We start from the raw sequence: 121,896 nt of genomic DNA on the forward strand, positions 1-121,896 counted from the left end.
AGTTTGCAAAGACACTGAACAGAACTGACCCCTGCAGAACCCCACTTGTTATGCCCTTCAGAGCAATGCTGCCAACTCACATTATTTTTCACCAGCAACGTGACTTAAGATGGGGCTTGAGCAACTCCCAGAAGGACATGAGATGCTTCAGCCCTCTAGCGAATCTGAACACACTCACTGGCTGCCCACTCCCACTGCCCTCCTCCTAGAGTGGAAATAACCAATCACAGCTGTTTCGGGGTCTGCTCTCCTCCTCCCTCTCAGAACTCTGAGCTATTGTCATAGCAGGGGAGGAGACTGAGGCAGCTAAGAGCTCAGCAGCTCAAGGTGACTCTTCTCCTCCCCTCCTGTGAGCAATGTGGACAGGATGGTACTAAGCCATCCTTTCATACAACAGCATCCAGCCTATGGATGGACCAAGGCATGTATGAAGAATCCACAGAGTTGCTCCCCTCCCAGACTGGAATAGGTCAGAGGACCCCACCAAGATAGGAGAGGGGATGAAGTAGCTTAAGAGGAGCAGAGATGAGGGGTTGCTGAACTGATGTTGGCAAACACTGGGAGGGGACACAATTAATTTCTGGGCAGAGGGCCACACTGGTGTGGCAGTGAGATCTGCTTCAGCAGGGAGCAGAGTTGCCTCACCCAGTACATTCAAGAGAATGAGAAACACTGATTGTCACGCACACCTCCAGGATGATGGGGGAGCTCACAAATCAAGAGACACCAAAATTAATACAGAGGTTGTGTTAAAACCAAGAAAAAATGTTATGAGTGTTATAAATCCAGTCATCATTTTGGGGGTCAGATCCACGATTTTTAATCTCCTGTGGTTGGCAGTAGGGCGGAGGGTGCAGCTCATTTTCCACTTGAGAGAACCCTCTGCCTCTTCTGTAACTCCACTCCATAAGGAGAAGTCAGGAAGTGCTGCACATCCTTTGGGAAGCTGCTTTTGCTGTAAAACAGGATCTCCTCCATGCTTCCCTCGAGCAGATTTTTCTTCTGAAGGAGTCAGTCTCTCACAAGTGTGCCCCTGGCCTATATCTTGTCACCCCAACCCTGCTTGAAAGGGTCTGCCCCACGGAGCTTTGGGCTTGTAAGAGTCCACCCTCATGGAGTCAGTTGTAGTTGAGCCTTGCTTTGTTTTCTCCTCGTTCTCTGAATTAGTCACCAGCCCAAGCAGGCTGTCACAAAGGACAGACCCACTTCAGTAGTCCCTAGAGAAACTTGAGACCTCTCTGAACTAAGACTTAAATTCAGCCAGAGCTGAGCAGAGCAGAGCTCCAGAAAAACCGGTGGGGCAGAAGCCTTGAGCGTGGCACCACCCAATGGGTCTACAGGACATACTCTAGGAATTTAAGCCCTGATCTGACCTGTATGCCATTCACGCAGTCCGTACTGCCAACCGCCTGCTTTTAAAAACCAGGAGTCAGCCACCCCAACCCCTCAAAAATGATGGAAGTTGCAATAACTATTAGGCTCTTGTTCTTCTGGTTTTCTGAGCTTCCAGGATCCACCCTTCCAAGCTTTTCTCCTCCTCACTCCAGCTAAAAATAACTTGGATGACTCCAAGAGCAAGGCCTTCAAAGAAAACACACCAAATAGGATGGCATCCATGATAAAATCATGAAACCACTGTTACACTGAATGAAATCTTGCGGACAATTTGTTTCCAGGCAGCGGGCCACCTTCCCATGCCACCTTTCACATTCCATTCAACAAAACTGCTATTTTCCCATTCAATATAAACAAAAGCAGGACCTTAATTTGGTTGCAGTGCCAAAAGCCATAGTCTCTTGAAAACATGAAACTAATAATCATCCACTTATACTGTAATTTGGCAGAATTCCATGTGAAAAATGGACAATTTTGTTGCAAAAGGCAAAAAAAAAAAAAAAGAGGTTAATTGACTTGCAAAGATACAGAGACCCCTACTAAGCCTGACGTTCCATTATGTGAAGCAGTCTTCAAAACACATAAGCTACGTCTACACGTGAAGCCTACATCGAAATAGCTTATTTGGATGTAGCGACATCGAAATAGGCTATTTCAACGAATAACGTCTACACGTCCTCCAGGGCTGGCAACGTTGACGTTCAACTTCGACGTTGCGCAGCACCACATCAAAATAGGCGCTGCGAGGGAACGTCTACACGCCAAAGTAGCACACATCGAAATAAGGGTGCCAGGCACAGCTGCAGACAGGGTCACAGGGCGGACTCAACAGCAAGCCGCTCCCTTAAAGGGCCCCTCCCAGACACAGTTGCACTAAACAACACAAGATCCACAGAGCCAACAATTGGTTGCAGACCCTGTGCACGCAGCATGGTTCCGCAGCTGCAGCAGCAGCACCCAGAAGCCCTGGGCTAAGGGCTGCTGCACACGGTGACCATAGAGCCCCGCAGAGGCTGGAAAGAGAGCGTCTCTCAACCCCTCAGCTGATGGCCGCCATGGTGGACCCCGCAATTTCGAAGTTGCAGGACGCCCAACAACTACACGTTCCCTACTTCGACGTTGAACGTCGACGTAGGGCGCTATTCCCATCCCCTCATGGGGTTAGCGGCTTCGACGTCTCGCCGCCTAATGTCAATGTTAACATCGAAATAGCGCCCAACACGTGTAGCCGTGAAGGGCGCTATTTCGAAGTTAGTGCCGCTACTTCGAAGTAGCGTGCACATGTAGACACGGCTATAGTGAGATAAAGTCCTTCCCCCAGAGAGCTTACAACCTGAAAAGAACACAGAAACAGAGGCCCAGAACGTGGAGTGGCTTCCCCACGTCACAGAGCAAGTCAGAGACAGAGCCAGGTATAGAATTCAGATTTGACTGCCAATCCAGGGTCCTGTTCACCAGAAATTCCTCCTGCCTTCCAGTTCTGCCTATTCTGGCACACTGTTTTGACTGTTTCACAAAACTTTCTAGCCTGCCCATTGAAAACTCAAATTGAGCCTCATAAGAGCAATGATGATCAGATTAAGTTGTGTGTAAACCAGCAGTCCTGTGGCACCTTAGGGACTAACAAATTTTCTAGGGCATGACTTTCATGGGTGAAACCTCAGATGCCAAAAAATGGAGAGGAAAAACTGAATCCATGGTTTATATAGCAGACCGGGGTGGGTGGGAAAGAATGGGAAAAAAGTGTTACCTGTCACTAGTAGGACCAGTTAATGAAGCAAATTAAGTGGAATGTGTCTCATACCTGAATATATCAAAAGGTGAGGAAATTGGACTTATAATGCATAAGATAGTTAAGATCTCTGTTCAGGCCAAGTTTAAACAAGTTAGATTTGCAAATGAATTCTAGTTTAGATGTTTTCCTCTGCAGGGAAAGCTCATGAACTAATAAATGTGTTAGTCTCTGGGGTGTCACAGTAAGTTTGTTATATTTGAAGCTACAGACTAACACGGCTACCTCCTGTATAAACCAGCTGTAATTTACATCCAGGAAATTTACTCAATGGCAAACTTGTGCGCTACCTGCTTGCATCTGTCGTATTTTTCTTCAAACTACTCTGCAGTGCAAAATGCCCAATAACCAGTGATAGCTAAACAAGTTCATCTGCCGTGGAAAACGTGATTGCTTAAAAAAAACAGACATGTGCGAACATAAATGTAACAAAAATTTTGGTTGTTGATTATCCACTTATATGCAATACAGGGTGTGTGTACCAGCATCTCTGCAGTTTTGGGCATGTTCCTTCTTGTCATATTTGTAAACATAGAAATCAAAGCCTCCACCCAGATATTTCAAAGCATGAAACCATGCAGAATAGGTCTGGATAAAATAACTGACCAGTAATACTAGAATTAAGCCATCTGGAAATTCTGAAATGTTTGAATTCAGTTTTTCTTAGTTTGCGCTTCCAGGTTCCACCTAGAAAGAACAGTTCTGAAAGATTAGGGAAGTTACACTGTTGATGCAATAGCTACCTCCTGTGCCTTTACAGCAGGTAAACAGGATTCTCAAATACAGTGAACCCTCAATTTTACAGACCCCAATTTAGCAGACTTGCTCCCATAGTCCTCTGGGGTCCGTAAAATCATCCCCCACCAAAAAAAATGTTAAAGGACTTACTGCTGGTGCAGCCTGAAGCAGCTGCCACCACCTATATCAGAGCCACCATGTGTATGCGATGGCTCTGCTGGCGGCTTTTCCAGGCCATGTGGTGGTCCCTCCAGCTGCATGCAGTGAAGCAGCTCCAGCCACGTGGATAGGCAGCTCCAGACATGCAGTGGGGCACCTCCAGCTGCACTACTGGGCGCCTCCAGCGACACGGCGGGGCCCAGCAGCTCCTCCAGTGAGTGGCCAGGGTTTTTTTGTGGGGGGAAATGGAAAGCTGGGGGAGCCTGGCAGGGGTGGGTGGGCAGGGAAACCCTCGCATACAATGGACTTTCGGTAATAGCAGACAACCTTCCCGCTCCTTTCAGCCATTATATCGAGGGTTTACTGTAACATCACATAGGGCTGTATGAATATTTTTCCAACTTACAGAAAGATACTCCTTGAGGGGCTAGAACAACAATATGGGAGGGGGGACAAAGCCTGGGAGATGGACAGGAGGAGGAATACTAAACCAAGGAGCAGAAAGACTTGCGCAAGAGAGATCGTTGGTTCCCCTCCCTGAAGGGGGATGCAGTCTTTATCTGAACAGAAATTGGCAGTGGAAGCCGGCAAACTACATTTTGAGGAGGAATTTAAAAAGAGGAGAATCTTGTAGTCATAATGTAGCCCATGGCTCAGTTGCTACCCTATTTGTGCAGCGGCTATTCTAGGGAGCAGCATGGTTAACAGCAGTTCCCATCTTGAGAATAGCTCTGGTTTCATTGGTGCCTTGAGAAGACTGTGAGTGGCAACAGAGATTTGAGAAATAAACAGGATGCATATACAAATTAATTATACAGTTTAAGACACAAGGGGTATGATATCCTCTCAACATGCATGTCACCTTCATTTGGGTGCATTACCTCTCACACCAAAGATGAGACAAATCCCTGAAAACACTCTGAGTTTCAGCCTTCTAGTACCCCTGCTCGACTTTCTCCCAAGCAGTAAGGACATGCTGAATGGGTGGGCAGGCAGATTAATTATTGTGTCAGTGTTTTCTTGCGGACATCTCCACATGAAATTATAATGACTCCCACAACTACAGCAGCTGGCTTGATCTTTGGCAGCATCTCCATAACACACTATTTACTTTACATAACATACTTTACACACACTTTGTGCCCAGCCCAGTTCCCACTGAAAGCAACAGAAAGATTCAACTTCAGTGGGAGATGGGTCAGGCCTAGCTATAGTATGCATGATTCTCTTTTACCTTGAGCCACATACCACATTCCCTTTTAGAGTTTTGAAAGGGGGTTTTGTTCTCCTTGAAGTCTCCACTTACCCATGAGAATAAACCCAGCATCCTTAACTGCTCCTTACAGTTAAGATTATTGAGACCAGCTGGAATCACCTTAGCTGCCTGATGCTTTCCCTTCCCCAAGCAGTGACGTCATTCCGGATAAGATTAATTTCCTTGAGTAGCTGCACCTTGTGGCTTCAGTGAACAGATCCAAGACACAGTCCTTCAGTAGCTAATTGGAACGAACTGCACTTGTGGGAAAGGAATGAGAGACAACTGCTTCTCCTACCACTCACCTTTAAATAGGCTATTTAAAAATCATCCTAACTAGGCAGTGCCAAATCATCAATCCTTTGGGATGAGTTTCCTGCTTCCCTGGAAGCTTCCTAACATTTTAGAACTCAGAAAATTCTACAGTAGGATTTGAGAGTGCGTATGCATGTTAGTGCTTGCCTGACTGCACTAGAGGGACACTAACACAGCCAAGTTAACCACTGTTCACCACTCCTACATTTTAAGTGCCAGTGACACACGAGACCTGTTTCTATTTATGGACAGTAACGGGAAGAACACAGCCTATATTCAAAAGTAATGTTTTCCTGTCAATTACTATGAAAATTCAAGGAGCTAACTGCCCATGACGCCTGTTGAATTTAGGGAAATGGATAGCTTAGGGGATTGGTAATGGACTAAAGGAATTTTAAAATATCTAAGTCACTGGTTTGCTGCAGCTCAGATGTTTTGTAACTGTCAGGGGTTACCACGGGATAGATGCTTGGTGGCCTCGCTCTGGCTCCTAGCTGACAGCTGTCTACTTCCCTACCTAGATCAATTCAGGTGCAGATGCTTAAACAGCAAGGGTGACTAGCCCTCGGAACACCTGATTTAGGGGTACAGCAGATTCTTTATCACTTGCTATCAATGAGATACACTACAGCCCCAACAGAAATTCTGGGCTTGATGCAGAAATTAACGAGTAAGGTTCTTTTATCTGTGTTAGACCATCTTGTCTGACCCCCAGTGTATTGGTCCCTTCTGAATTTAATCTATGAATCTGAAAACAACCACCACCACCACAACTGTTATTCGGTGGCACCTTTGTTATAGGCTTCAGCAGTCAGACCTGACAGCTGGCATAGTGATTGCTCTGCTCAGGTGATGCCAACCGCTCAGTGCTGAGTCACATTGCTCGGGTAGAGTTTATTGTCCCAGTGTCTATGCTCTACTGCTCATATGGGGTATACCTACACTGCAGTAGGACACACACAGCTGCCTGAGTCTGCTGACTCAGGTCCTTGGGATTCCAGCTGCCAGGCTATAAAATTGCAATGTAGACATTCGGGCTTGGGCTAGCACCCGACCTCATTTCCCATCCCCAAGGGAGGCAGGGTCCCAGACGCTGGGCTCCAGCCTGAGTATCTATGCTCAGCCTCATAGCCAGAGCCCCAGAAGCCCAAGTTGGATGAAATGTTCCAGCTACAACTTTTCTATTGCAACCTAGACAGGCCTTTGCAGGCTGGTTTCCCAGGCTGTGGAATCTGACATCTCTCATGAGTACTAGTTTTTCACAAAAGGAATGGGTGAATTTCCCTAAAACAACTTGTTTTTAAGAAAATAGGTGGGTGGGAAACAGTCTTATCCTTGATGGTGTTTCCAAATGTAATTGCCCTGAGGCAGATTCAAGCCTAGGAACTCCAGAGCTCAGTGGCGGTACTTTTAAAGCTTGAGCTAAAGAACAGCTGGCACTCAGCTTAGGTTGTAGAGGACATTTATTCTCTGTCTGTGAAGTGGTCTTGGTACCACTACATGGGACAGTTAACCACCTGTAGGAGTGTGGGTTACATAAGCAGCACTTTCCTGGAGTTTACATGTTAAAAGCTGCACTCTTAAAAGGACAGAAGAGTGAGCTCGTCTATATCTTATCAGAGCAACAGTTATCTGCTTTTGAAAAGCAAAAGACACGTGCTTGCCTCCTGAAGGTCTGAGTAAATGCAGCAAGTTGTGCAGACACAAAGTGATTCTGCCCACTGGGGGACCGGCCTCCCTTCCTATCCTGGATACCAGAGCCCTCGGGCACATCTCAAACAAACTTTCCAAAGTAGGGCAGAATGTGCTCTGCTAGTTATTGCAAAAGGAGAAACAGATGTAGGCATGCCAGGACAGGTGCCAGGCAGGGTGCTACCAGAACACAAACAGGTCGACAAGTACATAAGGTACCCTTCAGCCACAGGCTTGAATTGTGTGAGTTAGCCAGCTGGTGTCCTATGACCACTGCAGATCACGCTGACCAAAACTCAGCCCTCTGCCTTCCCCACATTTCTCATACTCTGTCACTAACTCTTGTCTCGATTCAAACAAAGAGCTCTATAGGGCAGGGACAGCCTCCATAGAATCACAGAACTGGAAGGGACCTTGAGAGGTCAAGTCCAGGCCCCTGCCCTCTCATCAGAGCGAAGTTTGATCTGTATCTCCTTGCACCATTCTGTGAGTGAGAATAGGGGCAGGTCAGAGGCACTCCAGCAGCTCTGCTCCATAATGGCGATCCCAAGTTGCACAACAGCTACTGCCTGCCAACTTCAGTCATGCCCTATGAGTCATTGACCTATGAGGAGAGGCTGAGGGATTTGGGCTTGTTTACTTTGCAGAAGAGAAGACTGACGGGTGATTTAATAGCAGCCTTCAACTTCCTGAAGGGGAGCTCTAAAGAGGATGGTGAGAAACTGTTCTCAGTGGTGTCAGATGGCAGAACAAGGAGCGATGGTCTGAAGTTACAGAAGAAGAGGAGTAGGTTGGATATTAGGAAAAACTACTTCACCAGGAGGCTGGTGAACCAGTGGAATGCATTACCAAGAGAGGTGGTGGAATTTCCATCCCTAGAGGTTTTTAAGTCCTGGCTTGACAAAGTCTTGGCTGGGATGACTTAGATGGGATTGATCCTACTTGAAGCAGGGGGCTGCACTAGATGACCTCCTGAGGTCCCTTCCAGCCCTATGATTCTATGAAAAACACATCAGAGCCCATGAAATCTGGTCTTTTGTGTGCTTTTGCCCTATACCAGAGGGGTTTCATGAGGGAGACCAGCGTTTCTCAAACTGGGGGTTCTGATCCAAAAAGTAGTTGCAGGGAGGGTCACAAGTTGTTTTGGGTGGGAGGTCGTGGTATTGCAAGCCTTGCTTCTTCAGTGCCTTCCGAGCTAGGCAGCCATTGGCTGGACACCCAGCTGTAAAGCTAGAGCCCTGCCAGGCGCAGTGCAGAAGTAAGGATGGCAACAGTATATCGGGCCACCTTTCAGAATTGGGCAGCTGGAGAGAGACATTTGCTGTCTGAGGGCCCAGCTCTGTGGGCAGCAGCACAGACGAAAGGGTGGTAATATTGTATCGTGCCATCCTTACTTCTGTACCACTGCTAGCTGAGCTGGCCTCTCAAGCAGCAGCAGCTGCTGCTTTTCAGCTGCCCAACTCAGTTGGCATCACCAGCTGCACAGAAGTAAGGGAGCAGTGCCCCCTTCAATAACCTTTTTGGGGTCTGGACCCCTACTATTACAACACGAATAAATTTTAGCTTTAAGTAACTGAAAGCACAAAAAGTAGGCTTTCTAAAGTTAAATGACCACGAAATTGAGCGAAATGGACTGTGCATTTGTCAGGGCTCTAATAACTCCTATGGGTTATCAGTAGCACTGCTGCCTTGAGAAGCTTCTGTAATTTATCCCCAAGACTGTCCTGAGGATTGGTAGCAGTCAGTCCCCCTTGAGTCTCAGATTACTCCCCGCTTCATGTTGGCGGCGAAGGGGAGATATTAAGGCTCTTCTCATTTGCCACCTGCCTCCAAGAGAAGGACAGTAGCAGCCCCACGGACACTACTCTGCCCCCAAACCCAGCTGCAACCCAGGAGGCAAGTAGCCCACACAGCACCTATCCCCTTAATGCCACTTAAGCCGTGTCTACACGTGCACGCTACTTCGAAGTAGCGGCACTAACTTCGAAATAGCGCCCTTCACGGCTACGCGTGTTGGGCGCTATTTCGATGTTAACATTGATGTTAGGCGGCGAGACGTCGAAGCCGCTAACCCCATGAGGGGATGGGAATAGCGCCCTACTTCGACGTTCAACGTCAAAGTAGGGAACGTGTAGTCATTGCGCATCCCGCAACTTCGAAATAGCGGGGTCCGCCATGGCGGCCATCAGCTGAGGGGTTGAGAGACGCTCTCTCTCCCACCCCTGCGGGGCTCTATGGTCACCGTGTGCAGCAGCCCTTAGCCCAGGGCTTCTGGGTGCTGCTGCGGCAGCTGGCGATCCATGCTGCATGCACAGGGTCTGCAACCAGTTGTCGGCTCTGTGGATCTTGTGTTGTTTAGTGCAACTGTGTCTGGGAGGGGCCCTTTAAGGGAGCGGCTTGCTGTTGAGTCTGCCCTGTGACCCTGTCTGCAGCTGTGCCTGGCACCCTTATTTCGATGTGTGCTACTTTGGCATGTAGACGTTCCCTCGCAGCACCTATTTTGATGTGGTGCTGCGCAATGTCGATGTTGAACATCGACGTTGCCAGCCCTGGAGGACGTGTAGACGTTATTCATCGAAATAGGCTACTTCGATGTCGCCACATCGAAATAGGCTACTTCGATGTAGGCTTCATGTGTAGACGTAGCCTTATGCTCCCAACTGAGTGGGGAGAAAAAGCCTGATTCTCATCTACAGGTTTTTCAAAGTCTGTTACTACATGTTGAAAATCTCTCATCTGGCAATAGCCCTCATCCAGCAGAACAAGGGATGTTGCCAGACCAGAGAGCTCCAGCTCTGGAGGGCACAGCAGAGCCATGCTAGTGGCAGGGAGCCCCACTGGCAACCCATTCTGGGGAACCCCAGGACAGGGAACCAGGTCCAGGAGCCCCACTACCAGATGATCAGCTTTGGCTGGTGAGCCCAGCCCCAGCCGGGAGCCCCACAGTGGTGATCGTGGCTTTAGCACGTAGCCCTGCCATGAGCCCCACAGCTGCGGGGACTCTGGCAGAGGCTGGGGGGAGCCAAGCAGCCCCACAGCAGGGAGCGAGCTGGGACATGGAGCCCTGCTGACAGCCCTGCACAAGCAGGGAACCTGGGCAGGGTAGAGGAGCCCTGCAGGAGTGGGTCACTGACCTCCTTTCATCCAGCAAATCCCCTCTTTCAGGACAGCTCAGGTCCCGAGAGTGACGGATAAGGGAGGTCCAATCTGTATTTTTGTTTATTGTGGTTATGCCTGAGGGCTATTAAGTTTATGTAGTTTTAAGATGTATTAAATAATGTTTTAACAGAAAACTCCAACAGAAAATTTGCCCTTAGTTTTTCTCACAAGGGGGAGGGGGTGAAGTTTTTTTTAAATGAAAAGAGGTTTCCTGTGACTGCTCTGGGGGCCTTTGGTAAAGCAATCCTCTTCCCCTGTTCCCTTTCCCCCCACACCAGCCTGGGTTCTGTAGGTGTCTACAGTCAAAAGGTAAATCAATTTTTTTAAAAAGTTAATTTCTCCTAATAGCCTCAAATATTTCATGCATGTTGTGCCATGTATTTCAGAAGCAAAGCCAAGCAAAACAGCTTCTTCCATACACACTAAAAATGTTTTCCAGAACTCAAAGCATTTTTCTTTGGCAGAAGGTTCTTTTTTTTTTTTCCAAATTACATACTATATTTCCATAGTTTCCTTCTAGTATGTAAACTCCTAGCATGATTAAAGTAACATGCTGGATAAAGATGGTCCCAAACCAAAACCCAAGATCAGGCAGTTGCTACCACAGCTATGAGTTTGGCAGAAATACCTAGACAGTGTAGTTGTGGTTGTTTAGATAATAGATGCAGAGATTGTAAGGGCAGTTGTGATTCTCTAGTTTCCCCTCCTGCATGACCATGACCACAGAAATTCATGCAATTGTTCCTGAACTATGCCAAGTAAATTAGTTTCATAGAACATGGACAAATGTGGAATTTCAGCATTTAGACCGATTTCCCAAGATGCAGAGGGCTAATGTTTGCAGATTCAATCTTCTGTTGAAATTAGAGTTTGTAGTTGAACCAATCTAAGTAGGAGTTTTGGATCCATTGTTTATATCTGACTCTCAACTCAGTGACATTAATTTGAGAAAGATTTTGGAGTTTAACCTGAAATGGAGAACTTGTGAATACGCTTCTGCTCCAGTCTCTAACACCCTGTTTTTCTTGTCTGCAGTATGTTAGGGTCATTCTGACATCGAAGAGCAAGGTTTCAGTATTAAACAGCAGGCTCTATGCTGTATGAATGATGAATGCATGCAAGAAACTGAACTCTCTGTGTGTACTCACTGGTGGGGAAAGTTGAGCGCAGAGCACTTTATGATTCAATGCATTTATCCAAGGGTCAGCCTATCAGCCAAGAAAAGGTAACTTTATACAGAGCACATCCTGAGAACAGGACTACATTTACACTCGAACATTTTGTCAACAAAACTCAGAGAGTGTCTATACACAAAATGCTTTTTGTCGACAGTCTGTTGAAAATAGTTGGCACTTCAGCCAACAGCATTCTGCCTCTCTGGGAGGAGGAATAAACACCTTTGTCAACAATTTGTTGGCAAAAAAGCCACACAGCCTTCTGGTTCACCAGACAGCCTGTTTGCTGAGCTTCTGGTTGGCCACTCTGTTAAGAGAGCGGCCGGGGAGCAGGGGCGGGGCGGGCTGGCCACAATCTGCCAACAGAGAGAATTGCTTTTTCAATCCACTTGTGTGCGTGGAAGTGATCTGGCAACAGTAGTTTTGTGAGAAGATTTCTTCTGACAGTAAACTTTGTCAACAGATCACTGTAGTGTAGACATAGCCCAGAAGATTTCAAGAGAATCATTGCATCTGCTCATTCACAAACATTCAGGAATTTGAAGTCCAAATCTGGGACATAGAAGACAGAGCTGCCTATCTTTAGTTCTTTACTCATTTCACATCTGAACTAAGGGTCTGCACATTTGGTGACATGTACAATATATAGACTCACACCTTTCTGCGATATGTATTTTAAAGAACCCTGTGATACATATTTTAAAGAAAGCCTTGAAATAGTTCTCTTCTACCAGTTTGTCTTATCACTTGGTAGGGTTTGGAATTCTTCCATTAACAATGATTATAACAAAGGGCAAGAAGTAAGGTAACCAAGGTTCCAAGGATACCTCTTCCCAGTCGCACAAGTACACCCTGGCACTGCTGCTTAAGCACAGATTACTCTCATGATTAAGTCAAAAAATAATTAGTTGTAACTATTACACAACAGCATACCGCTAACTGACATTTGTTAAATATTATGGATGTTTGTATTTGGTGGTGTAATAGAAATCAGTACCTTTGAAAATGTAAACAAAGCGCACAGTGCTCACTTCATTTTTTTTAATTACAAATGTTTTCCTGGTCAAAATGATTAAAAAATAGTATCTTTCAGTTCACCTCCTACAAGTGCTGTAGGACAAATTCTGAAATTGAAACTTACAAATAGAATTTTTTTGTTACATAACTGCACTCAAAAGTAAAACCGTAGAGCCCATAATTCACTCCACACCTATTGCTAAGACAAACCAGTCATTTACATTTATGGGAGATAGTGCTGTCAGGTGTTCTCAGGGCACTGGCACAGCAAGGTATTTGTTGAATGTTCATATGCCGTTTCATGCACCAGCCAGCTTTCCAGTGGACATGCTTCCATATGCTGATGATGCTCATTAACAAAAAAAAAAAAGAATGTGTCAAATAAATTTGTGGCCAAACTTCTTGTGGGGGAAGAATTTGTGTTTCCTGTTCTGTTTTACCTGCATTCTGCCACATATTTCATGCTATAGCAGTCTTGAGTAATGACTCAGCACATATTCATTTTAAGAACACTTCCACAGCAGATTTGGCAAAATACCAAGAAGGTACCAGTGTGAACTTTCCAAAAATAGCTATAGCACCTGACTCAGGGCTTAAAAGTCTGACGTGCCTTCCAAAATCTGAGAGGGACGAGGTGCGGTTCATGCTTCCAAAAGTTTTAAAAGAGCAACGATCCAATGCAGAAACTACAGATCTGGGGGTGGAAAAAAAAAAAAAAAATCAACCTTCTGCAGGTGACATCTGACTCGGATGATGAAAATGAACATGCATTATTCTGCTCTGTTTTGGATCATTATTGAACAGAGCCCGGTACCAGCACGGACATGTGTCATCTGGAATGGTGGCTGGAGTATGAAAGGACTTATGAATCTCTAGCTCATATGGGACACAACTATCTTGGGTTGCCAGCTGCAGCAGTGCTATGTGAACACCTGTGCTCATGCAGGTGACGATATAAACAAGAACGGCAGCATTATCTCCTGAAAATTAGAACCAGACCTGTTTGTCTGAACAAGAAGTAGGCCTGAGTGGATTTGTAGATGCCAAAGTTTTACCTAGTGTCTGAATGCAGGTTTGTTTGGTTTTTTTGTACATAAAGTCCACATTTATAAGTTCACCTTTCATGATGAAGAGATTGCACTACAGTACTTGTAGTAGGTGAATTGAAAAATTGTTTTTACACTGTATTTCTAATCAAAAATATAAAGTAAGCAAGCTGCACGTTGTATTCTATGTTCTAACTGAAATCAATATATTTGCAAATGTAGAAAACATCCACCATATTTAAACAAATGGTATTTTATTATTGTTTTACAGTGCAATGAATTACATGACAACCCTAATGCATACTGCCAGTGGCTACTACAGATGTTGAATTATTGACATCATGGTACTATGCATGTGTAGGATTGAGCCTTCTGCAAGCTTGGGTAAGTTACCTGACCAATGTATCTCCCATCTGTAAAATTAGGGATATAGCTTCCTTAGTAAAGTGCTTTGGAACCTTCAATGAAGTGCAACATATAAATGCAAATGACTAAATTACCATTAGAGCTGGTTCTGATTTTTTCAAACAAGAATTTTCATTTAAATATTCTTCTCTGAAATGAAGGTCTGTGAAAAGAGTTTACTGCCTTTTAGTTGAATGCCATTTAGTTTAACTAAAAAGTTTAATGCCATTTGTAACTTTTAACATCAGAAAATGTGATCAGAGTGGCTTTCAAAACAAATTGTTTACTAAAACCCACTTGAACAGCCACTGTACATCAAATATAATGCACATGTTAACCAACCACCCAGGCATGCAGTGAGAAATACATAGTAAATGGCTAAGGCACAAAAAAAATTACCTTAGCAAGGGACAAAAACCAAGAAGAGAAAGGGTTGGTAAATATATTAGGAGCAAGAAGAAAAACTAAGGAAAAGGCAGGTCTGGGACTCAGCAAGGAAGGAGAACTAGTAATAGAGGATACCAAGACTGTGGAGATATTTAATTCCAATTTTGCTTCAGTCTTAACTAAAGTTTAATTGTGACCAGATACCTAAAATAATCAATATTAACAGGGGATAAGGAACACAAGCCAGAGTAAGGCCAGGTAAGTCCCAGAGTGCTGGAGAAGGGCAAACAGTACCTATCTTTAAAAAGGCAACAAGGAAGACCCAGAAAATTATAGACCAGTCAGCCATACTTCACCACCTACAAAGATAAATAATGAATAAAGCAGTTTGTAAGCATGTAGAGTACAACAGACCCCAAAAGCAATAAACACAAAAGGTATCCAGAACAATTTATGCCAAATCAATGTAATTTCCTTCTTTGACAGGGCTGCTGGCCTAATAAACAGAAGGGAAGCAGTAGAAGGGATATATCTTGATTTTAGTAATGCTTTTAAAAATCCCATGTGACATTCTAATAAGCCAACTAGGGAAAGGAGACCTAGGGACCTTACTGTACAGTTGGTATGCAAATGGTGGAAAAAACTGTGTTCAAAGAGTAGTTATCAATCAGGTCCACTGACAGGGAAGACAATTTGCCCTGGGGCCTGGGGATTCAAAGGGACTTGGAGTTGCCAGCCACCGTTGATGCTGCTGCAGTGGTGGCCAGAGTTCCAGCCCCCTTTGAATTGCTGCTAGAACACCGCTCCACATGGCTCCGAGAGCAGGTGGAGGCAGGGAGGGAGTCTTCAGGTGCATTAAAGCCATTATAAATAGTACTAATCAATGTCCACTGAAGATGAGATGACAGGTCACAGATCTGTAGAAAACTAGGGTAGGAGGAAACCAGGGTTCTCTGTAAGCTGGGCACTTGGGCAGCTGCCCAGGAGAGATTCAGGTGCCACCCCACTGAGTAGCAGAGCGCGCATAGCCACCCCCATGTGTTTCTATTGGCAGTGCCCACCTGCTTATGCTTTAGTGCACATCAAACTTATGCCACCCAGGTATGGAAAAAAATTAGAGGGAACACTGGATGAGGCCTCAGGAGGTCACCCCCTGCTCAAAGTCATCTACTGAATCTGCAATGAGAGAGATTTGAGTTAGATACGAGGAAAAGGTTTCTCAACTACAAGGATAGTTAAGTACCGTAGTGGAACAGGCTTCCAAGGGAGATTGTGGAATCCCAGTTACTGCAGATTTTTAAAAGTAAATTAGACAAACACCCAACAGCAAGTCTAGATATGCTGAAGCAAGAGCAAGTATAAAGGAGCTGTTTTAGAAATGCTTCCAAGGTCCCTTTTAGCCCATATTTCTATCATTCTAGGACTACGACCGTCATTCTGCCCAATGAAGGATGCCGGTCTTTCAGCAACCTCTTTCCCAGACTATGCTCAGAGCAACACCAGCATAGTTGTAGTGGACTCCCACTTTGATGTCCCTTCTGTGTAGTTCCAGGAGCTGCACACTTTCACATTTGTGAAGAGATTGGAAACCGGTTTTACAGTGAAACTAATGTACAGGCCCTTTAATCAACAACTTCTCCCTAATAAAAACTGTAATACACTGGAGCAGAAATTACCTGCCACCTTGGAAAACAATTTAACTTGTCCTTCTCCCACTAACACATAGTAGATAACAGTGTAAGTATCACGTAATACTCAGTTATCTGACATATTAAATTAGTTAGAATGACAGATTCAAAACAAAGCCACTCCTTTCATTTGGTTTATATAATGTAACTTTTGGCACAAAAAGCAAAGCCTCTTATTTGCTTGGGCAGTACATTATGAGATTAAGCAAAAATACCACAAAGTTTTGAGGGAATGACTACGTGCTACCAAGAACAGACACAAACTTTCTTCCCCTAGTATGGATTTTTTTTTTTTGGGTGTGGGCGGGGGCACACTTTTGACTCTACAGTCTGAGGAAGGCTGGTCCAATGTTTCATGTGCCAGTCTGGGATGTGGGAAACCTGTATTTAAGTACCTGTACTAATAAAAAAAATCTCATGTGACCATAGGCAAGATACTGAGTCTGTACCTCAGTTCACCACCTGTAAAATGGGGATAATAATTCTTCTCTTCTGCACAGAGATGTTTGGAGAATAAATATGTTAATGACAAACACTCAGCTATGCAGGCCCCATTTCAGATTGTTAGACTGAGATAGCATTTCTGTAGCATATTCTGTACTTCAGACCTGCTCTAAAGCCCACAGAAATCAATGGGAGTCTTTCTATTGACTGCAGTGCATACTTTATCCCTCTTATAACAAGCAGTCCTGTAGCACCTTAAAGACTAACAAATTTATCTATTAGATAAGACCCACCCACAAAAGCTCATTACCTAATAAACATAAATCTGTTAGTCTCTAAGGTACTACAGGACTGCTTGTAATTTGCGATGCTACACACTAACATGGCTACACCTGACTTTATCCCTCATCAGGGAAAGGTCACAGGGTGAAAGTCACAACCCACAGTGCGTAGAGGGGATGTAGGGCCATGGTTTCTCCCCATTCCTTTTGGGAGATCTAGGTGCAATGATGAGTGAGGAAAATCTCCATATGCCTGTTCCTCACCACAACCCGATGTTCAATCGGGCCGTGGACGCTCCTAGAGATGTGGAATGTTAGCCATAACAGTGCACAGGTGGGGGGCTGGACCAGTGCCGTCCTTTTCCTGGTGGCATCACTGCTCTACATACAACAGATGATTCACTGGAGGTTTCACATGCCTCAGAAGTGTTTGATTCTGCTGGTGGCAAACAGAACGTTCTGTGTGAAAGCCCATGTGGAACGCAAGAGTCGTTACTGGCAGCGTCCACAGGACAATTTTACCCAGAGAGCATCTCCATGGACTCCAGAAAGATGCACGAATGTGGCTCAAAACCAAAGGGTGTATGACTTCCTCCTGCTGGTTACAGTAAGGTTTTGAAGCCCAGTGATGACATTTTGATGCCATTCCATAAAATCAGTAACAGAGGGAGCTGTGCTAGTCTACACACTATCAAAACAAAAAGCAGTCAAATAGCTCTTTACAGACTAGCAAAATAGTTTATTAGGTGAGCTTTCGTGGGACAGACCCACTTCTGCAGACCATAGTGTCTGTTCTGGTCTGGCTATGGTCTGAAAAAGTGGGTCTGTCCCACGAAAGCTCACCTAATAAACTATTTTGCTAGTCTTTAAAGTGCTACTTGACTGCTTTTTGTTTTCATAAAATCAGTTTGCCCTTAAACTTCCAACACAAACATCCAGCTAGTCTAGGCCTGCAGGCAGAGTCTGGGATTGTGGCAGGAGCTGGGATAGAAAGTAAAAATATTTAATAATCCCATCCTTGTAGCGCCCCAAAGTCCCAGCACCAGAATGCTGAAGTCTATTGTGGTAGGTGTCATACAAATATCTGGTCTAGCCCCCTCAAAAGCTCACAAGCAACCAATACTTTAGTGCTGACTCTGGCAACTCTGGGACCAGTAGCAAGAATCAGGAGCAGAATTTTAAGTGCAGAGCAATCTGCATTGCAGCTAAGAAGCCTGTAATGTGGTTCTCAGAGCAGAATAACTATCTTTTCTCTTTCCATTGGCCAACATGTTAGGCTGAGCAGTGGCTTTGACGTTAGCCTTTGGAATATTCCATTCCTGAATCAAAGTAATTGCCGTTTCCAGAACTTCAGTCAGTTGAAATAAAGAAATCCTCCACAAAGAGATACTGTAGTAAACATACCCCTCGCGCTGCCTAAGGGAAGGGTATTGATGCTTAAAAAAAACTGGCCTTAGGAAAATTAGAAAAGGAGAAAACAAGGAGTGATTGTTTTGGTGTTTGTTTTGGGGGAGTTTTTGTTTTAAATAAGAACGTTAATTCTATTAAACCACCCCCCCTGCAGTGTTCAATACACTCCCCGTTCGTCACAGGGCACTCAGGTGTGGCAAAAATACGGCTCAGCAGAGCCACACACGGAGCTCCCCTCCTCCCACTCTGTGCACATGCCTCACCACTTGGCGGCAGTGGCGGAGGTGACCCATACAGCACGTTCCCTGGCATGGCTCCTTCTGCCCCGGCACAGCCATGTCCCTGCTGCTTGGAGCTGCTCAGCTCCTTTGGCCCTGGCTCAGATCCAACAGGGGGCCATGCAGCTTCTGCAACTCAGTTTCTCCTGCTCCAGTGTGGCCATGGGCTGGTGGGGTTTCTCCTGCCCCAGTACTGGTGGGTGCAGCATGACTCCTATGACCCCCAGCAAGTCACCAGAATATACAGTTGGGGCAGGGTGGCAAATATGCAAGGATCATAACCACAAGTGTGGTGATCCTTGAATTATTGGACTCCACTGTATTATCCCATTTAGAGCCTCACCCAGCTCAGTCAACAGAGGTCTCCACCTAGGGATTATAGTAAGCCCTGCATGATGGCCAAGCCGATGGTTACAAATATGTAACCTCCATATTCCTCAAGTAAGAAGGGAGTAAACTTTTCACTCATGTTTGCCCTCAATCATACTACTGGGCCTACGTGCAGAGGTGGAATCCCATGACTGTGTTTGGCTGCCATACCTGGTGCAGCTTTATTTAAGCTATGAGAGTACTGGTAAAAACCACAAATATTGTGCTGCTCGTAACTATTGTACCTAAAGCTTGAGGTGAGAACTGTAATTCATATCAACATTTTAAACATCAACCTGCATAAACCCTCATGCTATAGCTAATTATAGTCTCCGTTATCCATGTTTTTCGAGACAAAAGGGTCTTGAACCTATGAGGCAACAGACATGCAGGTTCTACAATGATGGTCTCTAAGTAGCTATAGATTCATTATATCACAAATGGGCACACACAAGCAGCTACACTTGCATATTCACAAGATAGTCTTAAAATCCAGTTCTGTTCCCATGTGTCCTGGCTTTTATCCCCACCTTAAAACAATTTGAATGTAATATATGCAGCGAAAGAAGATAAATCAAGAGCCAGCTACACTTAAGGAAGAAGAAAGATACCAACCTACATAAGCACAAAGGCTTTGGACCTCAAAACCCTATTGAAATTGTTGGGAAAAAAAAAAGTTGACCATGCATCCTGCAAGTTACAGTAGAAGCACACACAAAAGGTTTTCCCTGCTAATTATTTATAGTAACATCTTGCAGCACAGAAGAGGTTAAAAAAAAAAAAAGACAGGAATGAAAGGCAGTTTGCTAAACTAATAAAACATCAAGATTTTCACCTCTTTTCTTATTCCTAAACAATCTTTTTGATGCAAACTGTTGGGTTGTACCCCGGGCTTAACAAAACCGGTGACAATTTCTCTGCAGATTTTTAAAGTACATCGGTGGGTTTATTTGAGTCCAGGTATGAAAATACTTCCCAGTTATTCAGAATGTTATTGGTTTAATTAGTGATTTAAGAGACTGACATGAAATGATGAATGATAGGAGGGATCTATAAAAGTCTCTCTGCCATTAGTCAGTCAGGTTAAGGCTATCTGTAGTGAGGCTGATGTTATGAAAACAACACAAGCTAGATTTACGCTACGCTGCAGTCTGAGCCAGTAATATTTGCAATAAATTTAGAGAAACACAGAAATTATTTAGAGATTATTTTTACTACATGGCAACTATTCCCCTGCAGCTTCAGAAGTTTTGGCTAATATCATGAATAATATTTGACAAAGCTCTTAGTGTCTGGTACATATAAAACTGGGGAAAATGCTCTTTGATATAACCTTAGACAACGAAGACCTTTGTAAAAATAGACCCAGAATGGACAGTCAAATGAGAGGGGAAAAGAGCTCTGAGAAAACTGCCAATAAGTTTTGAACTAGAACTTCATGAATGTCGGCCATCTCAGCTTTCAACATGATTTCCTGACGTTAAGTACTTATCTATTTGAGGCACCTTACTGAGGCTGTAAAACTCACAGGACCTGACTCTTTCCCACTGCTCCCATAGCATTGGCTTATTTGTGAGAAGTAACCTGCTCCACAATTTTAAGTGATAAGATTAATTGGCTCTTGCGCTTCAGAAGCATTTCTGCACCTAAACAAGCCTCAGAAAGACTGGCTTTTCAACAGTGGCGGAGACCTGCTTGTGGCAGCAATAGCTCTGAGGACTGGTATCAGAGGTGGTCTTATTATCTTTCCCAGGCCAGTGCATCTGCCAGAGCACTTTTCCCTTCCTCTGGCACAATTTCTCATCTCTAGACTAGCCTGTCGCCACAATTTAGTTTGACTGGTGCTTGTGGACTTGCACCTTCTGCTGTTCACTGTGGTGTTTGGCTTGCACACACAAACCACCCATTTCACCGTCCAATCAGGTCCAAGCACGTAGGCTCACAAGAGGGACTTAAACTTGGGACGACATCCAGCCTTGCTGACTCCTGAGCAGCACATACAGAAAGACAAATGAACAGGTCAATTCTGCGGCATCTAATGCAGCAGGAAATAGCAGCGGGAGGCCTACCGGCACCAAGTCTAGCTACAGTAAACTCTTTCATATCTGGCATTCTCTCATTTGGAACTGTCAGATAACCGGCATTTTCACTGTAAGTACGTTTTAGTTATGTTTTCCATAAATACAGTATAGTGACAGTAAATATAAATAAATACAGCAAATACAGGATAAGTTTACAGTGTACAATACTACTGTTGGTAACTAAAGTATTCTACATACAGTGTTTCTCAATATCTAATCTTGTTTTTCTTTAGTGTTATGCATTGCTAGGCATATCTCTCTATTAACCAGAGATATCTGATTATTCGGCAACCTCCCAGTCCCAGGGCTACTGGATATGAAAGAGTTTACTGTATAAATTGAACTTGTCCACACAAGAATTAATTGAATTTAACGCCAACCAAAAATAGAGCTGTCCATATTAAAAAGTATAATAAAATATATAGCTCTAAATACAGGCATCTACGAGACACAAATGTTACATGTCCTCCTGTGACGGGGTACATGCTGAACACAGGCCCAGAAGGGGTTAATCTGGGCCTAACGGGCCAATTAAGATATCTGGCAGCATCTAAGAGAGAGAGAGAGAGAGAGAGTCAGTCAGGCTTAATTGATGATGAAGCCCAGCTGAGGAAGGGATGGGTGGTGAGCATAAAGCTAGGAAGTTTGTGCCAGAAAAGGGCTGCAGTCATTCTGGAAGATAGACAGCACGATCTGGATAAGCAGAAGGAGTCTGCCAATGGCAGGGTCCCTGGGCTGGAACCCAGAGTAGAGTGAGGCCGTTTTCTCTTACCCCTCACTAAGGAAGATGATGTGAAACCCCCAGACATAAGAGGTAAAAGGACCAGCGGCCTAAAAACAAATGTAGTGAGGTCATTGGATGCTGGTACCCCAGCAGGGGTGGAGACCACGACACTGACAGAGTGGCTGTCAGCAGGAGATGCCACGTAAGGGGATAGCCGCTCTGCCCTGCCTGGCCAGGGAGGTGCTACTTCTGCAGCGTGTGAACCCTGTGACCATGCCTCTGCGCAGTCTGTGGAGAAGGAGAGCACGTTGCATCTCTCAGTCTGAGAAGTGCCTCTTCCGCTCAAGCCGCAAGCACTCCTGCGCTCGTTTCTGGAAGCAGGGCCACTTTGAGGGGCAAAGTGCTCCAGCAGACACTGAAGTCAAAAGCCCATTACTATCACGGCAGCAGGCACTGCCACACGGTGAAGTGTGATGAGGGCAACCACATCTTCCTGTCCCATATACGGGACGGGGAGATACGGAGGTGAGGGGCAGCTCCTCCTGGCTCTACCAAGCCCCACGGAGTCAGGAAGGAGGTGGCAGCTGCCAGCCCTCCCCGAGTCCCAGGGAAGCAGCAGCCCCCAGTGCTCCCTGGGAAAGCAGCAGGTATGAGGCAGCAGCCCACGCTCCTCTCATCTCCCTAAGGCTCAGGGAAGTGTCCCATGTGCTCTCCAGCCAGCAGCTCTGCTCAACTGCTGGCAGAAAAGGTCAGTGGGGAGAGGGCCCAAATACGGAACAATTAGCCCCTTTTAAAAAATAAGTAGGGATGTTTTTGGCATCCCAAATACAAGACCGTCCACCTAACACAGGGCAGATGGTTACCCTAAGCATGAGCCAGCCATGTTCTGCAGTCCCTGAACAACACAGGGTAATGAGAACACAAGCAACAGCTGCCTGCTGTACCCCTGCGGCAGTGCTATTAGGCACCACTCCCTTCACTGAGCCAGTCCCAGGGAGCGAGATCAGCTGCACCTGGAAGCCCAGTTCTTTTGAGCCCTCTAACTCCTAAGGTAACTTCCAGCATCAACCCTTGACTCCGCAACATAAGGCAGAGGCAAGGAGCATACTCAGCTGTGACTTAAAGCCTTGTTTGGTTTGGCCTTGCACTGCACTGATGCAATCTGAATTTTCAGTCCATGTTGTTTTAAATGAAGGTCTTCTAGTTGCTAGATGATTTTGAAGAATAGATTCAACACCGTGGTTTCAATTACAGCATTTTTAGGGTCTGTCGTAGATTCCATGTCCATTGTGATCATCTAATCTGATTTATTGAATAATACAGCACAGGTCACAGAACGTCCCCAAAATAAAGCCTAGAACACAGCTTTTAGAAAGCCATCCAATTATGTCGTTAAAGCGGCCAGTGATGAAGAATCTACCACGGCCGTTGGTAAATTGCTCCAATGGCTATGTATTCTCCCTGTTAAAAATTCACACTTTATTGCCTGTCTGAATTCATGTAGTCTCAGCTTCCAGCCATTATTCGATCTTATTATATCTGTCTCTGTTAGATTCAAGCCCACGGTATTCAATAATTCTTCCCCACAAATAGACAGACTACACTATAAATAATTCCCTATCCTTGGTTGGGCCAGAAGCCAGGAATGGCTGTACCCTTGCTGCAGAGCTACTAGGCAGACCTGTGGGATATGCACAGGGTCGGGAGGGGGAAGGTCACACGCACCCACCCTGTGTCAGGCCCCCTTCCCTGCCTCTAGCTCAGACTGATCCCAGATCGCACCACTCGGGGGGGCAGACTGCCCCCCACACTCACCAGAAGTGGTGCAGCACTTCTAGAGGAAGAGGTGTGAAGGGACAGAGTGGGGAGAGGGGTGAGAGATGGAGCAGTGGTAGGGAGAGGCTCTGTTACCTTATTGGGGATCACTGCCAGACTGTCAGGCCTGTAATTAGCCACCTCCTCCCATTTACTCTTTTGAGATATTAAAGAACAACATTAGTCATCCCCTAGTGTTTTGGAATGTCACCAAAATTGAGAGATTTATTGAAAAATCAGCACGAATAGTCCATTGAGGTCCTTTGCCAACTCAAAAGAATCGCTTGTATGCAAGACACATTGCATCTGACAAAGTGGATCTTTGCCCATGAAAGCTTATGGTCCAAAATTCTGTTAGTCTCTAGAAGATGCCACGGGACTTATTGTTCTTATAGGCAAGTTATCTGGACCTAATGATTTTTAGGTGCCTAACTTTAATAGCTGTTTAATCTGAGAACATACTTCCAGTTTCACTGCTATCACTATATGAGAATAGATCTGTGATTTCCTTACATACAGAGCAGAAAATGTTTACTGAAAACTTCTCCATTGTCACATGGTTGATAATGCTACTATTCCCATCTAATAATGTACCAGTATCTTCATTAGGATTCTTCTTATTCCTAATATACTTCAAAATTCTCATTTTCCTTAATGCTGCTGGCCATGTAGATTTCTTCTCACAGCCCTGTACTTTCCTTTTCCATTTTCTATTCCTCTCTTCTAATTTATATTCCATTTTTTCTCACTCTTCCTCTCTAAGCCAGCGGGTTTTTTTTAAAAATCAGTATGACCTTTGACTGTGGCTTTTGGGGCAGCTAGTAAACTGTCCTTAAATAATTCCCAATTATTTCCACTGTTCAGCTGGGAGGAAGAATTTAAGCAGATTTCCCTCAATTGTTTTCAGCATTGAGAAACTGGTTCTATGAAAGTACCAGGTATACATATATTAGTAGCCTGGATTTTATTCTCTTGGCATATTATAAACATCATCACCTTATGATCACTTATACCTAAGTTGTTATTAATGTTCAGTTGTTACATAATAGTTGCACGATCAACTCATTAAACTTCATTCAAGAGACATTAATGCATCTAACAGCAAATCCTTAAAACAGCAGGGATTCATAGGGTTTTCTAAAGGTACATAAGCATCCACAAAGTAAAATAAGGATTGCCACAATGTCACACTTGAACCACCCATAAACAGGACTGTAATGCTCACCAGCTGCAGCCCCCGCCAGGGGATAACAGCTGGATTTACAGCTGCACATTTTCAGGCTTGGGACTCAAGGTATAAGCATTAGCCATCTCTGACATCATTGCCCTGGATGGCTGAGCAGCCAGCAAGGTGTGCCACAGAAAATGCAAACTGCCAAATATGTCTCAGCCTCCCTCCCATAGTTAAAGTTTCGTCCCTTGTTCTCACACATAGCATGTAAAATACAACGTGCTCCTATCATCTTAGGCTTGTTTTTTTCCTGCAGCTTCCAACTTATTCTGCAAATAGTTCCACCTTCCTTTTAAAATCCCAAATGCATCCCCCGTATTGTCCTGCAGCAAGTTAAACAGCCCCTTGCTTCCGTCTAAGCCGCCTGTGAATAATGCCATTAACCAGGAAAACAGAGGATGACATGAGTCTCCAAGGATAACTTGAGCAAAAACTGCACCATTAATGTCTGTAGTGAATTAACCATCTCTCCTCCCCGCCATGTGGGCAAGCCACAGGCAATTTGTGGCAAGATGAAGAATTCAACTCACCTCCTGAGTCCTAGTCCAACATCTTCACCACAAAGCTAGCTTGCACTCAGGCATGTCAAGAACTGAGTGCTACCTCTGTGGGGCTTCCAGCTACAAAAAGCAACACAGACAAGAGCAAGGAAAGATGGGCATGAAAGAAAAGTTGCTAATGTGATAAGCCACTTTCCAAAAGGACAAAAATACTGTTCTGTTCGGGAAAGCAAAAGCTACATAAATATCTTCACGTGAAGACTTTGCTGCCGCTGCTACACCAACAGTAAGCGGTTGTACATGGGAGGAGCGATGTCCATCCAAAGGGGAGAGATATAAACAGCACGTGACCACCTGTCCTGTTTTTCCTGGGACAGTCCCTTACTTAAGCTGTCTCACAGGCCTTTTTTTTTTTTTTTTGTTAAAGAAAATGGGCTAATTGTCCCATATTTTGTGGGGATCCTGTTCCTTGGTACCCAGTGTCTCAAGATAGCAGCCCCCTGCTTTCGTGGAGCTCCGCTCAGTGGCTGCCCCATTTCCTAGCACCCCGTGGAGGCAGCTGCCACTGCCAGTGAGCTCTGCCACACAGCGGCCTCTTCATTCCTTGGTGCCCCCCTGCTGGGAGGTTGCGGTGCTCTCATCCTGCACCCCCCTCATCAGGAGGCTGTGGAGCCCCATCCCTGGGGCCTCACTATGGGGCAGCTGCCCCCATCACTGATGAGCCCTCACACGGGACAGCAACCCCCCATCCCTGCACACTGGTGTTTCATATTTGCCATAGGGCAATGTGATCACCCTACATAAATAAGCAATATCCTGTCTCTATCACAGTGTAGTGTGCAGCACAAAAAGAGCTCAAGAAACCCTGATTTAGAAGATAATGCAACCAGACTTTCCAAGGAACCACTTATGCCAGGCAAAAAATGATTTTGCAAAAGCACTGAAAAAGCATCTCAGGAAATGATACTCACGGCAGTTTTTGAGTCGTGTTAACGTTGTACGTGCTGAAGTTGTGAAACTGCACAGTATAATTCACAGAGAAAGATAATGCAAATACTGGACCAAGCACACATTAAACTGAACCTGACTTTTTTTTTTTTTTCCAGAGCCAGCGAAATACCATTCATTCCAGTTCCAATGGGCTAAGGGGAAAGGTCTGGTGCCGAACACCACGCGTACACCATCTTGGCATACCCAAACAGCCACCTGGAGGTCATCTTGGCCGCCTTTCTCCCCTGGGGGCACTTTCCCACTCTTTTGGTAAGAAATCAGACAGACACATGACGTGGGTTCTGCCCAGCAACAACTGGTTATATGAGACCTGCCTCACCTGCTCTAAGGGCCTGCCCTTCTGAGGGGCAGAGTTTTGAGAGAAATAAAGATGATCATAGAAACTAAGTTTTAAATTGCAGCATTATAATCAATTATCTTAAATTAAATATCTTCCAATAATGTTATGAATTGTGTCTGAAAATCTGTGTTGTGGTTTCCTTGTTCATTTCGTGAAGCATACATAGCAGCTAGAATTCGCTTTGATGGGGGTCTGTGAATAGTTTGGGCGGGGGGCACGATTGGAGTTCCACACAAGACAAAAAGTTGGGGGCCACTGCTCTGGGCTGATTCCCTTTCGGCACCTTATGCCAGTCAACAGCAATGCTAAAGGAAGGACAATAAAACAGGGCGGAGGGAGGGGGCGGGAGAAACAAAAATCCTTTAAAAATCTTTGCTCTAAGCAGCCTAGAGATTTCCTCGTTTAGAAACATATCCACGGTACAGAATACGTGTGGTCTATTTTAAATAGAGTCACTCAAGCAGCCCATTTTTAAGTCCTAAGTACAAGGGATAATTCCAACCAACTAAAAATGTCCGTGAGTATTTTTCTGCATTAATGCACTGCATAATTTAATAAATCTGCAATCAGTAGAAATCACGAAAGTCTCTTTTGAATATTAGCGACTGTTTTGAACTAGAATTTGCATTGAGGCAAGAGGCATGCGAGGGAACCTGAAAATGAACCGTTGTTTTATTCTGCCCAATTCATTCTCTTTACAGTACACGCATGCCAGGTGTTTTGCAGTACAAAAGACAAGGGCTTTGTCACCAAGAGGTAACAGTGTAATTGTAGATGTAACACAGCACATGGGTGTAACATGATAGGGAGGCAATGAGCAGAGGAAAAAGCGGTACCTCTGGAGGGCCCATAATTACTTATGGGGAGATCTGCAATTTGACAGACGTCAGTGGCGCTTTGCTGGCTCACACCAGTTGATGTTCTGGCTCTGAACTTACAGTTTGGTTTGTAAGAGATTAGCCGTATGTCACCACTAGGAAAAGCGAGACTGGGTAACTCTAGAATTTTCAAAGGAGCTTAAGAGTTAAGCCTCGTGAATTAAATGACTTCTCTAAAGTCACATAGCAAGTTAGCGCCAGAGCTAGACTCTCCCATTCTAAGCCTTAATCAACGCTCCTTTCTCCCATACTATTCAGGTACATCTATGGTACCTTGGTATAGAAAAATTGCAAGTCTTTAAAAACTTACTGTATAAACCCAAAGAGATCCTATACATCAGTGTATTAAAAATGGCATCAAAACTACTTTTCATTTGAAAATATACATATTAAGGCTAGTGAGTAAGAGCCAATTACTTTTAAAACTAGGGACTGGTGGTGGGAAGCCCATGTATAAACAGGTAAACTGTTGTAAAAGGTTCAATTCCATAAAGTTTTGGGTTCTGGCTGTATCCAACAGCAATTCAAAGAGGGTGAAAAAGTCTAAGAAGTTTGGTTGCTCATATGTGAAGTTTAAATGAGATGAGGAGGGTTGGGAAGACTGCAGAATAAATCCAATTTCTGCAAGATGGGTTGGCTTCTATTGTATCTTTGATAATTTTTTTTTTGTCGTATAGGCTATACTGGGAATACCCTTAGCTCAACAAAGTGGCCTGGAGTCCAGCCCTAGAAAAGCTATGGCAAACATCTAATTTCCCAACTGGAGCATGTACAACACTCCTGGCTTTCAATGCATCTTTGCTGCAGCTTAGCCAGAGACACTGGGCAGAAGATTCTGCTCTGTGTTGCGCTTTCCTAGGACAGAGAAAACGGCACAATTAAGTTTTCAGTTTTTCCAGTTTCCTTTATTCTGAAAAAACATCCTCATTTTAGCCCAGATTCAGGGCCATAACTGAGCAGTGAATAGCCGAGCACTGGAGCCTGCAGGACTCCTCGCCTGCTTAACTAGCTTGATGAACTAAGGCCTCTCTCATAAGATTCTCTTACTTAGTCGTGGGACTCACACTTACTTGTTTTAACCCATACCCAGAGCTGGCCCATCCACAGGACAAACAGGGATGGCCACCCTAGGTCCCATGCTTTTGGGGGCCCTGGGGTGGCTGCCCCAACTGTCCTATGGAGGGGAGGGATAGAGGATTACTTGAGACTAATTTTTGGATGCAGCAGAGACACCAGGAGTCAGCTCTTCCCACCCCGTAACCACTCACTATGCAGCCAACAGGAACAGCAGCCTGCTGCATCTTGCCTTCCCACACTCCCGGCCCACCTTGAGCCACAGGTAATCCCCAGGCCCCATTGACTGGGAGAGGAGTAAGGGGCAAGACGGTGGCGGAGCAGGGTAAGGGTCACCTTAGGCCCCATGTCATTGGCACTGGAGAGGTGGTCTGAGGCCCTACCATACCCCCGCCCCTGCCATCTGCCCTTTCCCTATCCCCTCCCTATAGTCTCGGATATCAGCCCCTAAACATGTGCACTTCACACCCCGTTTTGAAAGTTATTCCACACCAGTGAACTTCTGAGCCTCCCAGTGTTTGGGGTTCCCTTGGCTATAGCTGACATGTGGCAGCGCTCGGGAGGTGCACTGCCCCCCTCATGACCCCACCAAAATGTTAATTGCTGTATGGGGTGCCCCCAGAAGCTTCTTCCCTGTCCCTATGGGTGGCCCTCCCCACTCCGTTACCCCTCAACTATATGTTTTCACTCTAAGACAACCATTTGCCTTAGCTGGGAGGGGCAATGCAGCCAGCCCTGTGTTCAGGAAAAAGGAATTTCCCTCTTTCTAGAGGTCTAGATGAAGAGGGTCTGTCCCACGACAGCTCATCACTGAATAAATCATTTGTTTAACTTTTAAAGTGCTACATTTCTGCTGCTTTATTTTGTTGGAGTACAGACTAACATGGCTACCTCTCTGTTCTCTTTCTAGAGGTGTTCAGGTAATATTTCCCCAGGTTATTAGCAGAAGTAGCTAACAAACCACTTTGGGGTTTTTTAAGTACACATGAACTCAAAAACACGACAAGATGGGAGAAGAACAGATTTGCTTTTTTTACAACAGGTCGTTTCCAATCTCTATGGCTACGTCTACACGTGCCCCAAACTTCGAAATGGCCATGCAAATGGCCATTTCGAAGTTTACTAATGAAGCGCCGAAATGCATATTCAGCGCTTCATTAGCATGCGGGCGGCAGCGGCGCTTCGAAATTGACGAGCCTTGCCGCCGTGCGGCGCGTCCAGACGGGGCTCCTTTTCGAAAGGACGCCACCTTCTTCGAAGTCCCCTTATTCCCATGAGCTCACGGGAACAAGGGGACTTCGAAGTAGGTGACGTGCTTTCGAAAAGGAGCCCCGTCTGGACGCGCCACGCGGCGGCAAGGCTCGTCAATTTCGAAGCGCCGCTGCCGCCCGCATGCTAATGAAGCGCTGAATATGCATTTCAGCGCTTCATTAGTAAACTTCGAAATGGCCATTTGCATGGCCATTTCGAAGTTTGGGGCACGTGTAGACACAGCCTATATGGCCTAGAAAAACAAACAAACAAACAAACATGTATCTTTACAGAAGGTAGAAAAACCTGGAGCAACTTAACATTCAGTGAAACTGCAAAGCAATGCTGTTAAGTTTCACTTACCCCCAGGGCCTGAGGATTCTCTCTGGACTTATCTGAGACCCCTTTGTGGGGTTCATCACCTCACAGCCCCACTCCACGCTAGGACTCAGCATGTTCCCTCTTCGTGATTCAGCTCTCCAGCCAGGTCACTATTGGATCCTGCTGCTCCAAGAGTTCCGAGTCCCCAGACAAGCTCTTTGCACACCATGTCAGGCAACTCTCCGGTCCAGGTCGAGTGCCAGTTTCCCAGTGGCTGGCAGGGGAACCCCAGCCCTCCCACTGCTCTGAGTTCCAGCCCAGGGACCCTATACCTGGCTACTACAGTTCACTCAATCTCATACCCTGTTGCTGTTTCCCTGTGCTTCTTACCTTTCTGACCTATCACCTGAATCGCCTCTACGTTTACCAGCCATGGCCTTCCCCATTTCAGTGGCTACTTCGCTCCTCTCAGCTTTTTGCCAGACTCGACAGAGAAGGCCAGAAGCATAAGACCTACTCTTCTCCCTAGGTTGCCTCCTTGTCCCTGTTTACTCCTTTTCTCACCAGGGAGTGAGTGCAGCCCTCCTCTGGCCAGCTGGCCAACATCATCAATTAGCTCTATCAGCCCCCAACTCCCCTCCAGCTGCAGCCAAAAAGCCTAACTGACCCTTCTGAACCTGCTCAGGCTTTGTGGGGGTGGAGACCCTTCTCATGCACACATTTAAAATTAAAAAAGAAATCCACAATGTTTTTCCACAAAGTGCACATTTAGTTTGTGTAACTTGCTGCCACAGAATATCACAGCCATTAAAGGCTCAGTTGGATGCAGAAGCTATCGGAACTCTGTCAGAAATGAGAACATCCAGAAGTAGTAAGGATTGGAGGAAGAAAAAATAAAAATCAAAGGGAAAATTTCCAGAAGTGGTTAAGTGGATATAGGCCCCCTAGTCACTAGAGCGACTATGAAAATTTGATGCCAAGTATTTTGAAAGAGATATGAACCCTTGTGGTTTCAGGATATAAGCCAATACCTAAAGCGGGGTTAGGAAGAAGCTGTCCCTATAAACTGGTTACTTCATCTCTGCCACGGTTCTTCCACCTTCCTCTGAAATGGTTGGTACTGGTAACCATCAAACTATTAGACTAATTGGACCATTAGTCTGATCCAGCATGGAAATTCCTAAACTACTAGCAAGTAACATGATTATGCAGAGAACAAACCCTACCCAGACAAACTTGATAGCTCGAGGCCAGGGCAGGATGACACAGTTACAAAGTTGTGGGATGAGTGGCACAAACAGCAGCTGTAATATATTTGAAACTTAGTGAAGGATTTGATACTGTCTCCTGAAATCTTAGACTCAAAAATAATTCAATTTGGTTTGGGTAGGAACACACTGTCATGCAGCTTGAAAGTTGCCCCTGAAGACTGCGTAAAGATAAATGGTAACGTGACTCACTGAGGAAAGTGCCTAGTGGGGTACCACAAGGGTCTGGATTCAGTCTGATTTTATTTAACTTCTTCATTGGTGATCTGGAAGAGGGAGCAAAGCAGCTTTAGTGAAATTCCCAGAGGAAGCTAAAGGAACAGAGCTGCAGACACCCATTGCAAGAGCAAAATAATCCCAAAGGATTTGAAGAGATTAGAAACACTGGTAAAAAGCATAAAATTCAGTGTGGGAAAAAAATGTAACCTAATGTATCTGGAAGAAATAATCCAAGACGGTGGACACTGAATGGAGAGGAGACCTCAGAAGGCAGTTATATGAAGAGAGGCCATAGGCTGACTGCATTCTGTCTCACTCAAACACAAGCCCAATAATAGCTTTATTGGACCATGGTTACGCAGTAGCGGAGAAAACAACTTGATAGTGCCAGGGGCTGTATGAGCTGGGCGTGCCCCACATGTGACAGCCACAAAGATTTAAGGCTTGACTGAAATAGCAATTGAAGGATAAATTATTCCATAGTGGTGCCTATTCCAGAACAGGCTCTTTGTTGGAACCCCATTCCGAAACAAAAAGCAACCTTATTCTGAGGTTCCCTTCCAGCCCTAAGATTCTATGTTTCTGGAAAAAATCATGGATTTCCAAAGAGGAGCTATTATTCTTGAACAAAATCACTTTGATTTCAGAATAGAGCATCCATAGCAAGAAGTTATTCCAGAATAGCTAATCCAGCCTGTTTCCCCATGTAGACATGCTCTTAAAATCAGAACACTCTTGGTCCATCAGGTGAGCCAGTCCAGTAGGTTTGCTAAATTTAATCACAGCTGAAAACTGAAGAGCTATCATCTCCTAGTCCCAGTTAAGTCAGTGGGAACTTTGTCTTTTATTTCATTGGAGCTAGGATTTGGGTGGAGCTGGTTCCAAAGATTCTCGGGAAGCTTTTATTAAAAATATCTTAACTGAACATTTTCACTTTGGGTCAGATTTACTGGGGCTGAGGGGAGGGTTAAAACAAAAACAGGTTTGGTAAAAGTTTTTAGTCTTTGTTTATTTAAAGCTGTTAGGTTTGAGGAGCAGTTGGAGAGGGAGAAAATGTAAGGGAAAATGGGAAGTTTACAGAAAGTTTCCTGTGGGAAAAACAATTGTCAACCAGCTCCAGATTAGTCTTCCTTTGTGTCATATAGGGCAGGTCTACACTAGACCTGAAAGTTGATCTAAGACATCCAGTTCCAGCAATTGTATAGCTGGAATTGATGTTTCTAAGATCAATTTATCAGGCCATCCACACAGAGGAGGGTGAACAGGAGAAACCTAGCGTGGCTGCCACTGTAAGGCTACGTCTACACTACAGCGCTCTTTCAAAAGGGGATCTTTCGGAAGGTATCTTCTGGAAGATCGTCTTTTGAAAGATCACGTCTACACACCAAAAACGGATCGACATCTCAATCTGCTCTTTTGAAAGTTCACTCCGTTTTTTTCAAAAGAGAGCATCCACACAGCTCTGGGCACTCTTTCAAAGGAACAGGCCAAGAAACATCACGGAAAGGGTTGCCTGGCTGACAAGCCATTCCAAGGCCGCTCCCTTAAAGGGCCCTCCTTGACATCCTCGTCCCGCACATGCTGAGGGCTGCCAGGCTGTCCGCAGCACAGCAGACCCCGAGCACAGAGCTGAGCCACTGCAGAGAACCCCCTGGATTACCAGCAGCTCCCCGATGGGGAACTCCTCAAGGCCATGGTCAGCCTGCCTGCCACGATGCTTGTCACTGTCCTCCAGTGCCTCCAGGAGGTCACCCACCTGGCCGCAGTCCTGCAGGACATCTCTTTGGGGCAACATCTGTGCTCCCTTCCCCGAGTGAGCCAGCGCCTGTGGAGCTATCCCACGAGCTCCAAGTGGTGGGACCAGCTCATCATGGGGGAGTGGGATGATGACTGCTGATTCCAGCATTTCTACATGACCAAGCAGACATTTCTGGAGCTGCGTCACTTGCTTGCCCTCATCCTTCAGTACCATGACACCCACATGCGGCCTGTGCTCCCCCTGGAGAAGCAGGTCACTATTGCCATGTGGAAACTGGCAACCCCAGACAGCCACCAGTCAGTCGAGCACCATTTTGGGGTGGGCAAGGTGACTGTCGGGGCCTTCCTCATGGAGGTAAGGCATGCTCAGGTCACACACCCACCACAGGGACAAGAGAGGGGCCTCTGAGGAAAGGGGGACCCTGGGAGACACTGGAGGGGGATAAGGATGGCTAAGGGGGCCTGGAGCACCCTGCCATCCAATCATGGGTGCATATACCCTCCTTTCCCTCCAGGTCATCCGGGCAATCAACGCCATCCTCCTGTGAAGGGTCATCCACACTGGGGACCTAGATGCTGCCCCTCAGGATTTGCCACTCTGGGATTCCCCACGTTTCAGCACATTGGACGGGGTGCATATCGCCATCCAGGCCCCGGACCACAGCATTGGAGGGTACGTCAACGGAAAGGGGTACCTCTCCATGGTGCTCCAGGCCCTCGTGGACTCCCATGGATATTTCATGGACATCTGCGTGGGCTGGTCGGGCCAAGCCCATGACGCACGGGTCTTCTGGAACTCCTGGGTCCTGGGGATCCCAGACACTGGGGGTTCCCGCATGGATGGGGCATGTGCCAGGTGCAGTCCACCCCTGCCCCAGGCGTGCAGCTTATGGTGCTGTCCATGGGAGCAGGTGCTGAGCGCCTGCACGTGGCCATCCCTGCGGCCCGAGGGACATGGCTATCTGGGGTTCGTGTGGACGGAGGCTGGCAGCCATGTGGCCAGCCTGGTGCCAGCTCTGATGGGAGCAGGTGTCCCCCCCCGTTGCCCCAGGCTGTCCAAAGCACTGAGTACCTACTGGAGGGTCCCTCCGGGAATTTGTGGGACGCCCAGGAGGAGGGGGTCTGACTGGAATACCCAGAGGGGATGGTGATGACCAGGGATCCCTCCTCCTCCTCCTCCTCCGAGGGCTCCAGCTCCTGGGCATTGGCAGAGGTCCTGCCTGAGGGTCCTGGCTGGTCCTCAGCCTTCGGCTTCATCTTGGACCCTGCAGTGTCCAGCACCTCTAGCTGGGGGGCTGCCTCCTTCGGCCCAAGGAGGCGGTCCAGCTCCTTGAAGTGGAGGCAGCTGGTGGATGCTGCCCCCAAGCAGTTGGCTGAATATGGGGTACGGCAGTAAGCCTGCCACATTTCTTTCAGTTTTGACCACACTTGGTCGAGTGTGCATCTGAGGTACCTCTGGGTGCTCAGGCCAACGGACTGCTGGTTGAAAGCTGCGGCATTCTTGTGCTAGCCACTGGTGTGGAGGAGGAGGTCTTCATCCCGCCACAGGCCAAGGAGGTCTTTGGCCTTGGTCTCAGTCCGTGAGAGGACCCTCTCTTTTTGGCCCTGATTGAACTCTTGAGAGCCCTCCACCAGCTCAGAAGGGGGCACGGGGCTTCTGACAACTGGCCATAGAGGTGTCCAGGTACATCAGGTGGCTCATGGCTGTGGTGTTGCTAGCACTCTCTGAACTTCCTGCCATGGGATTTCTGGGTCCTTGCGGCTTTAAACATTGCCAGATGCAGAGACCTTAGAGCACCGATGGTGCTGGCAGGGACATCTCTGCGCATCAGCAGGCCGGTGCCATGAAGGACTGCTCCTTTGAAAGAGCGGCCTTTGGAGCATCTACTCACATTTCTTTTGAAAGACTCTTTTGAAAGGGGGCCTCTTCCTGAAATGGCCATGGAAGAGCAATTTCGAAAGGAGCGCCACACTCTTTCAAAAGTATTTTCAAAAGAACACTGTGTGTGTAGACACTCCGTGGGATCCTTCAAAAGAGCCCATACTTTCGAAAACTATTTTGAAAGAACGTGCTAGCGTAGACGTCGCCTAACTGGGCTTGTACTGGTTGTGGGACCCAGAAGACGACCTACTGGTATAAGGACTTTTATAGGGACATATAGCAATGTCTACAATAGAGGGTTTTAGGATTTAGGTCACATTTCAGACAACATGTACTCCCAACAGGCTACTTCAGGGTCACAATCTCACAGCCCAGGGGCCAGCTGCAGCCTAAGCAGCTCCATAATCCAGCCTGCATGTGGCTGCTGGCATGTAGTGCCTGTGACTCCGGTCCATACCGTTCCCCCAAGTCCAGCCCTTCTCTGCCCCCACCCTGCCTCTTCCCACCCCTGCTCCACCCTCGCCCCACCATTGCACTCCTTCCCTCAGGCCCCTCCCTGGAGATAGGGAGATGGCAGCAGAGTGGAGCAAGTTTCTGCATAGCTCTGCCTCACCACGGCTCTTGCTGCCATTGTGAGTGCAGAGCAGGGTGAGGGGAGGGTGTGGCCCCAGATGCCGGCTCCACTCAGGGCCCAGCAGGCTAACCTGAATATGGGAGACCATCACATCCAGAAGTGGTAGCAGGTGGGGGGCATAGGGTGGAGGGGAAACATGCAAGCTGGCAGGCAGGGCTGGGAGATGCGCGGGGATGAGGGCGTGTGGAGACATACCCTTCCCAAGCCCTGCCAGACGGGGGTGCCTGCGGGCCCACTGGGAGGATTCGCAGACTACTCACAACCAGTCTAGAGACCAAGAATCACTCACAAAAAATATGCAGCAAGTCAGTCAAAGTTAAAAACAAACTGGTTCTGAGAGATATCCATGACAAGAGCTAACTTCATCAAATCTGTTCTTTTCTGCAGCTTATTCACTCTGTTCCAATAACGTGTAATGCCAGCTCGTACACTGCTAACACCTGGAAGTCAGATCCTTCAAGGATCCCTTAAGCTTGTGTCCCCTGGAACGCTGCAATTCTAATGCACAATGTTACTTTTCAGTTTAGGAAGGAGAGATTATTTCCTCCCAGGTTTGGCATTTGAAAAGCATAATGCTAATGCATTAATCATAGAAAAGGGTGACAAATTCTGTTGGGGCCCAGCCACTACATCACATCTTTTTTTAATGGTTTCCCAGCAGAAGGACAATGCCATTGTGTCTGACAGACTTGAGGAGGATTTTCCTTCCCATCTGATACTAAGAAGCAATTTACTTTGAAAAGGACAAAATACACATCTGCACGAGGTCCATAATTCACTCAAACTCTCCTTTTGCATTTTTCTATGGGAAAATGACTTATGATTATTTAGTTCCTGGAAAGAAATTTCCTTCCCTCATAAAACACCCCAAACTGTAAACCTTTCAATGAACTCCACATTAAGGGTTTTTAAAAGTTTTATTTTTGTAATCATGACAACAGACAACTTCCATTTTTATAGTGCCTTTCCATCCCAAAGGATTCCAAAGTGCTTTACAAGCTTAAATTGATATACACTAGCTATATAAATGGATCATTTCCTCCTCCACAAAAATGCAGCTGTCTCTGGGGTGAGAACGCAGCACACACCAACTCTACACAAGACAAACTGATGACAGAAAGGGAGGAATACGGCGTTCAGTTAAACTGCAGAATAATCATATCGGCAGAAAGCAATTACCACGGTGAGAACTTTGCCAAAACACTAGTACTTTCCTTTCTTTGATCTTGCACAATGTGCCACAAAATTACTGACCAAAAGATGGTATTTACAGCACCACATTGCCCTATAAAATTATTTTGGGCATTGGTTTGTTACTGATCACCAGTGCTCATTTCCTTCAGTACCTAGATGCTCCTTAGAGGTCTCCTGTTACCGTGCTGACCCCACGTGATAAAAATGGCATCAACTATGTGCTATATCTATTTACTAGCTGTACAATCACCTCTATTATCTGAATAACATTACTTGAGAAGGGCCAGCCACAGACAAGACAGTAGTGAGACAGTAAACATCAAGAGATGGCTACTTGAGCAGAGATCTTCAAATGTTCCAATGAGAGGGTAGAGGAAACCCAGAGAGCCGCATTTCTTGATTTGGCAGATTTCGGTGCTCTGCTGCATTAATAGCTTAACCATTGCCTGCTGCTATATCAGGGTCAATCTTCCAGAGTTTGATTTCACACCCGCAGTAGGGACGCGTGAAATCAAACTATCTGGGCTCAGCAGTTGACCCCTATACTCCTCTGGGGTGGGCAGTTGACTCCCTGAAGCTTTCGCATGTGGGAGGCAAGGTAAGTCAACTGCAGATAAGTGGATTCTAGCTACGCAATTGCTAAACTTGCATATCTGCAATTGACTTAACTCCCTAGTGTAGACCAAGCCTCACTTTGTGTAAAAGACACCTGGATTTCACGCTGATCTGGGACACATTGGATGGGAGGAACCACTGCATGTCAAATGGCTATCTAGTGACTGAAGCGGCACCACTACTCCCTCTAAGTCCAAGCCATTAATGAGCTAGTGCACCAGCTTCTTGTTCTGCTGGGGAAGGTGGCCTCTGTGTTGTTGGACCTTCGTCTTTTGAGATTATGTAAAAAGATGGTGTGGGGAGAATTAACCCCTTCTTAATACCTTGCTCACATGGAGGTGGAAGAGGCTACGGTGCTGGACTAGGACTTAGGGATCTGGTTTCAGTTTCTGGCCCTGCCCCAGACTTCCAAGCCCCCTTGGGAAAGTCACTGCCTCTCCCTTTACCTCTCACACCTGAGCAAGATGGGAAGTCTTGCTATCCCTTTGTCCATGTATCTGTGCATAGGCTTCAATCTTGGTTGATAGGGACCTCTTGGCATGAATGTAACACAAATAATACATACTAAGAGTAGGAATATTTATTCAGCTTATAATCTGGGCAGGACCTGGGAGGCTTTTCACTATGTCTACTCAAGTTTCATTGCTGTTTCAATATTAAAAAGGCACTCTTTATTTGCTACCAATGGCTACTGCTGTACATTGTTAAATAGCAACAGTTTTAGGTTTTATCCCAAAAGGCAGCAGCAATTCAGTGGTAGATGAAGTGAAACCTCAGCGCAGATTGTACATAAATTTGTAAAGGTTGTGTGGCTCTTTGGGAAATTACAGAGGCTGTGTCTACACTAGACAAAAACTTCGAAATGGTCATGCAAATGGCCATTTCGAAGTTTACTAATAAAGTGCTGAAGTGCATATTCAGCGCTTCATTAGTATGCAGGCGGCCGCGGCACTTCGAACTTGACGTGGCTCACCGCCACGCAGCTTGTCCAGATGGGGGTCCTTTTCGAAAGGACCGTGCCTACTTCAAAGTCCCCTTTTTCCCATCTGCTCGTAAGAATAAGGGGACTTCAAAGTAGGCGGGGTCCTTTTGAAAAGGAGCCCCATCTGGACGAGACGTGCGGTGCTGAGCCGCATCAATTTCGAAGTGCCGCGGCTGCCCACATGCTAATGAAGTCCTGAATATGTATTTCAGCGCTTCATTAGTAAACTTCAAAATGGCCATTTGCATGGCCATTTCGAAGTTTTTGGCTAGTGTAGACATAGCCAGAAAGAAATGTTCTATGCAAATGTAAGAGCAGATTCAGGGAGTTTAAGACCAGAAGGAGCCATTATCTCATCTAGTCTGATCTGTAGATCACAGGTCATTACATTTCACTCAGTCAACCATGTACTGAACCCATTAGCTTGTGTCAGGCCAAAGTATAACTTCTAGAGAGGCATGTAGTCTTGATCTGAAGACATCAAAAGATAGAGAATCTATGACTTCCCTTGATAGCTCAGAGGCTAGTCACCCTTCATTTCCTTTTCCTTCATTGCATGTTATGTATACATTCCAAGAAGGTACTCTGTGAATGAGCAACTGAGAATGTACTGCAATATAATTCAGAGACACTGTTCTCTGAAGTTTGGCAGATATACCAAAGTAACACTCCATAATCAAGGCCTTCTTGGACTAGAAGTCTCAGGAGTTTGATATGGCCAATATAATTATATTTCCTTTCATTATATGAGCACATGTGGGAGATTTACCACCAACTGTAATCATGTTAATCTATTTCACCATACAGATTAACAAGGAAATATGTTTGTGAATCTAGAATAGCAGCTACACAAATAGAGAGAACATAGAAATTAAACTGTGCATTGCTGTCTTGAGATCACAGTTCTCCACCTGGTATACTGAGTTCCGAGCCTACCTCTGTCCTCTTCTTACTTCTGTGGTGTAAGACACCCCAAGTTCCTTTGTTACAGATAGAGAATAAAACACAGGGAATCTTCTCCAGGAGTGGAAGGAAGAAATGAGCTCTTCCAAAACAGATCCCCTAGGCTCATCAGAATGGAAGCGTAGGAAAAATTTAGGCAGTCATGTAAGGTTTATTGTTTTCATTGTTTGGAGTTCGGAAGTTTTGTCTGAGTTGGTTAATGATTCCTTTTTTCTCTCCTGTAATCAAGAATCTGACCTAGGAAAAAAAAATCCTTGTGTTTTGCTTCAATGCATGTTGAATTCTCATTGTTTCTTTCCAATCTCTTGGGGGAAAGGAAGTTGTGGGGTTTGTCCTCAGGGAAGCAGTTCCAAGTGATTTCTTTCCTGGAAAGGGGATTTTTTTTTTTACTTGGTGGCAGCAGTGACTGACTGACTTCAGGGAAAACTGAAAACAGGAAAACTCTTCTGTCTCTGGGAACCACAGAGGCAGGGTCTAGCAGTGTTTTATTTGGCTAGCCAGATCCCATTGCCTGCACTCAAAGTGCCAGGGTGGGGAATCACCCTGTGACAGGGCCCTTAAGCACTAGTGCAATACAAAACATGACTAACCACAGGCATATATGGTTTAACAGATTCTATGGCTTTTTGGGCTGAGAAATGCTGTATAAAGATCACTTCACTCATCACCAAGCTGCACTCACCTCTGGAGTGGAACATGGCAATTGTTTATGGGACTCCTGTAAAGCCACCATACCGCAACTGAAAGACTGTCACTGACTTCACTGGGATTTGAATCAAGGCCCACCACCACACATCAATACAAACATCTTTGCATAGCACATTTTTAAAAAATCTATACATAGTACAAAATACTGCAAAAAGCTACTTTAGATCAAAAAAATTTAAATCTCAAAAACAGAAGTCATCTAACAATATTCTTATAAGCTCAAGAACCACACTTTTCTGCCACTCGAGTAGTTTAAATAAAATTCCTTAATAAGGAAAATCATTTCTAATTCACCGGACCAACAGGTAGAATGTCACACAACCATCCATTCCTAATGCTTTCATTCAGATACGAGCTTCGTTATTCTATCAAGCACAGCAACAGAATGAGCACAACTGCTTGAAAAAATGGCATCTGTGGCTGACCTATGTAACTTTGTTCTCACTCACAATTATTTCCAAACTGGGGACAATTTATACCTCCAGATTAGTGGCACTGCTACGGGCACCCGCATGGCCCCACAGTACGCTAACATTTTTATGGCTGATTTAAGACAACATTTCCTCGGCTCTCGTGCCCTACTACCCCTCCCTTACTTATGCTACATTGCTGGCACCTTAATCATTTGGACCATGGTAAAGAGCTCTGGAAGAATTCCACAGAGATTTTAACAACCTGCTCCCCACCATCAGTCTCAGCCTTGACCATTCCACATAAGAGATACATTTCCTCAATACCACAATACAAATCACTGATGACCAGATCAATACCACTCTCTACTGGAAACCCACCGATCACGACACTTACCTACATGCCTTCAGCTTCCATCCAGCACACACCACACAATCCATCATTTATAGTCAAGCCCTCAGATACAATCAGAGCTTCTGCTCTGATCCCACTGACAGAGATCAAAAACTTCAAGACCTCTACAAAACATTCATAAAACTTAACTACCCACCAAGAAGAAAAACAAAAAAAATTGACAGGGCCAGATGAATACCTAGAAACCACCTACTTCAAGGTAGGCCCAAGAAGATCAACAACAGAACACCACTTGTCATCACCCATAGCCCCCAGCTCAAATCCCTCCAGTGCATCATCAAAAACTTACAACCTATACCGGAACATGAGGCTACTCTCCAGAAGGCCCTAGGAGACGGGTCTGTTCTCTCCTATAGACAACCTCCTAACCTAATGAAAAGTCTCACTAGCAACCACAGACCCTACCACAATAATAGTAATCCTGGAACTTTTCCTTGCAACAAAACCCATTGCCTATATATTTATTTTGGAGATACCATCACTGGGCCTAACCATGTTAATTACAAGATCAGGGGGTTATTCTCCTGTACCTCAACCAATGTTATATATGCCATTATGTGCCAGCAATGCCCCCTACTACGTACGTTAGACAAACTGGGAAAACACTTTGCCAAAGAATGAATGGGCACAGAGCAGACATTAGGAATCTGAATACACAAACGTGCCAGTGAGCATGTCAGTGGAGTGGGCCATTCTGTTAAAGACCTGAGAATGTGCGCCCTACAACACAGAGACTTTAACAGCAGATTACAAAGGGAGATGTGTGAACTGGGGTTCATACTCAAATTCAGTACATTAACACTTGGCCTCAAGAGAGATAGCAATTACCTCATGAATTACAAGGACTGTTCCCTTCCTTTGTTATGCGTAATGATCTCAGGCAGAGCGCTTAGTATCTCTTACCTCTCTCACACACCCCTTCAGTTCTATGCATCTGATTTGTCAGTTTTTATTTCAACTGTTTTTGGACCTCTGTGTTCTATAACTGTCAGTCTGTACTGGAAATGCTATATCTCCAGACATGAAGCAGCAGGTCTGCCCCACGAAAAATATTTTGTTAGTCTTTAAAGTACTACGTGACTGCTGGTTTGTTTTGTTTGAAAAAAGACAGGTGTGAACTGCCCTGTAGGCTGCCTGCCCATCCCTCCCTGTCAGTTTTGTGGGAAGCCAGACTACCTCACTGTTGAGTACCTCTAAAGGTGCTCTCAAACGTGGGGAATTAGCTTCACCTAGTGCTCTGGTCCTCTGGCAGGGAAGAACAGTGCAGGAGTCTATGAGCTTCAGGCCCAGTCAGGGCAATGCAGCGAAGCAATAGGTAGGCTCTGGCCTGTAGTCAGGGCATAGTGGCTAAGCAGTATATGGGGCTCAGGTAAGGGGAACCCCAATAACAGTCTCTGGGGCTCAGGAAGAGGTGCCTGAGGAACACAGCCCTCCTGGCGTAAGGAAGGGGATACTGTCGGCCCAGAGGTGTGGTGGCAAGGGGTACACAAGCCCACCCAAATACACCATACCCTAGCCCAGGGCCCTAACATTGTCTGAGTGGTTCACAGCTGAATCGGTGGGAATCCATTTGCTATATGCAGACCATGACCTTGTATCAGGCCAGCTTCCAACCAGACTGTTGCCTGTTGTTTCTGGGCTGTTTCCTACTCTCCTCATCAGGCATAGCTGAATCTATCACAGCAATTCCCAATCTATGGGTCTGGACTCAAACATGGGTCACCAGTAGATTTGCTAAAGCTTTCCGACTGGGTGGGTCTCTTTAACGAGCCATTTGTGGCTCTGGATGCTGCCACCTGACTCCTCCTCTGGCTCCAAGTCCTTGTCCTGCTGCGCTGACACGGAACTCAATTTAATTGGTTTTACGGATGGCAGGAAGGATCCAGCCATTAAAGCAATTAAATTGAGTCCCATTTCAGGGCGGCAGGGCAGGGAACTGCCCACATGGTGGATGGGGGAAGGGAGTAGGAGGGCTGTGGGGAGCTGCCCAGAGGAGGCAGCAGTGGTGGCCTGGTGAAGGAGCAGCGGAGGGCCACAGCGGCAGTGCACAGAGCTCAAGGTGGGGGGCTGAGAGGGGTTTAAGTCTGGGGGCAGGGGGCAGTTTGGGGTTTAGAATACATATTAATTGTTTTATTTACTTTCAGCAACATACCTTTTATATGTATGTTGCTAGGGCAGATCCAGATGAAATTTTCATGGGGTGTGAGAATGTTCAAGGGGATAAAACAGAATCAAGATTTATAAAAAAAAATTTCCCTAGGGGAGAACATCCCCCCACCCACTCCACCTCCCGGTTTTGAATTGCCTTGGGTCACAAAGTCTTACTGAATGTCAGAAAGGGTCACCGTCTCAAAAAGGTTGGGAACTGCTGGTCTATCAGCTTGTGGTTCTCTGGCCAGTCCCCAGGCAGCCAGCAGCCTGGAGAGATCTGGCCAGACCTCAGCCGACAACCCCAGCAGCTCCTCAGGGTGTCAGTCAGCTAGCAGCCCAGGGAGATGGGGCCAGTCCTCAGCCAGCAGGCCCAGCAACTTCTCAGCATGTGTCAATCAGTGGCCCTGGGCGCTCTGGTCAGTTCTCAGGCAGCAGCGTCTCTGGAGGCTTCAGCAACAGACAAGGGGTGGGGGGGTGTCTCCTGCAGTGGCTATAGCCCAACTGAGCTGCAGCCTTTTGAACTTCCCCTTCCTGTCCTACCTTTCCTCTTCTGGCAGAGCAGAGGTAACTCTCCCAGTTCAGCCCACCGGAGGCATGTTGTGGTCCCTGCCTGTCACTCTCTGAAGGAGGCTAGGCTTCCTGGCTACCCACCCCGACAAAACTAACAACAACAGAGTCAATTACGGCATTTAAAAATACAATTGTAATTGGTCGTCTAAGAAAGGTTGGCTTTGATTAAGTCTTCCTAAGGGAAGCATCACTTTTTTTGATGTTCAACTCCCTATGTTTAGGTTATATTCTAGTCAACTAGTTTAGCACCTTTGCATTGGAGCCAATAGTCTCTTAATTTATTTAAAAAGTCTTTCTCAATGATATTTAGTGGTCTCTGTTTGCCACACAATAGCATCTTAAATTGTCGTCAGTTCCGCAGCAGTAGTTAAATTGGTTTTGCCCCTAAATAACCTCTGCGATTTGGCATGCTAGGTTTGCTGCTGTATGTTTAGCATCAGCCAAGTGACCTCCCTCTCATCACTTAACATACTTCCTCCACAAGCCCTTTCGCTACCAGACTGCATTTTAAAAATCTACATGGCTCTAGGGGCCAGTGAATCATAGGTTTCACTGTTCCCCAGGTATTAGATTGAGGGCCCAATCCTGCAAATACTGCCAAGAGAAGTACAGTCATTAATGCTATCCTGAGTAATCAGGCCCTGATCCTCAGAGTTATTTAGGGTCATAATTCTCATTGAAATCCAGATCCTTTGAGGATCCAGTCTCAAATAAGCCCTACATTTGTAAACACCCTAAGGCAGTGGTTCTCAACCTGGGGTGCATGCACCCCTTGTGGGGGGGTGATGCCCTTTTGGAGGGTGCAAGACAAGTCACATTTTTTTAGACAGTAAAGCGTCGAAAACACAAATTAAACACAGTCACGTAAGTACAACTACTTTGTTTCACCAAATCCTATGTACGAATTCAGTTAGCCGCTAACTTAGTGCGTTGGTTACAGTTTACTTCCACAGCAACACTCTGCAACATCGCTGGGTAGTACCCTGAAGATTTTTGCATGCCTCCTCTACTATTATTTGTGGTGAGTAATAACATAAAACAATTCTACACATATTTAATATGCATTTAAAAGTGCATCGGTCCCCCCAGCTCCATTTTCGATAGGGGATGTGAGAACATATTTGATTTTTGATAAGGGGTGCGAGAGCATATTTTGAGAAACAAAGGGGTGCAGCCTGCAGTAAAAGTTAAGAACCCCTGCCCGAAGGCCAGGACTTCGTATGAAACAGAGGAAGATATACACTTTAAGGCCAGAAGGGACCATTAATTAGATCATCTAGTCTGACCCACTGTCTACGAGAACACAATTCCCACCACTTCCTCCTACGGAGAGCCCAATAGCTTGGGCAGGGCTAAAGCATATCAGTACAGAAGAGACTGACGCGTGTGCTGCAGGGAAAGAACCAGAGCAACCAAAGTGCTACCAGTGCCAGAGGCTGTTGTGATGGCAGGGAAACAACTGGGTGAGACTTGCTCAGCTGATCCTAACCTGAAATCAACATACCATACTACCTAGTACGGTAACCTACGCCCCTCCCCTGAGGGCTCAGCCACCTCAACCTGAGAGGAAGATCCCTTGGATCCCCAGAACGTGTGCAGGACATACCAGCCACACATCTGAGAGGAAGGATTCTCTGTACCACCTCAGAGCACCGGTCTACACTGCCCAGCGTCCCCTTTCCAAATCTGCACAATCCTGGATAGAAAAAGTAAATATCAAAACAAAAATGCATCCGCTCACTTGAGGAGGGGGCTATTGACTCAACCTGTAAGGCTATTGTCCCTGTAATTTTTTTCCATTCCTGGGTGGAATAAATTTTGTTATGTGCACCAAGGCATGGGTGGATGGGCACCACCAATAGAAACACATGCTGCCCACTGAAGATGGCTGTGGGCACTCTGCTAATCAGTGGGGCAGCAGCTGAATCTCTGCTGGGTGGCTGCTCAAGCACTCAGCTTACAAGGAACGCTGGGTGTGGAGCAAGGCTTCTTCCCAGCCCCTTCAGGCCAACCCAGAAAGATGAGATTTGATTAAGGCAGTTGCGTTTATGCACAGCCACAAGTGTAAGGAGCATGTTGAGAGTAATGCAGAGCCTCCTGCTCTTGCCACAGCTCAGACGGAAATGGGACCAAGAAGGGAATTCACAAAGCCCAGCTATCCAGACAGATCCCACCATATACACAACAGCTGTAGAATCTCTCCAGGAAGCTGGCTTGGAGTATAGCTTGCAGAAGGGCATTTCATCTCATGTTGAAAAATACCAAGCAATGGTCAACACGCCACCTCCTTGGTAAACTGTTCCAATGTTTAGTGCCCCGTACTGCTAGGAAACTGCTTCCTAGACTAATTCAGCTTTGAAGTACAGCGGGTCCTCATTACAAGTACAGGTTATATTCCTAAATAATGCGACTTATAGTGAAAATTTATAAAGGGGAATTAACATCCATAAGGAATAATGTAATTTGCTTGAGCTATGTTCCCAACACACACGGTACATGTAATGTACCCATAACCCACAAAAACAACAAATATGCTGTTACTTTTACCTTGTAAGTGGATTTGATGTGCTTGATGATGGAAGTAGGGATACTGTAACAGACTTAGGTGGAGAAGAAGGGAGATGGAGCAGGGGGGGTACATACAGGTTGTACCTCTCTTATCTGGCACCCTCAGGACCTGACCTGATCTGGATAAGAGAATTTTCCAAACAAAGGCATCTTCCCTTCGCCCCCACAGCTGGCTCCTGACTGATCACAAGTCTTGGGAGCCGGATCCCAGCTTCTGGCTTCTCCTGGGTCCGAGCAGCCACTGTCCAACATGGCTCCCCACTGCCCACATATGCAGGAAGCCTGCAGCTGTTCACAGCCACTGCCCAGCTTCCCACTGCCCCTGAGCTTCCCTGGTTTCCTGTGGCTCTTCCCAGCTCCTCCCTGACTCCTCTTGGCTCCCTGCAGCTCCCCGCTGGTCCCCCCGCCAACCCCACAGCTCCCCTCTGACTCCTCCCAGCTTCCCACAACTCCCTGCTGGTCCCCCATGTCTTCAGGGCTTACTTCTAGGGCCTCTGCACTACAGCACCTGCTGCCCGGCCCCCACAAAACTCAGCTATGTTCCGGGCTGTTGGTCCCTCAGCACCCAAATGATGTAACTGCGGCTCAGTGCAACTTACAATGAATCTACTTTCATGAATAGATGATGTACATGTGAAGCAACTTATAGCGAGGCCACTTATAATGAGGACGCCCTTTAACAATAGTCCAAATACCCCAACAAGCGATCCTTTCACCCTGTCAGACTACCCTCAGAATGACAGAATCATAGAACACTAGAACTGGAAGGGACCTCAAAAGGTCATTGAATCCAGTTCCCTGCCCTCTTGGCAGGACCAAACACTATCTAACCTGCTCTTAAATATCTCCAGCAATGGAGATTCCACAACTTCCCTATGTAACTTATTCCAGTGTTTAACCACCCTGACAGTTAGGAAGATTTTCCGAATGCCTAATCTAAACCTCCCTTGCTGCAGCTTAAGCCCATTGCTCCTTGTCCGAACTTCAGAGGCCAAGAGCAATTTTTCTCCCTCCTCCTTGTAGCCCTCTTTGAGGTACTTGCAAACCACTATCATGTCCCCTTTAAGTCTTCTCTTTTTTAACCTATTCACAGGCAAGGCTGAAGCCAGCTCTCTTAAGGGATCAACTAGACCTATTCACAGCCCTCACTATAAAACAGGTTCCCAAAACTGGCAATCCTATACCCAGCTACGTCTTCTAGCTTGTTGAGTGGCCAGGGTCTGCCTGGGGGGGATGAGGGGGGAAATTGGATGGGTGGAGTTACATCACTAAGAGGAAACTACTCACCTCGTTTTTACTGCCCTGCAATCAGGCTCATCCGCAACTCTTACCAGCAGTAATTTTATATCATCATCTTCTAGATAGTTCATAAAAATATTAAACACTGGACTTAGATCTAATGTATTGGGGACTCCATTAGAAACAGCCCCCATCATTTATATCTCCTCGTTAATAACTATGACCCAGATTTTAAGTCCATCTAAAATGTGCCCTCTTCTGTGTAATGCAAGTTTTTTAAATCAAAATGTCCTGGGGTACTAAGAATTAGAGAGGTAGCTGAGGCAGTCTGTATCTTCAAAAACAACAAGAAGTCCTGTGGCACCTTATAGCCTAACAGATATTTTGGGGCATAAGCTTTCGTGGGCAAAGACCTGCTTCGTCAGATGCCTGAGTCGGGATGTTTCAGAGGAGGATTTAAAGAGTGGGGGTCTCAGTAAAGGGAAGGGCCAGATCTGTTCAGTCAGGGTGGATATGGCCCATTATCGGCAGTTAAAACAAATAGCAGTCAAGTAGCACTTTAAAAGACTAGCAAAATAGTTTATTAGGTGAGCTTTCGTGGGACAGACCCACTTCTTCAGACCATAGCCAGGCCAGAACAGACTCAATATTTAAGGCACAGAGAACCAAAAAACAGTAAGCAATGAGGACAAATCAGAAAAAGATAATCAAGGTGAGCAATTAATGTGGAGTTGTGTATATCAAGAGAGGAGAAAACAAGTCAGTTCAGTCAGGGGGGATGTGGCCCATGGGATAATGGGCCACATCCACCCTGACTGAACAGATCTTGTCAGCTCTGGCCCTCCCCTTTACTGAGAGCCCCTCTTTAAATCCTCCTCTGAACCCTGCCGTCCCCCCACTCATGCATGTGATGAAGCAGGTCTTTGCCCACAAAAGCTTATGCTCCAAAATATCTGTTAGTCTACAAGGTGCAACGGGACTTTTGTTGTTTCTGGGGGTGCTAAGTCAAATATTATGGAGAAATCCAAATATGGTACATCCACACAGTTGCCTTCAGAGATTAGATCAGTAATCCTGCCAAAATCAAACAAAAAAGACCTACTTACCATGAAACCATGCTGAGTGGCATTAACAATATTTTTAGCCTCTCTTTGTTAAAAAAATCCCAAACTAACTGTTCCATTATTTCACCCACAATTAACATCGGGCTAACAGGTTAATAATTCCCAAGGTCATCATTTTAAATATGGGAACTACACTGGCAGTCTGCCAATCCTTTGGAATTTCCCCCATTTCGTTAAAATTAACAACAGTTTCCGCAGCTCCTCAGCTAGCTCCTTCAGGACTTGTGTAAGTTCTTCAGGGCTGTTGATTTGAAAATGTTTAATTTGAGCAGATGCTGCCTCACATTCTCCTTTCTTACTGATTACAAACTTTCTATTCCATCCTCACGGGAGGATACATCACCCTACTTCATTCCAGATACAGAACAGAAATATCTATTGAACGTTGCTGCCTTTCAGCATCACTATTTCCAATAGATAAGGCTGAGCGCAGTCAGCTGAAGTATAATTTACACTGCACTCAACATGTGGGAGAGACTGGAAAGATATGGCCTAAGACTTTCCCAGGGCCTGATTTTTCAGAACAGATTGAGCATCCACCTACTGAAAATCAGAACACTTCAAAGTGGGTTTAATTGATTTAAATTAAGGCATCCAAAACCAAAAGGCACTTTTTAAACATCTTGGCTACGGATCCTGCTCTGAAGAGTAGGTAATCTATTAGCTTGGACATAAAAGGGAGGAGCTTAACATGAAGCAAGGTTCTATTGAGTTAGAGTAGCTCCTGAGGGCTCCATTAAACAGTGAGTTAATGCTTCACATGGGTGCTGTGGAAGTAAGTATATCTTATGAAGAATCAGGCTGGTGAGCAGGGAACGGGAAGGAGTTCCACACTTAGGGGGAAATATAGAAAAAGAGACACCAAAATGGGAGGAGGAGGAAACTTTGAGGGCATTGACAGAATCCTTGATGGGACAGAAATGGAGATGGAAAATATGAGAAGAGCCAGGGCGGTGTGGGACAATGCTACAGGACTGATCATTTTTAAAAAGCTACATGGATGAACTGGGTGCATGTGGTGAGGGCGAGCTGGGCAGGTGGAAAGAGGATTTCAGCAGTTGTGTTAGGTAGATTGGAAGATGGCAAATACAAGGGAAGAGGCTATTTACAGAGCATGAGGAAGCAGTAATAATGAAGGCAAGCAGTGAGAAGGGCCAGGACAAATAGGCAGCTAGACAGGTTGGAAGTGTCAGATTTCTTGTGATATGTGGAGGAAGAAATAGCAGGAAGGTAACAAACACCAAAGGCTAATACCAACTCAAGTTTTTGTGCGCTGTGAGCACATTTAACTTCTGCGGGTCTTTACTCTTCACAGTGGCTGTATGAGAGACTGTTTTCAGTGGAGTAATGGGATGATATAAGCCACTTCCCCTCCAGGCACTTCAGTACATATAGGCAAATAGTAAGCAGTCCTGGAGCGCCATCTAGTGAAAATAAGCATTTTAAGAGGCTTTGTAATCTCACTGAATTCTGCAGACAAGAGCATCCAGCTGGAATCAGCCTTTGAGGTTAGTGAGATACACACCTTACAGAACTGGAAGGGACCTGGGGAGGTCATAGAGTCCAGTCTTTTACTATTTTGGCAGTACAAAGCACTATCCCTGACAGATTATTTTTAATCTATTTGCCCCTAAATGGCCCCTTCAAAGATTGAGCTCACAACCCTGGGTTTAACAAGCCAATGCTCAAACCACTGAGCTGCACTTCCCATCATTAAGGACTTGGAAAACTATCAAAAGAAGGAGAAAGACGAGAAAAAAAAACAACTAAAATAAAACAGGGGTTTTAGAATCATAGAATCACAGAGCTAGAAGGGACCTCAGGAAGTTATTGAGTCCAGTCCCCTGCCCCAAGCAGAATCAACCCCAACTAAGTCATCCCAGCCAGGACTATATCAAGCCAGGACTTAAAAACCTCAAGGGATGGCGATTCCACCACCTCCCTAGGCAACACATTCCAGTGCTTCACCACCCTTCTAGTGAAGCAGTTTTTCCTATTATCCAACCTACCCCTCTCCTTCTGTAACTTCAGACCATTATCCCTTGTTCTGCTGTCTGTCACCACTCAGAACAGTGTCTCTCCATCCCGTTTAGAGCACCCCTTCAGGAGGTTGAAGGCTGCTATTAAAATCACCCCGCAGTTTTCTCTTCTGCAAACCAAATAAGCCCAAATCCCTCAGACTCTCCTCATAGGTCATGTGCTTCAGCTCCTTAATCATTTTCATTGCCTTCTGCTGAACCTGCTCCAGCACATCCACATCCTTTCTATACTGGGGTTCCCAAAACTGGATGCAGTACTTCAGATGTGAGAAAAATTCTCCCTTCCTCAAAGTCTCTATTTACTGTCTAGAAGGACAAAGAACAGATTTCCCCTTGAACATTTGATTGTGCCTTACCCTGGTTTTGCATGCAGTGCAGTGCTCTAAGAATACAGCTGAGAATCAAGCACCCTTGAGTTCTCATCCCTGCTATGAAAGCTAACTCTCTTCTATAATTTGGGACAGAGAGAATCACTTCAGTTTGGAGCCAGGTTAGGAATGACATATACAGGGACCAGCCAGCACTGCCGCTCATATGTACTTTGAGAGGCAGAAATATTTTTGCAGCTGAACACAGTTCCTTTGTGGAATATTTTTTCACTACTTTCAAATGTCATTCAGAGATATGAAAGTGGCAAGTAGAGTTAATTGTTTAAAATAAAAGCATGAACCTACTCCAAGACTATGTTGCTATATAATTAATTAGTTGCCTCTAGCTACATCAGCAGCCAATAAGATTACTTGATACCTTTTTGGTGAGATTTAGTGTGGTTGAGAAAGGTAATAGCATTGACAGAACAGACTTAGAATTATTTTAGGTATTTGACTTGGTACCATGTGACTTTTTGATTAAAAAACTACATCAATGTTTAAAATAACAGCACACGTTAAATATATTAAAACCAGCCAACAGGGGTCTCAAAAATGTAAACAGAATCCTCATCAAGCAAGTGTGTTTCCAGTGGGGTCCCACAAGGATTGCTTCTTGGCCCTGTGCTATTTAACATTTTTATACATGACTGAGAGGAAAAGCTACTACTGAAAGTTTCAGCTGACTCTAATTGGAGGAGTGGTAAATAACGAAGAGAATACATAAATGGTTCAACGCAATCCAGATCATTGGTAAACTGGGTGCAAGCAAAGAATATGCATTTTAATATGGAAGAATGTAAATGTCTAGGAACAAGATAACATGGGCCACGTGTGCAAGTTGGGGGTGGGACTTGCCTGGAAAATTGTGATAGTTGAAAAAGATTTGGGGGTCATGCTGGGTAATCAGCTGAATAGGAGCTCCTCTTGTGATACTGTGGCCAAAACAACTTACCATGCACAAACAGGGGAAGCTTAAGTCGGAACAGAGAGGTTAATTTCCCTCTGTATTTGGCACTGGTGCATCTGCTGCTGGAATAGTGTCCAGGACTGGTGCTCACAATTCAGAAACTGATGATGTCTCTGCACCTCAGCTGACAAGGGATGTGCAAGGTAACAAGAAAGATTTTGACAGGCATGTTAGCAATAAGAAGGTGGTTAGGAAAGGTGTGGGACATTTACTGCATGGGAGAAGGCAACTAAGTGACCAATGTGGAAAAAGCTGAAGTACTCCATGCTTCTTTTTGCTTCTGTCTTCACAGACAAAGTCAGCTCCCAGAGTGCTACACTAGGCAGCACAGTAGGAGAAAGAGGTGGATAACCCTCAGTAGAGAAAAAGCAGGTTAAGACCTGTTCAGCAAAGCTGGACAGAGACAAATTCATAGAGCCAGATCTAAAGCATTCAAGGGTGCTGAAGGACTTGGCTAATGTAAATGCAGAGCCATTGGCCATTATCTTTGAAAACTCATGGCAATTGCAGGGAGGTCCTGAATGATTGAAAAAAAGAAGGCAAATGTATTACCCATCTTTTAAAAAGGGAAGGAGGAGACTCTGGGGAACTACAGATTGGTCAGCCTCACCTCGGACCCCGGAAATCATGGAAGGGATCCTCAAAGCACTTAGAAAAGAGGAAAGTGACCAGGAATAGTCAACATGGATTCACTAAGGGCAAGTCAAGCCTGACCAACCCCATTGCCTTCTATGATGAGGTAAGTGGCTCTGTGGATATGGAGAAGGTGGTGGACATGATATACCTTGACTTCAGCAAAGTTCTGATACTGTCTCCCAAAGTAATCTTGCCAGCAAATTAAAGAAGTTTGGAACAGATAAATGGACTGTAAGGTGAACAGAAAGTTAGCTAGATCATCAGGCTTAACTGGTATTTATCAATGGCTGTGTGTCCAGGTGGCAGTCAGTATCAAGCAGAGTGCCCCAAAGGTCAGCTTTGAGTCCAGTTTTGTTCAGCATCTTTATTGATGACCTAGATGATGAGATGGATTGCACCTCAGCAAGTTCATGGGTGACATGCAGTTAGGGAGACAGATATACGTTGGAGGGTAGGGAAAGAGCCCAGAGTGACCTAAGCAGATTGGAGGATTGGGCCAAAAGAAATCTGATAAGGTTCAATAAGGACAAGTGCAGAGGACAGAAAAATCCCTAGCACTGCTATAGGCTGGGTCTGACCAGCTAAGCAGCACTTCTGCAGAAAAGGACCTGCAGATTACAGTGGATCAAAAGCTGGATGAGTCAGCTGTGTGTCCTTGTAGCCAAGAAGGCTTTCGGCATATGGGAGTGCATAAGTGGGAGCACTGCCAGCAGATCTAGGGAAGTGAATAGTTTCCTATATTTGACCCTGGTGAGCCAAATCTGGCATACTGTATCCAGTTCTATGCTCTCCAGCCCCAGCCCCACAATACAGAAAGGATGTGGAAACACTGGAGAGAGTCCAGTGGAGAGAAACAACTACAAAAATAGGGGGCTGCAGCATGTGATTTATGAGAGGCTGCAGGATTTGGGCTTATTTAGTCTACAGAAGAGAACTGTGAGGGGGGAGATCTGACAGCAGCCTTCAACTACCTAAAGAGGGGCTCCAAAGAGGACAGACTGTTCTCAGTGGTGACAGCTAACAAAACAAGGAGTAATGACCTCAAGCTCCAATGGGGGAGGTATAAATTGGATATTAGGAAAAACAAATTTCACTAGGAAGGTGATGAAGCACTGGAATGGTTTATCTAGGGAGCTGGTGGAATTGCCATCCCTAGAGGATTTTAAATCTCAGCTTGACAAAGCTCTGGCTGGGATGATTTAGTTGGGATTGGTCCTGCTTTGAGCAGGGGATTGAACTAGATGTCCTGAGGTCTCATACAACGCTATGATTCTATAACCCTTGAGAACAGTCTTTTTAAATGTTATGCCGGTACTTCAGTCTCAAAGTAACGGTTGAGGACCTGTGTTCTGTTGTGACAGAGAATATCTGTGCTACTTTTCCCTGCAGTTTTAAGTAAGACACTGAAGTGTTAACATGCCCACATTTAATCAGATGATCTATCCTGCAGAGGTAAGAAAAACACCACTTCCTCCCTGCCCCATCCAAATGTATTTGAATAAGTAATGAGATATGTACGAGATCCTCATTTCACTTTGATTTCTCAATAATATGCCCTGCACAGTACGATTAGATTTGAGACACCATCTGACATCATTTAGGGGCTATTAAATCCTTGCCAGTCAACGACTCCTGATTCCTTGAAGGTTTTCAGCACTTTGTCTATGTGAACTCCATTACTCAGTGTTAAGCTGAGGCCAGTCTCATTATGACAATATGAAAGAAGTTACCATCCTTCCAATGTGGTCCTACAGTCCCTTACCCAAATCCCTCAGCGATTGTCTAGGGACGATCTTGCAACACTTCATATGCTGAATGAGGTCCAAGCTGCCATCAAAATGAAGTAGTGCAAGAAGGCAACTGGATTAGATGGAATCCCTGCTGAAGTCTTCAAAGGTGGGCCAGAGCTTCAAACAACTCCACCTCCTGATTCTCAAGATCTGGGATAGGGAGCAGATACCACGAGAGTTCAGAGACACACTGATCATCAGTCTAGTCAAGAAGGGTGGCAAATCAGACTGTGGAAACTATAGTGGCATCTTCCTACTGGCAATGGCAGGGAAAAAAATCTTAGGTTGAATCCGTGCAAACCAAGTACTGCCACTCTCAGAAGAAATTTTCCCAGAATCCCAATGTGGCTTCTGAACATTCTGAGGAACAGCAGACATGATCTTCACCACCTAGCAACTGCCAAGAAAAATGGCGTGAACAAAACCAAGCTTTAGACATGAGTTTCATCAACCTGACCAAAGCACTCAACAATCAATCATAGCACCCTGTGAACCCTCCTCTCAAAGATCTGCTGCCACCCAAAATTCATTAACATCTCGAGGCTTCTTCACAACACCATGACTGCTACGGTATCAAGCAACAACATATCCCAAAGTGACCTCTTTGGGGTCAAAACAGGAATCAAACAAGGCTGCATCATTGCCTTATGTCTGTTCTGCATCTTCATTGCTATGACCCTTTGCCTCATTAATAGCAAGCTTCCAGATGGTGTGAAAATTGTGTATAGAATGAACAGGAAGCTTTTCACTCTCAGGAGACTGAAGACTTACAGAGCTCTAGTACAAGAATGACAACATGGTTGCTACTCTTACTCCCACAGCCCTTTAGACTATCTTAAGCACATTCGCTGAAGCACATGAGAGTCTCAGACTCACAGTGAACATCAAAAAGACCAAGGTGCTCCATCAACCCTTGCTGAAGGGACAATCTCACATACCTCCCATTGAAGTTAACAGAGAACTTCTGGAAAATGTGGCGCATTTCCCAAACCTTGGAAATCATCTTTCTGATAAAGTCAACACTGATGCAGATATTCAACATCTTCTGAGCCACAGAAGTTCTGCTTTTGCCTGCCTGAGACAATGGGTCTTTGAGAACTGGGACATGTATACCAAGACAAAGCTCCTTGTATACATGCAGTGGTTGTTCCAATGCTACCGTATGTATATGAAACCTGGACAACATACAAGCATTATTTGAAGGCACTTGAATATCAACGCTGCCTCAGGAGAATCCTAAATATCCGTTGGAGGGTTAGGTGCACAAACATTAGTATCCTGGAAAAGTCAAACATGACCAGAATTGAAGCCACTATCATTCATCAACAACTTTGTTGGACTGCTCACATGGTTTGGATGTCTTATCAACGCCTCCCAAAACAGATTCTGTTTTCTGAAATGGAGGAAGGACAAAGGAGGTTTGGGGGCCAGAAGAAGTGATATAAGTACTCGAAGGCACATGTGAAAAAGTGTGCATTAGTGCTGATACTTGGGATAATCTTGCCCAGGACCATCCCCAGTGAAGAGTGGTAATCCATGCAGGGGTTACACAATTTCAAAGGTTTTGCAGCAGTGCAGATGAGGATAGAAGAAAAGAGTGGCAAAAAACTGCCCTGCGTCCCTCCAGCAGCTACCAACACCAGCCCCTTCTGTGAATCGGGACTGTTTAGTCTGCAGAAGAGAAGACTGAGGGGGGGACTTGATAACAGCCTTCAACTTACTGAATGGAAGTTGCAAAGAGGCTGTTCACAGTGGTCATGGATGGCACAACACGGAACAATGGTCTCAAGTTGCAGTTGGGAAGGTCCAGGTTGAACATTAGGAAACAGTTTTTCACTAGGAGGGTGGTGAAGCATTGGAATGGTCTACCCAGGGAAGTAGTGGAGTCTCCATCCCTGGAGGTGTTTAAGTCTCGCCTTGACAAAACCCTGGCTGGACTGATCTAATGGGTTTAGTCCTGCCTAGGGCAGAGGGCTGGACTTGATGGCTTTTTTTTAGGCCTCTTCCAGCTCTATTGTTCTATGATTAGACCTTTGGCTCCAGAACTGGGCTGGTTAGTGGTCAACAGACTCCCAAACAAGAGCATGACATGAAGACATCCTACTTGTTATCAAGTGACTGGCAAGAGACTTCCTGAAATAAAATTGCAGTGGGATCTCCACAAAGGGTTATTTTTGATTACTGAAGCTAGTTCATGTTTCACTAATGTATTCCAACTCTCAAAATACAAAATCCCCTCCAATAAAATCAGACAGTAGATTTCAGAACCAGCATTACCTTCTCTACATAAGTGATTAACAGTATATACACAAAAAACTTGCTCGATTACATCCCTTTTTGTTTTTTCTTACATCAAGGTACTTCCAGAAAACACTTTACGTTTTCCCTATAACATATCTATAAACTAGACTTGTTTTAAATACGAAGTGTTCTCTCATTTCAGTTGTATTTCCTACAGATGAGTGCATATCTATCAGTAAAGACAATGATAGATCCAGCATCCTGTATATTTTTGGGGTAGTAAGCACACCTACCATTGTTATAATTAAAGTCCTCTGCAGAGCATCTTAATTATTTTTCTGAAAACCTTATGTTAGCAATCCTTCTCCAGAAGCTAAACTATAACTAAATGACAAGTTAATGACCAAAGGCATAACTAAAAGTTGGCTCAAGAAGTGCGTCGGGAAAGGTAAAAGTCAATCCTTAACCCACTTCATCTTTATGTGTTTACGAAATTTAAAGCTCCATCATCTGGTGCAATACTTTGACACTTAAGCCCCCGTTCAGCAACATACTTTTACATTGTAAGATCTTTAGGGTAGGATCCATTTCTTTGCTGTAGTCAATGATTCCTAGCCCATCTCAATACAAATAAATATTAAGAGGAACAGAAGTCCCACTGATCTGAATGAGGCTACTAATTGGTTTAGAATTAAGGGTGTACTCAAGTACCATTCTGAATTGGGACTCTCCCTCCCCCAATGGTAAATTGACAATAAATAAAAACAGCTCTTTTACATAAAACATTGTGTTATTTATTAGACATATATTGTGGACTTCATGAGTTTGCCATGCTAAGTCAACATTCCAACAGTATTAAAGAGATTGTACACCATATTTCATATTTTTGCTCTTTAAAAAAAGAACAAACAATAAAACTTCCTGCCCACGCAGTGTTGCCAAAGAGCAAGTATGGGCAGATATATTTGTTTTACAAATAAATCCTTCCTGAGGATTCAGTTTGGAACAATTTTTGATTGTGATCAGTGTTGGGTGGCAGACGTTTACCCTTTAACTACTCAATAGTGGTGTTAGAAAGGAACAGCTAAATCCAGCTCATCTTACTTGGGCAATTAAGCCCCATCAAAACCATTTGGACTTTTAAATGAGTTAGGAAAAACCCATTTTCCTATCTTTTGTAACAGTAGTTCAACACATTTTGAAGAACATGTCCATCCCATGTTAGGTGCATGCACATCTGAGCTGTTGCTGGAGATGTTTTCCCCAAAATGGTATCTGTAGGAGGCCGGCATCTCAATGCTAGTGATCCCCTGGTAGATGGAGACCATGATGGGCTGAGGTCCACCGTATGGGTGTCCAGAATCGGTTTTCCCCCCCCATCAGGCCACTGTCTTAGATGGCTCTGTAGCGGCAGGCTGGTAGTCCTTCAGCGTGAGAGGAACCTTTGGGGAACCTGGAACCAGATGGAAGGGTCCTTGGATATGCTGTGCTAAGGGGCAAGTTTCTGATGGGATTGGGTACCACAACATTGCCTCCACAGCTGTATGCCCTTGAGAGGATGGTGAGTAGCTCAACACAGGTCCCAACTGACTCCCCAGGTCCCCTTTCTGCACTCTTCTTGCAATGCTTTCCTAGTACTGGAGATGTGGCTCAGTGCCGAGTGAGTCCCTGTGCTGAAGGAGTATTATGCATGGAGACAGATGTGCTTGATGGAGAGTCACTTCAACTCAGTTCAAGATCCTGGTGTGAGCATGGTTTCCAGGAGCAGGGCTTTCATTGGGGTCGGCAAAAGATACCCCATGATGTGTAGATCCAGCCCGCTACAATACTCTGGACCACCAATGTCCTGCAGCACCCTCATGCACCCTCCACATGCCTGCAAGCTTGGCCCAACATAGTTTCTCCCGTGGAAGTCAGCCAATAGGAGCTGTCTGGACCATTCTTGTGAGTGGGTGTAGTGGGCAAAGTCCCCCTCCTCCCAAGGGGAGTGCATCTATTCACATGGCCCCAGCAGGCAGCTGCTTGAGTGGTGTGTGGGGGCACAGGCTGCTGTCTCAGAGCCACATACTATATATAATAGTACCTCCCAGCCACAGCCTGCAATTGGCACTCCACCCCACTCCTTCCTCCCAAAACTCTGACCTAGGTCACAACCCAAGCCTTTTGCACCCTCTCCCTAACAGAGTCTTCTCCTGTTCTCCAGATCAGCTCATAACCTCCACCTCTCAAAATCCCTTCCAGACCCCACACTCCCTCTTTCACTCCTATCCTCTACCATGAGCTCCCTTTAGCAACCAACCTCTATCCTAGACCCCATACTTCCTCCATGAACACAGAAGAGTACAGCTCTTGACCACTTGCCAATTACTGGACTGGCCCCTAAATCATCAAATTAACAGACTAATGGGAGGAATGGGTGTCCACTAATGCAGAAAGTCCGTTAAATAATAATGGTTATACTGTAAGACAATGCACTAACCTTCTCAGCTCATCACTTACTCCTGTCCTCTGCCCCCAGCCTTCCTTTCCTCCTCCCACCACATTCTTCCCTTCACACCTCCATCTCCCTCTCCCAATTACTGAGAGAGGAGCTGCCTGGCTCCTTCCACCTCCTACAGCCCTCCTCATGCTCAGCGCTGTGGCTTCTCCAGCCTCTGGCACTGAGCCACCTGTATGAAGGCAGAGCATGGCTGCCATCCCCAGCCAGCGGGCAGCAGCCTCTGAGGCCACGGCTGCTCAGCACCATTGCAGGCAACGGTGGCTGGGCACTGACATGCTCTGTGCACACAGGGCTGGGGGAGGAGAGCTCCTGCACCCCGCCGCAGCCTCCAACCCCTGTGAAGTTCCTCTGACCCCAGCCATTCCAGCAGCTCCTCCAGCTATAGCAGCCCCAGTGGTAGTGGCAGCTCTGGTGAGACACCAGCACATACTGAGCAGGGGGATTATTTCCAAAGTCAGAGTCTGTTAAATGGAGGGTTTACTGTATTGCCCACCCCTAGCTTTCAACCTGATGCCCCTGTCTTTTTGGGTCTGAGGTCTGAAACTCTGATAGATCCAGCCGTTATCTTTTCCCCCCTCATGAGACTCCCCCAGGCACTTTAAACAGTTGGAAGGGCATCACTCATGGGCATGGGTTTATTGCATGTAGCACATGGCTTGAAACCTGGAGCCCAGCCTGTCTTGGGAAAGCATCTCTTAAGGTGACTAACAACTATAGGTATTTATAATAATTGAAAAAGCACACAACAACACTGGCAGAAGGCTTGCTGAAGTAAGAGAGAAGACTTTTTCCAACAACTGTCATAGGACATAAGAGAGAACTGGGAAGTCTTGTACCAGCACATGAGTATGGGTATTTGTGGCCAGCTCTATGGATATAACCTGGGGGAAAAAATCTCCAGCAAGAGCGCACAAGGCACTTAATATGCAATGGACATTGACAAGCACTTAAAGAGCCAATGTTTTAGGCCTCAGTACGTTATCTGCCTGCTTTCATCCTTCCATTGTAATCCTGGATCTGCCATTTACAGACCTGTGCCTGGTTACTCATCTGAGCAACAATAAATAAAAGTCAAGTAATATAAAAAGAAACAAGATCTCTGGTGTAAAAATATTACAAGTTTATTACAACTGAGGACATTACACACCTTTTAATAAACTTCCCAAAAAATCTTCACCTTGTACTGTTGCAAGTTTAGGAACAGTATGCTCAGAGCACAGATAGCTAATGATATTTTAAGGTAGTGTTATAACATGGATTGAATGCCTTAAACAGCAGCAACAAATCTCAAAAAGCAGAATTAAATATGGGATTTCTTTAAAATATACCAAATAATTTGAAATACAGCTCAAGTTCAAAGTAAGCAAATGCTTTTAAAATACATAGTAAAATATCTCAATATCACTACCAGAGCATACGTTTAGACAGATATATATATACACACATATAAATTACATGCAGTATTCCAAACTGCACAAAATCAGAAGAGCCAGTCCAGTCCACACAGACTACCATTTAAAGGCAAAGAGAACAATGCCTGCCTGCAGCCCCCATGAAAACAATATAGCTCTGCAGAGGCATAGGTCTGCCCGCACATTTCTCTTTCCAGTATCAGAGGCCCTAGCTATATTAGCAAAGATATTTGAAAAACATTTATATTCCAAAACCCAAGTTTAAGTTTCTCTGCTTTTCCTACATGAATGTAGCTCCCTGGTCACTTTTGGCATCATATCTGGACTAGAAAAAACAATGAATACCAAAACCTCAGGTGTTGGGAAACAACTCAGACTTACAGGTCTGTTACTGAAGGTGATTCATGCATCTGGTTAGCAATTTAAGATCTTGCTTTTTAAAAAAAAGTCTCTTCTAAGATGTTAGTTCAAGGTTCCAAAGCTTTGTGAATTTCTTCTGTGCTTTTTGGTAGGGCGTAATATACACATCAAAACCAAATGAGGTAAGTAAGAAAAACAGCCTTTTTCAAGTCTAATCCAATTCCTGTGGACCTCAGTGGAAAGCCTCCTATTAGCTATCAGTTGGAAGTGTCATTCAAAAAGACACTGATGTGAACTGTTAAGGATGATTACTGCTCTATGAAATTTACTTTACAGTATCAAGTTGAAAGACAGGTTTACTTACACAGCACAAACAATAGCATGTGATTGCTGATGAAAAGCTGAGTGAAAGTGGGCATTTGAAAACTGTTTAATTGATGAAATATGATAAAAATACCTAAGTTATGACATAGAAAAGAAGGTAAAAGGACCCGCTACTTTGCTCTATTTCAATTGGTCTGTTGCCGCACTGTTATTTTTTGGTAAGCCATAAATAATGAAGAGCCTGCAAAACTCCCACCCCCATTCACCATGAGGAAAGGTTTTGGATTTAGGATCCTTGACGATTTTCTGAAAACTGCCAAATATTTCTGAGATCTGCAGAACATGCAGTAAAAGCCCAGCTTGTCATGGTTTTGCCTACTTTCTATTTAAAATGGCAGACAAAGCCAGCCATTAAAAATTCTAGGCTACATAAATTATTTTGAAAAATATAAGAAATCTAAGATAACACATTTAGCTATTGCCAATGTGGGCATGATACACCTAAATCTCTTCAGATGACACGGGAAACTGACACAGGGTACTGAAGGCAGTGCTTTTAAGTTAATTGATTCAAGTATTTCAACATATAATTTTCAGCTTTCGTTTCAAAGAACAAAAAAGTTAGCTGTAAATTTATCTGAATAAATTAAATAATGATCTTCTTAAAGAATATTCCTCTCATTTTAGAGCTCCTTTCTGCTTCATTCCACCTAATACCTCAAATGAACAAAGGCACAACCAAACTTACCAGGATGAAGTGTCTCAGTGCCTTGACAAGTACAGCCCACAATATGGAATACTGGACAAGTTTTAGCCTTACAGCTTATAGTCAAATTATAAATATACACCTTGGAACTGACTTTGTGCCAGAATTTGTACCTCACCCTTATTTACAAAGAAAGCAGATATGCCTATCTGTTTAAAAATACAGTGAAAGTATCACAAAGATCATATTACTTTGTAATTTCAAAATGTCCAGTTCACTCAGTAAGATGCAATTATAGTACTTCTCAGGAGGATTAGTTACATTACCCATTGTAAGCACCTTTCTTTACTAACTGTATTCTTTAAAAATGAAATAATGTTCTACAGCTGTGAACTAAATGTTAGCTAATTTTAGAACCAAGTTAACAAACCGTACATTGCTGCAGCAAAACGTACAAGAAGGAATTCATGAAATATGCTGGTCCACCACCATGCAAGCCTTACGAATGCCCAAAGTATATGTTGTTCCACTACCTTGAAGGAGTTTCTACAGAAACATTTTAGTCTGCAGTGTAGCTGTAACCCTATCGATCCTGTGTCTATGAACATTTCAGTCATTCTAATTCAGAGTAGCATGAAAAACTAAGAACTACGTTGTTTGGCAGGCAAAACTTGAGGCATTATGTAATTTTTTACTATAGAAAAAGCATAGAGTCCCTTCTCCTCCATATACAATATTCTACAAACAGCAGGTTTAACATATATTAAACTGACAATCTACAAAACACTGACTATAAACTACTGGGTGCAATATGAAAAGATTCCTTGGTAAATTAAATCTGAAAGGGTAAATTCAGACTGCTCAGAAAATAAGTTAATATATGAAAACCATCAATATTTGAGTTTTAAATCATTAAAAAGAAGACATGGCATAGTAAATCCACATACATAAATTGCTAACGTTTAATTAATTACTTAGAGAAGAAACTGAATAAAAGAACCAATTAATCAGAAAGCAAACCTTGTACTCAAATGCTGTTCATATCAAATGTGGTAACAAGCAGGACCGTGCAATGAACATATTTATATAATGTTTTCTGACTGTCACGTGGCTAGTGATTTTATACCTGAGATGAAACAAATTAAGAGGTAAAAAACACCTGTTCAGGTAGACAAAAATTTTCCATAACTCCTTTTTTTAAAAATACGTAAAATACCACCATTGGCATTTGTCCCTTCTAATGACTTTAGCTATTTAAATATGAACCCTTCCATTTACTATCTAAACACATTTTGAATGTTAAAGGTTTCTGTTTCCTGAATGCTTTGATAATTTATACGGAACTATGAAAACTGACTTAAGCAACCGCACACATTTTTTAGTCACAAAAAGCTTAAGGCACCAATTTAAAAAAACAAAAAAAACAAATCTTCATGGAGGTTTTGGTTCTATTGAATTTTCCCTTAACAAAAAATTACATATAAATGTTCATTTCACACAAGAGATCAGAGTAGGCCCACATTCTATATTAGCAAAGCAACAGCATAATGGATATGGAGCTCAGGAAAATTAAATAATCTAATCTAAACTCTATTCATGCCACAGCCTCTTCAGCAGTGTGTAAAGAGAAAAAGTATTTTAATGAAAGGAAAACATATTAAATTATACAAAAAGCTAAGGGAGGAAGTAGAAAAACAATGTTGGACCTTGTTTACCGATTGCTGATCGGATGTTTACATGATGCAAGGAATTAAAGGACTTCACACATATTATTCCATGATAGACACATTATTTATACTAATGTTTTATAAAGTAGCAAGTTTAGAGATTGACTATATCACAATGATGACTGCAAAATACGTGATTCCACAGCAAAGAACACGCTCCTAAAGAATCATATTGTTTGCCATCTTCATGAATGATGGTAAAAATCCCTTGCTTCAAAACAAATTATTGGATTCCAAAATATCTTTGATTTACCACTAGAACCGCCTCAAAGAAATAACATTTTTCATCATCACAGAAGCTCAAAATTATGCATTTATATAGATATAAATATATGCATATCTATCTACAGACTTTAGTGCATCAGAAGAAAAGCCATATTGGTTAATTTGGACTTGACTTCAGATTCTGAAGTTTAATTCTTTACTTCCACAGCTTCTTTCACTGTCTTTTCTTTTGCCTTTTCTTTTTCTTCCAGTTTCTCTTCTTTTTGAAGCAGTGCCAAAATCTCAGCAACCTGACTTGTTGAGATATCCACATCTTCTTTGTCAATTAATTCTACTACCTACATGAAAAAGAAAATCCACAAACACATTAATTTTCACACAGGTAAAGTATTCTGACATCCTAAATACAGATACGAGAGAAAGAGATCACTCGCATATACCTAAGCAAAACCAAGTTCTTCTGCTAGTTGCATCTGGTGCGTTTTTGATGACTCATGTAAAGTGACTGAAGATCTAAGCTCAGTTCCTACCGAACTGTCTTTGTCAAGTTCATTTTGCTATGTATGTGCATGCAAACATTAAGGGCCAGATTCACAACAGCATGTCCGTCAAGATGTTTAAGCTATAACATATTGTAAAACTGTGCAGCAGGGACAATTACAAATAGCTAGAGTGTATATGACCTTTCAGTCAGGGGTGTCATATCTAGGCTGCTTGATGTACTTATGTTGGCAGCCCACATGGACATTCAGATTCTGAACTTTCATTTTTTAAAATATTATTAGGTCTTTCTGATTGCGAGGATTGCGGGGAAAGCCCTTCAAACATGAACTGAGTGTAAACCTCCTGCACAGATCACTTCTTCAGGCTCTAGGTAGCCTACACAGGTATTCTGGTTTTACTGTCCTGTCAGCAATAATTTCACTGAGGTGCTAGCTCAAATTTTAATAATGAGACTTCTGTAAAATTAACATGAAACATTTCACTGCTGATCATTTAGTGGCAGGAACTGAAGGACACATAGTGGGAATGAAATTTGCTAGAGAAAAGGAAATTGAGAAAGAAGACTCAAGGAAGACAAAAGGGACAGAAATACTGGTTTCTCTAAAGCTTCTTCTGTACTGAATGATGCTGAATGCACCAATAAAGTACTGAGCAAATAATACAAAATATTAACTAAGGACTTGATTTATGATTGTATTGTTACCAGTAACTAACAGAATTACATTGGTTTGAACCTGGAGTAATACGATGGTACATCAAAATCATATTAATCAGTATAAAAAGGCCACTTTATACTCTTGACCTTAGCGTAAACCTTCAAAAGAAAGGAAGCAGGAAATCTGCCAAGGGCTGATGACTGTCCTAAATTTAAACTCTGGCCCACAGATCACAAGTAAAATTCAGCTTTTGTCAGCTAAGTGAGTTTGATGGCCATGCTTTATGTGGACTGGCTTTTAAACAAAATTTTAAAAAACAGGTTGTACCACACAGGAGCTAAAAGTATGAAATCAACATTTACCAAAAGCTAATATTAAGTTGTCTCAAACAGACTCTAAAATAATGGTGTCTCAAATATTACTATATACATCCCAAATGTGCTAAGATACTTAAAATCTACCTTCTGAGAAAAATCAAAACGCATTGCCAAGTTAAAAAGAATTTTAGATTTTAAAATAAATTACTATTAAAAGTTTTAAATCACCTGAAAGCATGAGGAAAATAAGGTGATATTTTTAAAAACCTTCCGTTTAAAAAATTTAAACAAAAAACCCCAACTCATTTCTGGGTCTATAGAGTTTCTGAAGTACCTTTATTAAAAATAAAATTCAACATATAAAAAATCATCATTGTCACAGATAAACACTATTAACAAACATATGATCCTCAGGGCAAGCCAAATGCTGAGCAAAAACCCCAAATACAATAAAAAATGAAAAATGTTTATCTTTTTGAAGACAAAGGAAGAAATTTAGTTATGCTTGTATAAAATACAATAAAGCTCCATAATGACAATGACAGTGCATAGAGATTTAAGGACAACATCCTTCATACAACCACCTAAGCCTCTGAAGTTAGTAGAATTACACCAGGAAAGGATTTGTCTTTTAGACTTAATTGACTAGATAAATGTAGTTTGATGCAACAATAGCTCAGAGCAGCCATGAAGGACTTTTTTTTTTTTTTTAATTAAGGTCTAAAAGAAGTGGAATTTTACTAAGGAGGAGGAAAAAAAGGAGAAAAAAATGCGATTCAGCAGGACTGATATTGTATTTTCCAGTCTGCACTTACTATGTTCATTGCCACTGTAAGCCATTACTTGCGAATAACACAAAAATTTACTTCCAAATAAATCAATCTAATAACTTAACATGGGTTTCAAGTGAGGCCCTAGAGCTGCTTCCACACTACTGAGTAATAGAAAGGAGAACATCAGCAGGGGAGAGCCAGGAAGATTCTGGGAAGAGACAGAAAAACAGAACATGACATCTACAAGGGGAGGAAGTAGACAGTATTTACAGTGTAAGTCAGTATATCCATAATGCACTAACAAGGAATGCTATGTATTTAAAAGAAACTTGGGGGTGGGAGGATCAGATTATTAGGGTCCCTGAAATTCTGTTGCTACACAGGTCCTAAACTTCACGTGGTTAGAAGCTTCACCAGTGAAGAGATTTTGTAGCTCCACAGCAAGGAAGCTTCAGAGAAATAGCTCCTTTCTCAGGATGACTGATGGACTGGTATGCCCTAGGGCTTAAGAAATGCATAGCACAAGGAAGAATTTCTCTCACATGTTCATATGGTTTAGTATTCTAAATATATGAGGGAAGAATTTTGGCTAAAATACAAGTCTTAACTGTTTGTATTCAGTAAAAACCCCATAGCACTTTTAAGGAAACAAAATGATTCCTCCTTCCTGTCCCTTGCCAGCCCACACAAACTGGCCCCTCACAAATACTATTTTAAAACAGTATGTTCGTATGCCAAAGCATTATGCATATATTAAATTTATAAATACCTAGCATAAGGCTTTAATTAAAAAACAACCTGTCCAGTCAGCTAGATAGTAGGACAGATTGGGAGTGCCATCAGAAGGCATCCCAGATAATACCCTCCTCCACAGAGGAGCATTAAGAGCTACAGGTGTGGTTTACATTGGGAAAGAAAACCTTTTGGTTTAGGGATGAAGACACAAATGTTGAATATGGAACAAATCATGATTCCCTCAAAGCAGTGGCAAAAAGTTTCCATTAATTTTGCCTTGGGTAGCATGCATGAAAAAAAACAAAACTAATCTATAATTCAGATATTTTAAAAATCACAGCAGTATTACAATGAATATTTGGGCAAAGAAAATAGTATGAAATTAAGTGAAAACTGTAAAATGTAGCCAAACTCAGCAGTTTCCTAATTTGTAATACTAGATTTGTTTTATGAAACTGTTCAGCAGACTCACCTTGGTAACATTGTCTATATCAATCTTGCCATCCTTGTTTTCATCTAGCGCCTCAGCAATTCTATTCAGTTTGTTCTCTGGAAATTTCTGGATTTGTTTCATCACACTAATAAGCTCGTTGATACTGATTAGATTCTCCCTAAAGGGGAAACACAATCTGTATACAGCAAACAGTTACTACAAAGAAGGAAGAGGAAAGGATAGTAAAGCACATCTTATAGGGAACAAAATGTTTATAGTCTCATCAAAAACTGAAAACAAAAAGCAAAAAAAATGAATTTTTTTAGTTAGCAGAGTTCTTCAGATAAGTCTTCATCCTCCAGACAGACACACACACACACTTATGGTTTCCTGATACTGAGTTAGACAAATCCAAGCTGCTGCTGACAATGGCAATATGTTTAGTAAAGCTTCTGTGCTCCTCAGCACCCAAAAATTTTGCCTATTCATTCAGGGTGCATTATCCTGCCTCAGTCATCCTGCTGAACTCAAAAGAAGTAGGTCTCAGAAAATAGAGAAGAAAGCAGGCAGAAGAATCCATTAGGACAAATCCTAGAAAGGCAAGAGTTGAGGAATGTGTTACTGTAATAGCATATATGTCAAGGCTGTACCCCACACTAACACTCCGAGTGCAGAAGGTGGGGGCCCACAAGAGCCTTCTGCTTAAAAGCTTCCCAAGATTACAGAGTCCCTGCTCTTGGAAGGTGGCTGCCACCACCCAAGTGAGAAAACCCCTTTTGAGAACCTAGGAAGACACACTTGGCATGTCTCTGTTTGGAGAAAAACCCAAGATCAATCTGTATTCAGGAGAGCACGTGAAAACAGAGAGGAAACAAACTGCAGTCTCTAATAGCTGACCTCTCAGTCTTAAGCATGCATGCACAAAGAACCTCCTACTTTCAAGGACACAAGAATCAAATCACTGCCTTACAAAAAAATGATTTTAACCAAACAAAGATGACACGCTTGTTGGCTAGGTGTTACAGAGCAACTAAAAAGGTACATTGAAAAACAGAGAATTACTTCCCCAGGATTCAGTTTGAAAATTACAGTGGAAGTGGAGTGAGGAAGGGTAACATCAGCCAGCCTGAGAAGTCCCACACCAAACCCAAACTGGAGGGGGGAAAAAAAAATTCCATGTCCCACTAAACATTTCCTTTCTACTCACATATCTGCTATCCAAACCTCTCTCTCTAGGCAGGAATAGGACTGAAAACTTCCAAACCAGCTATCAATGCCTCTCTCCTCTGGGTACCCAAAGGACTCACACAGCAGATAACTGCTTCAACTCAAAAATCCCCATCTCTTCCCATTGGCTCACCAGACTGCTTGCCATCAGAGGAACTACTATTTCTGGGTTTAACCTTTTACAGAGTAGCTATCTGAATACTGGGATGTCTAGAAAGAGTCAGTAGACCGCCCATCCATCAAACACAAATACCTTGTTAAAATGGACTTAATTTACTCACACCTGAAAGGAACAATGCTTTCTATAGACTAAGGACTGAACTCCATGTTATTCCTCAAAACACTGCAGAAATTGCCTCCCTACTGGCAACATGGTGCTTTGATCTCTGCCTTTTGTAGGCTAAGACCTGTGTTTGCCCTCGAAGAAGTTTACACTTCCCAAGGTCACCCAGAGATGAAAATGATGATGAAAGCAACAATCCAGTAAGATAAGCCATCTATTTCAACCTAACCTCAAGTTTTTGGCCAGATGGATTTTTCAGAAGTGGGAAGATGTCTCTTTGGACCATCATTAAAAATCCTGTACTTCTGCTAATAGTATGGCTATCCTACAGTTATAGAGGTCACTGCCGTGACCAGACTCAAATGGTAAAAGTCAGCTGAAGTGAAAGGGAGGACTGCAAACATTTATCCATGGATACATCTTGGTTATTTCTATTTAAGCTAATTTTAAACATGATGCATCTGGCAATCATTAGATAAGGCATAAAACCCAGACATTTCCTTGTAGTAGCTTGGAAATTCAACTAAGATGAAATGAAACATTAGCCCAAGATCCAGAAAAAAAGAGCCTGACCAATGTACTGAGTTACCAAGCTTACTTTAAAATTTCCTATCCTAATGGTCATAAATGATGGTTGACCCTTTCTTTCACACTTCGATAACACAAACAGAATATGATGATGATCACTCATTGCAGAGTCTGATCATTTTCCATCAGGGATGTGGGTCTTCAGGTGGCTGATAAGGTTGACCCTTGAACCACAAGTTCAATTACTGTCAAAACAGGTATTTCCAGGTACGGCAGGAGGCTGTTGACCATGACTGGAAGCCAGTCTTTCCTTCCTCCTGTACCTCTTGTCTTCCTCAGCTTTTTGGTGTGCAAGTTCAAAATGCAGGGGACCATCATGTATTACTTCTCTCCATTTTGAGCGATCCGGGTGTGTGTCCCAAGTGCCCCAAAGAGCATACATACAGTGCTCCAACATTTGACCTAGCAATTCCCTTAATTTTCACTATCACAGGGTCAAGAATCTTGAGATATTTTTCAACTTGATATGCCTACAAGGAAATGCTCGTTGTCTGCCAAGACCATTGTATACTCTCAGTAGAATTCATGCCAATACATGGACATTTTCCCATCTGATACAATATTCATTCTTTTTAATTGATAGCTTTCATTCCATTACCTCACATCCAGTTAAGAAAGCCTCTTCCCTAATGGAGCAGACACATACTTTTTGTAAACCAGCCAACAAAGGAAATGCTGAAAAGCAGCCATTCAAAACTTCAGACTAAAAAAAGATGCACAAATACTCCAAGGACATGCAAAGCAGGGTGCCCATCTGTCCTTCTCTTTTTTTTTTAGCTCCCTAGAGAGCATCCAACTTTTAAAAAACAGGCTAACTGTCCCATAGGTTGCAAAGCAGGGACCTGAATTTTAAAGAGACAGTTGTTAAAGCAGCACAAGTTGCCTGTCTAGAGCTGGAGAGACTGGAGGAGACAGGGGGTCTCTTTAAATAGACTGTTTAAAAACACTGTTGCCAGCAGCCCTTAAGGAGATCGGGGTGGGGAGAAGGGTCAACAGCCAGAGTCAGGCTGCCTGAGAGACAGAGGAAGCTGTGTCTCAGATACTTCTCTGCCCACCCCAAACACTGCTGGTAAGTAATAGTATTGGGATAGTGAGGGAAAGGCTCTATGCTGGGGAAGTGAGTGGGGGGGGCAGCCTCTTGGGGGGGGGGGAGCTGGGACAGCCACTGGGGAGCTGCACTTAGCTTGCTAGCCCACAGGCAGTGCAAAACAGGCAAGTCTCTGGAGTAAAAGGGCAACTTGACCCAGGCCAGGGGTTAGATGGGGGGCGGTCCTGGGTTTGGTGGAGTCCCATGAAGGATTCAGGGCAACACGGAATGTGACTCATACAGGAGGGCTGGTAGGGCTGGATTAACTCTTCTTGAGGCCAGGGCTATTAGGTTTTGTGTGCCCCCCTAGATTTGGGGTGAGCACAAAATTAATGAGTTCAGAGTATGGGATGGGGCCAGGCTGGGACAGAAGGCTCATCTGTGAGATGGGGTGAAGGTGCTCCAGCCAGGAGAATACATGCTCTGAGGTAGAGCCTGGGATAGAAGGCTTGTGGTGCAGCAGGAGGCAGCTCCAGGATGAGGCCCACGAATACGGAGTGTGGGAGGGGGCTCAGCCTGGCCCACTGACTGATGGGGGGGGCAAAGTGAGCAAGTGCCCAGGACCCCAGGCAATTTAAAAGGGTCAGATTATTTAAATTGCTCAGACAGGTTGGCAGGTGGACCCCAACCCCTCCCCAGAACCACAACCGCCACACTTGGAGAGGAGGTGGAAAAAGGTAAGGTGATGGGAGAAATATGGTGGTGGTAGGGAGTTCTTCTGCCCCAATTTGCATAGGTTTTAATAGTTTAGAAGGAAAAGAATTTTTTCTACAACATAATTATTTTGGAGTTTTGCAGCTGTCTGTAAACTGATCAATATTTTAAAAAAACATCCTGTGCTACTTTACTAACTGATGCATGGTAAATTAAAAACTGGAAGAACTTTATCATAGCTCCTGTTTGCTTGTTTGACTTTTCAAGTAGAGCTGGATTTCCAGGTAAGTGATTTCCATCAAGTTCTAGCACTTCTTTGGGATGGGATTTTTGAACCATTAGGTACCATACTTTATCTGTTGTAAATCCACTGACACCAGTGAAATTTAAGTGTGTATGTGCATTCAAAAACATCAAATGGCTTACACTGTTCCAGAACTCAGCCCTAGGGCTCCTCCCTGCTCCCATACAGACTCCTGCCTTCTGTCTCTGACTCTTGGCCTCCTGACACCCAAGCCCAGATTTCCAGCAGCTCACTCACACACCCCAGCCCTCCCCCACATCTCCCCCCACCCGCTGCTCCGGCTCCTGCACCCCCGCCTCTCTCGCTCTCACTACCAGCCAACACGGTGGAGGACAGGGCAGGCACTTCTATAGAGCAATAACCATTTAACTGGGGTTCTGACGAAGCAGGTCTCTGCCCATGAAAGCTTATTCCAAAGTATCTGTTAGTCTTTAAGGCGCCACAGGACTTCTTGTTGTTTTTGAAGATACAGACTAACTCAGCTACCCCTCTGACACTTAACTGTAGACATATATTTTTAATATTTACCTATTTTTGTTATAATGCAGTATATCATTAAAATTGGTGATCAGTCAACTTAACATTATATTGAATGTTGGCACTGCACAGTTCTAACAGATTGCCATTGAAGTCGCTTAATTCCCAGCTATTTTACCAGGTGTCTAGTATTTCACATAGGGAAATATGGTCACCCAAAGCAAAAGAATCCTTTTACACATAAAGCAAATGCCACTGAAGTCAAATAATTTTCCATCCATTTCAACTGAAGCTGGTTTAAGCCCCTAATGGGTAAATACTCTAAACAATGTGTCTACAACAAAACCTAGCACAATGAGATTTCTGTGAAGTCCTTTAAGTTGACCATATAGTAAAAACACTTTGTTCAGATAACACACTGCTGTCAGAAATGTGAGGAACCACAAGTTTGACTGATCGATGATTTCCTATCTCCCTACAAGAAAAGAAACCTTTGCATATAAATGAATGGTTTTATAGACATAACAATTAAACAGCAAACCCAGGTTATAATATATAAACCATACTTTATCATCTAAGAATGTTCACCAGCTGGATTCCTCTTAAACTACCTTAAATTATACTTGTCTTAATTTTATAACAGAACTTGAAATAACTGACATTAAACTAGCAGCTGAGTGAAGACTTTATGAAGTTCAGAATTAAATAAAAAGTGGAATACTCATCCCTCTATAGAATGTAAATTGTTTAGAACACAAACTGTCTTTTGTATTTATAGACTAAGCAGCAGAATCAGGTCCCAATATTGATTGTGAAGCCTGGCTGAGACCTGTTGTGTCCTTAGGTTTGAAGGCAGAAGGGAGAGAGACTCCAACTGAAAATCAGAAATGCTTACGTGTCAGAGGTTTGACAGTTGCACTACACCTGCATAATAAAACCTTTATGGAATTTGTCTGGAGGTCAGAAAATGTGTCAAGATAAAGGAAAGGTCTTTTCTGAAAAGGGTTTATGTAAATTTGTCACCTTCTTACTCACATCAGATCTGTTCCCATTGATTTCTCCAGCATGGTACTGGCTTACCTCACAGACAAATGTTGATTTTACTGCTTTTTAATATCTCAAGAGTGTCCACACAACTATGACAGAATACAGTAAGTAGCTCAGTATCTTGTTGTGCATCTCATTTGTTTACCAAGTTGCACTGAGCAACAATGCTATAACCTAGTACCTGCAAAGGGTCATAATTTGGCCCGCAGAATCTTTACTACAGTAATGCCTCAAAATATGCAATTTTGAATTGCGCTCAAATTGCATTAACACAAGTTAAATGCAACTCAAAATCCCGCTCCCCCAGACTCATGTGGTCCAGACTCAAAACACCCCTCACCCTCAATCCTGTGGCCCCAGTTCAACATCACCTGTCCTGACCCAGTTCAAATCTCTCCACACCTGGCTCTGGCTCACACCACCCCCAACCCCACCCCCTACAGGGCCACGCAGCCCCAGCTCAACTCCACCTCCCTGCCCCCCCACCCCCCCGCAGCCCTAACCCACCCCAGGCTTACCTCTCCCCAACTGCCCCCTGCCCCAAGACCAGGACTTACCTTTCAAAAGGAGCTCCAGGTGCTCCTGCTGCTTCCCCAGCTGCAGAACATACATTCTGCCAGGGGAAAAAAAATGCCCTGACTTACATGAAATTCAAGTTATGCGAGGGTGCATGGGAACGCATGACCTGAGGGACTACTGTATTGGTGTCAAGCACAAGAAGGTAAGGTACCAAAGAATCCTTCCTGATTCTCAAAGTTCAGACTACTGGGAATTTGGGAAGATGCCCATCACTTATGTATTTCCAGCTTTGAAAGGGAGGTTACTGAGACACAGAGCGGAGCCCACAATACTAAATTTGCAGTCACTACTGAACTGCACATCAACATTTTGAAACAAAATAACTTAGTTGCTATTACTCCCCCCCTCGCCACAAACAAAGAAAGAAGGAAGAAATTCATGTTTCAGCCTGCACACAAGCTGATGGGGATGAATGAGGCTTTTTTTTTTTTTTTTTTTTTTTTTTTTTTTAAAAACAAAAGGATGTACATGGCCCTTATTCACTTACCCAATAGGTGGACTAGTACCACTGTCCAACTGTCCGTCAACCACCTTTTGGTCTGTCTCTAATTCACTGATAATTTTGTCAATTTGTCCAATAATCCGGTTCACTTTTTTGGTCAACCTCTTGCTTGCCTTTGACTCTTCCACTATGTCTTCTTGCCCTGTTTTAGACAGCTCCTTTAGCTCCTGCAAATCCTAAAGGAGATTCAAAAAAAAACAAAAAAAAAAAAAACAAAAAAAAAAAACCAATCACACATTCATGTGGAGATATATTTGTTGCTAATTTATGCATGTCCAAAAAGGAAAGCAGGAGTCTTGAGCAAAACAAAAAGGCTGCAGCAGGGGAGGAAGCAGTTGTTGTTGGCAGACAAATGGGCAGTGAACTCTGCACAGCTCAGCTCCCAGCCTAGTAGGGCTGTTGGCTGTCTGCTTTTTAAACCTCACTCTTCTGGAGATGGGAGAGAACCTGAAAAACCCAGCCAACTCTGGCTAATGCTGAGGAAGGGCAGGACTGCACAACATGTCCCCTGGTGAGGGAGTAAAGAAATTGGGGGAAAAAGAGGGGAGGGGGAATAAAGGTGCTGGGGGCTAACTTGTCGATGGACTCTGTGGGGAGAAGGTTGCTGATGGTTCAGTACCACAGTGGGCCTCTGAAAAGGAGGGGGTATAGGCATCTGGGATATTGAGTGTGCCCAGCAGGTTTCTGGATTCTGGGGACTCCACACAGTCCTCACGTCCCAACTGGAAGGTTATAGAGGTTTTTGGTGTTTTTTTTTTTTTTTTAAACTTTCAACTACTGGTGGAATCTTTTTTCCTGTTGCCTGTATTGTTGACACACTGTACAAGTAATTTAAAATAAACTATTAAAATAATTGAACTTGGAGCAGTTAGAGTGTGTTATTTTGAGAAATAAAATATGCAGAATTTTTAAAATCTTGTGCACCGTCTTTTTTTTTGGTGGGGAGGGGGGGAGACATAGGTAATAAAATTCTACCAGGAATAGCACAACTGCTGAGCAAGGACAATTTCTAACAATTTCTACTTGGGGCTCTCTCGGCATATAAAGGATAAATTGTAATGGCTTAAGGTTTTGGTTTCATTTCTTTCTTTATTTTTAAGAATACGTATGGACAGCGCAAATATATAAACAGGCCTTCACCAACCCATTCTTACTTCATTATATTCCTGAACATCATCCTTTAGCTCCTCAAGCTCCTCCTTTTCTTTTGTTAGCAATTTCTTCTTTTCCAACAGTTTGGTGCAAGCATCACTCAGCAAGTCAATCTCCTCCTTGGTTATTTCCTCACCCTGAAAAGTAAAATATCCAAATGAGTATAGGACTCATTTTTAATCTGTTCTTTAAAAAAATAAAACAACGTAGTGTGAATTGGTATTCTTTTAGGTTTCAAAGCAGGTATAATCTATCAGTTGGTATTTTGAGCTTGGTGCATGGATGTTAGAGATATTAGAAGAGTCGTTCTGAACTCAAACCGCTTTTTAAAAAATGCATTAAAGATGCCATATTTGTCCCTTAGTCCCCTCTGGCAATTTCTGAAATTGACCTACTGTTCACACACTGTGGCTACGTCTACACTAGAAGTATCTGTCTACAGAAGCTACTGTCAGAAGAGTTGTTTGGACAAAACTTTTCTCGGCATATAAAAGCAGATTGATCTTTTGATCTGCTCTGTCAATAAAAGGGCCCCCCAGGGCATTTACACAGCTTTTGTGTCGACTGTTTCTGCTGACAAACTGCATTGTGTGTTGGCGCTCCATGAGTTTTGTCTACAAAACCCCAATTTTGCCTACAAAGCTCTAGTGTAGACATAGCCAGCGTGATTCTGTCCTCTCTGTTCCTGTATGTAAGAATACAAGAGGAAAAGAAAGAATGACAGACGAAACAATGGAAATGACTGCCAAAGAGTTCTTCAGTGGACACAGCAATTGGAAAAAATAAACTTCCTCCTCTAATCTTTTTAAAATTTATACTGATCTTTTGTAATACTTGTGAGATTAGAAGGTACCACATTTCCGCAGACTTGTGCAACTTATAAACTGGTGTCTTTTTAAGCACCTAATACTCGAAATAAAAATTCCTAACCTTCCATTATCATGAAATGAGACCACCAGAAGCTAGATTCAAAAAGTAGTTCATCACAAACAGAATTGGAACATAGTAATCTCTTTGGACGCCAGAAAATTACAATAAAGATAGAAGCAAACACATTTGCATTAATCCACAAGAAAAATAGCATAGCATATTATTTTGGCTCAGAAAAGCAGCCAAGACTGTAAAACGTGATGATTATTTGCGACATTTAGCTCTAATTGACCATCCTATGAAAAAAGCACTTCAGCCCCTTGCTTCATGGGAAAGTGACTGTTCCCCATCGTTATCATCTCTCTTTTCCCAGTTCATTGATACATGAACACTGAGACCAGATCATAATGCTCTCTTCCAATAACCAGATGACAGCTCTGACCCTTCTTGATAAAATGTGTTTACCGATCAGCAGCATAAGAATAGGTACTTTTCCCTGAAAAAAATTCATCAAGCCATCACCCATTAATATATCAAAAAGTGTCTTTTGCACTTCTGACAGAGAAATATGCTTCTTTATTATTTATTTCAGGAAAAATTCACATTTGCACAAGAAAATTTTCAGTATTTCACAAATCATATATACCAGTGTGCATTTACACTGTTTAGAACCCAACCAGTTCTGGATTTTCAATGCTTGTGTAACTGATTTTATATGTCATTTACTGCATAAATCATATCACAGAGTGCTTCTCTGTTTCATTCTGTCTTACATAAACACTTCAGAAATCACCAGTGAACAGCTCACAAATAATGAGAACCTTCTTTGTGTCAGAAGTGAAATTTTGGCAGATTTTTAATTTACAGTTACCATCAATCTCCCTGTACATTTTCAATGGTGTCTCTAAAATTTAAGGTAATAAAGTCTCAGAATTAAGACAAAGTAACAGTCATTTAGCACAAACTCATCCATGCAGCTTCTCTTTTAAATTGACTGCTTTAATCCACAAAAGAACTGTTTCAGAAAGTATCTAAAGTTATTCATCTATAAGAGTAAGTTTTATTCCACAGAACTACTGTCTGGGAAGCCTCTGACCAAATGTACCCACTCTTTTTGGGTGCCCATACCAGAGTTAGTTCTCAAATTATTTTAATCATGTTTTAACAATTCTTTCCCATTCCAGAATTGAATCTTGGTCTCCCTTGGACAGCTGCTTAGTTTCTGCCACATATTTATTGATATTCACACATAATATATCTGCACAATTTCTTCCTTGCTTCCACTAAATGCTGTATCTTTACAAACTCTTCACAACTGGGTGGAGGTACTGTTTTAAAACATATGGGTTACCTTGAAGCCTCTGCTAAGGAAACAAAATCCAGTTAAGTTTGCTTCCCCTTATTCATATTACACTCAAGAATGTTGGCACTTGACGTTATATTAGTTGTCCATTATCACCTCTTTCAAAGACAATGGTGAACTTTTTGGTACAGTAAGCAGTATTGTTTATAGTGTTCCAGAGAACGCTGAATCACTACACTTTAAGTGACTACCGTATATAATTTCTTTGTTGGAGTTATCTTGCTATGAACACAACCTTATTTTTACTAATGCAGTGATGATGTCCTACACGGAAATTTGATATTTAAAATATGCTTTTAAAGTTAGCAGTTTGGACCTGTAATCGCACTGGTATTTAGAGAAATCTAATCATTTCATCCCCTGAACAAAAGTAAATTTTACAATAATTAACAAAAAAGAACAGAGAAATTCAGATACAAGTTAAAATTTAAGGTTTGTGAATAGGTGGGAGAAACCCACACACATTATTGTCCTTCACCAAAAACACTTCCACAAAATGGTAGAAAACCCAGACTGAGCATAAAAAAAATCCCAAAACTTTTATACAGCAATATTCTAAGTGTTAACAGATCCTCAATCAGCTAAAAACACTTCAATTTCTAACATTAGAAATGCAAAACATGTTCCCAATCTGAATGCCTAGACACCACTGCCACATTTCAAACTTTGCAGCATGAAAGAAAATAACTAGTAATGTAAGGTTTCTGGATACAAATTTAACACAAATACGATATGAAGCAGATATTCTATACTAGTCTAAACTGAATTACATAAAGCACACAAGCACACACGCGCACACGCAAGAAAAAAAAACACCCCACTACTGTAAAAAGTTCTCAAAATGTTAAATATAAGGCAAACTAGAAAATACAGAACATAATTCAGAGTACTACTCATGAAGAATTCCACAAAATGATTATTTGAGGGGATATGGGGGAAGAGTACAAATTATACACACAGAATGTATATTCTTGAAAGTGATTTTTTTCCTTTTAAGAAAAATGTTTATGAACATAAGAAGTCTTGTGGCACCTTATTGACTAACAGACATTTTGCAGCATACGCTTTCGTGGGCAAAGACCCACTTCGTCGAATGCAAGAGTAAGCAGGTCTTTGTCCACGAAAGTTTGCTCCAAAATATTTGTTAGTCTGTAAGGTACCACAGGACTTCTTGTTCTCAAACATACAGACTAACACAGCTACCTCTCTGATCCTTGTTTATAAATACGTTTCCTCAATTGTAACAGAATGCCTGAAGCCAAGAGCACAGTTATACTTTCAAACAAGATTTTCCTCAGGGCAAATTTGATATCCACTGAACAAAATAAAAAAAGAAACTAGTTGTGTGTGTTTTGAGTGCCATTTCCTGATCAATTCATAACTTTTTCCTTACCATCCCTTTAAAAAAAGAACTGTAAAACTATATTCTAGGCTTTTGGGGTTGTAACAGTAATCTTCTTGGAGAGTTCTCTGAGGAGTGTCATGTTCACTATTTTGTTCTATGAAAGTGAGGGTAGTCTACTGTGCATGACGAATTAGTGTCCTAGGCTGTCAGTATTTAAGATCATAGTACAGCTGACTGGTGAAGACCCAAATCACCTGTTTAGTATATTTCCAACAATTTCAGATAATAATGCAACAAGTATACATAATTGAGAAGGTCGCATTTTCTGCTCTTGGGAAGAAGGTTCCCTCTACAAAACAGTTTGTGTTTTGGGAAGCTTGTAAGATTCTTCCTTAACATAAGGCAGTCACGTTAGTCTTTATCTTTGCAAAGCAAAGCAGGCAGCCCTGTAGCACCTTAAAGACTAATCATATTATTTATTAAGTAATGAGATTTTGTGGGAAAGACTCGTTTCTTCGGCATCTTTTCCATGAAAGCTCATTACTTAATAAATAATATTGTTAGTCTTTAAGGGGCCACTGGACTGCTTGCTTTGTTGTCCCTTAACACAGTATGGCAGTGTCTATACTACATTCACCTTTTGGAAGGGGGAATGCAAATGCAGCCAATCAGAAATGCAAATGAAGCACTAATTTACATATCACACACCTCAGTTGTACAATGGTGGCAACTCGCTGTTCTGGAAGTACTGTTTTGGGGGGAAAAAAGCAAGCATGGTATACAGGGTTCACTTGAAAGGAAATCCCACTTTCAAAAACACCTTTCTTCCTCATATTTTTCACAAAGAGCAGTGCTTTCAAAAGTGGGATTTCCTTTCAAATGAATCCTGTCTACACTGCTTGTTTCCCGCCCTCCCCACAACAGCACTTCCAGAACAGCAAATGAGGTGCACAATATGCAAATCAGCACCTCATTTACATTTCCAATTGGCTGCATTTGCATTCCCCTTCCAAAGGTGGAAATGTATTGTAGATGCAGCCGACATGCTTTTATTCTTAAGATCCAGAAAAGCACTTATATCTATGTTTATATGTTGTGTTTGCTTGGGGACAGTGAACCAAGCATCTAACCTCTTCACTCCCCATTTTAAAACATTGCCCTCCAGCTATTCAGATCTTCTGCTAAATAGTTAAATGAGTGGTAGGCAACCTGTGGCCCACAGGGATTCTATAAGGAGGCCCAACAGATATTTTGTTTACTGTTGTGCACATGCAGGGCTGCCAAATTTCACTGATTTCCATAAATGTAATTTTTTCCCCCCCTACCAGGATTACTAAAAAGAGACATGCACCTAAAGCAAACGCACATGAAGACATGTGCGCTGATTATGCACATTGACTCTGTGCACCCTGTACATCCAATGAAAGTACTGTTGTTGTTCAACGAAAACATCAGAATGCTAGGAATTACACTGTGATGGAGACCAGGGGCCATATACTTGTTCTCAGTTACCTAATCTTCACACAAAGGAAAACATATTTGAGTTTCTGAAGATATACATACAAATATACAACAAGGAAATCTCCTAATTCTAGAAGTTAGACCATCCACCTTCTGGCTGTGCTTTTCAGGGAAGAAACCCATTTTTATCCATTTTGTAAACTGCCACACGTACCCTTCTGCCCAATGGTGTTATACAAACAGTAACAGCATAAATGGAAGTGCAGAGGTCTACAACTTGTAGAGGCACTGCTAACAACCTCAGAACAAGGTAGTATCAGCAGCACAAAATGGACATGTTTTAAAATTGTGGACAGGTTCAGCGGTTCTCTTTGTCGCTGCATGCAGGTAACCTAAGGGTCTGGGGCTAGACAGATTTCTTTTCAGGAGGTAAGAAAGCTAAAATAATCAAGTCTGCTGTTATTTCTTTCCAGTCACTGAACTCTGTTGAGGAAATTCATTTGTCTCTGAAAGCAGTGATAATTTTACACTGTAAGCTTATATATTTTGAACATCAGTTTTAAAATACCAAATACTCCGATACCAAAAATTACCTTAATGCCTTCTAATACTGGTGCAGTATCTTTCAAGGTCTCTGAATGCATTGTTAAATCCACACTAGCCAGTTCATGTTCAGCATCCACAGCTATCTGGCTTTTCTTTGTGGGTACAGCAGTTGCTTCAAGATCCACTGTAGACTCCACCTCTTTCTGAACAGCAAAACCATTCATTCATTACTACAAAACAATATCATGTTTCTCATTTTTCAGAATCATCTGCTTAATTAGATACAGGTTCCAAGACAACATAAAAATTACTGCCAGTTGCAAATTGATCAGTTTCAGTTACAGGTGTCTAAGCCTATTTCATGAAAACAGCAAAAACATGCCTTTTAAGACCTGCCTTCATTGAACAATAATGTTCAAGTTTCCACAAACAAGTAAACAGTGTTATATCACATATATTCAAATTTTTAATGTTAAATATTAGCAAATACAAATGCAAAGAATGGTTTAGATCAGAAAGATTTTGAAACTCTTTAAAGAAACCAGAAGTATCTACTGTTGCCTCCAAGTAACAATCAAATACAACAGACAGAAATGGCATTTTAAGTTACATGGTAAATCTCATGCACTGCAGGGTTGTTTTTTATATTTCTTTTCCCTCTGATTCCCATATTTTAAGATGTCCCACATCTTCCCAATATACATTAGAAGTTTTTGTGATTACAGACAAAACCACGAACAGATGCACTACAAATCCCAAAAGTCTCCAATGTTTTTGTTACTTATGCACTTATTTCTCAACAGCTGGACGTTGCACTTACACTTGCTGCAACCTGAAGGATTTCTTTGGCCTTCTCAGCAGCTTCAGACATTCTTTCCATCTCTTTCTCTTGATTTTCTTTTCTAATTGCTTCTTCTTCCTGAAGTGTTGCTTCCAGCTTAGCTTTATTATCTACTTTTTCACCCTCAACTTCTGCTGCTTTGACTTGAGCCTCTTTGGCCTAAACAGATCAGAAGGATGAAATGAACAAACTTCTATATTTTGAATTATATCGTTCAGACATCCACACACACACACACACACACACACACACACACACACACACACACACACACACACACACACACACACACACACACACACACACACACACACCCCCGTTTTCAGATACTAGTTTTCATTGAAAGATAATGTAAAGGGGGGCTATAAAGAAGTGGTGCTCAACCAGGCGTACCTGTACACTTGGGGTACTCAGAGGTCTTTCGGGGGGGAACACCAGCTCGTCTAGCTATTTGCCTAGTTTTACAACAGGCTTCCATAAAAAAAGCATCATCAAAGTTGGTACAAACAAATTTCATACAATGAAATGTTTGTTCAGCTCTGTTTTGCACATCTAGATTTAAATACAATATTTACAGTTTAATGCATTTACTTTATAATTTATGGTAAACATGAGAGGCAAAAGGTCCGATTGTCAGAAGCAAGTACTTTTTAAAAGTGAGGTGAAACTTTGTTTTTGTGTGTTCCCAGACTACTGAAAGGCTACACTTAGCAGAAAAGGTTGAGAACCACTGCTGTGCAGTATTCAGGCAATCATTCAGAAAATGTTTTCAGAAGATCTACAATACTAAACATACTAGTAACACTACACTGCAGTGCAGCTTGCTCTGACACACCAGAACAAATGTGTGTAGTGCAATAGTAGAAAATGTGCAATAGTAGAAAAAAAATTGTGTCTGAAAATTGTAGGTACTGGGGGTACTTTTTTTTATTATTTTAAAGGAGGTCCTTTAAAAAAAAAACCACGTTAAGAAACACTGATATAAAGCAATACATACCGCACTCTCTGGTAGTGTCTGGAGTGTCGTTTTGAGCTGATCAGCTGGCGAAAGTGTATCCGGAAGATACATAGCTCTCGATAAAATAAGCAACGAGGTGGGGATTTCTTGGTTCAAGTGCAGGTCTAGCCACTGTAATGCAATAGATATATCTATACAGTTATATTTTAATTGCACATAAAAATAGGAATTCCAGAGCAAATTGAACATTGCCACTCATTTTCCAGATGCAGCATAAAACACACACACGTAAATTATAACGTTTGAGTTACTAAGTTTATCCCAACCAGAACTGAGAACTTTAGATAAAAGCTGTTACATACAACAAATGCCAAAGCTGAATTATCTTAAATTAAAGATATTTATGGGATAAAAAAAAAAAAAAAAAAAGAGATAAGAGGTAGATCAGGTGTTCATTAACTTTAGAACTGTTTCTCTTTGAGACACAAGCCACAGTTTATGAAAACTCTATAATGTACATTACTTTATAAACGGAAAAGAGTAAAAACAGTTCAGAAAAGGCCAACATCCGTGTTGTTCACTTTTGTAATATACTTACACAGTACAGTTATTACTACTGTTTCATAATTGAACACTACTATTTCATAATTAAATACATACTGAAGTGATCTTACTGGATATATACCTGTTTAAGTTGCTCCTTTAGTCTTTCTTCTGTTACGCCAAGAGCTCTCATACCTCTTGCTCTGCATGCTGCTTGCAGTTCTTTAACAGTAAGGCTGTCAACTCCTTCCTCTGCAATCAGCTATACAAGATACAAAATGAATACCACACATGTAATGAACATGTAAAAATATTAACAGGAGAACAGTAACCATGTTACCTAGATATTTAAAATAACCACTAGAGGTTGCTGTGATAAACAGAAAAAACAGCCACAATGTTTGGGACAAAGTTAGGTCTTGTAGCCATTGCATGATGGATCAAAAAACAGCATTGATCCACCAGCCATCGACCATAAATTGATCTCCAAGCTTGCTCCCACTGATACTGGCACTCCAACAATATAATAAGAGTAGCCAGTGTCAAGGGGAGATTAGCCCCCATCAACCTTACTGCATGCAAGACATTGACATGGGTACATCAACTTCAGCTATGCTATTTGCATAATGGAAGTAGAAAAATGGTGCAGGTAAGTGTAGAAAAACCCTCCGACCACATTATGTTGCCTCCTTCTAGCAGAGTTAATTGTCTTAAGTTCCAGAACTGCATGAGTTTGGAGGGGAGGAGTGAGTTTCATAAACATTTTAAAATCAGTTCTTCGACATGAAAAATATTTTCTCTTCTATTCTAAATGAGCTACTTGTATTGTTATTAATGGGAGATAGAAGCACAAATCCATCAGGAAGCCCACATAAATCAAAAGATTAAACTGGTATTATGGGTACAAAGGAAACAACATAGTGTTATGTACATATAGCTGAACTTTCCAAATGGGTGTATTCCTATCAAATCCATGCTTACCACTTTGTGTCCATGGACCCCTATAGGACAGATTTTAAGAACTCAAGAGGTGGGTTAACAAGCTGTGATTAAGAGACATAAGTCAAAGATGTACTGCCTACATCAGTGACTTCATTAATCAGAAAAATGTTGCATTTTTCATTGGCTAATATTTATCTGTCTCTAGGGCTATGTCTATACTCCAGTGGTCCTTCAAAAGAAATCTTCTGAAAAACCTTCTTCTTTTGAAAGATCGCATCCACACAGAAAAAAAATGGATTCAAAGATCATGCCGCACTTTCAACAGAGAGTGCACGCATAGCCCCTGCTCTTTCAAAAGAACAGGTGAGGGACTGAAAAAAATCCAGCACCATGAGGACAGCTCTTTTGAAAGAAGGGCTTGCGGTGCATCTATACACTACTCCCCCCCACTCCCCAAAAGAAGGCACTCTTCCTTTCAAATTCAGATTGAAAGAGTGCATTTTGTGTGCAGGTGCTCAGAGTTTTTTCAAAAAAGGTCCGGCTTTTCTGAAAACACTTGCTAGTGTAGACACGGCCTAGAAGTCCTTCATAAAGAAGAGTTGCCTTCTCAAAACTCCCACAATTGAAAAGTGAGTTTCCTTCAAACATGACGGGCTTTTCAGAACAAATCAAACCTACTGGACTTTGGCAGTTATGAAAAGTGTTCAATTAACAGCACTGTTTGTGCAGTCACACACTATGCAAGCTTCTCCAAAACAGTTTTGTCAACGTAATCGGATCTAACATACTCACGATTAACATGATATATTTCAGTTCTAGAAGTCTTCAACACAGAGATTGCCAGTCATGATAGGGAAAGTTACCCACTGCTTAGCACTTAAAGTCTGATTTAAAGATATTTTACTACACACTTTCTCACGATGCTGACTTTTTGTGTTTCAGTGGACTCAAACCTATGTTTTTTTGTCTCATCACTCAGTCATTAAATAATCACTGTCTGCCTTCTCCACAGTTTCCACAAAAAAAAGAAAAGTTTAAAATAAAACGGATATCTATAAAAAGTATAAAAAATAAATATCAAGTTCTGCCAAACTTAATTACAGAAATGGAACAGATGAAGCATTTATTTTTCATCACACCACATTTAAGGTTACTTACTTTGTCATCTGCTTTAACGGACCTCAACCTCATGATCAGCTGGAAGCGCAGAAAGTTATTTGTCCCAATTGACTGAAGTTCCAACAATTTACAGAGAGCCACCAGCTGAGGCCTAGTTAGATTGTCCAGTGTAAGCTCATCCTCAAACAATTTAGAGAACCGCAAGATCTCCTCATTACTAGGTCTTTCACCAGTTTCTCGAATCTAAGAATCAAAAAAATTACCACAAAGCAAGTTACACGGATATTTTAATAAGTACTGTATAGTTCTTAACTGAAATACTTTGTTCCAGTTCTGATTATTTTCAGTATTATCACATTCCATATTCAGAGTCAGGATGCTTTGTCTTTCAGTGCAAATGAAAGGCTTTCAAAATAACAGTCAGCGCTGTGTCATCTGGATGGGCTGGTATACAAGTACATTTTCTGATAAAGTACAGTGCTGATTATCCAAGAATAAGCACCTTGCTGGTTTTACTGTGCTATACCATCTGGAGGGAGTGAAGAATGAACTAAACAGAGCTCATGAACTAAGCTGCTCAGGACTTGCACAAGTGCAAGAAAAATCCATGTGCTACAGGAAGCGGTGATAACTACTCCTCTCTTTGATTATGTAGGCAGCCATATAAAAGAATGCTAAGGAGTGCTGTGATTTTGAAGATATAATAAACATCTGTAATTATTAAAGATGAGACAGCATTTTTTTTTGCAACAGATACGTTCTCATCTCCAATTTTTTTTGTCAAATGTTAATTTGAGTAATTTAAATTCTTAAAGTTGCAAATGACTATGATACTGTATTTCACTTCCCATCCTTACCTATTGTGTAATATTGCTATATACTGTTACCATGTTCTACAGCAGAAGAGTCTGTACTTTTGAGTGACATCATTTCTGTACATGAGCAATAATTTAAAAACCACTTCCAATCCTTCTGGATGAACAGGCACTATTAAATGATTAGCTACACATTTAAAATTATTAACGAAATGCCTAATCGTAGCAGAAAGTAATTTAAATCAGAAACTGGAATAATTGTTCAGAGAAATGAGGATTTCTCAACTTTTTATTTTAAAACATGCCTCAAGAACACGTCACATTGGAATATTCCTTCTCATGTTAGGTGTCCTTTTTTAAAATTTAAAAATTATGCATCATCTACCACTGACACCAAATTCAAGGAATGTTAGGATTAATGGTTCAATATTATTTAGAACCTTTGTCACTCCATCAAAGCACCTAAGGCTGAATATGAGTAATTCTTGATGATGGGGCTCTTCCATTAGTTGTTTTAGACTATAAGGATGACTTGGCTCATGCCACTTGTATTTTATGAAGTACCTTGATGAACAAAAAGGAAAAGGCATACAGTAGTGGAACATCCCATGTAATACGGGCAGTGTCTCCCAGGAGACCTGTGACCTATGCCCTCGGTTTTGCTTACGATTGGGTATGTGGCAATTCTCTGGAAGGGCAAATATATTCATGTCTACAGAACTGAGGGACCATTGAAGTGCCACATAGGTCAGAAGGCGTCCTTCAGACACAAATGCCCGGAATTGCTTCTTCATATCAACCGATCAGACAGATGTTGCTAGAATTCCTGTTTTTTAGAATACAGTAAAACCTCAAATATGAGCACCAGAGTTACCAACAGAGTGGTAAACTGGATGCTACGTGAAACTGGACGTAATCAGGCAGCAGCAGAGACAAAAACCCAACAACAAATACTTAAACGTAGGCATACCTGGGCTGCCTGTACTCAACTCCACTCTCACCTGGCTGCAGCCACTTACAGCTAAGAGGTGAAGACATTGGGGTTGCTAGCCCGAGGCAGCTGGAGCCAGCAGTAAAGGAGTAGCACTGGGGTCTGTGCTGTTTTTACTCCATCCCATCCTGGAGGAGGATGCACTGTTTCACAGCCACCCACCTACCCCTATCTGGGAAAAAGTGTCTGCACAGAAGCTCCTGCAGCTGAGGCAGGTTTGGGATACTAAGGCCTACCCTGGAGTGTCTGCTGCTGGATCCGGAGCCTGAACTGTACTTTGTTGAGAGTTACAAATATTTCAGCATCATGGGTAAGCTCCATTCCCAAGGTGCGCATAACTCTGATGTTCTACTGTAGTTCACATAATTGTATTTGGTTATAAGAGCCTTGTAAGTGGCGATACGGAATTGGAGTGTGAGGGGGAAATGGGGAAAGCAAGGGCAGGCAACCCCCTGCTGTTGCTGCCACCATGCTTTGCCCTGATAACCCCCCCCCCCCCCAAAAAAAAAAATGGATGGATCCTAGGATGGCGGGGACAGCTGTTGCAGGGCCCCCAAAAGTACAAGGCTGGGGAGGCCACCCCAGTTAGTTCTATAGACTGGACAGCTCTGCTTCCAGATAAAGAATCTACAAATTTAACATAAACCTGCTTCCCAGAGGTGATGAACCATGGTACACCTAAACAGAATCCCAGAAGAAATGGCTGCATGCACATATACCCACTCCCAAAATTAGTATGATAGAGGAGATGAGTTTTCTCAGAACATAGCTTCTATGCTTCTTGAAGCCAGCAACCTCCCTCCAGCCCCCCATCTTTTACAACTGCATGTTTACTCTTTCACTCACAACCAGGGCTCAAAATACTACTAGTCTGAAAGACGCTGTTGAAACATGCTAGGCTACAAATTCCATAAGTACTGTTAAATTCTTTTGATTCTAATGTTTTGCATTTCTCTCAGCCTGGATAACTGAAAGAAGCCAGTGCCCAGAGATATAACATATTTTACCCCAGTATACTCAGCTTGCGAGCCACATGTGGCTGTTCAATTCATAGCTTGTGGCTTTTTCAGTGCTCCCTCCATCAGCACAGACAACAGCTAATTTTAAAAAAAGTTGTGACTTCATTTGCTGGCCCTTTAAACCAAACTCTAAATAGTGTAAGTATGTGACGATTTTTAAAAATCGTCAGTAATTGGAAGCACTTTATGTAGATATATATATTTCCATGGATGCTTTGCAGATCCGCTGGATGAGATACAAGAAGAACAGATGTATTCTGAATAATGTGTGCAGAGCCCATTGTTGCATGTGCCTGACTGCTAGTCTTCTGTGGCTTGAGGTCTGAATGCTTGTTTAGCAGTGACAAATCATTGCAAGCTGTGGCATCTTTACAAAGACTGCTTTTCTCTGAACTGTTCGCTGAGCCTCTGAGTTAAGTAGAAGTCAACAAAAAGACAGACTTCATGCTTTGTCTGCAGCGTGCAACGAGTTAGCTAAATTTGGTTTTTGTTGTATTCAAAATTTACTTGAACATTTTGGAGTATTTGGTTATATTTATAGGTATATGTTATTACTGTGTGAGAGCATGGTGGGTGCTGCACAGGGCACACAGTAGTCACACAGCTTTTTCAGTTAATACTAGCTACAAATTTGGCTTCTGAGTCACATAACTGCGAGTATCACTGTTTTATCCTTAAAATATTAAGTTCCATATGCCTGCTTTCCATCACAAGTTGAATGTTCCATTAGTATAGGCATGTGTGCATGAGCAAAGCACTGTCATTAATTTTAATTAGAATACCAACAGGAGGAGAAAAGTATTGAAGTTTAAACTTTAAAGAACTAATCTAAAATACCCCTTTGCTTTTTTTAAATCTTCTTCTAGCACCTCACTAAATTACTTTAATAATGTTCCCCTTTCCCCATTAGTCCTTCTATAAATCAATATTGTACATGAAAATGCTAACACTGGTGAGATAAAAGTGCATATGTTTCCTTAAATCACTGAGGAAGTGGGCACTAGCATACAGTTCAGGGATGCAAACCAGTTCTGCACTCAGCCTTCTGGTGCACCATGACAGTTCGGAAGACACAGAATGATTAAGTATCCCCCTTGCACCCTAATATGCAAAGCGAGAATTCTTCTAAGCTCATGGGTATTTCAATGATTAGTTTTAGAATACACTCTTAGAGCAAATGGTCTTGTCCTGTATTGCCCAAGTCCCTGGATTTGCTAATACGTTTATCATTTATTAGTTTCTATTGTGACAGAGCTGAGAAACCCCAAGCAAGTATTTCATCCCCTTTGTGTTTGGCACCTGTCAAATAAATAACACTAAGACAGTCCCTATCCCAATAGCTTACAGTTTAGGTAATACGCACTAGGTGAATAAATAGACAAATGACAGGCAGGATAGTTGGATAACAGTAGAGGCAGCTGTGATCGCATAATTTAGCGGGTATAATGGAACGGAAGGCTGGTTCAGTAAGCCTGGGACTTGGGACCATTTGCTTTAACAGTGTACTCTAAAACCCAGGTCTTCCTATAGTAATTACTGGATCAATCAAGGGCGTGATCTTTTACAACACTGCTACCAGCAAAAACAGTGTAAGCCCTTATGCTGGGGTGGGGGGGGGGGGGGCGGCAGCCAGGGAAGCTTTTGCTAGTAAAGTCTATATTGTTCATGGAATTGGCATAAGTTATATTGGCAAAGCACTGCTTAAAACGGCATATCTTTTCTAGCATAAATTACAACTAAGTAAGCTGGTAAAAGCCAATAGGGTCTGTACCTCAAGCTTTGAAAGTTTATCTGGATACATTTAAGTAATTCCTAGCCAGGTAATTTACTCTCACTTTTCATATTCCATGTCACAATGCTAGCCACCGTATTTTGTACATGGATTCTACTGTATATTCAACATAAGAATGAGACTCATTAAGAGGGACTGAATGACACAGAAGAATTATATTGTTTTTAAGAATTCAAACGTAAAAGCATTGGATAAGGAGAAAGTGCCATGTGCAATACCTAAAGAGAGCTCTCAGCACAATAAATTGTAATCAGAAGAGGAAAACTTCTGCACATCCTTTTGTTCAGCATCTATTCCATGCTATTCAATTAAATCCAACATAAACACAGATGACCATGCTATAAGCAACAGATTATGCTTAGTTTTCTTCTTCATCATCCTCTATTGCTTAGTAAGATACAGCTATCAAGCTGTTTACTTTGTATGCGAACAGAGTACAAGGTTATATTTTTACCTTTTGAAAGAAGGTAGAAAAATCCTTAGTAACATTTCCTTTGGCTGCTTTGTTTTTCAAGGCCATCTCCTCAATAGTGTCCTGAAGAAATTTAGCCACTTCAAGTTTCACTCTCAATTCCTTCTTCAATCTCTCCTCCTATAAAAAACAAGAGTATATTATTTTAAAATATTCTTTTCAGAATTGCATCCACTGAGATTCCTCTCTTGCCCCAGAGGTTTTTCTGTATCGGAGTATGTTGGATGTCATAATGCAGCAACTGATCACTTGCCATTTGTTTTTCTATCTAAAACCTATTTAGGATGGACTAAATAGGCAAAAGGGAGAGGGAGAGTTGCACACTGTCAAAAATGGCATTACCTGTTTACGAGTCATTAACTAGGAAGTCAATTGTCTTGAATATTATGGACTGATGGTCTAGCAGACAATCACAAGATTGAGTACTAGTTGATGTCTCGTGTCCAAATTAAAGTAGTGAAAAGCATAACCAGCTCACTGAGCGTTTGTTATACAGGGGATCTGATGGACAAACTGGATGGAGATCACAGGCTGCCAATACTAAAATGTCCTTGGAATATCTAAAAGTTACAGACAACCACTTCCAAACTCAAACGGGGTTGCATACATTACAGGGGAATTCAAATTTTATATTAGACCTGACCTTGACAGATAAAGAGGAATTGACCAAAGAACTAGAAGTCAGTCAGTGATTGTTTAAGCAAAAGTGCTCCTAACTTGATTAATTCCGTTTGCACAAAGCAAATGTACAGTCCCAACCAGTAAAATGCATACATGGTTCTTCCACAACAATTTCACAAAGCTGAGAATTATGAGTCAGATCAACTGGGAGAAAGAATTTGAACAGGAAAACGTAACTGATAATTGGAATACATTTAAAAATATCTGATCGAAGATTTTTGGGCTTCTAATCTCCCAAGTGAGAAAGAAGACTGCAATGATTAAAGGAAACTAGCTTAGCTAAATGGAACAACACAATACACAGTTATAAAAAGAAAACAAATGGAATAAAGGAAATGTTCATATCAATCAATATAAATCAGAAGCTAAAATTTTTAGGAAATGGATAAAAGCAGCAAATGATCCAACAGACTGACAGACTCAAAAAGAACTGAGGAGAGGGCGGGGGGTTGGAATTAGGGGACTATAAACTGGGGATCTTTGTTGTGTGGTTTTATGTTTAAGAGAATCAGAGATTAAAAATGAGCCCCAAAATAGTATTGGTCCATTACTAAATGGAACTTGTAGATTTTCCATTAATGATGCAAAAAAGGCAGAAGTGATTCATAAATACTCTGTTCTGTAGTTCAGAAAAGGCCAGATAATACATCCTCACTGTATGAGTAAATACTTTCTATTACACACCAGATGATGGGGGGAGATGTTAAACAACTCCCATTACAGTTACATATTTTTAAAATACGCAGGTCCACAAAAATTGCACCCAAAACTTTTAAAAGAGCTAGCCAATGAAAATCTTGACTTTTAATAAATTTTGGAAAACTGGAAAAGTTCCAGAGAACGTCAAAGAAAGTTAACCTTCTGTTAATATTTGTAAAGAGGTAAAAGAGATTACACCATTAATGATAGGCCTCTCAGTAATCCCAGAGAAAATACTGGAATGGCTAATGCTTCCAATTCTTTATTAATAAGAGTCTGTAATATAATACCAATCAACATGTGTTAATGGAAATTGGGAATGTTAAACTAACGTGTAATTTCAAAGAAAGACATCAAGTTTGGTTGATAAAGATAGATAGTACTGTTGATGTAAGATACATAGGCTCCCTTTCGTAAAGCATTTGATTTTGTACTACATAACCCTTTTCATTAAGAAACTAGAATAATATAAAAAGTTAACATGGCACACATTGAATAGATTAAAAACCGGCTGACAAGTCTCCAAATGTAACTGTCAGGATCTAAGATGGTAAGTTTCAAGTGGGACCTCAAAGGATCTTTTTGGCCTTATGAAACTTAGTATTTTTATCAAAGACTTAGGGAAAAAACTACATGATAAATTACAGGAAAAACAGAAAAATTAGTGATAAAGTTTGCAGATGACAAAGATTAATAGAACTGTAAATAAAGAAGACATCACTGAGACAGGCCTATCTATATCATTTGACAGCTGAGCGCAAGCTATCAATAAATATTTTAATATGGTCAAAAATAATGTCATACATGCAGGAACAAAAGAACACAGGTTATATTTATAGGATCACTGGAAAGCAGTGACTTTGAAAGAGACTTGAGGGCCACAGACAAATCAGCTGAATTTTTAGCTCCCACTGCAGTGCTATGGCCAAAAGGATTAATGTGATCCTCTCATGAAAAAAGTGGTGAAAACTGAGTAGGAAAATTATTTCACCTCTGTATTCAGAGCTAATAGAACAGCAGCATGGCATCCAGTTCTGGTGCCTTCAACTCAAAAAGGATGTTGGAAAAATTGGTCAGGATTCAGAGGGGAGCCATTAGAATGATTACAGGAGTACAAGACATACCTCATAGTGAGAAAGTTAAAATGCTCAATCTGTTGAGCACAAAAAGAAGGTTAAGGAGTGACTTTGCCACAACTGAAGTTATAAGCTTACAAAGTTTGCAGATGAGGCAAAGCTGGGAGAGGTCGAAAGCGTTTTGGAGAACAGGATGAAAATTTAAAATGAACTTAACATACTGGAGAAAGTCTGAGGTAAACAGGATGAAATTCAATAAGGACAAATGAAAACTGTTTAGGAAGGAACAATGGAGTTGCACACATATAAAAGTGCAAAAGAATGCCTCTGGAAAGAGACCTAGGGGGTCACAATGGGCCACAAGTTAAATATGAATCAACTGTTGCAAACACTTTTGCAAAAAACCCCAAATATCCTTCCAGGGTTTGTTAACAGGTGTGTGGTAAGCAAGACATGAGAATGCACTCTTCCATTCTACTTCATGCCGATTAGGCCTCAACTGAAGTACTGTGTCCAGTTCTGGGTGCCACATTGCAGGAAACGTGGACAAATTGGAGGAGGCCCAAAGCAAACCAACTGAAATGATTAAAGCATGACCTATGAGAGAAGAATAAAAATTCTGTTTGTTTAGTCTGGAAAAGAGAAGACTGGAGGTGTGTGATAACAGCTTTCAAGTACCTAAAAGATTGTTACAAGGAGGGGGGAGAAAAATTATTCTCTTAACCACTGAGGATAAGACAAGAAGCAATGTATTTAAATTGAAGTAAGGAAAGTTTAGTTTGAACATTAGGAAAAACTTCCTTTCAGGGTGGTTAAACACTGGATTGAAGTATGTAGGGATCCTTAGAGATTTAAGAGCTAGACAGACATCACCTGTCTGAGATAGTCTAGAGATGGTGCTTCGCCTTGCCATGAATGCAGGGGACTGGACTTAAATTACCTCAAAGTTCCTTCCAGTTCTATGATTCTAAGTAACTACATGGGGAACTGCCATAATCATGAGGGTTAGCCCGCAGCCTTGGAGTAAAAGGGTTAACCTCCTTAGCCAGGTGGGGTTGGCCTATAGGAATGTAGGTAAGAATTGAATTTTGGCTCCTCCCTCTTCTGTTCTCTGGTGCTTCTTCTTTCCAGCCATGAGGAAGGGGGAGACAGAATATCTCCCTCCAAGAACAGGCCCCCCCAATCTTCTGTAAGTAGGGTAAAGTTTAGATAAGTCCGTTAGGCTTTATTGTTTTATGGTTTGGGAAGTAGGGTCTGATGTCTGTGTACTTTTTAGAGATGTTCTTTTACTCTCCTTGTAACCAAGTTCTAGGCCCATGGTTGAGACTCCCCATGTGTTTTACTTTGTGACTCTTCCATCTAGTCATAAGGCTTGCAACACAAATACTGTTGTAATAATAAAAGTTTCTTTTTCTTTTTATTAACCTGGTATTGGTTAATGTTTGCATCCTGGTTTTTACTTTTGTGGCTAAGATTTTCCAAGTAGCCTCTCCTTGGTTTCCTTATTATTACTTGGGTGGTGGCACCGAATTTTATCCCCAAAATCTAAGGTTTTTAGGATTTTTGGGGGGGAAGTTTACACCAAAACCTGGTAGATAAGGTTTTGGAGGTACTTTTGCTGGTTCTGCATTTATCTTGCCAGAGTGGGGAAGAAGCCATGACAGGAACAGAATCTGACAGAAGGCTCTTCCTTTTAACTGAAAAAGGTATAGCAAGATGTACCAGCTAGAAACATTACAGTTAGAAATAAGAAAAACTAAAAACAGTGAACCCCACTAAGGGGGAGAGTGGTGTCCATTAAACCAGAATGTCCATTAAAAACAAGGGTTTACTACCCACCCGCCTGCCAGGCTTCCCCAGCCCCAGTCCCACCACCCCACCTCAACCCCTGCCAAAAAAGCATGCTGGGGACTCATCCGACCACAGCTGCTGGAGTCTGCCATGCAGCTGGAGGTGCCCTGATGCTAGAGGAACCTTGCTGTGCATGGCTGGAGAGGCCACTGCGTGGCCTGGAGGAGCTGCAACTACCACATGGTCCTCCCACCAGGTGTGGGGAACATATGTCAGTGCTATCAGCCACCATAGGCACCTCACCCCTGGTGAGAGGAGGGCATGATAGTGCAGGTTCCTCCAGGTCTCAGCAGTGGTAAGTCCCTTAACTTTTGTGGTTTTTTGTTTTTTCTTAGGTTTTTTTTTTTTTTTGGGGGGGGGGAGCGGGGGGTTGAGGATTTTAGACCTGAGTTGACTTCAGAAACAATGGGTTTTTGTCTGTTATTCCCCAAAGTGCGCTAAATTGGAGTCCATTAAAAAAACAACAAAAAACACAAAAAAAAAAAACCAAGGGTTTACTGTAGTAAGATTGATTACCCACTGTAACACCATCCCAAAGGGTGGATTCTTGAATCATTGGAAATTTTTAAATGAAGTTTGGATGTTTTTCTAAAAAAAGGTAAGTTTTAGTTCAACTACAACAGCTATTAGGCCTGAAATAGTAATTAGTTCAGGGAAGTCCTTTGACCTTGATTGTGCAGGAGGTCAGACTAGATCATAAAGAGCTCTTCCTGGCATTAAAATTGAGAGATTTAATGTAAGTTGTATGCATAATTCAGAGCCTGAATTTAATAAGACTAAGGTTTAATTCAGTGGAATGCACTAATCTACTCTGCTCTCCATATGCTAGTTACATAAGGGCCCTATTCCTTAGTGTTAATAGAGCTTTCCATCAATACTGATTTTAATGTCATGTGCTGACTAAAATGGAAAGATGCATCTCTCTCCTTTAGCATCATGCAGGCACACAGAAGAGGAGCTGAGTGTCCTATATGCAGCTCACAGAGCTGGAAGGAACCTTCAGAGGTCATTGAGTCCAGTCCCCTGCACTTGCAGGATTTACACCATCCTGAAAGTTTTTTTTCTTAATTTATTTGCCCCAGATCCCTAAATAGCCCCCTCAAGTATTGAACTCACAATCCTGGATTTAGCAGGACAATTCTCAAACCACTGAGCTATCCCTCCCCACTTTCCATACCACTGAAGGCTGCAGTTTCTTTCAAGTTCAATTTTAATCTTGATTTCCTGTTTTTCTCATGGATACTTAATAAAAAACAAGAATTTTCATCCCTGTATTACTGATTCTGATTCTCAAGTTCACCTAGATCTTTAAATAGGTTTGTCTGGGAATACTATTTTACCAAATTCACACATTTTTTTTTTTTTATATAAATAGTGAAATCCAAATCTAACATCTAAGGCACTAAGCACTTTTGCTAGAACTATGTTAGAATTTTTAAATCATTCTGGCTAGTAGGATGCTAAGAATATCCCAGCCAGCTGTAATAAGAATAAATTACTAAAACCATTTTGTAATCCAGGAAAATGTTAGGACCCTTCTGTCAAGAACCAAAACACAGCTTTTGCTAATAAAGTTTCAACACAAAGCAAGTTAAAATTTAAAATATAATTCAGTTCTTGTTAAATATTTGACTGATTCCCCATCTTTGCTGCAGTTACCTTCTTTGATGTCGTCTCAAATGTTGAAGGAAGCATATTAGGGAACAGCTTAAGGGCTACTGGGAGCAAAAACTCCATGAACGGAACCACAATGAAAACTAGGAAAGGGACCAGGCGAAAAACATCAGCACATATCCGAAGGAACTGGAAGAAAAATTAAAGGCATCAATAGACAAGAACAAAATATTACACAAGAAACCTCTTTCAATAGGACTCAAATATATGTCACGTAAAGCCTAGAAAGCACCTGAACACAGGAAATGGTGATTTGTTGGTCCTCAAAGCAACTTAAACTTCCCTTTTTAAATCACTTATATTTCTGCTCTCCATTTTCCCCTTATGTGCATCAGCTACTGAAGACTGAGTAAGCAAAAAACCATGACATTTTCATCACCTCACTTCATTATAATATCTATTTTATCGTAATGTGCACAACTGTTCCAAAAGAATCACGGTTTTCTGTAGTGGAAGGAAATGAAGTGTAATCCTTCAAATTAGGCAGATGCCTTCACAACTGAACCTTGAACTACCTGAAAAGAGAATATCCCTCTAACTTATTCTTCACAGAGCACTACATAATCCACTTTGGCTGGGTCTACACTTATCTTGAATACCGATGGCTGCGATGCAATTACAAGTACACCAATTAGGTACCAAAAAAATCAATTTTGCAGCCGTCGATATTCGTCTCTGTGGCTTGCAAGGATTATTCTGTCTCGTGGGATTATTCTGTCGATATTCGTCTCTGCGGCTTGCAAGGAGTTCTGGTGTCAACACTGACCCCAGAACATGCCATTTTGTGCATGCATGAAACAGCACCCCAGAAGCTCGAACCTAACACAAGTGTAGACCCAGCCATAATCAAGTGCTTTGTATACCAGCTACATGCCTGTAAATTTCATAAGTGAGTGAAAGCTTTTGCTTTAGCCCTTATGTTGAAAGGCCTGTAATAGTTATAGTGGGGTAGTCAACAGGTATTCTTGCAGGCCAAATCCAGACCATCAGAATCCATGAAATTTGTCTTTACTCATTACTGTGGTCTGACAAGTGTTTCTCTGGACTCTGTACCTTAATTATACTTTGAATAAGAAATATGGACCTTGATGAAAAATAATTGCCACTTTTGGTGCAAGCAATCCAGGTAGTTGGCAACAAAGCTCAGTTTCCAATTTTACAATTAAAGATTACCATAGCTGTGCTGGTCAGTGGTGTGACACAGTATGATCTGCAACCAAAGCAGCTGTGTTAGCAGAAGTCCCCAGAGCAGACACTGAGAAAGCTATGCTTTTGCCTTTATTGGCTGTTTCACTGAGGATGGAGGAGAGGAGTTAAAATGCATTTTTGCTACTATAATCTGCATCCATGCTAGGTGTGCTTTGCTGGTACATTATACCATTATAGCTATACTGGCAAAATTTCTCCTTGGGCAACTGTAATTTCAGTTTTAGGATCTTTTTTGGAAGCAAATGTGGGCAGCAACTCTTCAACTAGGCTGTTTTTATTCAGAAACCACAAACCTTTAAAACATTCAAATTTGAAAGTTTTGATTCCCTCTTGCACCTGCAGACCATGATTTATTTATTCCAAAAATGGAAGATTAATGAACACCTCCATAGAACTCTAGAAGTGAGAAGTAAGGACAGGAAAATGTTGGAGAGAAATGAACATTCAAATACAGTACAGTTAATTCCTTCATTCTCTTAAAAAGAATGCTAAACTCAAAAATGGATGCTATAAGTCATCAAAATCTCTGGCCACATCTACACTGGCACAAAACTTCGAAGCGGCCATGCACAAGGCCAAATCAAAGACTACTAATGAGATGCTGAAATGCATATTCAGTGCCTCATTAGCATGATAGAAATAAGGGGATTTCAAAGTTGGCAAGGTCCTTTTGAAAAGGACCCCCATATGGATGAGCCACCCAGAAGCGAAAAGTGGCACTTTCGAAGAGCTGCGGCCGGTGGCATGCTAATAAGGCACTGAATGTGCATTTCAGCACCTCATTAGTAATCTTTGATTTGGCAATTTGCATGGCCATTTCGAAGTTTTGTGCCATTGTAGACACGGCCTCTATGTATGCACACAAATATATGCATCAATGCTTATTTAAGATGACATCCAAATCTCCCATACTGAACCCAAGTAAAACAGTGAAGGATTGTGTTTTGAAGTATGTGGCATAAGAATATGAGAACCCCAAACAGCCTCCTACAATCTACAGGCTGCTATAGTTGCCACCACTTACGCGCCCCCCGTCCCACAACCCAACCAGGTTTGTGGTCAGCAAATTCACACCACTAATTAATACAGGTCATCTGAAAACTCAGTGACTCTATACCCTAAATCTACAGCCCATGCAAAGAACAGCATCCCAAAGCTAAGTTTCATGGCATCCAGCACCTCCTTATTGTGGAGCTTCTCTCCTCCTCCTGCACAGCAGAACTTGTGCCAGTTTGGTCCAACTGATATCCACACATGATTAAGTTCACTAGCCTCTACAAGAGCAAGATTTTGACAGTGACTTTTGGTTTTTACAGAAGCAATAGTTTAATTGCCCAAGCCACGTTACCACTGCTGCTCCTGTGGTCAAGATATGTGGATATATGTTTGTTAATTGCTTCCAGAAAGGAAGGAATGGGCAGGCAGAAATATAAATCATTTGTCGGTTGGTGTGAAGATAAGATTTCACTAGAGATTATCAAGAGATTTAAAGTTTAACTGAAATAACTATTAAATAAAATGCTCACTTAAAAAAATCCAGCAGTAAGTTTGGTATACTTTTTTGTGATCTGGAAGCAACATTTTGAAGCCTGTTTCATCAACCTGCAATTGTACTAGTCAGACCCACACTAGATTTTAAGATATTTTAAATGTTTTAAATAAATAAGAAAAGCTACATTCAAAGGAGTGAATAAGTTTTGAAGAAAGTATGTGAACATATGGCAATTGAAAATCAGTGTTCAACACTTTGATGAAAGGAAGTAATCATCTAATGTGCCACAACGCATATTTTTAGCTGACATATCTTTAGTGCCATATAATGAAAAAACAAAGCTATCTTTAAATCTGCAATAAGCGGGGAGTTTTTTGGTAAATCAGGTATTTTCTACACTGAAGTTTTGCACATCAGAGTAGCCAGCTAATTTGAATCACACTATGGCAGTGTAAAAAAAGTAGCTTACACCAGTACAAAAAGCCTCAGAGTGAAACAACACCTTATATGTTAAAAAAGCACAATTTAGATCAGGAGGGAGCTAAATGAACGCTAGGTGCCAGACTACCAAGCATTTCTTTCCATCCCACCAACCTGATTGGCAGAGTATGCATACTTACAGCCAGCAGCATGTCTGCAGCTGCCCCTCCCACACCTTGTTCCATCTACAGATGAGCCGCTTCTAGGATTCTCCGACTAGCTATGTAGAGGGGGGAAGGAAGGGAGAGGGTACTGCTGAAGTTAGGGTGTTCGAGTCTTGCTCTGCAAAGATGGGGTGGAGGGATGGAGGGGCAGCGAGAGGAGATGCACAGCACAGATGCTTCAGTCTGAAGCATGGATGGTAAGTGACTAACTCAGGAGTGCAGAGCAGGGGAGGTGGAAGACAGATTAGGACAGATTTCCTAATTTCATTTTGAGGAGTACAGAAGTTGCACCGGCACTTTGCTTAATGAAGTGCTGCATATGCAGCAAAGCACTTCATTAGTAAACTCCCAACACCCTAGTGACCATCCTTCCTTCGAAGGAGGGTGGTAGCGTAGACAAGCCCTAAATCTCACTAGCTGTGCTTTATTCTTGCTTTAAGAATAAACTCATCATCTTCTGTCTCACCTCCACACACACCAAGATTCTTTATTTCTGTTTCATCCAATCACCACTCAGAAAACTCTCAACTACTTTCTGTCAATTGAACTGCTATAAGAAGTGTTCTACTCACTGATTCTGTCAAGGCAAGAGGATAAAGTGAAAATAAGTGAAAGTTAATCAGCATCTTTAAACAGATTACTGCTAGGATGCTAAAGAATGATTCTGCATTACTCACTCACTTCCTAATTTTACCAATTCTCAGTTTTGTTTTCACAGCTTCTCAACCTGTGCACGTTTAAGTAATTAAAGCCCTACTTCCTTCCCCAACAATCTTTATGCATAGAATTTTAAAACAAAGACAGAAAAAATTCTTACTGAACACGTTTCTTTTTCATTTGACTAAAATTCAACCACTAAAATGTACTGCTGTTTGATGCAGGTGATTCCAAGTTCATCTTCAGAAGTACAGTAAACTTTCATACCTGCATGATGTCATCCAGAACTCTCAAATAACCAGCCTTTTAACCCTAATTAAATGTTGTTACACTTTCCAAAAGTACAGCACTGTGAAAGTAAATACAAATAAATACAGCAAATACCATATAAGTTTAGAGTGTACAATACTACTGTTGGTTTAAAAAGAGGTACTCTGCATATTTTTGTTTCTTAATATCTTGTTTTTCTTAAGTGTTATGCACTGCTATATTTGAACATCCAGCAACCTCTGCATATGAGAGCTTACCGTACTACATTCTGACTATTCATTATTTTTGTACAACATTAAGCTATATGCCACCAATGTGAGAACCAGTATCAAGTTAAGACGACATACTCCTAGACGTATTCTATTTTCTGTACTAGGTAATATGTTAATGTTATGAAGTTTCTAATAATGCACTACATCTCTGCACTACAGTCTTAGTTAAAATATATGTATCATGTAAACCAAAATTAGTATCATAATTTAATGTTTGTTCTTTGTATAGCAATAAATACAGAACCTGCGTGACAATTTTTCTGGAAGTGTTTTATGTCTGCTTCTGTCAGTGAAATAAGAAAATGAGCGCCCATAGAAAGTAATAGTGTGCACACACATGCCAGGGGGAAAGAAAAGATGGAAAAGACAGCCAGAGGGAATAGATTGCAATTGTTTGCCACCTCTTATCAAGAAAGAGAAAGCACTCCCCATCGTCTCTCTCTCTGGCAGCCAAATAACTAAATTAAGTTTCTATTTTTAATTAAAAAAGTTAGCCCCATGGGGATGGGGGGAAAATCAAAAGGAAGTGTACATAATGACTTGGTTGCTTTTGCCTGACAGCCTCCTGGACCATTATGGCGTGACAAACTTAAAATAGATGTCTTAGGGTCAGCTCTGAGGTTTCAACAGGCCAGAACTCTAGCTATGGTTTTAGTATTTCCATTACAATACAGAAGCTCTCAAATTGTGTGTTGGTAGCCTCACAACTCCAGTCTAATGGGATCACCAGGGCTAGCCTTAGACCTGCTGGAACCCAGGGCTCAGGCTGAAGCCTGAGCTCCATCCACACCTGGGGAGATCAAGCTTGGGCTATGGCTCTGGCTTCACACATCCCCACTCCCACATAATGTAGTAATGGTTGTCAGAAAGAGGTTACAGTGCAATGAAGTTTGAGAACCCTTGTTTTAATTTAATAATTTGAAATATTTATAAACCAAAAAAAAAAAAAATCACACAACCTGGAAGAAGACACATACTATAAACAAGCTGGGGAGTGCTTCCTTTTTTGCTTAAAACAGGTGGCAAACAATTGCAAGCTGCTCTATCTTTTCCTTTCCCCTTGCATGTGTGCAAACACCATTATTTCCATTAGGCTCCCATTTTCTTATTTCACCAAGAGAAACTACGTACAAGGTGTATTTCCGTTATTCATATTACTATGGTGCCAAATTCAGCAATTTATATATTTTTAATACTTTTGTTCTCCAAATGTTGTTCTTTGTAGTATCTTCTCCTCATTCCCAACTCCAGCTATCAGGATTTTTATTCTTATCTCCATCAAGCCCTCCAGTATCTTGCTGTTTTCTTGGAAGAAAAGAAAAAACAACTCCTCCCTAAAGTTTCAGAAGCATGAAGATAAACTGAAGTCCATCTGATAGATATGAAAGTAAAAAGTGTTCAGATTAAAATGATAGCTTGGAAGTTTTCGAAGTGCTCTTTCAATTAAAGTGTATGATTTATTTTCCTTTTAAGATTGAGCATCACAAGTCAGTAATTCCTGCCTCTTGAAATGCATCCCATCATTTAAATATTTCTTAAATACTAACTGAAAATGACAGTTGAAGTTTAAAAGTAAAGTTCTACTTAAAAGCAAGTTGTACAATTCATTACTGGATGAAATTTACAACCTGGCACAAGGTCCATAAAAATGCTGTGGAATTGGATCACAGGCATTTTAAAGCCCATCCTTGAGAAGCACTTACTGCCTTCGAAGTTGTGCTTTTAAATCACTAAGAAAAAGTATGTCTGCAATTCACCAGCGTAATAAAACATGAAAAGCAGGTTACAGTTTAAATGATAAAACTTCAAAGGCCTCATCTTTTCAACTTAGTTGATTTCAAAAAAATGAGTTAAACTAGTGGATATTAGAGGTACTCTGAGCTGCAGCCCCCTTCTGCCTACAACCTTTGTGATTTACACTTTCCTATTTTAAAAAATGCTTTTTATTCATCACTGTAGGAAAGACTCATACAGGTAAAATAAAAAAAAGCAGTTACATAGCACTTTAAAGACTAACAAAATAATTTATTAGGTGATGAGCTTTCATGGGACAGACTCCCTTCTTCAGATCTATAGCCTTACCAGAGTAGACTCAATATATAAAGCACAGGAGGTCCAAAAATTGTTATTGAGGTTGACAAATCAGATGTGGGGGGGAAGGTAAGTGTTAAGTCAAACAAAGTATGTGAAAGAGTCCTCATAATGGGTCAGGTAATTGCTGTCCCATTGTAAGATCTGAAGCAGTGGGTCTGTCCCACAAAAACTCATTGCCTAATAAATTCCTTTGTTAGTCTTTAAAGTGCTGCTTTTTGATTTTGATAGAATACTGCACTCCTTGATAACACAATGGAGATAGAGCATTGACATGATGGCCTAGTGAACAGGAGACTCAGGTTCCATCTTTATTTCTCACCCAGCAGCTGGGGGAGGTTGGGCAAGCCACCTCTTTCCATCTGTTTCCCTTTCTGTAAAATGAAGATAAATATACTGAATTCCTTTGTAAAGTATTTTGAGATCTATGAACAAAAAGCACTATAGACAGTCTTGTTCTAATTACATTAACTGATTTTTCTTCTAGTCTTTTTCAATGGGTCAATGGTTGTAATATTAGTTGGGTTTTGTGCCAACAGCAGACAAAAACTTTTAAACTAAAACTCACCCTTTTAAAACCAGGGGCTTATCTACCCTACCGCGGAAGATCAACCCGGCAGCCTGCTCCTACACACTGAATTTATTTTTGTTCCCACCCTAGAGTTTAAGAGGGCCCCACAAAATCAACTATTTCAGGGCACCCAGAAGAGTTAACCCAGCCCTATAAGGAAATCCAGAGCCTCTGCGCACTGACCCCTCCACTCCCCAACACAAGGCTGAAGTATGAGGGGAACTCTGGTGCCCTGAGTTGCGGAAAGTGAGGTGTCTTTATTCTGCTCATCAGTTGGGGGCCATGTCAGGGAGGGATTTTTTTTCTTTCCTTCTCAGATGTGTGTGGCCCCCAACTGACTACTCTGTGGGTCAGTGGCTTCTCACACCCAAAAACATTCCCTACCCTTCATCTAGACAATCCTTTATAGGTGTTTGCCTAACCTGCTCCTAAAAATCTCTAATTCTGGGGAGTCTACAAGCTACCTAGTAAATTTATTCAAGTTCTTAAACCCCCAAGAGTTGGGAAGTTTCTCCTAATGTCCAACCTAAACCTACCTTGTTGCAATTTAAGCCCATTGCTTCTTGTCCTGTCCTCAGGATTTAATAAGAGCAATTTTTCTCCCTCTTTCTTGTAACAATGTTTTAGGGACTTTTCCAAACTAAAACACAGTTCTTTCAATCTTCCCTCATATGCCATGTTTTCTAGACCTTCAACAATTTTTGTTGCTCTCCTCTGGGCCTTCTCCAATTTGTCCTCATCTTTCCTACAATGTGGCACACAGAAGTGGACACACTACTTTCAGTTGAGGCCTAACCAGCACAGAGTAGAGTGGAAGAATTATGCCTCACATCTCGCTTATAACACTCCTGTCAGAACTTACTGCAATGATGTTTGCTGAGTTTTTAATGTTTGTTTTTTCTTTGCCCAGAAGTATCACGCTGTTGATTCATGTTTTATTTGTGCTCCACTACGAACCCTAGAACTCTTTGTGCAGTACCTCTTCCTAGACTGTCACTTATTTCATGCTTGTGCAACTGATTCCTTCCTAAGTGCAGTAGATTGCATTTGCACTTGTTGAATTTCATCCTATTTACTTCACACCATTTCTCCAGTTTGTCCAGATCATTCTGAATTATAATCCTAACCTTCACAGCACATGCTATGCCTCTGTCCCAGCTTGCTATCACCTTAGAACTTTGTCGGTGTACTCTCTATGCCATTATCTAGATCATTGCTGAAGTGTATGTGCTCTATTTTGTTTGCGCACAAATGAAAAATACATCTATCCATTTTACATTAAAAGCGCATCTACACTAGAGAGTTTTGTAGACACCACATGCGGAGCATCTACACACAAAATGCATTTTGTGGACAGAAATGGTTGACAAAAAAAGCTGTGTAGACACTCCTGGGGGACTTTCGGTCGACAGATGGGATCAAAATATCAATCCAATTTTATGCATAGACAAGATCTGCTGACAGAAGATCTCTTCCAACAGTAACATCTGTAGACAGATGCTTCTAGTGTCGACATAGCCTTAGAGAGTATTATAATAGTACAAACAGCTTGATTTTCAAAGATGATTTCTGGTAAGCAATTTGTCCCCAGTGCTACCTTTTATTTTTTAAATGTACAAAAATAATTAAGAAAAAATATTTTGACAGCTGACTAGTAAAAAAATGACCTATATATTTACTATATATTGCATATGTGCACTAGAAATATTCATAAGGAAGAAAACTACTTAATAGCCCAGCTATTGCTTCTTTATGCATATTTTCTATGTATGATACAGTACATTTTCTTTGTTCCTTTGTAGGAGAGATACGATAAACTTCAATAAATTAATTTTTTCAAAAAGGGAGCACAAATAGAACATTAAATTATGTTGTGACAAACTGATAAAACAGACATGCTGATTCTAATGTAGGGGAAAAAAGGAAAATTTAATTTTGTTATTGAAACAATGAAGTAAATGTGGGTAACTGCCCATTTAATGAAACAACAGAAGTATAGATACAATTATTTTGTCTGCTTACTAGTCACAACATTGAAAGTGTCTGCTTACAAGTTTTTCAGGAGACACAACTATGACAAAAATCTAAATTTTGGAGACTCACTAAAATAAACACACATGATCACACATTCTGTTTGTGATATGACTAAATCTCAGGGGTTTTTTTCCCCAACTGTTTCAGACACTTTGTAAAGTTCCCTTAATTAGGGATGCTAGAGGTAACCTTATTGATTCTAAACTCAAAAGACAAAAGCAAACAATCCCCTTAATTTAACCCTGTCAAGGAGCCTAATTACTCAATAGTAAATAGAGCAGATTACACGTATTCATTACCTGTCTCCTTTCCCGGCGAGACAAAACATTGCCATGAAGTATTCGCCAGAGCATTCTTGCAGCAATTTTTGTGTCAATCCATAACAATCGAAAGCCATGATAATAGTGCTTCACCTCATCCACAATCCTCTGTCCAAGAGATTTTTTAACGACCTCTACTGTTGGACTATATACAGGGCCTCCTTCTTCCAACTTCTTGCTTTTATCCTTCAAAGACTTAAGTGACTTTTCCACCATGGTGTCATCATTACAGGGATGTGAAGAATGCCACCATCGAACTGGAAGGTACTGGGGCCCCAAAATGCCCAAATTCGAAAGTGGAGTCCATGAGGCATGAGAGCTCACAACTGCAAGGTTCATTTGTCCGGGACATTTAGTCCAACAACCGAACTGGTCTTTTTGATAATAAATGTAAACAGGATGGACACTAGTGCAATATTTGAAGTGTACACTCCTTTAAGAAAGAAAAAGGCATTTAAGAGAGAAAATGAGAAAGCTCTACTACATGTTTAAAATAGCAATTATGAAAGTGAAAAACTATGTCACTTGAAAAATAGTGATTATATACATACAAAATATCATGAGTCTTTCTGTAAACTACTTTCAAGGGAAGAAAAGAGTTGTTTCAACACTTCAAAAGAAATAGTGACCAGAAGTACTTGCAATTTAAAAAAAGCTAACTGTAGGTGCACAACTAGAAATTGCTGACAAGTAACCTATGTCAATGACAAAAACAAAGTACAAATTACTAAGATTAAGGGAAGAATGGAAATCAGCATCAGATAAACTTATTTTAAAGACATTTACCCCTTTATAATCTATATACCTTTACCCTTCCTTCTCCAGCAAGCATTTGTTCAGCTTAAACTGCAAACTCAACTCCAACAATGTTCTGCATAGAACAGAATCGTATTTCATTAACCCCTTTTTGATCTCTTTCTGAAAGAGGAACTAAACTTACTCTGAAAATAAACAAAGGCATTGTCCCAAGTACTTATTACATGTACAAAATCAGAACCAACCACTAAACACAATCAGGTTTGTACTTTAGCCTTTTTTCTTTTCACCATCTTGAACACTGAAGTAGAAAGTGATAAGTTAATACAGAATTAAATGGCACTTTCAATATTTTTTTTTTTTAACTGGGGCAACCACATCTGCAGTCAGTATTCAAGCTGAGTCACACCATGGGTTTAGATAGACGCAATATGTTATTTTTATCTTACTATATGTCCCATTCTTAATAACTGCCAACACTGTTAGATTGACTGCCGTGAAGCATCCACCTCCAAAAGCTATTTCTGGAGTGGAAACTGCTAAGTTAGAGACCCTCATTTTATATTCATGATCAGAATTATGTTTTCCAATGTGCATTTGTTTACATTTATCAATGCTGAACTTCATCTGTCATTTTGTTGCCCAGTCACACAGTTTTGTTAGACCCCTTTGCTGCTCTTCAGTCTGCTCTGGACTTAACCATCATAACTAGTTTTGTACCAGCTGCAAATTTTACCATCTCACTGTTCACCACTTTTTCCAGATCATTTATGAATATTTTGACTAAGACTGGTCTCGGTACACAGACCTATGGAGAACACCACTATATTTCCTCTCTCTCTGTTCTGAAAGCTGCCTGTTTATTCCTATTCAGTTACCAATCCATCAGAGGAGCTTCCTTGCATGTCATCCCATGACAGCTTACTTTGAGAGTCTTTCACAAGGGACCTTGTCAAAGGCTTTCTGTAAATCTAAGTATATTATATCCACCGGATTCTCCCTTGTCCACATGCTTGTTGAGCCCCTCAAAGAATACTAGTAGACTGGGGAGGCATGACTTCCTTTTACAAAAGCCATATTGACTCTTCCCTTGCAAATTTTGTTGATGTAATTCTGTTCTTTAATATAGTTGCAACCAGTTTGCTCAGTAGTGAAGTCAGGCTTATTGGCCTACAATTGCCAGGATCACCTGTGGACCCCTTTTTTAAAAACTAGCATCACATGAGCTATATTCCAGTCATTTAATACAGATGCTGATTTAAATGAGTTACAAACAACAGTTAGTAGTTTGCAATTTCACATTTGCGTTCCTTCAGAACTCTTGGGTGAATACTGTCTAGTCCTAGTTACTTATTATTGTTTAATTTATCAATTTGTTCAAAACCTCCTCTAATGAAACCTTGACCTGAAACAGTTCCTTAGATTGGTCACCCAAAAAGAAAACCTCAGCTTTGGGAATCTCCCTCATGTATACTCAGCCAAGAATTACGATGCAAAGAATTTATTTAGTTTTTCCACAATGGCCTTAACATCCTCACATGCTCCTTCAGCATCTCAATTATCCAGTGGCTGCACTGGTTGTTTAGCAGGCCTCCTGCTTCTCATGCACTTAACATTTTTTCTACTACTTTTGAGTCTTTGGCTAGCTATTCTTCAAACTTATTTGGTTTTCCTAATGATATTTTTATCCAAATTACCACAAATCTCACCTTTTTAAAGGCTCACAGGATAGGGCTCCCACCTCCAACATTTTGAGACGCTTAGGACTCATACATTAAGGAAGGGGTGGGTATAGACTTAGAGGACACAGCATATTGGCTTTTGTTATTTTCTTAAAGACACATAACACCTGCATATTTTAGAGTGAAATGTACTGTGTCTAAAACACTCTTGTGCAAAGCCCATGTTCCTTGCATTACGTGCCATGATGTCCCTGGAGGGGTTAAAGTATAAATTACTGAAGTGGAACTCTAGGAAACTTCTCTAAGGCTACATCTAGACTGTGGTTATATCCCAAAATAGCAACCCTGCAGCTAAACACTGTTCAAAACAGCAGCATTATTCTGAGTATGGTATTCCATTTCTGATGCCCCTCATCATGAGAAGGATGGGGAAACTTCAAAATAGCCACTTATTTCGAACTTTGGTGCCATTTGGAAGTAATTGCATAAATTATTTCAAGTTACATCTATGTAGTAGCCATAGCAAAAGTGATTGCGGATGCTCAAGAAAACAGAGCTTTGGGTTTTGGATATAGGGCAGTTAGCCTGTGGGGTCCCACAAAACAGTGCAAGACAGGAAGTCTTACCAAGCAATGTGCCTTAGAAGTCCAGAGTTATGAACAGTGACTGGATTCTTCCCAGACTGAGGCTTGGGAAGCACATAGTACTCTTGAGTGAATTCCTTGAGAAAATTTTAAATATTCTGCATATGGTATTTTAAAACTCAGCAAAATAATAGTTTGAAAGAGCAATATAACAACACAATATAATCATGATTTTCAAGTATTTACTGGCAAGTATTTGGAAATAGATTACCAAAAATAATTGAAAATGGGATAGTTACATTGTTGTTGCGTTTGTTATTTTGACAATTCAAATACGCAGAAATTTCTAGAATTTCAAGTTTTAATTTTTTCAGTGCAGAAACTTCTCTGAGAGTACCAGGGTTTGGTGTGGCACAATCTAGATGTGGATAACCTGATGGGGAAATCCGTGCAGAGGGGCATAGAGTTCTGGGTGCAGGGGAAACAGATGCTGTGATATGAAGGTGATTACAACTCAGTGATGGGGAAGGGGGAAAAAGTGTGACTTCATGGAATGAGTGTAGCTGAGTAGGGCTCAGTGGAGTGGTGGTCCAGATATGAGTTGCTCCTGATGCAGAGAGTGAGGCTCCATGTGGTTGGGTGTGTGCGGGTGCTCCTGATATGGAGGCATTACAGGTGTGCAGGTAGGGGAAAGTGTCACTGTACAGAGAGCTGCCCTGCCTGCCTAACCCCCAAACACACCTGGAAAACCCAGGAAAAGTTTCTGGGGCTTGACCTGACCCACCCTGTAAAGAAGGGAGAATAAACCCTTGTCTCTGTCCTCCTCTCCAACTGGTACTCATGTCCCCAGGCAGCCAGGGCAACCCCCAAGACCTTCCCGATGACTTACCTCACTCTCAGACTGCCTGAACAAGACATCTGAGCTTCAGAAAGGGCTGAGTGAGCACTGGCTGGGGCAGCTTCTTTTGGCTTGCCCACAGAAACCCTCTTCTACAAGGAAGCTAAGGTATTGGGGGGTGGGAGAGCATTCTTCTGCTGCACCACAGGTATGCAGAATTTGCCCAGGAATATCACAGGATACCAAGGTTGAGTGCAGTAAAGACTTGAAAGATTCAGTCAGAACCATATTACAGGGTACACACAGCCTTGGCCTACTGGATGTATGGTTCAAGTGAACTGTGCTTGCCCGTAACTATCAGTTACTAATCAAAACCGATAGAGACCAACGTCTTGGAACAGTACTGTTATGATGGAGAGAGTTTGCAATTCCAGTGGTGTCACTTGCCAACAGTTCATGAGCAATTAATTTAATTTTTATTGCTTTCACAAAAAGTGTCTACTGCATTGGCACAAAACGAGGATGACACGCTGGAGAGAAAAAGAAAAAAAAGATTTCACATATTCCTACTCCCAAAAGCAAACATAACAGCCATATGATTACGGTGCTATATTCAGGCCTAACTCTGTGGCTCTGTGCTATGGCTGGTGTATGTTTTGCCCAGATAACTTTGTTCAATTATGGTATACTAATGCTTTTAGGATAGCTTGCCATACTTTAAAAAAAAGTAGGGAAAATAACTGAGTCATGTTTATGCTTACTTACTTATTATGTTTTATCAACCTCAGAGACACACAGCTGAGACAAGTACGCTCGCCCACGTTACCTGGGGGAGAAAAATTGTAAACAGATTGAAGTTTACAAAAGGTGACTCACCGATAACAGTTAATTATTTTTAAAGGCCAATTGTTACTTTGGAAATGGACCTTGTCAGGTACAATACATTAGGTGAAAAATGTAGACAGTTTAAAGGTTTCACAAAAAAGGTTAATTTCTCTTCATTTCAACTTTCAAAAGTTTGCCTGAGTTAGAAGAGTCCCTTCTGATGTGCAACTTTAGCCCTCTAGGAAGATACAATGCACAAAAACTGCAGCCCTATGCTAACAGAAAGGAAAAAGGGAAGGTTCACACAGTTTGTTGCCAGGGTATTAAAAACCATCCATATAAATACAATTGGGATATTTGCATCTTGGGCCACATCTACACTAGAACATCCTTTCAGAAAATCAGGCCCTCTTCCAAAAGAGCAAGAGGAGCATCCACACACAAAATGCTGTTTGGAGGTCCTTTCAAAAAGGATCATGCCGCTTCTTCCAGAGGCCCTCTTCTTCTGCGAAATGAGGAAGAATGCATTTTTTCCTGGAAGATTCTTTCATGAAAGGTGTGTGTAGACACTCTCAGGGCCCTTCGTGCAAAAGAGCACTCCTCATAGTGCCAGATTTTTTGATCCCTGCCCCTTTCTTTCAAAAGAGTGGGGACTGTATGGACACTCTCTTTCAAAAGAGCAGACTGCTCTTTTGATCTCCTTTTTTGTGTGTGGCTGTGCGCTTTCAAAAGATCACTGTATTGTAGACGCAGCTTTGAAGTACCTGGTACTGCCTCTTTAAGGAATCTTAACCAGGAGAACTTTTTAAGAAGCAAAAAAATACCAATTTGGAAAAGAGCTGCAGACAAACATTTTCCCTTACTGTAAATCCAGTAATAAGAATGAAAGATTCTTTTTAAAATTTACACATGCTAAAAAGGCTTCAAATACAGATAAACTTATACTGTGTTGTTACTTTGAAAATTCAAGCAAAAAAGTCTACCATGAAAAGTAATTCTGGAGGCATAAGCCTGTGATACTTAAGGGCTTGAGCTTTCCTGGAAGAATACTTAAGATTCTAAGAAGCATTTCGACTACTTACCAGCTGAATGAACAAGATCAACTGAGATTAAATTGGATCTAACAGAACACAAAACTGTTGTAAACTGATTTCTGTCTTCGAACAAAGGGTTAACAAACATGTTCCAATTGAATGAGCACATGAAACAAGCCAAATCAGCTGGAAGGAAGAATTTAATCAAAAAACTGGTAATTCAGAATCATTTAACAGTTTATTGGGTAACTAAAGTCACAGAATCAGAAGGCTGAAAGGGACCTCAGGAGGTCATATAGTCCAGCCCCCTGCTGCAAGCAGGATCAACCCCCACTAAAGTGTCATAACTCCTTGCTGGTTTAAAAAAACACATGAAAAATAAAATACAACCTAAATGGACCTCTTATAAGATGGGCTCATAACTGGTTGAAAAAAAAAAATCCTCAGAAAGTGGATATCAGTTGTTCAGAATCACGCTGGAAAAGCATAACAAGTGGGGTCCTGCAAGCATCAGTACTGAGTCCAATATCTTCATCAATGATTCAGATAATGGCATACAAGGCACATTTACAAAGTTTGTAGATGATACCAAGCGAAGATGATTGATTTGAAAGATCAGATTAAAATTCAAAGTAAGTTGGACAAACTAGAGAAATAGGAAATGACCACCTAGGAAGGAGAAGTGTAGAAATGGATCTGAGTGTCAAAGGGCATTACAAGCTAAATGAGTGAGTCTACAGTGTAATATTTTTGCAGAAACAGCAAGGATCATTCTAGCAAATCATTAAAACACTAGCAAGAGTGTTTTAAACAAGACATGAGAAGTAATTCTTGCACTCTACTCTGTGCTGGGTGCTGATTAGCCCTCAGTTCAAGTACTGTGACCAATTCTGGATGCCACATTACAAGAAAGATGTGAACAAATGGTAGAAAATTGAAAGCAGAGCAACAGAACTGACAGAAATATGACCTACGAGGGAAGACTGAAAATTTGGATTTGTCTAATCTAGAGAAGAGAAGACAGAGGGGAAAGTTTTCAAGTGCTTAAAAAGCTATTTAAGGTGGAGAAAGAAAACTGTTCTTAATCTTTGAGGACAAGACATGAAGTTTCAATTTAAGCACATTACCAAACCAATTTAGGCTGGACATTAGGAAAAAGCTTCCTAACCATCAGGGTGCTTTTTTGTGGGGGATCACTCAGAGGGTAGAGCATTGAGCTTACATATATATAAATCTATGGTAGGCCCACATCCTGAATACTGGTACAGATGTGGTCTCCTCACCTTAAAAATAAAATATATATATATCCTGGCACAGGAAAGGTTCAGAAAAGGGCAACTAGAATGATTAGGGGCTTGGAACAGGGCCCGTATGAGGAGAGGCTAAAAAGACTGGGACTTTTCAGTTTTGAAAAGAGGAGACTGAGGGTGGACACAACAGAGGTATATAAAATTATGATAGGTGTGGAGAGGGTGAATAAGGAGAAGTTATTTACTTGCGCCCATAATACAAGAACTAGAGGACACCAAATGAAACTAATGGGTATCTGGTTTAAAACTAACAAAAGAAAGTTCTTCTTCACTCAGTGCAGTTCCATAGTTAACCTGTGGAACCTCCTTGCCAGAGGAGACTGAAGGCTAGGACTGTAACAGAATTTAAGAAAGAGCTAGATAAATTCATGGAGGTTAGGGCCATAAAAGGCTATTAGCCAAGGGCAGAAATGGTGTCCCTAGCCTCTGATTGTCACAAGCTGGAGATGGATGGCAGGAGAAACCGCTTGATCATTGTCTTCAGTCCCCTCTCCTCTGGGGCACCTGGCACTGGCCACTATCAGCAGACGGGCTACTGGGCTGGATGGACCTTTGGTCTGACCCAGTATGGCCATTCTTATGTTCTTGTAAGCCCAGGATTGCAAGTTCATTCCTTGACGGGGGCCTTTCAAGCGGCCTGGGGCAGCTTAGATTTTATTCAAAAAAGATTTCCCTGTCAACAGATGCTTCTAGTGTAGACATGGCCAAAGAGAAAGCTACAGCTAATATAATTAAATATATTAAGAAAAAATTTAAAATACATTTGGAACAAAAAAACTGGGAATGGTACTGGCCACTTACAACGTACTAGAATGGTAAAGCTACCAATATATATTTTAGCATTGTCTGTCTGTAGTGTTGTCTGTCAATGCTATGTTTTTTCAAGAACTCCTCTTAGACCAGGTGTGTCCCACCCACGGCCTGCGGGCCACATGAGGCCCTGGACAGCAATGCGGCCCCACAAGATCGTAAACTTTTAACATTATTATTATGTGATTTATATACCTTAACTATTTTATATGCGGCCCAAGACAATTCCTCTTCACTCAATGCGGCCCAGGCAAGCCAGAAGGCTGGACACCCACGTCTTAGACAAAAGAGTTATGACCAAGAAATTTGGTATGCAGCTTCCTCTTTTCCTAACTTAAACCAAGGTCAGGGTTTGGTTATGCCTGGAAAATTGGAGGTGCTGGGAAGGGGCTGTTTTCCAGAACACAGAAAGGGAGGGCGCAGACACCATGGCACAGACAGGAGGGATGTGATACTGAGCAGCCACGGGGGGGGCAGTTGCAGCACTAAGAGAGGCCAGCAGGGCTGGGGCTCCACCATCTTCCCAGCCACATAGACAGGGTAAGTAGCTCCCTTGCCCCAAATAAGACCATTCCCAACTTCACCCAGAGAATACAAGCAGTAGAGGGCGCAGATCACAGACAGTCTTCAGGCCTTGGGTGGGAGGCTGGAGACCAACCCTGTCCTCCCCAAGACAGACCACAGAATGGGGAGACAGCTGGAAGCACGGGTGGGGGTCACCCAACCAAACCCTGACCCTCCCAGACAACCTGGAGGCTACAGGTGGCAACACCCTGAAGCCTGCCCTCTTCAGACAGCCTGAAGGGGGAAGCTGAAGAAGGTCAGCCCACCGAAGACTGGCACCCAGTCAGACAGCAGACCATGGGCGAAGGGGATGGGGGAAGAGGTTACTAGAGGGGTAGCAGCCCCCAGAGTATGCTCCCACCCCAGACCTGCAAACCACAGGGGACAGAAGAAAGATCCCTGGAGTCTGGCACACCCCTCTGACAGGCCCTACAGGGGGCCAAATGAAGGGGAGGCACCCCCCCTTGAGCCTGGCCCCCTGGGCAAATAGCCTACAGGCCATTAGGGGCAGCCGGGATGGGGGTGGGGCAGCTCCTTAGAGCCTGGCTCCCCAACCAGACAGCCTTCAGTGAGTGTGCGAGCTGGCTGGAGACAGCTGCCAGAGCCTCCCCAACTATCCCCCCAGCCTGCAGGATGACTGGGGGTCACTGGAGCACAGAGACAGAGCCTTGCCCCCACTACAGACTAAAGACCTACAGACCACAGGGAGTGGGAATCTGCTAGAGGGAGGGGCAGCAGGCCCTGGAGCGTTCCACCAAAGGGGCTGCAGGATGGAGGAGACCACTGGAAGCTGGGGGGTTAGACCCAAGCATCACCTCCCCTAGACCAGGGCATGGTTGGGGAAAAGACCAGCTGGAAGCAGAACACCCCTCCCCACAAAGCCTGTGGCACAGGGTGGCCACAGCCCCAAGCAAAAACCCTCAAGCAGCTGCAGACCTGCAGGGGCAGCTACAGGCTGGCAGCTGCCCCACCCCACAGACAGGCTGCAGGCTGGGGGAAGGGGGAACAACTAAAGGCCAGGGCCAGCCCACAGAGCCCCACCCTCCACCCAACAAGTACGCAACCCCAGATCCCTCCCAGGAGTTGTTGCCGGTCAGGGACTGGAGCCCTGGACCCCTGGGACATGGTGCCACTTGAACAGCACCACCCTCACCCCCATGGGTGTCCCTGATAACCCCCCCACCCCCCCCCCCACACACACACTCCTAAGCCCCATCATGAGACTCCTGTCCTGACTTCGGTACTCACAAGCTCCTACCTTGTGACCCAAACAACTCTATGCCCTAAACTACCCCGTGCCCCTCCTCAGCCCTGAAACAACCTTCATTTTCTTCATTTTTTAAAAAATACTATAATTGAAAAAGGAGTACGTGTATTTTCACTTTCAAAAAATTACTTCAGTGAAAAGACCTGAGCAATGCCATGTACATCTGCTAGTAATGCATAAAAGGCAGAAGTGTTCAACAAATATTAGTTGGAGGAAACAGATGATATGGCATCATATGGCAGTAAGTATAGTCTTTTCATTTCATCAGTATCTCTGGAATAAGCTAAACAAAAAGCTACTTAAATTGTTTGCAGCATTGTTATGGCTGTGTTGGTCGTAACAGAGGATACTACCTCACCCACATCACTACTGAAGTTAGACTCTTTAAAATCAGCTGTTCCAGATAACTTTCAATCCAAAGAATTTTAAAAGACCTAAAGTGGAACTTGTTAGAACATTAATGTTAATTTTCCATAAATCTTGCAGACCCGAGGAAATTTCAAGACTGGAAGAAAGTTAACACTGTGCCGTGTTTAAACAGAGTAAACATGCTGAGCTGGGTAATTATTGGACTGTCAGCCTGACATCAATGCCAAACTAGATAATGGGGAAAGACTTGATTAATAAAGAACTAAAAGTAGGGTAATCTAATTAATGCAATTCAACATGGGTTTATGGAAGACAGGCTCACTAACTTTTTTTTTTTTAAATGAGCTTACATGTTTAGTCAATAAAGGTAACAACGTGGATGTAATTTACTTACAGACTTCTGTAAGGCATTTGACTTGGTATCATAGTTTATTTCAAAATCTAGAACACAGAATTTACAACATAAATGTGAAGTGGATTAAAAAAATGGCTAACTGTAAAGACAGAATCATCATCAAGAGGGCATGTTTCCAGCAGGATCTTATGTGGACCAGTTACTGGCACCTGCTATTTAACATTTTTATCAATGACCTAGCACATAAAATCATCATTGAAAGCTTGCAGATGACAACAACAAAAAATAAGTGAAGGCTAAGCAATAAAGATGATAGGTCATTCATTCAGAGTGATCTGGATCATTTAGTGGACAGCGCATAAGCAGCTAAAATGTATTTTAATAGAGCTGAACGCAGACATATCCATCTAGGAACAAAGAATGCAGAATAGAAATACATTAGAGGACAGTGACTATGAAAGTTTTGAGAGCTCTGGTGGATAATCCGCTGAACATGGGTTCTAAGTCTGTCGCCAAGAAAGCCAATAAGAAGATAATTAGATGCATAAAGAGGGAAGTCTTTTGTCGGAGCACTGAGGTTATTTTACCTTGGTATTTGGCACTGAAGTTAGTGCGGCTGAAATATCAACCAAGGTGTGGTGCCCAAAACTCAAGAAAAATGTTGATAAATTGAAGGGAGTTCAGATAAGAACCATGAAAATGATTAAAGATTAGCACACCTGTCTTATAGTGAAACTCAGTAGCTAGAAGCTGAAGCTGGACATATTTAAGACTGAAAATAAGCTGTAAATTTTCACAGTGAGAGTAATAATCATTAGAACAATTTAATAAAGATTGTGGTAGATTCTCCTCACTAACTATTTTAAATCAAGACTGGATTTTTCTCTAAAAATATGCTCTAGGATAAATTTCACAGGCTGTATTATATAGGCATTTGGACTAGATTAACACAATAGTCTCTTCCTGGCCTGTATCTATGATTGTATGCGACATCCACACTCTAATATTAAAGCAATTTTTCACATCAAAACTCCTACTTGACGTATTCCAATTAGATGTGACAAAATATTGGTATTCCATAAAATCTGCAGTAGGCCCATTGACCATTGTAATTTTGTTTAAAGATTAAATTTATTCCTTACACTGAAGATTTAGAATCCGCCATGCAGAGTCAGCAAACACAACACAATAATGCTGCTTGACCAGAGAGCTCCATCTGGGCACACTGGGGCCCTGCTGGTGGCAGAAAGCCCCTGGGGCAGCCCCAGGGTAGGGAAGCAGGCCAGGGAGCCACATAACTGGGAGCCACACTATGGGAGCCCCACTCTGGAGATCTCAGCCTCAGTGGGGAGCCAACAGGGAACCCAGATGGCAGCCCCTCAGCTGTGGGAACCCCAGCTGAGGCGGGGGGAGTCCCAGAAGCCCTGTGGCAGGGAGCCCCACCAGCAGCCCTGCAGCCGTAGGATCCTGGCTGTAGGAGCCCTGCAGCAAGGAGCCAGCTGCGGGTGGGGAGCCTCACCAGCAGCCCCACAGCAATGGGGACCTCAGCTGATGGAGCCCCATAGCAGACAGCCAGGCAGGGAGAGGTGGTACTGAACTCCTGCTGCATGCCACTGAAAAGTGGCTGGCGTTCCAAGGAGGATTCTCAACCCCTGTGCTAAATCGTCCCACCACTTGGTATTGAGGTAGGACATGAGGGTGAGAAAGTGAAACAGAATCCTGTGATTGGAAGGGAACTCTCCTGGTCATCTACTCCACCCCCTGCCTAAAGCAGGATCAACCTCATCTAAATTATCCCAGCCATAACTATGTCAAGCTGTGACTTAAAAACCCCTAGGGATGGAGATTACACCACCTCTCTTGGTAATGCCTTCTAATGCTTCATCACCCTCCTGGTGAAGTAGTTTTTCCTACAGTTCTCCCTCTAACTTCAGACCATTGCTCCTTGTTCCATCATCTGTCACCATGGAGAACAGTCTCTCTCCATTCTTTAGAGCCCCCTTTCAGAAAGGGGACAACTGATATCAAATTGCCCCTCAGTCTTCTCTTCTGCAAACTAAAACCCAAATCTCTCAGTCTCTGCTCATAGGTCACCTGCTCAAGACCCTTAATCATTTTCTTTGTCCTCCAATGAACCCTCTCCAATGCATCCACATCCTTTCTATCCTGGGGGGAAGCCCAGAACTGGCCACAATACTCCAGATTTCCAGACCAGATTCCAAAGAGAAATTGCTGAGCTACAATTCATCTGCAAATTTGACACCCTCAGCTCAAGATTAAACAAAGACTGTGAATGGCTGGCTAAATACAAAAGCAGCTTCTCCTCCCTTGGTGTTCACACCTTCAGATCAACTGCTGGTAGTAAGCCTCACCCCTCCTGATTGAGCTAACCTTGTTATCCCCAGCCTTGCTCTGGCTTATTTATACCTGGCCCTGCAGATTTCCATGACCAGCATCTGATGAAGTGAGTCTGTGCTCACGAAAGCTCATGCTCAAAACTTTTCTGTTAGTCTATAAGGTGCCACAGGACTCTTCATTGCTGTTACAGATCCAGACTAACACGGCTACCCCTCCAGTACAATACTCCAGATGAGGCCTCACTAGAGTCAAGTAGAGGGGAATAATAACTTCTCTCGATCTGCTGCAAATGCTTCTCTTAATGCACCCCAATATGCCATTACCCCTCTTGGCTACAAGGGCACACTGTTGACTCATATTCAGCCTGTCATCCACTGTAATCCCAAGGTCCTTTTCATATCCTTCTTTCCTTTTCTTTTTCCCTTTCCCTTTCACGTAGAGTATGAATGTATGCAGATGTTCAGAAGGTGTGATTCAAAAGGGAACCAGCTGCATGATAGCAGGTGGCTCAGACTGTAGGAGGGAAAGGTGGGGGGGAAAAGAGAGTGAAAGGAAAAGAGTGGGTGGGGTAAAGGTCTGATAAAAAGGTCTGAAAGGCCCAGGGTAAATGGAGATCCAATCAAGAAAAATACCAGAGGGTGTGAAAAGCCACACCCAACTTCTGGAGTATGCACTGGGAGCTCTGAAGGGCAGAGAACCACATGCACCAACCAAGCGCATGGGAACTCATTCAGTCCCACCAGTCATACTGTAGGAGGTCTCTGATCCTAGTGGTGGATGAAGGCATGCGTCAATGTGCTCCATACCAAGCTACCTGCCCTGTAAGCGAGTCTCTGCAGACTAGGGATAAACTGAATTGGCAAAGTCATTTAATCTTCATCTATAGTAACTGATTACTCCAGCTCACGGTTGAAGGTCATTGGTAAGGAATTACAAGAAACCTTGTACTGTTGTTGCATGGCGTGTGGCTAGAATACTGACAGTTCAATAAACACCAGGCTAGTCTCTTTCACTGATATTGAAACTGTTTATTTTTTGTAGTTGAAAGAAACTAACCGATCACAAATTACTGACTCTCAACAAATCACTCTTCATTTGGCAGCACCATTGCCAAATTCTTAGAACAAAAATTAGCAAGTCATATTACACTGTACTCAATTTTAAGATTGATTTGCCACTTGCAAGAAGTCAAATAAGGTTTTTATTTACTTTCAGGGTACATAACTTCTTAGACAAAGAATCCACTTCGTCTGAAAAACAAGCACTCTGAAAATCAAAGCCCACACAACCTTGGATCAAAAGGCCAAATTAAGCTGCTCTCCAGGTACAGCCGGAACTGAAGTAGTTTATTCAAAAGAAAAACTCCAGAGAGGTTCCAGTCCCCGGAACGAGATATAAAACAAAGCACTGAGAAGCCCCTGCAACAAGTGACTTCCACCTCACAGCCAAGACACACAGGGGACTCAGGAGAGGCGTGGGGGGAGGCCGCCTCTCGGGGCCACGACACGAGCCCTCCGAGGTTACACGAAGGAGGCAGGAGGGGTGAGCTCACCAAGCGCAGGCCCCCAAGCCGCCTCACCCACGTGAGCTCAGGGTTGCTCTGAGGCACCCGGGGATCTCTGGAAGCATAGAAGGGGCACCCGGCCCCAACGCCCCAGTCACTGTCCCCTGGGCGGTCAGGGCCGCAGCCCGCTCCTCTCGCCCTAGCCTTCCCTCATCCCATCGGAAGGGAGACCAGGGCCTGGGGAGACGGGGCTCAGCGCTGCTGCGCCTGCCTAGCCCAGGCCCAAGCCTTACCCCACGTGGACTCCCCGCGCAGCGGCCTAGGGAAGCAGCAGACCCGCCGGCTGCAGCTCTTCAGCAGCATGGACGCCATCTTCTCTCTGGCCGCCGGGTGAGGTGCCGCTAAGGGTAGCGACAAGTTTCCGGCCTGACCATGTCCCTTGAGCCCGCCGCGCCGCGACACGGAAGCAGATATTTGCCTACCCCCGCCCCCCGCTGCTCCCATTGGACTAGAGATCCCGCTGTCGCATAGCAACCTGGGAATGTAACGGCTGTTCGGAAATGAAGAGCGCTGCAGGTTGGGAGATGTAGTTTTCGTGGCGCTTGTCAATGCGAGTGCGAGGGCAAGTAGCCAGGGAGGGGATGCGGGCGCGTGCTAACGTAAGGGCCCCCTTGGAGTACGTAGGTAGTGATACTGTCATGGGGAAGGGGCGCTCCCCTTTTGTAATCTAACCCCCCTCAAGGGATCCCCTCGGACTAGTGTTGTGGTATTAGAAGGAAGTGTGTTCCTTGGCAAAAAGGGGCAAATTACGTCCGTAGGTCCCTCAATCTGGAAGGGAACTTGGCAGGGAATGTGAGGTGGCAGTTCCAACATTCCCGGCTTTTCCTGCTATTGAAGAAAAACTGGAAAGCATCGAATGTTCACTGGAGCAAGTTCCGTGCAGTATTGCCCAGTGGCATATGCTTCCAGAGCTCCAGAGCAATGCGAAAGCAACCCCAGAACCTCATGGATGCAGGAATTTTGTCCTTGTAAGCACACTCCTTTCACTGTTATTGTCATTCCACCACTGCCACCCGTGTTTAATCAGAGGTGGTTGATTTGTTTGTTGTGGCCCCTCTCTTTGAGCAATTTTTCTATGTGCTGAGTGGAGCCTCTTTTAGGGGCTCTAATAATCACCCTTATGAAGATAGTGATCGAGAGATAGCCCTGTTAGTCTGTATTCTGTCAAAACAAAAATCACTCAAGCAGCACTTTAAAGACTAACAGAATGATTTATTAGGTGATCAGCTTTCGTGGGACAGACCCACTTCTTCCAATCATAGCCATACCAGAACAGTCTATGATCTGAAGGAGTGGGTCTGTCCCACGAAAGCTCATCACCTAGTAAATCGTTTTGTTAGTCTTTAAAGTACTTCTTGACTGCTTTTTTGTTATGAGAATAGGATAGTTTGGACACAACAGAGGGAGAAGGAGGG

At 42.7% G+C, this 121,896-nt stretch overlaps 1 protein-coding gene and 1 long non-coding RNA gene across 3 annotated transcripts; one reads left to right on the forward strand and one right to left on the reverse strand.

Moving 5' to 3' along the window:
• Positions 1–13,522: 13,522 nt before the first annotated feature.
• LOC142011958 (uncharacterized) lies at positions 13,523–26,638 on the forward strand. Its single transcript, XR_012645227.1, has 3 exons — positions 13,523–13,769; positions 14,015–14,127; positions 26,463–26,638. It is a non-coding gene; the product is annotated as an uncharacterized LOC142011958 (long non-coding RNA).
• Positions 26,639–60,555: 33,917 nt separating this feature from the next.
• On the reverse strand, positions 60,556–120,854 carry LETM1 (leucine zipper and EF-hand containing transmembrane protein 1). Of its 2 annotated transcripts, none has more exons than XM_074992330.1 (14): positions 120,715–120,854; positions 110,791–110,851; positions 106,145–106,598; positions 96,591–96,734; positions 90,607–90,744; positions 85,575–85,778; positions 83,617–83,736; positions 82,971–83,102; positions 81,953–82,132; positions 81,180–81,335; positions 75,550–75,684; positions 74,381–74,571; positions 67,687–67,825; positions 60,556–64,567 (listed from the first exon to the last, which is right to left on the reverse strand). In XM_074992330.1, the coding sequence occupies exons 1-14, from the start codon at positions 120,791–120,793 to the stop codon at positions 64,418–64,420; spliced, it is 2,283 nt and encodes a 760-aa protein (XP_074848431.1). In that variant the 5' UTR covers positions 120,794–120,854; the 3' UTR covers positions 60,556–64,417. The 2 variants fall into 2 exon arrangements, with proteins under 2 accessions (XP_074848431.1, XP_074848430.1); XM_074992329.1 differs by having other exon boundaries at positions 67,687–67,843.
• Between the last annotated feature and the right edge of the window lie 1,042 nt (positions 120,855–121,896).

The sequence above is a fragment of the Carettochelys insculpta genome, chromosome 4, assembly GCF_033958435.1.
Source record: "Carettochelys insculpta isolate YL-2023 chromosome 4, ASM3395843v1, whole genome shotgun sequence".
NCBI classification, from domain to species: Eukaryota; Metazoa; Chordata; order Testudines; family Carettochelyidae; genus Carettochelys; species Carettochelys insculpta.

Coding starts and splice junctions, on each gene's coding strand:
- LETM1 (XM_074992329.1), bottom strand. CDS start 120,793: ATGGCGTCCATGCTGCTGAAGAGCTGCAGCCGGCGGGTCTGCTGCTTC. Junction 110,852..120,714: donor GCGCGGGGAGTCCACGTGGG/GTAAGGCTTGGG, acceptor TTTCTCCCCCAG/GTAACGTGGGCGAGCGTACT. Junction 75,685..81,179: donor CAGTATTAGAAGGCATTAAG/GTAATTTTTGGT, acceptor TTTACTTTTCAG/GGTGAGGAAATAACCAAGGA.